This window comes from Cajanus cajan, chromosome 4 (genome assembly GCF_000230855.2).
Source record: "Cajanus cajan strain Asha chromosome 4, NIPB_CcT2T_4, whole genome shotgun sequence".
Classification (NCBI taxonomy): Eukaryota; Viridiplantae; Streptophyta; class Magnoliopsida; order Fabales; family Fabaceae; genus Cajanus; species Cajanus cajan.
The window spans coordinates 7,800,361-7,944,539 of NC_138520.1; the positions used below are offsets into that span (position 1 = coordinate 7,800,361).

General features: G+C 32.1%; 10 protein-coding genes and 2 pseudogenes across 12 annotated transcripts; 9 read left to right on the plus strand and 3 right to left on the minus strand.

The window, feature by feature from the left end:
• Positions 1–1,609: 1,609 nt before the first annotated feature.
• On the plus strand, positions 1,610–5,937 carry CYP98A3 (cytochrome P450, family 98, subfamily A, polypeptide 3). The gene is made up of 3 exons (XM_020363958.3): positions 1,610–2,199; positions 4,126–4,523; positions 5,090–5,937. Exons 1-3 carry the CDS (start codon positions 1,713–1,715, stop codon positions 5,732–5,734), a joined length of 1,530 nt encoding a protein of 509 aa, XP_020219547.1. The 5' UTR covers positions 1,610–1,712; the 3' UTR covers positions 5,735–5,937.
• A 4,946-nt stretch (positions 5,938–10,883) lies between these two features.
• On the plus strand, positions 10,884–12,355 carry LOC109802675 (uncharacterized). The gene has a single exon (XM_020364090.2). It carries the CDS (start codon positions 11,017–11,019, stop codon positions 11,788–11,790), a length of 774 nt encoding a protein of 257 aa, XP_020219679.1. The 5' UTR covers positions 10,884–11,016; the 3' UTR covers positions 11,791–12,355.
• A 19,259-nt stretch (positions 12,356–31,614) lies between these two features.
• LOC109802678 (uncharacterized) lies at positions 31,615–33,892 on the plus strand. Its single transcript, XM_083073255.1, has one exon. The coding sequence runs from the start codon at positions 32,386–32,388 to the stop codon at positions 33,019–33,021; it is 636 nt and encodes a 211-aa protein (XP_082929381.1). The 5' UTR covers positions 31,615–32,385; the 3' UTR covers positions 33,022–33,892.
• Positions 33,893–35,696: 1,804 nt separating this feature from the next.
• Positions 35,697–38,558, minus strand: LOC109802943 (phosphoinositide 4-kinase gamma 1). The gene is made up of 3 exons (XM_029272025.2): positions 38,407–38,558; positions 37,893–38,015; positions 35,697–37,547 (listed from the first exon to the last, which is right to left on the minus strand). The coding sequence occupies exon 3, from the start codon at positions 37,451–37,453 to the stop codon at positions 36,056–36,058; it is 1,398 nt and encodes a 465-aa protein (XP_029127858.1). The 5' UTR covers positions 37,454–37,547; positions 37,893–38,015; positions 38,407–38,558; the 3' UTR covers positions 35,697–36,055.
• Positions 38,559–39,869: 1,311 nt separating this feature from the next.
• Positions 39,870–52,931, minus strand: DPE2 (disproportionating enzyme 2). 2 transcript variants are annotated; one of them, XM_083074056.1, is made up of 23 exons: positions 52,637–52,931; positions 51,851–52,239; positions 50,864–50,978; positions 50,690–50,748; positions 50,404–50,534; positions 50,162–50,285; positions 49,808–50,004; positions 48,899–48,977; positions 48,769–48,807; positions 47,703–47,822; positions 47,245–47,346; positions 47,044–47,127; positions 46,703–46,945; positions 46,439–46,564; positions 46,241–46,315; positions 46,010–46,081; positions 43,026–43,145; positions 42,548–42,645; positions 42,202–42,361; positions 41,923–42,021; positions 40,821–41,018; positions 40,389–40,482; positions 39,870–40,297 (listed from the first exon to the last, which is right to left on the minus strand). In XM_083074056.1, exons 2-23 carry the CDS (start codon positions 52,202–52,204, stop codon positions 40,092–40,094), a joined length of 2,895 nt encoding a protein of 964 aa, XP_082930182.1. In that variant the 5' UTR covers positions 52,205–52,239; positions 52,637–52,931; the 3' UTR covers positions 39,870–40,091. The 2 variants fall into 2 exon arrangements, with proteins under 2 accessions (XP_082930182.1, XP_082930183.1); XM_083074057.1 differs by lacking the exon at positions 52,637–52,931 and adding an exon at positions 52,577–52,626.
• Positions 52,932–59,252: 6,321 nt separating this feature from the next.
• On the minus strand, positions 59,253–60,505 carry LOC109802679 (uncharacterized; annotated as a pseudogene).
• Positions 60,506–65,150: 4,645 nt separating this feature from the next.
• GTB1 (global transcription factor group B1) lies at positions 65,151–75,167 on the plus strand. Its single transcript, XM_020364440.3, has 17 exons — positions 65,151–65,336; positions 65,433–65,531; positions 66,424–66,547; positions 67,017–67,089; positions 67,211–67,364; positions 67,846–67,981; positions 68,066–68,312; positions 68,401–68,607; positions 68,694–68,819; positions 68,929–69,315; positions 69,390–69,494; positions 69,572–70,351; positions 71,160–71,301; positions 71,410–72,584; positions 73,305–73,514; positions 73,591–74,086; positions 74,479–75,167. The coding sequence occupies exons 1-17, from the start codon at positions 65,306–65,308 to the stop codon at positions 74,940–74,942; spliced, it is 4,956 nt and encodes a 1,651-aa protein (XP_020220029.1). The 5' UTR covers positions 65,151–65,305; the 3' UTR covers positions 74,943–75,167.
• Positions 75,168–82,757: 7,590 nt separating this feature from the next.
• On the plus strand, positions 82,758–85,008 carry LOC109802511 (nascent polypeptide-associated complex subunit alpha-like protein 1). Its single transcript, XM_020363905.3, has 4 exons — positions 82,758–82,917; positions 83,572–83,653; positions 84,224–84,354; positions 84,455–85,008. Exons 1-4 carry the CDS (start codon positions 82,852–82,854, stop codon positions 84,785–84,787), a joined length of 612 nt encoding a protein of 203 aa, XP_020219494.1. The 5' UTR covers positions 82,758–82,851; the 3' UTR covers positions 84,788–85,008.
• A 10,025-nt stretch (positions 85,009–95,033) lies between these two features.
• LOC109802111 (nascent polypeptide-associated complex subunit alpha-like protein 1) lies at positions 95,034–98,432 on the plus strand (annotated as a pseudogene). The gene is made up of 4 exons (XR_014433634.1): positions 95,034–95,176; positions 95,814–95,904; positions 97,694–97,824; positions 97,929–98,432. The product of XR_014433634.1 is annotated as a nascent polypeptide-associated complex subunit alpha-like protein 1 (transcript).
• A 1,956-nt stretch (positions 98,433–100,388) lies between these two features.
• On the plus strand, positions 100,389–106,058 carry LOC109802680 (uncharacterized). The gene has a single exon (XM_083073256.1). The coding sequence runs from the start codon at positions 103,411–103,413 to the stop codon at positions 104,176–104,178; it is 768 nt and encodes a 255-aa protein (XP_082929382.1). The 5' UTR covers positions 100,389–103,410; the 3' UTR covers positions 104,179–106,058.
• A 10,049-nt stretch (positions 106,059–116,107) lies between these two features.
• LOC145957131 (uncharacterized) lies at positions 116,108–121,423 on the plus strand. Its single transcript, XM_083073346.1, has 5 exons — positions 116,108–116,822; positions 117,622–120,015; positions 120,624–120,676; positions 121,095–121,275; positions 121,419–121,423. The coding sequence occupies exons 2-5, from the start codon at positions 118,062–118,064 to the stop codon at positions 121,421–121,423; spliced, it is 2,193 nt and encodes a 730-aa protein (XP_082929472.1). The 5' UTR covers positions 116,108–116,822; positions 117,622–118,061.
• A 20,355-nt stretch (positions 121,424–141,778) lies between these two features.
• LOC109802436 (VQ motif-containing protein) lies at positions 141,779–142,752 on the plus strand. Its single transcript, XM_083074058.1, has one exon. The coding sequence runs from the start codon at positions 141,877–141,879 to the stop codon at positions 142,531–142,533; it is 657 nt and encodes a 218-aa protein (XP_082930184.1). The 5' UTR covers positions 141,779–141,876; the 3' UTR covers positions 142,534–142,752.
• Positions 142,753–144,179: the final 1,427 nt, after the last annotated feature.

Here is a 144,179-nt window from a genome sequence, read left to right on the forward strand (position 1 = left end):
CGGTTCCCGGGGAACCGAATTCTGAGTTGGTTTTAAATTTTTTTTTTTTCGTGTATGGGGGCAAATGTGGGCTGATTTGGGAAGCAGAACGGCCCGTTCCAAAAGCAGAACGGGCCGTTCTGCTTAAAAAAACAGAGTGCAAATTCTGAATGTGAAACGGCCCGTTCCAAAAGCAGAACGGCCCGTTCTGCTTAAAGAATTTGCACTCTGTTTCTTTAAGCAGAACGGCCCGTTCTGCTTTTGGAACGGGCCGTTCCGCTTCCCAGATCAGCCCACATTTGCCCCATACACGAAAAAAAAAAAAAAATTTAAAACCAACTCAGAATTCGGTCCCCCGGAAACCGAATTCTGAGTTGAAAAAACAAAAAAAATTACATTTTGATGCTCAGAATTCGGTTCCTGGGGAACCGAATTCTGAGCTTGAACAGTAAATGGTTCTATCTTGGTAAATAATCCTGCACAGTGATCATTCTTGTAATTTTTTTTAAAAAAAATATTATTTCAGAAAAAAATTCGGTTAAAGTCACTCACCTCACCAACCACCCAATGCTTCAATGCAAAACACATATTTCCCCTCACTTGATCCTCATCCTAACGCCACGCCACCCTCTCATCACAATTTCATTGCACTTTAATTATAAATGTAGCTAAAATAGTAAAAGAATGACAAGCCTCTATATGTTGACTCAATTTGAATTAGCTTCAAACAATTTTTTTTTAATAATACGTAGATTTAATTATTATTTAATTAATAAGAAATAATTCTTACTAATTAATCCTTTATGAAGGTAAAAAGATGTCATTCTTATTAATAGCATGGCAACGGGGCGGGGCGAGGTGGGTTTTACATTCCCTGCCCTGGTCCCCACAAAATTAAAAACCTTCACCTTTGCCCTCGATATCTGTTGGAGGTAAAATCTAAGTACCCATTCCCATCCTACCTTCCTGGCGGGATTTAGGTTTTCCCGTCCCGCCCCCGCTCCCACTTTTTTTTTCTTTTCTTTTTATTTTTTTTATTTTAAATAAATGAATTTTTTTTTAAAAAATACAATAAAATAAAATAATACAAATTTTTATATATAAATATTTTTAATTTTAATTTATATATAAATAATTTTTTTAATTATATTATTAAGTGAGGTGGGACAGGTATTAAAATTCACATTCTGTCCCTGCTCCCGATTTTATCAATCGAGAAAAACCTGAACTCAAACTCGATAAATACAAATTTTTCTCGTCCAAATCGAGACAGATTCGAGCAAGTAGTCACAAAAACGGGTTAAACTTCCTTACCTACTTATTAATCATGCTAAGATTTGTATATTATATATTCTATAGTAAAATATTCAGTTTCCCTCAAAAGTCAAAAAGACTTGAACTGCTCAGCCCACCCCATCATTATACACATGAAATTTAATTTTCTATACTTTATCCATCCCTTTAGCATGCAACATGGTTGGTAATTGGTAACATCCAATGAATTAGCGGTAATATGTAACCACAGAAATAAATAAAAATAAACGAAACCAAAGTAAATTTAGAAAGACAGAAAATAAAATAGCATGTATTAAACGAAACGTTTCGTAACACATACATCCAATTTTCACCAACTCCCTCTCTTTCTCTAATATAAATCAATATCAACCTCGCTCCAACTCTTCCTAGAACACAACCTCTCATCACCAAAATTAATTAAGCACTTTGTTTTTTCAATGGCTCTGATTTTGATCATACCCATCGCGCTCATCACCCTTTACGTGTGTCACGCAGTGTACCAGCGGCTAAGGTTCAAGCTCCCTCCGGGGCCACGGCCTTGGCCGGTTGTCGGTAACCTCTACGACATAAAACCGGTTCGGTTCCGGTGCTTCGCGGAGTGGGCCCAGTGGTACGGGCCCATCATATCGGTTTGGTTCGGTTCGACGCTAAACGTGATCGTTTCGAACTCTGAGTTGGCGAAGGAGGTGCTGAAGGAGCAGGATCAGCACCTGGCGGACCGCCACCGGAGCCGGTCGGCGGCGAAGTTCAGCAGAGACGGGAAGGATCTCATTTGGGCCGATTATGGGCCGCACTACGTGAAGGTGAGGAAGGTTTGCACGCTTGAGCTTTTCTCCCCGAAGCGTCTCGAGGCCCTCAGGCCCATTAGGGAGGATGAGGTGACGGCCATGGTTGAGTCCATTTACCACGACTGCACCCATTCTGGTACCTTCTTTTTCCCATCTTAACGCTTTTCTATAATATTCAATTTTTAAATTAAACGCCACATGAGACAACAACTCAACGGATATCATACTATTTCTAACTAAAAGGAGTAACGTGTTTAGTAAATATTAAAAGCTAAAACTACGAAAATATTAATACTAGAGTTGGTGGAGTAAATAAGATCTAATTTTTGGAATTTTTTTTATTTTTTAAAATATAATTTATTTATATATAATTAATATTTAGTTTGTAAATTGAATGGACAAAAATTCTAGTAATATAAGAATATTAAACTAGGAAGTGGAATAAAGGAAAAGACGATCAAATATTCTTATTAGAAATTAAAAAGAAAAGGACAATGCAAGCGTAGTCAAATTTGGATGGACGCAAAACACTGTTTCAGAGACCGATGGTTGAACAACTATTTTCTGAAGTGTATCGCACGAAACATTTGGGCTTTGACTCACTCATCAATCATCATGTTAATTTTCTTTTATATATTGATTTTATATTTATTTATTTATTTATTTTGGTAAAAAAATTTGTTCTCGTAGTTAATTATCTGTAATCATAGATACAAAAGAACCTTTTGGCTGAGGTGAAAACAAAAGGCAAAGTAATTTACCTCTAAACGGTTATAATTGACTTTTAAAAATAAATATCTTCTCCTTTCTTAAAATATACTCATCATTTTTGGACACAATGAGTAATTTGCATTCTATTTATATGAATTTGTTAGGATGTTAGTAAGAATTAAGCGACTAATTAGGTGAAGGCATAAGTGAATTACCAAAAAGAAACATTGGGTGATGCAATGCGTTGATAACTTTTTGTCGATGATGTGGACGGTGTACCTGTTTTGTATGCAATGAAAAGGTGTCTTCCTTAGTTAATTTAGGTCCATTATCAACAGATAGCGTTGGTTTAACTAATTAGGCTACTATTTTTTTCTTCAATAATTTACGCCACAACAACCTCAACTTCGTAAATAGTTTTTATTAATACATGTCAGATTGACTGAAATTATGGAAACTAGCTAATAATTTTTCAATTTAGATTATTTTCTTACCAACCTTTGTAATCACCCTCATACATAAACGCTTTTTTGTCATAAAATAAAATAAAGTTTGTTTTAACTACTGATGAAATGAAATAAGTTCAACAAAGTGTTTTGGTTTAACTGAGGCTTATAACATGCTTTAATTTTGAAATGCAATAGTTTTTCTATTTTTTTTTTTTAAAAAAACTTTGCCTGATAATTAATATTTGCCTGGTTGGGTTAGGTTAGTTGCAATATGAATATGATGCCGGACATGTTTATTATATGTTCAAGCAACTTTAAAGTCTTTTCTCTCATAAACAGGGCAACTACTTATATTAGCTGTTTCTTCCCACCTTCGGCGTTAAGTTGGCCTACCTAATTTTTCGGTACTTTAGTGACACGTAAAGAATTATTAAACTTTGTATGACAAAGTTTCACAAAATCAAATGAATGCCCTTATGTAATTTTATTTGGGTATATGAAATGGTTGGTTTTCAGATGTGAAAATTCTAAGTACATGTGTGTTCTCTGACTGTCATATTCATAATAACATTACGTGTGCAGCCATAAATAACTATGCACAAACTTTATTAATACTTAATTTTCGTTAAAAACTTCGCTGGTGATTTTTTAATGAGTCTTTTCTTCTTATTAAGTATTTTTGGGAATGTTAGTTTTTAAATAATAAACCTAACACAAGAAACTAACATCTGTGGTATCAAATTCTCGAAAAAATAAAATCTTTCTATGAATCAAACGGCCATTACATTAAAATATAAATTGCTTTTTTTATAAAAAAAAAAAAAAAAAAAGTAATGAGAATTGATAGGTGTATTCCCAATTTTCTAATTTGCCAAATGTGTATTTGCACAATATTTTTCCAGAAAATTTGGGGAAAGGTGTATTGGTGAAGAAGCACTTGGGGGCTGTGGCATTCAACAACATCACGAGGTTGGCATTTGGGAAAAGATTTGTGAACTCAGATGGTGTGATGGATGATCAAGGAGTAGAATTCAAGGCTATTGTGTCAAATGGGTTAAAGCTAGGAGCGTCTTTAGCTATGGCAGAGCACATTCCTTGGCTACGATGGATGTTCCCACTGGAAGAAGAAGCTTTTGCCAAGCACGGAGCTCGCCGTGACAGACTCACCAGAGCCATCATGGAAGAGCACACTGAAGCACGCAAGAAATCTGGTGGTGCCAAGCAACATTTTGTAGATGCCCTCCTCACATTGCAAGACAAATATGACCTTAGTGAAGACACCATCATTGGTCTCCTTTGGGTAAGTTGCATTACTTGTTACAACCTTTTCATATTAGTTTTCTTAAAATTAGACAATATTTGCTAGACACCCACATGTAGAGAAAGAAATTCAAGAGAGAAGTAACATGACATGATATAAATAAATGGGGTGTCTAAAAAAGAGAAATTTCTATAAATAAATAAAAATCAAGATTCTCACTAATTTTCAATGATCCATAATTAAGTGTTATTATTCTCTTTTCATAAATTTTAAAATTGTTTGGGTGATATCGGTGAGGATCATGATCAAGTGGTGATTTGACACCATTGATACGTGGTGACTTCAGAACACTAAATAATTTTTCCCAAAAACAACACTATTCCTAATATATAAGCAACTATTTAGAAAAATTATGAGTAAATACTTCCAACTTTGTTTAACACCTAGAAGAGAATGAGAAAGTAAAAAGAAAAAGTGTAGTTATGATAGAGAATGTGAGGTGATAAAATATAAAAAATTAGTAGTTAAACCCTATATACCATGTTTAACTATTTTTGGTTTCAAAAGTATGATTGATATATTCATTTTTTTTGTTCATTTGATAGGACATGATCACAGCAGGGATGGACACAACTGCAATCTCTGTGGAGTGGGCCATGGCAGAGTTGATAAGAAACCCAAGGGTGCAACAAAAGGCCCAAGAGGAGCTAGACAAAGTGATTGGGCTTGAGAGGGTGATGACGGAAGCCGACTTTTCAAACCTACCTTACCTTCAATGCGTGGCGAAGGAGGCACTGAGGCTTCACCCACCAACCCCACTAATGCTTCCACACCGTGCTAATGCCAATGTCAAAGTTGGAGGGTACGATATTCCCAAAGGGTCCAACGTGCATGTAAACGTGTGGGCCGTGGCCCGTGACCCAGCTGTGTGGAAGGATCCACTAGAGTTCCGACCCGAGAGGTTCCTTGAGGAGGATGTGGACATGAAGGGGCATGACTTCAGGCTACTTCCATTTGGGGCGGGCCGAAGGGTATGCCCGGGGGCCCAACTCGGAATCAACTTGGTGACATCCATGTTGGGCCACCTATTGCACCATTTCTGTTGGAGCCCACTTGAGGGAATGAAGCCCGAGGATATTGACATGGGGGAGAATCCTGGGTTGGTCACATACATGAGGACCCCACTACAGGCTCTGCCTTCTCCTAGGCTCCCCTCTCACTTGTACAAACGTGTCCCTGCTGAGATCTAATCTTTCTTTTCTTGTTCCAATCTTGCTCTTTGTTGCATTCACAAAATTAATTTCCTTATCGACACTATTTCTACCATTTTGTCTATGTAACTACATTTGAAATTACTCTTTAAAGAACTAAGGTAAAAGTTGGAGCCAATATGTCTTTTTCCTTGTAATATTTTCTATTAAAATAAGTTAAATGGGAAGAGAGTTCACTGGAAGTACGTGTATAAGAATTACTCAACAGATGAAATTAACTAGTCAGACGAGTCTTAAGTTTCCAGTAGAGACTTTTAGAAGTTAACTAGGAGGTAGAAACTTGTATAATTTTCCTTGCCAATTAGAGTAAATTGTATGTTTACTTGGACGGGGTAAAGAAATTACAAGAGGACCAAATGTATCTAAACATTTTCCAAATCAATTAATAACAACTCCAAATGAGATGATGAAAAATGAGTAAACCTTATCAATTTAATACTATGTAGCTCCAGACAAAGTTATAGATATGATTATCTAGCCATTGTTAAACAATTATATTTTGGAAAAAATTAATCTAAATTTATAATCATTGCATGTATGTGAAAATTTAAGAGGTGGATTTCAAGAGGTTTTTTTGAGAAATTCTACTATTATAATGAGATGTAAGTGAAAAGATGAGACATTTATGAATGAAGTATTGGATTTCTACTAAGAAAGAGAGACCAGGTCACCACCTTATTTGAGGATTTTTTATTTTTTTGGGAGAGGGGGGGGGGGGGGGGGGATGGGGATCTAACATGGAGGGTTTCTCAAGTTGTACAAAAAACTTGTAATGTGATTTTAGATGTTCTTGTAGACATAAACAAGAGGTGTTAAACTACATTAAATTCATGTCTTTGCTATTTATATTTGTGTTGTTATTTGTGTGTGCATACCTTTTGATCTTCATTGCATGTGGACTCTCCTAATTAAGACTAAGGTTGGTTGATGATCATGTTGATTGGCCTTGTTTTATCCTTGATGGGAACCTTATCACAACATTGTTTTGGAGGGAGGTGTAGGATATTGATCAACTATAATTTTTATAGGTCATATGCATTTACCTCTATTTTATTATACTTAGCCAACCCTACATGTGGTTGTAAAGGCTACATGGTATATGATCGTTATATATCTTTCTACAAACTAAAATTGTGGGGAGATAGAAGCGAAAGGTATATATAACAATTAAACTAGATATATTTATAGGTGATTAGTAACCCAATTAAGGTATTGATTTCCTTATGCTTTGGCAAGGACAATCTGAAATCAATATCAAAACACCGACATCCATTGTGGGGCAAGGTGAAAAGGTTTTTCTTGACATCCCTAGGTATCTTTAATAATGTATATGAACACACCTCAACATACATCATATACAAACATATCTCGTCACACATTCACCTACGGAGATATCCTAACAACATGAGCACTCTAAGTGAATTTCACCCTACTGAACCAACCTAATCGTTTTCACGCTCGAAGCATCGACTCAATCACAAAAAAATGAGATACCAATCCCTCCTTTGATTTCTTAGGTCTCATCACTTACACTAGAAAAGTTTGATTTTACTGTCAAGAGTAGTACAGCTAGATATAGGCTTACTACGACCTTGACATACATTACAAGGTCACATATAGAATTTGCCCATTGATTATCCTCAAGGAACCACATAACCTTTCCAAGTACTTGCTTAAGGGCTATATAGTCCTCAACTTTCTACCTTACTCAACTACTAACTAAGGACTTGGAGAAGACCTAACACACCTCAAAACCTACCCTAAGAGACACACCTATTTAAGGATGATTTTTCAAATAGTGGCTTACCCGAGCACCACTCCAAGATGCCCTATGTGGGATCTTCAATTTTCAAAATAATTTCCTCTTTTCAAGTCCTAAGTTGACCATCATGCTTTAATGGAACACCACATTCTCAACACCTACAACTCACCATACATCTACTATGTATATCACATCTGATCAATGCATATAAAGATCAATAACATCAATCATAGCATATTAATGCTTAACAATTCATACAATAATAGAATATCAATGCTCCACGATTCATTCAATAATATATCAATCATACATAGCATATCAAGGCTCCACAATTCATTCAACAATAGCATATCAATCATACATAGCATATCAATAAGGCTCATCACCATTCTAACTAAACAAAAATAGCATTCCAATGCTTATTATCATTTCAACTACACAAAGATAGTATTTTAATGCTTATTATTATCATCCTACAACGTGCAACATGAAATAGACACAAGTATTCTATTCATGTTTATCAAATTCACCATCATACAAAATGTATCAACATACAACTTTATCAAACCACTTATCTTACACAAACAACCTTCACTTAAAACAATGCATAGGAAGTTCTACTACTCCTATCATGCTTATCCTTATCTCATATGAAAGACAAGAAGATTTTCTACAACTTTCATGTAGAAATCAAATTCTAATTTCATCATCTACCATGTTAAAAATTGTAAAACCAGTAACAATTTACCTAAATGTTGACAACTTAACCTTTACTCACTAAAAAGGTTATAATTGAAGTTTTAGACCTCATTTTTAAGTGATTCCAAAGTCATTGGAAAGATAACATTCACGGATACAACTTTCATGGAGACCTCAAGACCAAATTCGGTCATCTACCCCCACCGCTATAGAGTTCAATTTAGCATTTCAATGCTAGATTTCTACTAGCTCAGTTTTTACCCATGGCTCCGGCACTCAACTGTGGTTGTAGTGTTGGATCTCTGCCAGACTAATTTTCCCCACTGTTGTAACGCTTAACCATGGCTACAGTGTTGGATCTCTGTCATCCCATTTTCTCTCAGAGTTGTAACACTCAACCACAACTGTAGTGTTAAGTGCATAAAATTTTTGCACTTTCGTGACTTCCCCCTTAATTCCTCACCTACACTTCACTAATTTTTCTTCTAAACACGATCTACACTCATTATCTACTAGATTTGTTCATGCAACCCAGAAATCACAAGAAAACCAACATGCATCCACCAAAACTCAAAGAAGTCATCAACATTTTTAACCTTTCATCAAGAACACCAAAACCTCAATTTCATAATGCAACCAATTTTGAATTGATCCCCACAACTACAAATTTGAGAAATTCTACCAATTTTAAGCTCTTAATTCAATCAACAACCTAAAAATTTAGCCAAAATGCAAGATTCTAGCTTCCTTTACCTTGATTCCGAGCTCTCCGAGGAGGAAGAAGAATCGAACCAAAAACTCTAACCTACTCCGAGGTAGAAGAAGAGAAGGAGAAGGAAATGGACTCCGAGCTCCAACAACTCAAGTTTCGCAACTACACCACAGGATTCTCAATTCCAAGTCTTAGAAATCTTTTCTTAAGAATCTGAGAAAAAGAAAGAGAAGTGTTTGGTTTTGACGTCCTCCCATAATGTCATATCTCACATCCCAATCTTTGGTTGGTTACTAAGAGATGCTTGTATATAAGAAATTATTTGAAAGGGACATATTTTGTATTTTTAAATAAAAAAGAAGGTGCATAAATTAAATTTTACAAAATATATAATGAATATAAAAATAAAAATAAATAAATGACACATATTAACGTTAAAATAATTCTTATTAATTTAATGAGTCTTATATTTAAAAAAATTAAAATATTATATACTTTTTTTTATTTTAATTTATTTCTACTTCAAATAACTTAATTTTCATTAATTAACTTTATTTTCAAAAATATTTTTTTTATGTATTTGTAATATTCTATAAAAATATCAATTCAATAAATATCAATGATAGTTTTATTTAAAATGCAAAGTGAAAAATATAAATGAAAGTAAAAAAATTACTTGGTAAACATATAATATGATAATTGCTAATTAAAATGACTTTTAATTTCTGGAACATAAAAATCTAATAACGCATATGCATATGTATACACACATATCTTGAAATTAAAGTTCATTTTCGTTACCAACAATTTTTTTAATTTTTATTTTAGGGTTTAGGGTTATTTTTAATTTAATATTTTGTATTTCATAAAAGTACCATATAGAGAATGGGGTATTTGCAATCTTAATTTCAAAATTTACACATTAAAAAATAGAAATGGATGTAATTAAAAGTTTTTGTTATAAACTATAGTTGAAATATAGAGAATATACATTCATCTATTAACATATTTAGGAAGATTTGATGAATTCTAGTCACCCTGGTAGTACATATTTGAACTAAGTCAATGAGTCTTGCGCCCAAAGGAACTATGCCAATCGCAAAAAGAAAAAAAAAATCGCATGCAAGTAAATGTTTGATCATCATTCTCCCAAAAAAAGCTTAACAAAAAGAAGAGCTAGGTTTTTTTTTTGGTGGATAACAAAAGGTATATGCCAAGAACAAAATCACTGAAGAACAGTCAATTTCTTTTTTCAGATCGACACATGTTGGCAAGTGGAAGAGTTATGTATAAGAGTAATAGACAGAATATAGCAATACTGAAATCTCATGTAAGATACTTAATTACAATCTAAAAAAATAAAGTCATGCCAACAGATTTGGTAACCTATTGTCAAATATATATATAATTCTACAACTAAAGATTAGAAAATTAATTTATTAATATTCCAAAGAATTATACCAATTGGTCAAAGTGAGAAAGAATTCAACGAAAGGTAATAAGAAAAAGAAATAATTATTTTGGTTGACCGGTCTATTTTGAATTATTATTATCTATACATCATATTATTTGAAAGGACTCGCTAAGTTTCTTTCTATAAATATTAACTAACATCCTTTTTTTATTATTAAATCATTATGTATGTTTGCATTAATTGGAAATATATAATATAGTTGTTTAAAAAACATTCATTTGATTGAATATTGCTGCATACATTAAAGTGTCAATATCAAAATTTATTTTCATAAAATGAAAAGACTTTAATGAGGATAACTTTTACAAATATTATTATGATATACACATGTACATAATAGTACATGTATAACAGTTCCTGTAATTGACAACATCTTCCAATTCTTTTTGGTCAGCAACCTTGACCTCATCAAATTAATCTTTTCCCTCTATTGTCAATACCATGTTTTTACATGAGGTGGTTTGACCACGAATAATTTCCTTTAATGGAAGATGCAATACTCATTCGTCTCTTGATAAATACACCTCTCACTGATCTTTACACAAAAGCACAACACAATACACCTTTCTCTCTTCAAATAATATTTTCATATTCTCTTTCTTAGACTCTCAACAATGTCAGAAAGAACAACCATAGGAGATGCCGTTGACAAAAAATTAAAGAGGAAGATGGAGGAGGAACCCACCATAGTTGAGGAGGACTCAGATCACGAAAGCACCACAATTTTCATGTTCCCACCTTTGAAACAACAAAAAATACTCTTGGGGGATTCAGGTTCTTCAAACCCTGTTGAGCCCTCAAAGGACCATGTGAAAGAAGAGAATCTACCAATCTCTTGCAAGTTTTGCAGTAAGAAGTTTCCCACGTATCAAGCCCTAGGGGGACATCAAAATGCTCACAAGAATGAGCGGTTCGTTCTGAAAATGAAAAATTTAGAGAATAACGCTTTTAGGTTTGGACCTAATAAAAATATGCACCTCTATCCCTATTCTCTTTCAACCATGCCAAACATTCCTTTACAACTCCCACCATTATTTTATCATGGTGCACACATGCTCCCCAATCCCATGGTTCACATGCCTAACATGTATGGCACTCTTGCAACTCCTAGCTATGGCACTAACCAAGGATTTTCCCATGCACCACGCAATTTCGGGATGACGAGTTCTTGGGGTGGAGGGGCTGCAAGGTCTCCATGGAGATTGAACACACAAAGTGTAGGGCGATGGCTGCAAAATCCTTCACTTGCTCAGGGTGCATTTAAAAGTTCCCTTGGTGGTTCTTCTTCTCGGGTTGGTGCTGATTTTGGTGGTCTTCAAGGAAATCCAACTATGTCAACTAAAGATAATTCGCCTTCAGAAGATGCGGATTTGTCTCTCAAACTTTGAATTTTTTTTCATCTTAGGTGTATTTTGACATAGAGTTCAACTGCTTGGCTTTGTGTACTTATTTTTAATTAAATTAATAATAATTCATTATTATTTCTTTTCTTAATGGATTAGATCCATATGTTGCACTGCTATTACTTTTACCACCTTTATTTCTTTACTCCTCTCTCTCTTGCTCCGACTCAACCACAAAATGTAATGGAAGTTTAACATTATTTAGGAACAAACTACTACGAAACATTTTTCATTCAAAAAATAAAAGTTATCTTAAATATGGAATTAATCAAATCTTCTATCTATTCCTCTGTGGATTATCTTCTTGAATCAAATCATTTCACTTGTTCAACTCAACACATGTATTTATATTCGTGTACATTAAGCTTTTTTAATTTATAATTGAATCTAATTTCTAGTTCTTTCAAAAAACAATTTTTGGATACATATATAATATTTTTTGATGAGCTTTTGGATACACAATATGTTATTTGAACATATATGGTGAGAGAGAAAAATATGATTTGTGTATGACCGCTATTTAACATGAAGAATAATCCCCAAATTGTATGAGGTAGATTGTTTTTAAAGAACAGAGAAATATTAAATCAAATAATTTAAGAAGTAAATCCCCATTTTCTAAGAGGGTGATGAGTTTTCAGGTTCTTAAGTATTTGCAACAACTGCTTATTACCTTGTAATTGTATGATGGCTCGAATGACCCTAAAAATCATTTGGTTGCCTTCAAGTTGGCACACTCATACAAAGGAACCACGACTTGATGTGAATTGGTTCCAGTTACTCGATGAATTCGTAGGCTGATCTCAAAGAAAGGTTTTGAGTTGCATTTATGACAAGCTACAAACACTACAACAAAATTTAGTATTACCGGCAATTATTTAATGATAATAAATTAATTACTTCTATTTTATTATTTAATAAAAATATTAGTGACTATTATATAATGGTCACTAAAAATATATTTATATCACATCAAAATTTACTATTAACAACAATTATTTGTTAGAAAAAACTTAAGTCTTACATCGATTAGAAATAAAATAATTAAAGAGTATATAGAATGATAACTCTCACTTTACAAGTATGTTTTATAAGGTTGAGTTAGGCCTATAACTTACTATTCTAAGTTGGTAGGAGATAAGATAATTAAAAAAATTAAAGAATATATACTTAGAAGATAACCTTCATCTTCTAAGTCTCACATCAATTAGAAATAAGGTAACTAAAGAGTATATGTACTTATCTTACAAGTCCTACAGCGACTAGAAATAAGATAATTAAAGAGTATTATAAATCTTTTCTTAAACTTTTAGCAGCAATTTTAAATGCCAGTAACAAATGACACAAAAAATTATACACTTTTCCCGACTATTATGAGGGTCCTTACCAGCAATTATACACTTTTAGGAACATTGCATACAATGGTTAATGTGTGAAATGCCAGTAAAAAATTTTGTAACAATTTTTATTGCCACTAAAATTTATATTAAATGTCATTAAAAGTCTATTTTATTGTAATAAAAGTTGAGGCCAAAGATACTTATATAGACCTTATAGTGTGTTTGGTTCATCGTCAAAAGCCTTTAAACCGCAATTGAATATAAAAGTAACAAATTTTTACTTTTTGTTTTTCTGCTTTTTGGAAAGAAAGAATATTCGTTTGCATGTATAAGGGGTATTTTAAACATGTACTTAAACGTATTCGTGAAGGGGGAGCCCTCGAAGGAATAAACTTTTTTAAGGAAATTACTATTAGATGTAACTAGTTTTTTTTTTTTCATTTCTCTATTGTCTTTTCTTTCTATATATTGCATAAAAAATATTCAAATTTATATAAAAAAAATATTACCACATATAATTATTTTTAAATTTTACTTTATATATCATAATTTATATATTTTAAAATCACCATCACAATGTAAAGAAATTTATTATTTAAAGTTCAAAACTTAAAGAGGAAAAAAAGAGTAGAAATACATGTAAAAACTACACAAAACAAACCATGGCTATAATATTTTTTATTAATTAAATTAAATTTAAGAAATTCAAATTCCATAATATTTTATATTTTATTATTTTTATTTCAAAAAATTAATGAATTTCTATATTACCTTAACATAAAACACACTTATACAAAAAAAAATTAGCTATAAGTATTTTTATAAAATCACTTATTAAAATAGTAATTGTAAATATATTTTAATATTAATGTGAGATATTAATAAATAAGAATATTTTTAAAACTAATTAATATTTTTTAATTTTTATAAAATAATTAATATTTTCAATAAATTATGTTTTAAATGATATTAAATGTAAAACTTTTGCATAATTCTTGCTGAAAAAATTAATTTATATCCAGTTCAAATAAAATCCTCTACATATTTTCATAGCATATTGTTTTTAAATATTTTTATTTATTTTTGGCTTTTATTTTTACTTTTTTTTGGATTGTATAATATATAAATTGATGTTGTTCATGTGTGTGTGCATGTAGATTGTAGGCAGTAACTGAGTGACAAGTCTAGAAAATTTTCTTCATTAGTTTGGACAAAAACATAATCTATATTATTACAAAATAAAAATATTATAAATTTTTATGAAATATATAATCTTAAGACAAATAATTTAAACTGGTCAAATTTCTACAAATCACAATTATTCTCTACGCATTTTCATATTTTAAAAATATTGTATGATTTTTTCATGGTCAATGCTTTAAAAAAAAAATAGCTATCTCTATATACATTACAAAAAAAATTCAATTATTTATCTCTCATATGATTTTTTTTATTCATTAAAATTATATTGACAACAACAAATTCAAACCTAAGATTACATACATGTTATCCCAAAGAAACATCATAGAATACAAATAAACATAAAATACACAATATGCTTTCGTATCCTTACCATCATTCCAATATAAACAGTTTACTTTCTTTCAATCATTTTTTTCCCGAAGTCTCGTGTCAAGTAAATTTGTTTGTGTGTATCTACATCACAGACTCAATTTTAATGACTAGTAGAAAATGAGGCTTTTACGTCATCTCTTTCTCATCAGACTTAATAAAAACCGACATAAAAAAAATGCAGTGACATTTTTATAATTTTTGTGAACTTGGTCCGACGTAAAATGTACAATCTACGTCGGACACAACATACAACCGACGTATATTTTATATTTTACGTCGAACCATACCAAGTTCGACATAAAAAAGTAGCAAAAGCGAATAAAAAGAGTGCATGGGAGGCACGCGCACGCACGCACTCACTCGGATCTCATCACTTTTCTTGATTCTTCTCTGTATAAACCCTCTCCTTCTCTCCTTTGTTGCTAAATCGTTTTTTATATCTTTTGCAGAGTGGGGTGAACTCTTCGTTACTCGTTCGAACATTGTTGCAGCTTAGGTATGAATCGCTAACACCTTTTTGCTTCGCATTGCTATTGTGGCTATTTGTTCTATTCGGTTTTTATGTTGTTCTATTTGTTTGGGTTGTTGGCTTTTTCTGCTGGGTTGTTCTATTAAGCAGAACGGCCCGTTCTCCAAGCAGAACGGCCCGTTTTGCTTGCACTCATTATGTTTTTTTTTTGTTTATAACTTTTTTATGTCGGATCTTGGCAATGTCTGACGTAAATTTACGTCGGATTTCATAGCCAACGTAAATTTACGTCTCCCGCTTTAACGTCGGACTTTTTTCTAACATAAAAAGCTTATTAATCTGATATCAACTTTTTAATTTTTAATCTTTATTTTAAAAAAAATATGTTATAAATACACATCTAATTTTTTATAAGTCATTTTTATTTTATTCAATATAATATACATAAAAAATATATAAAAATTTATAAATACTAGAGCGCGTTTTTTCAAATAATGAATATTGAATACGTAGGTTTTTTTTTTCCAACATAAGAACAAGAATAATTTTAAATTATTTAATTATTTATTATAGATAATTTTGATTGTTTTTAATGTCTATTTTAAATTTTTTTTACACAAAGTTATATGTTTTCAACGAAATAGTTTATAAATTTGTCTTGAATTATAAGATTTAATATTTTCCTTTTTTTGAGGTCAATTAAAACATAAGAAGAATACATACCTCGAGGACGATAAGTCCAATGCTGAAGTAAACCGAATATAGTCTATATTACATGCCCTACCCCAAGCAAAGTAAATCCAAGTTGATCAAAGACTTTGACCGACCTAGAGTGAAAGGGGAGTACACAGAAGGAGAAAATGGAATAATCAGAAGAAAGAGAGATTATCAGAGAGAATTGAGGCAAAAACTATTATCGTGCTTTTATTCCATCATCATTTCTGCCTATATAGTGCCATACGCACTACATGCAACGTAAAAAAGGAATCAACGTTTGTTAGTCGTGCTCCCATATTGCCTAACCGTTCCTTACGAGGTTGCCACGTGGTTAATTGGTTACGTAGTCTTTGAGCCAGAAGAGTTTGCTCCTGATTCTCTAGGTTCTGGTACCGGCTTCTAGGCTCTCTTGTGCATGCTGATTTTCTATGATGGGCCCCACGTTTGTGGTTTCAGTAATGGGCCTAACATCTCCTTCCCCATCGAGAGTCACCTTGTCCTCAAGGTGGAACTGGGCCTGAATTTGAGACCAAGGCTCCCAACTTGCCTCTTCCAAAGGAAGTCCTTCCCACTGAATCAAGACCAACTTTTGTGGGTTGGTGGTATCTGAGGACATCTTCCAATTGAGAATAGCAACTGGAGTAAGAATGGGTTGGTTGTCTTCGATCTCCTGAGGGAGGTTGAGTGGTGGAGGGGATGGAAGCGGTCCATGGTGAGGACGAAGGAGGCTGATATGGAAGACATTATGTATTTTTGCAGATGGAGGGAGGTCCAGTCGGTAGGCAACTGCACCAATCTTCTCAAGCACGCGGAAGGGACCAAAAAACCGTTTCTGCAACTTGCCAAGGTATTGGCCCGTGACAGAGCTTTGGCGGTGAGGGCGGAGCCTGACATAAACCCAATCACCCACATCAAAACTGAGGTCACGGCGGTGGGAGTCGGCCCAATGTTTCATGTTCTCTTGTGCCTTGAGGAGGTTGGAGTGTAACTTTTTCATGATCTCCTCGCGGGAATGGACCTCAAAATGAGCTGCTGCATTAGTTGTTTCCGTGTTCAAAATCTGAGGAATGGATGGAGGGGGATGGCCAAACATGACTTCGAAGGGGGTGTAACCCGTGGAGGAGTTAAGAGAAGTATTAAAGCACCACTCTGCCCATGGTAGTAGCTTCCCCCATAGAGAGGGGCGATGATGAACAAAGCATCGCAAATATTGCTGTAGTATCTTATTTGTGACCTCAGTTTGGCCGTCTGTTTGCGGATGGTAAGCGGTGGACATGCGCAATTTAGTACCACTCAGACGGAAGAGCTCCCTCCAAAACTGACTGAGAAAGATGGGATCACGGTCTGAAATTAGACTACGGGGTAGGCCATGTAATTTGCAAACCATATGAGTAAAGAGGTCAGCGACCTTGGCAGCAGTAAAGGAGCGGGGCAACATACCAAAGTGCACTCCTTTTGAAAATCGATCCACCACAACTAATATAGTAGTGTGACCCTGATATGGCGGTAGTCCGATGATAAAATCGAGTGACAGATCCTCCCAACAGCGTGAGGGTATGTGGTACATTGTGCCACAAAGGTGAGAACATCTTTTCTCATATTCTCCCAATAAAAATTTTCTTGCAATTTAGCCAAGGTTCGAGTGACACCAGGGTGACCAGCTAAAGGAGTGGAGTGAAATTCGTGGAGCAACAGTTGGATCATTGAGCAAGACCTGGGCAACCATATCTTTCCTTTGTGGAGAATGAGGTCCTGATGAATTGAGAAATCAGGGAATGAAGAAGGAGCGTGCAAGAGTCGTTCCTTAAGGTCAAGGAAGGCATTATCGCTGCTAAGGCAGCGTTTGAGATCTTCGAGGAAGTCCATTTGGGTGATGGAGATGATGAAAAAAGAGTTTATCTCTGGGAGGATACGTGAAAGAGCATCAGCCATAGTGTTGGACCGGCCAGGTTTGTAATGGATCTCAAAATCAAACCCAAGTAATTTGGTTAAGTAGGATTGATCTGGTGTAAGAGCTGTTTGACTGAGGAGATCTTTGATGGATTGTTGATCAGTGTAAATAATAAAATGGCGTCCCAACAAGTACTTTCGCCACTTCTGCACTGCTGAGGTAATGGCACATAGCTCTCTGATGTAGGTAGAAGAATTGTGCAATTTAGGACAGAATTGCGCAATTTAGGACATAATTGCTTACTAAAGAATGCAATTGGATGTCCCTGTTGTGATAGAACGGCCCCCATGCCCGTGCCGGAAGCATCTGTTTGAACTGCGAAGACAGAATCGAAGTTTGGCAACGCCAAGACAGGTGCAGACGTAATTGCTGTCTTAAGAGCATTAAAAGCAACCGTAGCATGATCTGTCCACAAGAAACTATCTTTCTTTAGTAAATCAGTAAGGGAAGAGGCGATAGCGGCATACCTTTTCACAAAACGACGGTAGAAGCCTGTAAGCCCCAGGAATCCACGTAGGGATTTGAGGTTTAACGGAATCGGCCAGTCAATGATTGCTTGAACCTTGATAGGGTCAGGTGTAACCCCAGCAGCAGATACCACATGCCCCAAGTATTGAATCGATTGCTGCCCAATGTGACATTTGGACCCCTTGAGATGGAATTTGTTATCAAGGAGCAACTTGAATGCAATTTCGAGGTGGAGAATGTGGTCTTCCAAGGTAGAGATATAAACCAGTATATCGCCAAAGAAGACGATGATAAAACGACGCAGGTGAGGGCGGAAGAGGTCGTTCATAGTGGCCTGGAACGTGGATGGGGCGTTGCACAGACCGAAGGGCATCACCTTGAATTCGAAATGACCATTATGGGTGCGGAAAGCCGTTTTTGAGGAATCACTAGGCTTCATGAGGATTTGGTGGAAACCCGAGAAGAGATCAAGCTTAGAAAACCATGATGTTGTACCCAACTCATCTAAAAGCTCATCGATGGTGGGAATTGGAAATTTGTCCTTGACGGTGACGGCGTTGAGCGCACGATAATCAACGCAGAAGCGCCACACGTTCCATCTTTCTTTTTAACAAGCAAAACAGGGGATGAATAAGGACTGGTGCTTGGGGTGATGAATCCTGAATCCAACATTTTCTGTACCTGTAACTCAATTTCTTGCTTTTGGAAGTGGGGGGTAGCGGTATGGTCTAACCGAGATGGGTGAAGTGTTTGGTAGTAAGGTGATGGAATGGTCAGTGTAGCGGGATGGTGGGAGGGTGGAAGGGGTGGAGAAAAGGAACGAGTATGTGGTGATTAATGTTTGTAACGGTGGGATAGAGGTTGAGGGAAGTAGAGGTGCGTCAGAAGAAGGTGTTGTGGAAGTGGGAAAAAAGTGGAGATTGGGGGTTGGTTCTAGAATGAGTTGGAAAAGGGCTTCCACTCTGTTGGTGTTTTGCAGGCGTTTTAATTGATGGGTTGATATTGGAGTGGGATTCGGGCGTTGGTCTCCTTTAAGTTCCACCATCTTGTTTTCCCACATAAATCTTATGAAGGGCCCATTATAGTCCATGGTGAATGGGCTTATCTGTGTTAGCCATTGAACACCAAGGACAATATCAGTGCCCGAGAGGTCCAAGGGGTAGAGGTCAATTGGGAATTGTAGGTCAGCAATAGTGATGGGGATTTTAGGGCAGAATGTGGTGCAGGGCAAAAAGTCTCCATTGCCAACCATTACTCTTAATGGACAAGGTGTGGGCTCCAAGTGTAGATTTAAGAACTGGGCCACCTTAGTTTGGATAAAATTATGTGTAGCACCACTATCAACCATAATCTGAACCTCGTAGCCATTGATGGACCCAGTAGTTTTGAAGGTTCGCGGGGTCCATTGACCCGAAAAAGAATGAAGGCTAATCAAACCCGCTTCCAGAGGTGGGTCAGCCAATGGGTCAGGCTCCGGATCAATGTCAAGGAGAAGATCAATGTCGTCAGATTGATTAGTCCCGACAAGGAGAAGGAATTGAGTCTTACAACGATGGCCACGTGTATATCGTTCATCACAGTTGTAACACAAATTCTTATCCCGACGAGCCTGCATTTCAGCCTCTGTAAGACGTTTAATGGGAAGTTTGGTGGTTGGTGTAGGAAGGAGTGGAGGAAGTGGTTTAGTCACCGGCGGGGAAGGTGGTGGTCTGGGAAATTTGGAGAATGGAAATGGTTGAATTTTAGACTTATCATCGTGGAGTTTAGCGAATGCAACAGCTTGTGGCATGTCGGTGGGTTGTAAGGCAGTGACCTCCCGGCGGAGATGGGGCTTGAGGTCGGAGATGAAACAACTGAGATAGAAGCTTGCGGGGTAACCGGAGATGCGGTTAGCAATGGATTCAAATTCTGAGATGTAATCGGTGAAAGAGTGGACCTGAGAAAGCTTGCACAGGGCAGCGATTGGATCCTCAAACTTTGATGGTGCGAAACACAGTTCCAATGCACGGAGAAAGGCATCCCATGACGTGAGGAGAACGTTCTTGTGCATCCACTGGTACCATGCAAGTGCTGGACCTTCAAGATAGAAGGAAGCAATCTGTGTTCTCTGGTCTGGTGGTGTCATGTGGAAGTCAAAGAACTGAGTTATTTTGAAAATCCAGCCTAGTACGTCTTCACCGTTAAAGGATGGGAGGTCAAACTTGATGGGGCATGGTGGTGGGGGTGGTGATGTGATTTTGGATTCCATGAAGGAGGTGCGTGCAGCGATGTCATGGAGGGTGTTAGAGAAGTTGGCTTGGGCAAGGAGAATTTGTTCAAAGCTTTTTTTCGAGAGAGGAAATGGAGTCAGAGGAGTCAGCCATGGGAGGATGCTCAATGAAAGCACCAATGAAAGGGGAGTACACAGAAGGAGAAAATGGAATAATCAGAAGAAAGAGAAATTATCAGAGAGAATTGAGGCAAAAACTATTATCGTGCTTTTATTCCATCATCATTTCTGCCTATATAGTGCCATACGCACTACAGGCAACGTAAAAAAGGAATCAATGTTTGTTAGTCGTGCTCCCATATTGCCTAACCGTTCCTTACGAGGTTGCCACGTGGTTAATTGGTTACGTAGTCTTTGAGTCAGAAGGGTTTGCTCCTTTCTCTGGGTTCTGGTACCAGCTTCTAGGCTCTCTTGTGCATGCTGATTTTCTATGATGGGCCCCACGTTTGTGGTTTCAGTAATGGGCCTAACATCGAGACTATTTAATTATAAATTTATAATTATATCTTAGTATTTTTATTATAAAAAAACTCTAAAAGAAAATTTTTAGTTTGTATTTAAACATACTTAGGTGGTTAATTACGTTATCTTCCACATCGCTGTATTCTGTAATAAACAATACTCATACGTAGATAACAACTTCGTATGTTCCAATGATTGCTGGCATGTTTCAGTGTGGGTGCATCATGTCCCACAAACCCTTTCCCCAAGTGCGACTACTGGTGGACTCTATTTCATAAGTTTGAAGTTTCCAATTCCAAGTATATATGGAACGATGGTACCTTCCGTGAGGATAAATAATCCTTTACTACAGTGGGACTCATGAGTTCAAATAAACTGAATATTGAATAGGTATTTTAAAATTTATTTCATTATAAGAATAAGAATAACTTTAAATTGATTTAATTATTTTTATTATAAATATTTTTGAAATTTTTTTTATGCCTATTTATGTTTTAGATGTTTATTACAAAATGTTTCATGTTTTAATGAAATAATACATAAAATTGTCTTAAATTATTTAATTTAATAATATTTTCCTTTTAATATTGGTCAAGAAATAAAATTAAGACAATTTTATCTTATAATACATAATGAAAGGTTCGGTCTGAGTCTTTAATCACTTGTGTCAACACACATTAACTTATTTTTATCTTATAATACATAATCACAACTAAACTTTTATTTATTTTCAATTCGAACTGCAAAAATTAAAATAAAAAAAACTTTAAATTCAAAATGACAGTTTTTTAATAAATGAAAAAATTATTCGAATGTCTACTACGTAGTCTGTTGGGGCAACTCGAAGACGAACGAGTCGAAATACTTGCAAGATTCCTCGAAAGAGATTATAAAGGCACGCGTCTACCAATGAACAAATGGGTAATTGTTTGAAATGGGACATTCGATGTGCTCGAAAAGTAGTAACATAGTCCAAAGTACTTACAGTCATACAAGGAGAGTTAACGACTGGGTCGAGAAGTTAATTTACGTGAGATAAGCGGTTGTGAGAAGTTACAAGTTAAAACCACGTGGTGAGCATAATGGGCAGCGGTTATCCCCTAATGATGTACATGCACAAAATTAACTGCCCCTAATTAATTCTATAAATACAAGTACTACGCACCTTAACAAAGGTCGGAAAACTCATACTCTAACCAAATTCTGAAGCATTCTCTGCCTGCACATATGACTTCCATGCAAGGAATCATCTTTGGGTATGATTACTTCTCGGCCACTTGTCTTTTCTCTTTTTAGGAGTAGGATTAGTGTAGTCTTTCTTTTCTCTTCTCTCCCTTTAATTACGTAGTTATAGACTTTAATCTTGTAATGCTTGAACATTATGTAATTTGAACATGATTTGTATTGCGAATGTATACATTGTTCATTCTATTCATATTGTTATTTGCATGCGGGAACATTGCTTGTTTGTTTTAATCGAAGAACATTTCGAAACAAGTAGTTGCTAAGACTTTTTCATCCTACTCTCCATTCTCGGTAACACGATAACACAGTAAAGCACCTAAATTGAAATACGTTCGTGTGCTAGTCTAAATAAAAAGAACCCAGGATTTGATGGTTAATTCTACCGTAAACATAATCCTAATTATTTTATCTAGATTCAGGACAATTCTTCTTTTGTTAGACTACTTGTTCATAATTTATTTGTTATAAATAATTTTTTGTACTTAGAAATAATATTTTCACAATATTTTCATTTTATCTTCGTGATTTAGTGATGGCCAGAGAAAAGTGTGAAAACTAAGAAAGTAAGTTGGTTAAAGGTTATATGAATAAGATTTTCGAATAAGTTTTGTTAGTGTCTAAATAAAGTTTCAAATCGTTAAAAAAAGAGGATGAATTTATAAGTACACATATAATTGAAAAAAATTTCTCACATGTTACCAAGTGAAATTTACTAAATCTTCTTTTACAAATTTTTGGGCGAAATTAGATAAACTCTACTTATTGAGTTTTTCAGTAAAACTTGATACAGACGACTATCTCACCCATTTAAGGCAATAACCCTTTCTATAAATATGATGATTTTTTTAATTTCAAAATCTTTTTTTTATAGTAAAATTTGGTAAAGTCTCCATTATATAACTTTTTTTCATTTAAGCCAATGATCCCATGTACAATTGCTAAGAAACTCTTTGAATTAGATTATAGGGACTGTCCCAATGAAGGGAGAAATCAATATTAAAATTATTTGAGTATATGTCAAATAAATTTATTCTTACATATATTATATTTATAATAACATTTTCTTTTTATGTACATAACATTTTTTATTATATTTTCTTTCTCTTTCCCCACGGTCTTCCACTCATTTCTCCATTTTATTTATTTATTTTGTGTTGTAGGGTGGCTTAGGGATGGGCGACAGCACGAGCATATGAGGCCGTAACAGGAGCACATGCGGTAACAAGATGGATGAGGGTTGAGAAATTTTAGTTGTTGGTGGGAGCAAGAAAAAAATTAATGAGGGGGAAAAAAGGGTAACCTAATGGAGGAGAGGAGAGTTGCACTACAATAATAGTAATGACAAAAATTTCGCGGCTTTTTCTTTTATCAGGTTGACTTAATTAGGGATGACAAAAATATTTATATTCATAAATAGATAAAATTTGTTACGGATAATAAATGAGTAGTCTAAATAAATATCCGCAAATAATGGGTACGAATATTTTTCTACTCATTTATAAATGGGGCGGAGGTGGATATGATAATATTCATACTCGCGAGTATCTGTTTAATAAAAATTTTTAAATTATGAGACTTATGTATTTTAATTTATTGATTATCTTGTATTTTTTTAATTATTTTTAATATCAACAAAATTAACATTAAATGCAAGTTTAAAAGTTAACATCAATTTTTAATTTTTAGCATTTCAATAACATCAAATTCAAACTTAAAATTATTTGTAATGTGATTTTTTTTATTTTTTAAAAAATCATAATTATCTATGCATATCCATGGATACCTGCATATATTCAAAAAGTTCATAGATACTCACTTAATGAATACCTGCATAGATATAGAGCAGGTACGAGATAGAATTTTAATTATCCTGTGGGGCGGGGAGGAGTATACTACTACCCGTTCCCATAAAGTCGCATTGTCATCCCTAGACTTGACTGAACCCAATTACATATTTTAAAAAGAGGATTTTAGAAAATAAATAAATAAATGGATGGTTGATGTAGATGCACAAAGTCTTAAGTTTGGTTCTCCTTGTTGTTGACTAATAAAATAAATAAGAACAAAAATGATATGTATATATTATTTGTACAATAATTTTCTAACAAAAGCTGACAACTTCAGTGGTACTATTTCATATATATGTACATATATTTATATAAATTTGTTATGTATGGAGTTTTAAAGTAAACTAAAAGTAGATAAATTGATGAATAATGAATATGGAATGTTATTATAACAAATAAATATAGTAGTGATCATGGTGAAGTTAGATTAGGTTGATTTAAGCTTATTTTTATTTATACAAATTTTCAAATTTTTTACTAAATCATTTGTTTAAAATTCAAATTTGACTCAATCAAACTTAAAAATATATGGTATTCAAACTTTTTACCAAATCATTTGTTTAAAATCCAAATCTAACCCAATCAAACTAGAAAATATATGATAATATTGTGTTTTAAACATAAATTGAATTAAGATGACTCCAAAAATAATCTAAACGTATGTACAAGAAATATTACATATAGTGACATACAAAAAGTGTCACTATAGATATAATATATGTAGATATATGTCTATTTGACATATAGTTACACACAATTTTAGTGTTGATTTTGAATGAGATTTAACAACATATTTTGTGTGTCATTATAACATATACCCACACTTTTTAATAATATATCAATATATATTGTAGTTATTGTGTGGTTAAAAGTAATTTTTAATGACATGTATAGTGTCATTATAGGGTGTGTGTATCACTATATGACAATTTTTTTTTGTAGTGTGTGTCCTAGAAAGAACATTAATTGGATCAAATTTTAAAGTTTTAACTAGTACAAATCAACTTTAAAACATCCTTACTCATAGCGATAAAGATATATGTCATAATTAAATCATACTAAATGATTTTATTTCATTTAGATTCCGTTAATAGGTCAAATCCTTTTTTTCATCGAACTTTCTTAAGACATTTATATATTATTTCCTTACAAATATACTTTTTTAATTATAAAATTTAAAAATACCTTCAGGAATTTTTGTTAATATAACTTTTTATTCATGATTTTCTTTTAAATTTAAAAATAAATATTTAAAAGTTAACAAACATTAAAACTGTTATTATAAAAAAGAAAATGTAAAAACAAATAAATTTAGCTCAAATGACTCGGAGAAATCAAAATTTGAATATTTTTCTGATTTTGTTTTAAGTAACGGCAAAATATTAAGCATTCATATAAAAAAAAACGTAAATATATGGTTCAAATATATATGTTTTTATTATGTCTGTGCTTCTTTCCATTAAACAAAATGCCTTTCTTTTAATATTATTAACATTATTTAGAATATAAGTTACCTATTTCTTATTCGGAAAAATTTAAAAGTAAAAAAATAATTTTATCTCCCCTCACACTTTAGCAGTAAATACTTTATAATGATATCATAGTTATCCTAAAAATTTATTTTGTCTCCAAAATTCTCATTCGCTAGAATATGGTCTGCGAATTTTTATGGGTATGAATTAATTCTTAAATTTACAAAACAGCATTTTGTAAGATTAATAGCAAAATGTACATGCGTGCCTAAAGTAAAATGACAAGACATCAAAGTTTTAGCGACAAGTCCAAATCTGCTGAAGGTGAATCTGTTGCTGCGATAGTTGGAATTCTCCGAAGACCACCAAAAGCAGCACCAACGCGAGAAAAAGAACCATCAACGGAAGGTTTTGCTGCACTCTCAGAAAGTGAAGGATTCTGCAAGCATAGCCCTACACTTTCGGTGTTCAATAATCTCCATACACCCCAAGAACTTGGAATTCCATTGTTAGTGCCATAACCAACTGTGGGTGGTGCAAGATTACAAGAAAAGGGTGTCGATTGCATGGGAGTACCATTTGGCATAGGTGAAAATGAATTTAGATAAAATTGAAAATTTGTGGGTCTAAACCCTAAAGGGTTCTTCTCTAGCTCTTTTTTCGCATTGAAGAAGATTCGCTCCCTCTTGTGAGCCTTCTGATGGCCCCCGAGTCCTTGAGCATTGAGAAACTTCTTTTCACAAAATTTGCACGAGAACTGAGTCTCTTCTTGAACTTGGTCATTGGTGGGAGAAGAACTTGAATCCCTTGTGAGCAAGACTCTCGGTGATTTTGTATGTGTATTGAACATTGAGGAGGGCAAGTTCATGGTGGTGTTGGTGCTTTTTCCATATCTTAGGCACAGTAATTGTTCTGCCGTGTCCTCTTCTGTCATGGTGGACTCTTCTGCCATCTTGCGCTTCAATTTTCTGTTTCTAACGTCTCCCTTAGCCTTCGACATTCTTTTTGATATCGTTGAGAGAGAGCCTAAGAAAGAGATGTTAAAAAGTATTTGCAAAGAAAAAAATTGGTGTGTGTGGTGCTTTTGTGAAAGAAAGAGAGGGGTATTTATTAAGAGAGGATTGAGCATTGTGGCTTCGATTGAAGGAAATATATATGTGTGGTCAAATCACCTGATGCAGAAGATGGTAATGAAATTAAAAGGGGATCATAGATTTAATGATTTCATGGTGAATGAGCAAAATATATACTGCCCATTAGGGCAACTGTATACACAATCTAATTGCTAGGGTTGTATCGATTCACATGATCGAAATTATTTGGTAATACAGGGTTAAAGAGTTTCCAGCTAGTACTTTTTGTTTATAACAATTGGCAGGCTAGATTCTAATGAATTAAAGTTTTGGGGACTATAATTCTTTATTTACTTTGTTTTTCGTATAATAAACGGAAAAGTTATATACCAAATAATGTTAATAACTATAATGTTGTCCTAAAAATGCTAATAATGTTGACAAAAGAGAAATTTTTTTAATGGGTGAAATAAAGACAACCAAAAACAGAAAATATTTGACCCAATTTAAGTCGTTTTCATTATGAATATTAATATTGTATATATGACTATTTCTTAAAAAAATTCCAAAAAAAAAATAAAATTCAAATTTTGTTTCCTCCCGATCACTTGACCTAAATTTATTTCATTTTACGGTGTTTACCTTTACAAGAGTAAATTTTAAATTGTTTTAATTATTTCTTATAAATTTAAATGTTTATTATGAATGAAAGGTTTTATAAAAACAAACTTTAAAAGTTTTTAATTAATGTCTGAATTAAATTTTTATTATAAAAACTAGATATTGTAATGAAATAAGTGTATATAATTTTGACCTAGCTAAATTATTTGATTTACTATTTTTTGACCAAAGATTGTGACATATAAGGATGAAATCTAATGTTGTCGAAGTGGGTCACCTAATTCAGCTAACCATTGTTTAGACAATAGATAGGTTAATCCAACTTGATTTAACTTTTAGTGAGGCTAAGAAAATCAACTTGATTATCTCACTACAAGTTGATGAATTAAATGGGCAGTCTCATTTAATACAAAAAAAAAAATGACTTAAATTCACTTTTAATTCTTATAATTCAAAGGATGAAACGATTTTCTTTGCCTCTAGCTAGAACCTATCTCTTTAATTTCTCTTTAGATTTCTTAAGAAAATGAACTTATAAAGTTTAAATCTTAAGAAAAACTTATATACATTTTCTTATACTTAATTAACTTTAACATCAACTCAAAACAACTCCCAAAAATTAAACTCATTAGAATTTCTTTAATTTTAGAGTTCTAAAACATTAAAATCACATAACACATAAATCATTACTTAATAAAATTAAATAAACAACCGTACATTTTCAGTGTTACAAAAAGTACTTTTTTATGTTTTAGCACTTATCCTAAACTTGAAGAGAAAAAATATATTTTTGAAAAGTGTGTGCTTTTAAAAAATAATAAATATATTTTTGAAAAGTACTTTTTAAAAGAATAAAGATATACGTTTGAAAAATACTTTCTAGAAGAGATCAAATATATTTACTCTTCCAAAAAGTAATTCCCTAAAGTATATCTTTTGTCTTAGCACTCACTCTCAACTTAAAGAGTAAATTTTTTTTTCTTTCAAAAAGTATTTTCGAAAAACATATTTTAAAAACCATAAAACACAATTTCATATCAATAATAATAAAAATATATTCTTCCTAATCAATGATTCATCATAAAAAGACATAAGTCATGTATTTGAAAACGATGTCTTAAAAAAGTTTACAACGTTGTATCCAATGGAAGATAGGATGAAAAATATTAGTGTTTAAAAAATAATAAAAATGAAAGTGAGTTTTTTGATTACTAGAGAGAGAAAAAATAGAGGAAGAAGAGAAATAAAGATGATTTTTTGAAATAAAATTTATTTTTAAAAGAAAACAAATTAGAAGGGCGTTTAAATATTTTTTGAAAAACCACTAAGTTAACCTGGTGGTGGAAGGTTAAAGTAATATACATAAGATTCTAAGTTCAAACTTTGTTGTTATTATATTTAAAAAATATTAAAAAATCATTAAGATCAACTTAATGATAAAAGATTAATATACCGTATGGTGGCCAACTCGCCCGAATACCCGAGACCGTTGCTTATGCCGAGGACCCGAACCCGCTGACCACCCCCAGATGGGGCGAAACGTGTCGGCGGAGTCGGCCGAGTATGTCGGCATCATCAAGATGGTTACGGAGAGATTAATTAACATAATGCATAGGATTAGACCCCTAATTTTTCGGGGCCCAGTCCCTAATTGCGGCCCAATAAGAACTACTATAAATAGGACCCTAACGAGGTATGTAATTAATTCTGAACTACTGCATTTATTACGTCGAGCACTAACTTGAGCGTCGGAGTGTCTTTGCAGGCACACTCACCCTTGACTTCGGATTATCCGGATAGGAACGAGAAGACCGAGATCCAGGACCAGACCCGCTACAACAAGGATAATTAATGTGTATCCTAATACAGGAACAATTAAGATAGTATATACAGGATCCTAAGTTAAAACTTTATTATCATCATTATATTTTTAATAAATTTAAATAAAAGAAAATAACAAAAGAAGTATATATAACTTTTATCTTTTAATTTTTCTTCAAGCACTTTAGAAGCCCAACTTTTTTTCCCTAATTAAATTTTTTTTCTCATGTTTCACGTTCATTATTTTTCAGCTAAAGTAAAATCCTAGGTTAGGCCCATTTTTTTTAATTTGGTATTTTAATTTTTTTCTAAAGGCCAATTTACACTTTGGATTACCATCACCGAAGCCAATCTTTATTCGTTCTTTTTGTTTTGCACAAATGCTATCTGAAATTCATTCAAGGTCAATGTTGAAATAACTCATTTTGACAAATGACAACTATAGTAAATTATAAATATTAAATATAATAATAAGAAATTTTCAAATTTATATATTTATGTTGATTTATATTTATCCATCTTTTACTTAATTGGATCAGGATCAGCGAGTCAAAGGTTAAACCGATGTGTCATTAATTGAATTGTATGACCCAATTTTTATTAATTTTTTTTTTAAAATATTCATGTTAAATATATTTTATACTTATAAATTTCAATAAACTCATATCCTATTTTAAATTTTAATTTTTATTGTATTTAAAATTATCTTTATTTTTATTTTATATAAAGAAATACATATAAAAAATTACATGTTAAACTATATATTAATACAAATTAAAAATATCAATAATATGTATATATATAATATATTTGTAATTGATTTCACAAAATAATATATGTAATATCTACATAGATATTATATTATTAAATATATAATTTAAAATTAATACTATACTATAAAAATTATTTAAGTTGCATATATATATTACAAACAAATATATTAGAATAAGTGGTTATTGTTATTTTTGTGGTTTTGTGATCCCTTAATATATATATATCTGTGTGTGTGTGTGTGTGTGTGTCATTTTTGTTGGTATGATGTATAAGCTTTGATATAGAGTAATATCTTCATCTTTCTCATAAAAATTTAATGATATGTAAAAAGGGTAAAATTTTTCTAAAAACTATATAAATAATAATTTTATTTCAATATTTTAGTTAATAATATATTTTATATTTAGATGTCAAAATTATCATAATTTTATACAAGTAAAATTCTGAATGTAAATTTTATAATATATATTATATAAATTAACATATATACATTATAAATATGATATAATAATATATATTGCGATATAAAATAATAATATATAATATATATTGCTATATATTTTATAAATTAATATTTAATATGTACATGTTAGATTTATTATATATAATTTTTTTATTTTATATTATGTAACAATAATAAACGATAATAATAACAATATAAGACATAATGTATTAAGAAAGAGGAAGGAGAGCTGATTCAATCTTGTTTTTTTCTAATCATCTAAAATGTAAAAGAAATAAACAAATTGAAATTACTCTTCATAATTCTTTATATGAAAAAATTTTAAAAGATCAAAAGTGAATTTGAAAAATATTTGAGGGATTAAAAGTAACTTTTATCCCAAATGAAAATTAAAAGTACAAATCAACCTAAATATTTTTAAATATTAATCAATTTAATGTTAGGTCATAATCAATGTTACAATTTTAACGTTCAACAAATAAATAACACAAAAATAGTAGATTCTAAAAATCGAGGTATTAAAGTTGAGAAATTAAAAATAAAAGTACCGAAGTTATATATTTCATATTATAGAAGGACTAAAACTTCAATTTAGCATTTCAAATTTTAGTTATATTCATCTTGATTCTTTTAAATTTTAATTGTTTTCGTTCTCGGGCTCTCAAATTTTATTTCCTATAATTTTTTGATTTTTTTATTTGATCTCTATAATTTTTTTAATTTTTTTTCTATTAGATTTAAAATTCAATCAAACAACAAGAATGAAAAAGAAATAATTTTTTTTCTATTAGATTTAAAATTCAATTAAACAGAAAATGAAATAAAAAAATTATAAGTAAGTAATTCAAGAAAAAAAAAGTACTATAAACAAAAGCCTCTTATGGACGAAAAAATTATTTAAACCTTAATATTTGAACATGTTTCAAGGACATTTTTAAAAGAAAAATATTTATAAGGACAAAAGTATATATCTAAAAAAAAAGCAGAAAAAACAAGGAGATTATAAGAAAAAGGATAAACCTATTAATATTATATTTGCTTTTTAGTTTAGAGTTAACCATACTTAGGTTTAATTACATTAATATTAATTATAAATTTTTATACAACAATATAAATAAAATATATGTAAAAAATTATAAAAGTTATAGATTGCTTTAGTATTTCATATGGACATAAAATTACGTCATGTTGTAGTGTCTGCAATAGTTGCAATTGCAGTAACAACATTTGTGACCTTAACTGTAATTTTAAATCTTGATACCATATATGTCCCAATATATATATTAACTTATATAAAATTAAAGAGGAGGAGTATCCTTTCATGAAGAGACAACGATTTATTTATGTCTCTTCATAAAAAAATCATGTCCATTCAAACCATACCTTTTTATGAATAGTTGTAACGATTCATTCATTTCTCTTCATCAAAAGTCATGCCCATTCAAACTATATACCATTTTACAAAGAGTTGTAGCAACCCATCATAGATTTCAACAAATGGTTTGACAAATCAACGGAAGACTAACACTTAGAAATATAAATTACTAGCATGGAAAACACATGAAGTTAAGACAAACTCATAGTCGTTACCATTCTCGGCCGTTATTTGATTAAATTGAGTATGAAATATTGACCAATTGCTACGGTTGCAACATTTTGTTTTGAAACTATGGGTTGGATATAAACCCCAAAGAAGCGACAAAAAAGAAAACATTTGTTCACAAAATTATTATTAGGTGTATAACAACCTTCATATAGTATAGTGTAACACTGCATATATAAAGTTGTACTAATCTACAACTCTTCCGATATCCATGAACTCATCAACTCTATCTTAATTTCGTAACCATATCTAGAAAATTTTTCTATGGGTCATATATATGTTCCTTTTATGGAAGATGCAATGTTGACTTGTACCTTAATAAATATCCCTCGGCCTCTCACAAAACCATATAACATACATACAAAGTTAATTTCTCTGCAAGTATTTTCATCTTGTTGAGGCTCTCAACAATGTCAGAAAGAGTATCCATTAGAGATGTTGAGAACAAAAAGTTGAAGCGTAAGATTGAGGAGGAGCCACCCACCTTGGCCATGGAGGACTCAAATCTGTTTCTGAATCAACTCAGCTGTAAGTTCTGCAACAAGAAGTTCCGCAATTCTCAAGCCCTAGGAGGGCACCAAAATGCTCACAAGCGTGAGCGACTCCTTTTAAATATTGAGAAAGAGCTTGAAATGAAGGCTCTTGAAAATGTTCCACTTTATTCACCTCCAACGTATCTTCCATTTCAAGGGACACCCTTGTATCATGGTGCTCTCATGCACCCCATGAAGCACATGCCTAACATGTCTTTCACTCTTGCACAACCTAGCTATGACATTAACCAAGGGTTTCCCCTCGCGCCACATTTTTTTGGAATGACAAGCACTTCAGGTGGAGGTGATGCAACATTTCCAACGATATTGAACACTGAAATTGAGGGGTATTTTTACCAGATTCCTTCACTTGTTGAGAGTGCAACTACAAGTCTGGTTGGTGGTTCTTTATCTTCTCGTGTTTGTGTTGATGGTCTTACTCTTCAGGGAAGTCCAAGTGTCACAACTAATGACTCATCTTCATCCGATCTGGACTTGTCTCTCAAACTTTGAAATTTTTGTCAATTTTTAGGCTCATTTTGACATAATGTTTCTATGTAGTCTATGGAGTTTCATTTTATTAGTTTTATTGTTTGGCTTTGTATCTTATTTTCAAGAAAGTATAGTCATCTCATGAAAGGAATCAAATCTTTGATATGATCCCACTAAACACCTTCTTAATCAAATCATCCCTTACTCTTCTCAACACAAATATATTTTCATGAGTCCAAATTTTTTTTTTATTACTTACATTAAATGTCAAATTAGTTATTTTTGTATGATATCCCTTTAATTCTTATAACAACAAAAAAAAAATTGACGGCTCAAAATAATTAAGAATAAATTCATACCCACAAAAATTTACAGACTAAACTCTAACAGATGAAAATTTTAGGGATATTTCTTAATTTTTTTTCCAGCACAAGAAATTGACAAATGTGTTATCCAAATAATATTAATAAAAGAGTTTTTTCTTTGCATGGAAAAAGCTAAAGACATAATAAAAAAATTTAGAAAAAAAATTGAGCATTTGAATAGTCTTTACTATGAATTTTGAATATATAACCGATATTAAAATATATGAGAAATTTTTATTCAAATTTTGATGCCTACTTATTACTTGACTAAGCTTATTTCTTATTATATATTTTTCTTTAAAAGAATGATTTTAATTAAGATATATATAATTAGATTTTTATTACAGGTTTTAAATGTTTATGATAAATAAAAAGTAATAATTTTTTGAAGATTTTTGTTGTTTATTTATGTTTTAAATATTTATTATAAATAAAATTTGTATTTATATTAAAATAATAATTTTGTCCTAAATTGTTCGATGATTTAACTTCTTATAATATAGTCAATCTTTACTTTTCTTTTTTATTATAATTTTTTTGTTTAACTTTCTGTCTCTAGAATAACTTTATTTTTGTTTTTGGCCTTGACCTTTATAATAAACTGATAAGCATAACAGAAGTGCCACATCATAAACATGTTTGGCATGTCATGGCAAGAACTCATGTCAACATGTCAACATATGGAATATTAAAGAGATTAAACTAAAAACACACAAATATATATATATATATATATATATATATATATATATATATATATATTATAAGAGAAATGATATTTTTATAAGTTGTACAATAAATTTTACATCTGAGAGAGAAAAAGATAAAAGAGGGAGAAATTTAAAATGTAATAAATGATGGAATAGAAAGTAATAAACACAAAAATTAATATTATATAAATTGTTATAATTGTATCACCACTCTATTTATATTTTATAGGGACTAAAAGAAAAAAAAAGTATATTTATAAAGAATAAAACAAACTGAGTACAGGAAAAATTGGAGTGGTCCTCCATGAATATAACGATTCAAAGCTCCAATTATCTACAATACCACATCTAATTGTTTGCATTCCACTATTAAAAAAAATGTTATTTTTCTGCGAATTTTTTAAAAAAAAAATATTTGTATATTTTTTTTACAAATTTTTTTGTAATAATAATTTTATAAAAAAAATTTGCAAATTTATTTGTAAAAAATAATTTTACAAAAATTTCTTACAAATTTTTTTATGAAAAATAATCTATAATTTTTTTTTGTAAATTTTATTACAATTTTAATGATCATAAAAAAAATTTATGGTAAAAATTTGCAAAAAAATGTTGTACGGATTTTATCTTGTTTCTTGTTGATTTTCTTGTAAAAATAAATTCGCAAGTAATGTTTACTAAATGATAGAAAATTTTCGTAGATATATATATATATATATATATATATATATATTTATAAGTTTAAGAATTAAAAAATTTTCCTCAAGTCTCACATCGGTTAGAAATAAAATAATTAAAGAGTATATAAATTGGGACAATACTCATCTTACAAGTTGATTTTGTATGGTTAAATGTTAAGAAAATAAGTTGGTCAAATGTTTTGCATATTAAAATGGAATCTAAATATTGTAAACCAAAGTGAAATAGAAAACATTTAGTATGATTTAAGTACACTTATTTATGCCACTTATTACAATTATGTAATGTGATAATTACATTATGTTCAAATGGTGAATCTTAGGTGAATCGGAAGACCAATAATGTACTATAGACTAGAGACATCATAAACAAAGGGAGAAAGATGATAATGACCACTTGTAAACACTCTAACACCCAACTTACCAATTATTATTACAGGGTAATAGTATGACAATAGTAGGGGGTAAGAACACACGGAGATGATAATGTGAAGGGTTTGTTAAGACATTTTGGATTTTGTTAGAATATTTTATATGTTAAGACATGTTTAATTAGGAGTGTAAAATGTGATACAAATGGTGTTGTCCGTATAAGGTTTCTTTTTTCTACCTGGTTATAAGTATATATATGTTTGCATAGTTCCTAAAACTCATATTGGTGGAAGGAAAAATAATTCACTGTCTTTTGTAAATTGCTAAGTGTGTAATTAAACTTATACCTTATATACGTTACTTTTCTTCTTTTCTTATACTGCTATGACATTTATTATTTTCCCTCTCCTCTTTTCGTATCTCTTTCTCAAGGATGTATATATACATCCTGAAAAAAAAAAATCCAATTTCAAGTGATCAATTATGTTTTCTATCTCAATGTAGACGTGTTGTAACATGCATGTACATAAGAACAGTGCACACAAGCAACATTAACCAGTATATATGTATCTATATATATAGATATATAGGGAAGAATTAATGAAATCAATGCTTCCCATTACAATTTGAATCAGCAAAGTAAGAAAAAAATACAAAAAATAATTACATGATCACAGGTGAAAACCCACTCAGATAGGGGGTACAACTCTATTTTGACAAAGAGGGGTAAAGAAGAAAAAATGAAGTTGCGGAATGGAATGGATGGCATTACCACCTAACCAATCGCTATTCCATCCTTGTCATATATATATATATATATGGGACTTGTATCTACAATCTATACTAAAAATATATGTTGACTTTAATGTACAATAACAAGCGGCAGTGATTCATCTCTTGCTTTGGTTACCTATCTTCCTAAGGTTCGGTAACTTCCATGATGTTCCAACTTATGCTTTTGCACCTTCTTTTCCTCAAAAACACCATGCAAAAGCTCACTAAAAATGTCCAAAAACGCTTCCCATTCTCCTTGGTTAAGGTCTCCCAAGGAAATGCCACCAACTTCACATTTAGACCCTTGTTCGGTTTCTTTGCAATTCTCACGAGGGAAGATGATGCTAGCCTTGACTTTCAAGCAAACTTTTTCCATTTCACTTGGTAACTCTTCACCACCACGAAACTTCCTAGTCATCATTTGGCCTATTTCAGCAAGACAAAGGCCAGCAGCAGCAGCTTGTTTCAACAAAATGGTGCAAACAAAAAGAACACGAATAGAGCACTCCCTCAATAAAGGAAGCTTAGTTCTCAAAATCTCTGCATCTTTAAAGGGATCAAGTTTGGAAATGTACTCGAGTTCGGAGTCAGAGAAAGGAATGGAGGCTTGTGGCCAATGCAGCCACTCAAAATATGGATCATCCAGCCACTCAGGTAGGCAAAAACCATGGTCAATGGGAACAAGGTCAGTGACTCCATCAACAAAACTATTCTTATGGTCATGATTCACCACAAGCATATTCCCTGCATGTCTATCAAGATTCAGAATCCTAATGTCTAGGATCCCAATTTGGTGGACTGAAGAAACTGAGAAGAAAGAAGGGCCTAACTCTCCTGCATCAAAACCATGCCCAACAAAGCGTTGGAGTGAGGCAATTTTAGGCTTGTGAGAAGGAACTGTGGCTGCATCACTGTTGTTGGTAACAAAGAATGCAGCATGAGAGAATTTGACTAAAGCAGTTGGAGGCACACCAGCAAGGCCTCCATGATCAAGAAGATAAGCAGCTGATTCTCTTATACCAGTTTCACCAATCCTAATAGATTTCTTTAAGCCAGGTTGGCCCAGCATTTGACCCCCTAAGCCTTTTGGGTTGTTCAAGGCCAAAGGTTCTTCATCTATTGGCTTTGCTACAGCAATGTTGTTACCATTTGGGTTCCGGAAAACATAGGCACCACCTAGGCCACTAGGGAGGGGTGTAGGTTGAACACCTGAGGCCATAGCTATGGCAACCTCCACAACTAGAGCATGTACTGGAGCTCCACTTCCACGAACAATCTCAACCCTTGGGTGGTGAGAAGTGAGTTCTTCCCCTAAAAGGGTGCTTAGGGGGAGGCATGGAGTGGAGAAACTGCGGTGAATATTATCGGCTTGGAACGCTAGTTCAAAGGAGTGTGAGAATGTACCAGTTTGGCTAAGTTCAAGAGTGTTGGGATCAAGGTGACCATAGGATTGCAGTTTGCATCTCTGGGATCGGCTAAATGGCTTGAATCCATTATGTCGGTCAATGGTCACAGCCATCTTGAACAATCTCATTCAGATGATGAGAAGATTTATGGCAGCAGTGCATTCCAAGGGCCACTTCTTCTCATCAAATCCTCTGAAAGTAGTTTTCTGAAGGCGATGGCATCTGCACGTTCGTTCATCACATGTATAAATATGCCAACAAAGCAAGATATATTTCTTTCAAAATTCATTTTCATGTACCAAATGAGAAATTTAATTAGAATGCATTAATAAGTTTTTTATATTATCAGATATCATCTAATAATGAATTCATTACTTCTATCGGTTAAGACATTCTTTATGTTGGTTGTTTCTATCTGATCTGACATTCATAATAGAATCTATGCTTCAATTCTCGAACAATTATGTCCTTAAAAACATACCAGAAAATCTGTCCTTTTTTATCATGCAACAACAAATGGAGCCGACTAATATATTAAGAAATTAAAAGTGCAGCCAAATCTCTTACTGTTTATTGGCTTCAATGGGGAAAATTTTCAAATGCTGGACTCATCGCTTAAACTCTGGATACCATATTAACAGAAGAGCAGGCTAACTGATCTGCACATTTTTTTCTTGAATCCCTTATAACCTGCAAAATTCCCAGGCACAAGATGTAAACAAGAAGGTTCAAATGAAAATGATCAACTGACATCTGCATATTTCATGTCATATAAATGAAACAGAGACCCCAAATTCATCCCTCCCTCCTCAGCATCACAGTTTTTCAAACCATATATCATTAACATTTTGTATATAAACACAAACCGTCAACAATCGCATCTCACAATCATCCTTAATGATTTGCATGCAAATACGTGCATGCCAATGCACCAATTTTCGAAGAGAAACTACATTTGTATAATTAGTTTGTTTTATACAACAAAGTGTGAGGCAAGGTAAGATAACAAATATAATATTGTAAGAATGATGCGACATATTTTGAAATGGTAAGAAACAATTGAAGAAAGAAAAAGGGTTACCCTGAACACTGTGAAGGTATTCAGGGAAACGAGAAGCAACGGGAGCGCGAGAGAATCAAACCGTCGCCGGAGTAATATCGAAATAAAACTCCACTCCCACTCCCAACGTTAATATCCCTCGCCTCTAAGCACAAACCCCCTTCATCCTTTCTATATTTTCCTCTTTTAAACGATCTTCTCTGTTTTCCTTCTCCAACGTTACTATTTTTGCCTCTGCGCTCCCACATCGACACTTGGCATATTTTTGGGACACAAATGCTAAAGTATTTATATATGAAACATGTTAATTTAGTATTAACTAACCAACAACCTTAAACTGTAACCGCTATTTGATTCGTGGCTCTATCCGTGTGTGACACGTGGCGTGGCCAAAAAATACGCTGTGATAAAGTTCTTCGTCCTGTTGCATTGCAAGCTGGCATTTTTCTTTAATTGGTTTGTGGCAGTTAAAGGGTTATCGGTGGACTTTTGCTCTTTCATTTCTTGCGCTGAAACCGCCTCAGAATCAGATAATTTGGTCTAACATGAATATTTGTTTTGCCAAAATGGAATTGTTTAATTTCAGATAATGGAAAATTACAATATAACAAAGTATCTGTAGGAGGATTATTCATTTTATTTAATATCTATATAAAAAAACTAAAAATAAAATAAAACCCTCTTGATACTCAAATTTGCTTTTCCAAAAATATAAATAGCTTTCCTTTATTATATAAGAAAAACTATTTTAATTGACGTTATCTTTTATGTAATCTTTAATTCAATTTTTTAATTCAAAATCAGGGGGAAAAAAAAATACTAACGCTAATAAAAATTAGTTCATAGGGTAAGAGTTACTCTTCATTTGTATCCACTAAAATTTCTCTCAAAATTTAACTTTTGATTACACTTAGCCTGTAGGCATGTGAACTTCGGTGATAATAATTTTATTCAATAGAGGATGAAACACTAACATTAGTTAGTAAACTAGCCAACAATATACATTAGAATTGACTTAGAGAAATCCAAAAAATATCCTAAAAATAAATTGATTGAAAGATTATATTAGACAAAGTTAAATATTTTTTTATTTTCATAAAATAATAGAATGTTGACACATAAATAAATATTATCCATTGATTGACACCTATTAAGATTATATAACTGTATCCTTTTTAAAGTTTATTATCAATGAATAAAGAAATATTTTAGTTTATGCGGATCTTTTCTTTAGCTTTCTTTAACTCTATAGAAAAACAGGAGTAGTGATCGAATAGTATTTTGCTTTCTATCAATATATATTCACTTTGTACTGAATTAGATAATCATATCGTTCAAATCTTTAAATCGGGCTTCAAACTAACGTTTGCTAATTTAATCTAAGTAAATGTTTCTCTATTCCATTACATAACTGTAAAGGGCCAGTAAATATCGAGCAGAATATGGCAAGAGACATTTTTTTTTATGTACACCTGCACTACGAGTACCTCTTCAATTACTATTATATTAATAGCGACAACTTTTAGGCACATATACCTGGACGTAAACAATACATGCTTCAAGATTTATTTGCAATCTTTATTAAATAACATAGTGGAAACAGACAGAAAACATAGCACAGATGATTTTTATTGTTTTCTACATTTTAGCAGGTTATGGGATAATATGAACTGAAAGGCTAGTATGGATAACATCAGCTCCAATTTTTATTTTTTAAGAACAGGCTTTTCCGTGGTACTGGCAGACTTCTGTTTACCAGAAACAGCTTCTGTGACTGACAATGCTGACACTCGGCTTGCTTCTATTTCTGAGTCTTCCTTAGGGAGTGATCTTCCACTCCAACGCACAAGATCTTTGATGATGGTTTGGAGCTCATTATCCTTGATCAATGATTCCAAAGTCACATGCACACCTTACAACAGTCAAAACACACTTAGATCATAATGTTCCATAAGAAAGTTCAGTAGTCACAGACTATCTAGCGCCAAAGCTTTAAGACTTACGATATCTCCAATAGTGCTTCGGATTCGTAGGGTCATTGATTGTCTCCTCTGTTGCAGGGCGTGTTGTATATTCTTCTTTTAATGCTAACAAGTCCTGTATTTGCAGTCCAACAGATTCCAAGCATGAGTTTCATGTGCAGAGAAACAACTAACATGAAATTGGTTCAGACAGCCATAAATCAACTAGTGCTATCTCAAAGGGCTGTCTTGAGAAACTAAAATGGAATGTAAATCTAATTTATGTATAAATTAAAAATAAGATTATAAAAAATTAATAGAAAAGAACTTTTACAAAGTAGATCAAGAAATTTGCTTATACTTAAGCTAATTTTAACTTTTGAAGAAATTTATTATATTTCTCTCCTAAAAGTGTTTATAAATAAGTTTATCCAATCAGACTCTAAATTTATTTTTATGTTATAATAACAATACCTGAAGAGGGAAAATTGCCCACATTGATGGGGCTTCAAAATGCTGCCTTATTACAAAATGTACAACTTCTGGAACACATTGATCAGGCGGCAACTCATCGGACTCCATCACATTCTTGAAAAACCGAAGTCTTCTGTCTTCATCTTCTTCCCACCAAGCACGCAAGGTGGAACAGTCATGGCATGATGGGGCACATACCTGCACATTGTCGCAAGTCACCCAATCAAATGGCAATCTTACAAAAGCCCTCCAAATTGGAAAACTTAACACTAGACTTCAATAGAACTGAACTTAGATTTAGCATATTATAACAGGACAACCGTAAATATCTAATTACATGTCCTCTGAATCACATAACTATAGGCACCACCCAAAACCAGAAAATTTTCGTTCATTACAAAATAAAATCACAAAATATTTAAATGTGGCAAGGATATAACACAATCAGATTAAAGTGATTGAAGATTTTAGGTATTAAGGGAAAAGAAAGGAAAGAACAGAGAGTGAATATTCTGAAATTGATATTGATTTGATGCAACATGATGATGCGTTAGTTGTGATACAATATGATGCAAAACATAAAGTGGCCCTATTTAAAGAAACTAATCCTAAGAAATAATCTAAGATATTCTAAATTATTCTAAAGATACAATCTAAATATTATTAGATATTCTTCATATATTCTGACAGGTTAACACTTTAAACAAAGCAAGATTTCTTTATAGAGGACTCGTCATCCTGCTCCTGCCAACCTGTGGATTTTGTTTTTAATATAAAATATGTTTTATCCCTTAAAATATTTTCAAATGTTAATCTTAGTCCTCATAAAATTTGATACATTTTTAAGTCCATGCATTTATTCAAAAACATACATTATCACTTTTGATAAATGTTAGGACTAAAAACATATTCAATTTTTATAGGAACTAAAATCAACATTCTTAAATATTTTGAGAAACTAAAAACATATTTTACCCTTTTTTTTAAATGAACTATGAAACCACCATAAAAAATAGAAAAGTCAATATGTTTTCATTAGTTCAACCAAAGGCGCCTAAATAAAATAAGGACAAGGACAAGCAATAGCACAAAAAACCCTTACCGTCATGTAGCTGTACTGAGAAGGAATACCAAATTCCAGATCAGGTTCATTAGGCATTCGCTGAATGCGCAACCCAACTAACCCCAGCTCTTGCATAACCTACATGAACAAATTTATAGTCAAATCCCTTCAAAGTACTCAAAATAAATAGATAAAAATCTAATTCTTTTAATATCTTCAGGATAAGTCAGAATTGTGTGTGGTTTGCATGTGTCTGCAAGTGAAATAGACATAGACTTTCTGGACTAGGAGAGCTAAAGGAAGGCATAATGGGCATACAGGATGGACACAAGATGGAATGAGGCCCAAATCTTCCCCACAGGCCAGCATGTCTGATGAATTCAGAAGCACCGGCAGGGTCTTCAATGCATTTTGCCTCCAAAGATTCTCTTGTCGACAGAAATAGTAGTCATTGTATAATCTTTTGAGAACGTTCTTGCTGTATTATATGATAAGCAATAAGAGATCTTGTGAGAAGATATCTCAAGGAAGTCAAAACTCAGAATGTGAAAAGAATTGTTGTTTTGGATGCAGAACAACTTTTCAGCATGCTTAAAAGTGGCATAATTGTAGGAACAATCCACAATGAACAGTACACACTCGCTCACACAGATAAGTATGGTACCTATGATCATCCAAATCCTGGAAACTTGAGGTATCTTCAAGGTTGAAACGAGGATAAAATTTTCTTGGATCCTCTGGATCTCGGATTAGAACTATATTCTGCAAGCAAATAGCATAGAACATAATGTAGAACTTGCAATACCAAGAGGACACATATCACAAGACAGAAAAAGATTCAGAAAAGGCCAATTATAAGATTAAAGAATGTAAAATTAATTCACCATCAGTGTAAAACTTTTTATGCTACTAATTAATAAGAAAGTGTGACATCATTGCAGTACTAAAGTTTTCACTTACAGTGGAATAACATCTTAAAACAATGGAACCGTATGGTTTACTGAATAGAGTAAAACTCTTAACAGTCAGTTAATCAAAATCAAATCCAAAATTAATTAGTTTTAACTTTCAGGGCAAATATCAACACAGGAAGAGGGGACAGAAAAGGAATATGAACAAGGAAGCAAATTTGATAAAGCTACCTGTGAAAGATCAAAGAGATTGCGCCGCAATTTGTCTTCACTCTCCAACAAAAGAGAACTTTCTGCACAAGTTTTCAGTTTGGAAGCAATTTTTTTCTCTGTGTTGCTATCCTCCTTGAACTGAAACCATTTATTGAAAATAAATATTTGAGCAACACACTTTAGCACCGAACAGAATATATATAATGATTACAACAGAGTTCAAAGCAAATTTAACCACTGAATGGCATATTAAAAAATAACCAATAAAACTGGACATTTTATGTTTTCACATCATACATGATAAAATCTATAAACCTCTCAGATTGCTGCCTCTGAATCCTACATGTGACATTGACTACATATCTTTGCCAAATAATGCAAAAGGTTTACCTACAGTTCCAGAAATAACAACTTCTATTTTAAATGGTCAATACTCAATACACTCTCTTGCCTAACAGATAAGCAACCCATAGCTGTACTTGCTTGATCATGAAAATATTTTCATGTATCAATACATCAATAAAAACATCAAACATGATGGTCTTCTATGAAGAAGATATACTATCAACTGGATTTTCTATAAAAAAAATTGTGCAAATCATGGATTTCATTTCAAAATTATTTAATCTCTAATGCAATAAGGATAGATACACAGCAGTAGCACTCTTAAGAAGTTTTCTTCCTGGTATATTCCAGGACATATGCATGATATCCGCTCTTCACCAATACTAAACCAATGATTTCAGTCAGCTTAACAAAGCTGATACAAATTCGTCAATTTAGTGCCGATGGATAATGTGGAAGGGTTTTTTTTTGATAAAACTTAACGTTGAATACTCAAAAAGTAATACTGGATTTTCCGGTCTTTTAGTTCATTTCACAAAAAGTGATTGCTGGTTGCCACATAAAACTTAATTAATTAATATATAATTTATTTGATAGAATTATCCGATAAATGTACATATAATTAATTGAAAAATGCCTAATTTTCAGTTTTATCTATTTAGGGTGTATTTGTTCCAAGGTTTGTAGTGTTTATCTTTACTCCAAGAAAGTGAACACGGGAATTTATTCTTCATACATGCTATGAAAAAAAAATGGCATTTTTTAATCCCAAGAAAATGTTTTGCTTGCATTTTAATCCCATGATGAGGATGGATTCTGTTGAAAATCAGAATATAATATTTTGTCATGATAGCATATCATTGGCTAAAATTCAGAATATAATATTTTGTATCAATAGCAGTTTATAGGCACATAGTATCAGATTTATAGGAAACAAAATGTCCTCTATTATGTATAATTGATGTAATAAGCCTATATAAACCTACATTCCTTCTGTATTTAGACACAGTTTTTCCCAAATATGTCTTTGTTTCTTCCTCTTTAACATGGTATCAGAACCAAGCACCCAAGGATGTGGGGAAGGAGATTGTGAGACACAAGCAATAGATTTAGCCGTGTGTGAAATCGAAGCAGTGGTGCCATGACTCTAGCGATTCTCAAGCCACTGAAAAAAGTCCTCATAAGAAGCTAGAGTAGCTTGGAGTTGATCAATGAACAAAGTGGATTCAGTTGGTGCATGAGCTATATTAGTAGTGCGAGGAGGCTTGCAATGCAATTTCCAATAGCGATCAATGGTATGGCTAACGCAATGACAATGTTCACACTTGGGATGATTCCTCAAATGGGACGCTCCACCCCAAGAACAACTAGGATTACTACTCTAGGAGGCAAGTGCAGAAGTATCGCCCAAGGGAAGGGTAGAAACCTCAATATTTACTTTTGGTGGAATCTAAAGAAGGGCAAAAGATATAGAGAGCATATTAGAAACCGTGGTTGACCCAAGAATCTGATCCCAGTTAGCAAAATACTCTGGTGGCAAACCACAAAGGGCAACGACCATGAAGAAAGCCCCACGATTCTCAAGTTCTTTCTAGGCTTAAATTGGGTTAGAGGCGACAGGGGGGAAAAGTTCATTATAATCATGAAGAGTTGAGTGAACTCTCCTAAGATAGGCAGTCATCAGGGCCATCAAATAACTGAGGAGCAATAAGAGTCATTAAATCATGACACACTCCATATAAATGTTGAGTGTCATTAGTATAAAGGGAATGCACCTTTGTACAAACCAATTCAAGAGTGATGTGAGGTCAAAAAATTGGTTTGATATTAAAAATGACTTTTGTCAGATTACTATTTTTCATGGTTGCCATTTCAACACTGGCCTCTCTTCCAACTTGATATTATAAATGATTTCCTACATGGCAATCTTGATGAAGAAGTCTACATGGAGCAACCACTAGGTTTTGTTGCTCAGGGGGAGTCCTCTACTATGGTCTGTCTACTTAAAAGATCCCTATATGGACTTAAACAATCCCTTTGAGTTTGGTTTGGCTAATTTCATACAGTTGTGCAACAATTCAGTATGGTTTGCAATGAAACCAGATTGGCAGAACTAATACGGCATAGACACAAATGGAAGAAACAATATCGCTAAATATCTAGAAGCCATATGTTCTCAAGCAGCATTGATAACATAATTATATAATTCTAAAGAAACAGCAAAAAAAACCAGAGAAATATAATAAGAAAAAAAAATATTATAAAAAAAAAGGGAGGGATAAAGCAGATTGCACAACTTTATATAATTCTGCGAGTAGAAAAATCAATCATTTGTAATTCATGCTTTTAGTTTGGAATCAGGTTCCATCTCAATAAAACCATTCATCTTAATGAAGACTGGACCAAGCAGTGGTCATTCACGTAAATTTAAAATCAAATCTAAAAGTATCATTTATAAACCTACAGGAGTTGGCTATGAAATATTTATTTATTAAAATAGCAATAGCCAACAAAAAAAGTGCTTTTAAGATATATATTCAGAAAATTTGTTCCCCACTTCCCTTATGGCTAAAACTGAAGGTATGCTATATAAGTATATAACCATACAGAAACAAATAAATATTAGATAGAAAATCTATGCAGAAAATGATGATTACCTCATAGAAGTTCTTGTCCAATTCATTTAGAAAAGTTGTTGCAACATAAGTCCAAGCAGCTCCAAATTTCTCCTATAACAAGAATGAATATGATATAGTATAACTTACCTTGAGAAACACATAAAAGACTAAAACATGTATATCCGGATTGCAGCCGGGACTCCTGGAGGTAAATTTTTCACATACTATGAAAAATCAGTTGTAGTAGCCTAAAAAAGCTAGACTGCTAACCTGTAATAGTTCCCGCTTAATATATGGGCGACTCAGGCGATTAAAGTCCCATATTCCTTCTCTTTCAAGTTCTTCCTACAACAGATAAGACATGAATTATTAATTAACTAAAACAGTAGTTTCTTTTGCTAGTTCGAGCAGTTCAGCATGAACTCACTGCATCAAATGCCCTTTAAATTTAAAAGAACATGAGGATACCTGACTAAGAGGAATAGATGGTCGGAATTTTCCAACTAGACCTGTCGCAGCATGATCTGGAAGTTCCCAGATTCGGAAGAATCCCAATATGTGATCAATCCTGTAAGCTGTAAAATATTTTGCCATCTGCGATGGATTTAAAAAAAAAAAAAAAATATATATATATATATATATATGTATATATATATATTTTCAGCCTCTTTATATTAGTTCCGATAGATTATTGCTCAGTTAAGGACAAGATCTAGAATTCAAAACCAAAACCTGTGTCAATCGAGCCCGCCACCAACCATAGTTGTCCTTTGACATTTCTTCCCAATTATAAGTAGGGAAACCCCAATTCTGGCCATTTTTATCAAAATAATCTGGAGGTGCCCCAGTAGAGGTATTCATTCGGAACAAAGTTGGATAAACCCAGGTATCCACACTGTTTCTGTCAACTCCAATTGGAAGATCTCCCTTTAGTATCACTCCCTTATTTCTTGCATACTCTGCAGCTTCTGATAACTGTCAGAACAAGAAGAGAGAAAATGATAAGATTCATTTGTTTTAGTGATTTGACTGCATTGAAGAACTTCCAGAGGGTAGGGTTCAATTTAGCTTACTTGTAAATGTAAATGGTATTGAACATAGTAGTGGAAGCAAATTATCTCATAATGCAGGCTGTCCTTGGATACAAGTTTCTCTAGCTGTAAAGAATAGGAATAGAAAGTCTCAACATAACCAAATTTATTTAAAAATAAATAAATTAAATGAAATTAATAAGAAATTAAAAATAATTAAAATAAAACAACTAGGACACATACCTTATCTTCCGAATAATGAGCAAAACGACCCCATTGAGTGCGATCTGATGTTTCAAAAAAGTCTCGCAGGAAACAGTAAGCAGCATAGGGTTTCAACCAACCCTATTACCATCAGGAATAAAGCCATGTTAGATGGAGGGTTGCCTTATCAGTAGAAGTAGAGAGAGACCAAAAAACAAAAACTACCCATCGAAAAAATATAGATATTAAGATTTTTCTATAGATATGACATCATCATATTATGATGTCATTTGATCCATGTAGCCAATGCCACTTAGTGAGAAAAAGGGGGGGGGGGGGGGGGGGTGGGAAATTGGTTGTGTGGTTTTTGTTAGAAATAATTGATTCTGGCAAGTTTATTATAAAGGAGAGGGAAAATGTACAAGGAACAAAAATATATGACTGATAAAACGTCTATTGCCAACATATTAAACAGTAACACTATGTAGTAGTAAGACCTCATTCTCAGAAAAGAACTCCTGAAAGGAACTTGAATTAAGTATCAAATCTTTCTCTTGAGTGAAAACTTTCTTAGCAATCGAGAGTTTGGTAGCCATTGTAGCTTCATAATCAACATCCTGTAGAGACACAAATAAAATTAACTATAAGGAAGTTGTCATCTACCAATATGTTTGCATGTGAAAATTATGATGACAGTAACATCATATTCACAGAAAACCTAACAAAAAATGAAACAGGAGTAAAACCCCATCTTAGCCTATAAAAATATAAGCATCAGTTACTTTTATCCCTGACTTTACAAAAATTCTCACTTCAGTCCTTGACTTAACAAAATGTTGTTCATTTTAGTCCTTTTTGGTGCAAAACATCAGTGAAAAATAAGGTTGAAAAGGAATAAAATGATTGACCTTTTAAAGTTATGAACTAAACTGACCAACCTTACAAATTCAAGGACTATAATGGATGTATACTCATAATTCAGGTATCTCAATTTCCAAAGTACTAAGTTTAATTACACATGTAAAAGTAAAGGCTGCAACATCTCATAATTGTTTATAAGTTGGAAGGGCATTCGTCTTGTTTCTCTTATTTCAACCCTGGAATCCAATCTAAAAAGTATTATATTCAACTAATTGCATGGATTTTCAAAAAAAAAATGGTTTTACATATATACACCAAATTATTTGCAATATTAACTCCATCTACAGGTGTTATACTTTTACTGCACCTAAAAAAATAAAAAGTGAGTGGAGTGACATTGAAGACTGAAATTAATTTACTGCCAATCTTTACAAATACAAACTAAGCAACACACCTCCTTTCTATTATACAAATATAATCAGGTCATAATGGTGTTTGCTCAGAACTGATATTTATTTAAAACAAAATCAATGTTAGAAATGACTAAAAGGACAAATTACTTAGACTTTGTAACAGCCTTATAGCAAATCACATTATAAATTAGGGGAGCTGTTTTAATGATATCAAGAATCTTTAAAAAAGTATAAGAAAATGATATCAAGAATCTGCTTCACGATAAGTATAAAGATTTGATAGCATTACCTTCCCATCCAACTGCTGCTTTGCCTTTTCAATCTCTTTCTGTTAAAGGAGAAACAAAGCATTTTAAATATCAGCATTTTGAATCTGCTACGGATTCTATTCAATTGAGAATAAAATTCCTAAACATAACCTTGATCTCCTCTGGTATGTTCTTAGAAAGTGCCTGTACTCTCAGGTACAATGGATGCAATGCAAAGACTGAGAGTGAACTGAAAAGCAAGCATACACAAGATCACAAGTTCACAACTACAAGTCTCAACAATTAGTCTATGAATTGTTTGAGCAATAATTAATCACAAGAAGAAAAAAATTTCATCCCATGTGTGAAAAAATCAAAGACAGAGACTTAGTTTGATTTGCTGCATGCAGTCTGTATGTTATCTAAATAAAAGTTTGAAATAGCTTTAAATCAAAATGGAAATTTCCAACTTGGGAAATCAAATATATGTCAGCCCAAAGTTGTAAGGAGATCAAATATGAGAGTTTTAGCAATTTCAAACAGATTTTGCAAAATTCCATTTCAAGTTACTTTTTTGCCTAAGTTTTTTATACACTGGTACCCCAAGTCTGTGGTAGAAGGAAGAAACAACATGGGCTGCCCTCACCAGTGGTGAATGGGCCAAAAGATAAGATTGGACTCTGTGTAGATGAGAGGAAGACAACTGGTGTGATAAGTGGAGAGGAAAATGGTTCTGGTGTTACTGCAATAAGATGAGATAAATAGGAAAGGGAGGAAAAGAGTGGGGAAGGCAGTTATTGAGAAAATAGGGAGTATGCGGGAGTACACTACCCTTGGCATTTGGGAGCAGAAGTGTTTTTTCTTTTTGTGCTTTCTTGTTATTTCACTGTATTAAATTGGGTTAACTCTGAAATAAGGAGCTAGTCTCCATTATTTCTGTTCAGGAAGACTTTTATCAGTTTCTAATATCTTCAATTAATGTAGAGTAAAAGCCATGTTTGCATAATGACAGGTATAATGATATTTACAAAGTATCTACATATTTATCTGATGTCTACTATGATTTTGGAGCTGTCATACCTGTATGGATAAGAATCCCACCACATCCTATGTACGGATGTATCATTGATTGGTAAAAGTTGAACTAAATGGAAACCAGATTCTACAGCCCAGTCAACTAATAACTTAAGATCAAGAAACTCTCCAACACCCAGATCAGATTCCGACCTAATAGAAAACATGGGGATCGCAACACCAGCACCACGCCATGGTGTTTCCTAGCAAAGAAAACTAACAGCTTAGAACTTTAAGCAAAGAAAACTAACAGCTTAGAACTGTAAAATTGGGGGGAAAAAAAAGAGAGAGAGAGAGAGAAAGAGAAAAGAAAAGAAAAAACACAATTTCCATACTAATAATGTAATTTTAGCAACTTACCCGCATCATGCCATCTGAAAGAAAAATATATTTTGCCTCAATTCTTGAAGAGTTAGAAGAGACTTCTCGATTTGGACCATTCTCTATAGAAAAGTTCCCACTCTTGTCATATTTGCCATATCTGTATGTGAAATTACTGTTAAGGAAGAATATAATGCCTGATGAGAGTACTGGTAATAACATATGAAACTAATAACACCATAATTTCATCATATAGTTTATGATGAAAAGCTCAAAATGGATATCTTATTGGAAAATCGCTCCTTTGTAGCACACATTCAGCTTTCCAGACAGATTCACCAAAATAGCTGAGTTTTAGTCCATTTTCAACTTTCCACTGCCCCAACTTTGTATTGCTACCAATGACATATATCTGCAAAAGTTCAAGAAAGGTAAGTAATTCAAGGTAAGTGGAAAGCTTTTAATCACAAATCATACATGTATCATTATACACATATACATGTTTTTAATGAATTCACAGTGCATTCAGATAAACAATATTAGTCATTTGGGATAAAAAGGTCTCACTGATGTTCCTTTCTCAATATTTGGGCAGGAAATTTTGAATTGGACTATGATAGATTCTCCTAGTCATCAGAAATCAAAATAGGGTTATCAGAAAAACAATAAACCAACACTCTACACACATACACAACCAAAAAGTACCAAAAAGAGGTTAAAAAATTAATTTGAAAAATATACCTTGTGGTTCAACATTAATGTGGTTGACTCCTACAGTTGCATCGCTCAAATCCCAGCTTTGCCGAAAAATGACATCTCTGAAAGCACTTCTGAAAGGGAGGCAATCTGAGCCAGTCTGTGCTTGACAATAAAATACGGGGAGATCTTAAGAATATAGTTCTAAAAACTAATACTTTTATTCTAACTAAGCCTTATTGAGCTATATTATGAATGAGAATTATTCAACTTCTAAAAGTAATTTCCGCACTGACAACATTGAGGGACAGCTCCAAGTGAAATATTTTGGCAAAACTCTGAGCAAAGAGATCAAGGAATAAGACCTGATCTGTGAAGCAAGATAACAGATCATCCTTCTTGTATATTATTGCATAAGTGTTACAAGCTACAGTGTTACAGAATATACATAGTACAAAGAACACAAAAATGGAATTCTTTTAGCTGATAATCAGCTCCACACCTTAAGATGTGATATGTGTTAACCACACTCTCCCAAGAGCTTGGATAGGATAAGCCAGATTAAACAACATTCCAAATCAAAATTTTTTTATTCTTTTTTTGGGGGGGTTCACTAAATACCTGCTTTATTTTCTCCAAAAATATCTCACCTTAATGCATAGAGTTACTTTTGCACAAGGCCATGGATGAATTGCTAGGTTTCTAATAAGCAACTCTTGCAAATAAGTTTATTAGGAATACTTCAGATGGAAAACCATGAAATCAAAAACACAATTATCAGATTACTGACTCCGAGTGGAAAAAATAAAAAACAATTTGCTCAATATAATTTTTGTTAAGAATACATCTTTCATTCTTACAGCTGCCAAATAAAGAACACACTGAAAAGGTCTACTACAAAGTAACATCATTCAACAAAATGGCAGTAAAACTAGGACATATCTTCACAAAAGCAACAAAAAACAATTTTAGCAAGAATTATTTAAAAGTTAAAAGAGAGACAGAAAATGTGGAATTAGAGATAGATGGCACCTGCCAAAGATCATGGAACTCAATCTCCTGGCCACTCTGAATCCCTTCAGGCAGTATCAGTTCCCGCTTCTTCCCCATCTCCCATCTCAGCACATTTTTGTTGTCATCAACAACATAGTAAGTGTACTGGCATTGGAACCCTCTTGGCACTGTGATGCTTCCACCCCAGACGAGCTCAGCCCCTTGTTGTATGGGGCTGAGCAGCACACCCCTCTTCACATTCCAAGAACCAAGCACTGGTACAGAGCCACACACCAGCAAGCTCTGACCCCACTGGGTAAAATATGGTATCCTAAAGCTTACCTTCACCGAATTCACAGACTTATTCCCAGAAAACAAACCCGGATTCACCATATCTTACGACAATGACAGAGCAAAAAACTCAATTTCTGCCAAAAAAACAAAAGAGCAATTATCATTGCTGATGAAAGATCAAGCAAATCACAATACATTGAAAGCATCATCAAAGTTACAAAGTTCTGGGCACTAAGCTCTATCTCTGGGACTCGCACCAGCAAGAAAAGTAAATGATCAAGAAAAACTCAAGTTACATTTTTTGTTTATGAAATGCCTCAATTCTTCTGACTACTCATTCATAAAACGTTAATGTCTAGGATTCCAAATCGAACACCGCATACCCAATTACCCAGTAAGCATAATCAAAGTTAAAAGAATCCCAGAAAGAGAAAGTATGGAGAAGATGAAATGAGTTGACAAAAATCCAACCTTTGGTGCGAAAACGAAGATGGGTGGAGAGAGAAAGAGAGAAAGAGTGATTGAACTCACCTTTGCTTCAAGCAGAAGAGATGATATTGCGGGTCTTGGAAAGTGATATAAATAATTAAAATGAAAGTTTTGTAATTGTAAATGTCTGGTTCGAAGAGAAACGAAGTGGGAAGATATTTTGATAAAAAAAAAGTAGAGAATGCAATTTGAGAGTGAAGAGAAACGTTTGTAGCTATGAGGATTTGATACGTAATGTATGTGCGTGTGAGATTAGAGAGAAAGAGATAATATTATTGCAATATTTCTTTCATGATATGATGTGGCTGCGGGCTTCAATGTTGCAATCACAGTTTCACAGAAGACAGAAGTGTGACACTCATGTGTTATGTGTAATTCAGTAGCTGAACCTCCTTAATCCTCGTTCCTATAGTTGACTTCTGGAATTAACGGTGAAAAAATAACAAGTTTTTTTTTTCTTCTCGAATGAAAATAGAGAAAATTATTTATAAGAATTGTTTTATAGGAAATGTTTTCTTTTCTCCTCTCTATGTCTGCATATCTATATATTTTTCAATAATATATGTATATATAGTGTGAATTTATTGTATTATTAATGCAATGTATAGATATGATTCTTTATTAAAAAAATGTTAATTAAAATAAATAATTGGATCCTAAAATCATTTATTTGATTACTAAAGACATTATGGGATATATAAATCATTTTCTCCTTCAAATATAATTTAACACATAGCATATTGTTTGGTGTTATTACGCATTTATCGTTTTTTATATAAGAAATATGTACTAGTTTGTTTGTTTGTTTTAATGTATATTTATTGCATTTATTAGTTTTAAATTCTATGTCATAAGGGATGGCTTTCTAATGTGGTTAATTATGTGTAATAACTTTTATATTCTCCATTCACTTTTATTTGGTTTTGATATACGTTGTATTTATTAGTTTTAACATACTTTGATTGCGTGAAGTTTTATTGTATTGTATTTGAGGATGAAGATATCTTGGTGATATTATTAAACAGTTCATAAACAATTCAACACATGTTTTATTCTAATAGTATATTCAATAAATAATTTTTAAGTAACTTATAATTTTATATTTCTTAATTTGTACGTAGTGCTAAATTCAAATACTAATTCAATTATTTTAATTAATACATAAAAATATTAAATATTAAAAATGTATGAAATTTATTTTAATTATTGTTTATCATAAAGGTGTGTTTCTTTCACATATTTAAAACATATTCTCATAAATGTGAATATAAGAACATATTATTTTCATATGTATTAGATATTTTTATTACGATTTTAGTGAGTTTTTGAGATCTAACTCACCTAAACTTTTATAAATAAAAAAATTAAGCGTTTTAAAAAATATTCTTAGACATTGGTATTTTTTGGAAAAATAACTATAACATGATTTACATTTATTTATTTATTTATGAACATGATTCATAGTATCACATAATATAAAATGTAACTAAATTTATAAAAAAAAAATATTTTTAAAAACACATCCATAAAATAAAATAATATAAAACATGTATGAATATAAAATTATTCAAAAATATATTTGTAATTATATATATTAATATATTATATAAAATTAAAAATACATTAAAATACAAAAATAGGAAAAATAAAAAAATAAAAAACGTTATAAACTTAACACCCGTGTAACACGAGTTATTTCACTAACTATATATAAAAAAAAGTCAACAGAAATCACATATTTAAAAACAATTTTAGTAAAAGATGATACCGAAGTACTTTACTTTTTATTATTATGAAAATGATATAAAAATGGCTTTGTATTAATAAAAATAATGGCTTTGTGCATAAATATATTATTTAACTAGGTGAAAATTAAGTAACAAAATCTTAATTCGTTTAAGATAATTTAATATATATATATATATATATAAACTATTAAATAATTTAATTAACTAAATTTTTTTAATCTTTATAAAAGTTTAAATAACTTATATAAATAATAAACGTAATAATAATATTAAAAAAAAACTATATGTTCAAGTCTGATTAAAAAAATACCATATATTCAAGAAACTTGTTAACTTAAATTATACGAAATTAATAAATTTATACTATTAAATTAATAAAAACAATTTTCGTTTAATTTCTTAATTGAAATTACAGCACTACACTGCTGCACTAGGAAACCTTCTTTTGTTGCCAACACTCTTTTTTCTTTTTCTTTTTTGTTTTTAATAATAAACTGCATATCCCACTCTAGCCACCGTCTTCACATGATAGGATCTTTTGGCATGTTGTCTTATCTTTGCAACCGTGAGCACAAGGAAATATTGTATATATTTTTTTCTTTATGAACAAGAATCATGTGCAACTTATTAAAGAATTCGAGTACAAAATACTGGTAGCCACTGCTACACCATGAAAGGTCATAAATTTGCGAATCCCAATTTTCAGACAAAATTTAAGTTGGACCAGTTTTATAAGCATTCTACCATGATGTATTAGTTTTATTCTTTAGATTAATTTGAGACACATATTAGTAAGGTGTACTTTTTGTATTATATTGTATCATCTTTTTTTATTTATTATTATATTGTATTAATTTGAGACACATTACACCCCCTCCTTCATTGACGACCTATTGAGATCCAGGAAACCCCCTCACACCATATCTCCACATCCTAGTGAGCTAGCAACTACAAAATCACTCAAACCCCCTCCGAGCTAGAAATCAGAGCTAGAGAAGGAAAGATGACGAAGTGAGTGAGAAAGAAAAGCAAAAAAGAGGGGAGAAAAGTGGTGTCTCCTACTAGAAGCAATTTCTGACAATGACACACGATGGAGATTGAACATCAACAGAAATAGACTGATATGGTGTAGACAGATGTACATAAGCCCATATTAAATTAGATTAATCTAATGATAAAGAAAATTAATTGGTCCACCATTTACCACATCATCACATATTGTTCACCATAAACTTTGTCCAATTTTTATTTCATAACTAATATTGATGTTTTCCACTGAAAAGTTGTAGTAGGAAACAAATGTTATATTTTTTCTATAATAATTAGCCATTTAGTTCATGGAGTGTGAGAGAGAGAAAGAAAATGAGATGGGAAAGAGAGAATTTTATCTTAACAATAAAATCATGTTGCATTGCCATCATTGGTTGAACATTTTCCTCGTCAATCTATGCCAATATAACCTTTAGCTGACTTAGAGAAGCATACAAAATGATTTTATTGTGAGGGATGGTGAGAAAAAAAAATTACTTTTTTCTTCTTTTTTTCTTTCATTTCTTTTTATCTTACATCACAAAAGAGCATTAATGTGTGTGAAAGTTCTACCACTTGAGAACTTTAACCTAAAAATACTTACATCATTTGGATTTTTTTAATCAACTATTTATATCTATAATGACAACTTATATTTACTCAGATAAGATATGTAACTCGCCTTTTGCATAGCTCACATTTGTAGTACTAACTTTGTTTGGTTGAGTGATACACTTCTAGTATTATGTTATACACTTAACACAAGTATTATGACCATTAAAGATGTTCGTTTAAAAGTTTCAAGACAACCTGTAAAAGCTAATAAAAAGGGATACCAACATACAAAAACAATATTTTATAATAGTCAATATGATGAACTATACAATTATATCTTGTTTGTTGGTTAACCTAAATGCAAAACCTTATAAAATTTGGATAAGAGAAATATCCAAGGAAGAGTTGCACGTATGTATGATAAAACTGAAATATGATAACCAAGTTTCAAAGGTTCAAGCAATCAATAAAGATGTGCTAAAACATGGGACAAACTAGAAAATTGTCATAATCTTTAAAATACATAATTTTTGCAATATTATTAAGCCTACTCGCATGAAAATAATGATGGTCTAGGAATATGTGTTTGAAAATTTTTTGTGGTCGGTTCATGATGAAACTAGTGGAGAGATTGTTGAAGCTTATCTTTAACTAGATTCATTGATCCTCTTAATCTTTATCCATGAAACTCCAAAGCTCAAATCAAATATGAAAAATGGAGGAAATGAAAGAGATGGTACATGTCACGTCAAGTGAAGATAAGCAAGAATGTGAAGAATTTGACACAAAAATAAATTTCTTTATAAAAAATCATTAAAAAAAAAAAAGAGAAAGATTTTCTCCTAAGAGAGAGCTAGAACTTTTGAAAGAGAAAATCTAAATTTTATTTCTCATAATACTTAATAGTATTTGTCCATGTGGAAGGAACATGTATATATATGGTTTGGTAACTTGTGATGTAAGTTAAGCTAACCTAAGTTAGGTTAACTTGTATTAGAGACTACTAACCCTAGTTACAATTAAAATTTCAAATTTTCTCCCTAAAATTTTTACTATCCTATATATAAAAGAGCTGATAGGACTTACCACATGGCAAGACAAGAAAAGTGTGACTTTTGAAGGTGTCAAAAATGTGACTAGACAAAACCATGCGCTATGCTGGAGACTTATATTATGATAAGTGTTTTATTTTACTTAGAAATTATTATTATTTTGACATTCATCTAACTAGGTTTAAAAGAAATTTGTGTTTAACCCCTAGAATATTGTAAGAATCAAAAGGATTTGTAAATAAGATCATTTATAAAGAGTTGATGAATGAACCATTATTTTCTCTTAGAGATTGAATAAAGTCCCAAATCCTCAAAGTCCCCTTAAATCCGCTCAATCGTTCGGAAGGTCTGAGCAAATCAAAGGTAGAAAACAAAGTGACAATAGAGCCAAATCCGCTTAGCTATTTGGAAACGATTGAGTGAAATTGGTCTAGAAAGGGGTGAAAATTTAGATCCTTAAGGGCTTAGCATATTAGAATTGGCTCAGTTGATAGAGTTTTCTTCACCTTAAAGAATTCAAAAATCTACTTAACCATTTGGAAAGAGTTGAGCAAATTACTCTCTTTCATGTATACTACATTTTTATTATTGGACATATTTAAGAGTCGAGGGAAGAGAAAGTCACAATCAATTAGAGTAGAACAAAGCGAGAATAAAGCTGAGGAGAGAAAGACTTCATGAGTCATCTAGGGACAAGGATTTTGGGTCCTTCTTCTTTTTCTTCTATGGTTTCTTTGTATATATAGATTGTTCTCATTACCATGAGTAGCTAATCCTCTCTTTTTGTTGAGATTGAATGTAAATCATTAAACTCTTATGTAATCCTTTTGATTAATATATATATATATATATATATATATGAGTTAATCACCTATACACTATCAGTGTAAAGTTTTTTACATTGGCAACCATTAAACTCTTTTGCTCATTTAATTAAATTAAAATAAAAAAGGCAGTATTAATATATCTGATTGGTTGCTAGTGTAAAAAAACTTTACACTAGCAGTGTATAGGTGATTAACTCTATATATATGTGTGTGTGTGTGTGTGTTTTATCATTCAGTGTTAGTAATTTGATTATGTTTTTAATGATTAAGGTGAATTGATCAATTATCTTTTGATTTTGATTTAGAATTTGGTTGGAAAGTATTTTCTAAATCTCTTTTGAATCAAATCACCTAATGATTTTAAAGGCTAAGAATAGATTTAGAGTCGTTAATTAAACAAATTCTTGTACTTAATACAAGGATTCTAATTTGGTAAATTAAGGAATTGGTTATCAAATTAGGATCCTTAGAATTTTTAAAGGCAAAGAATCGATTTAGAATGACTTTGAATAATTAAATAACATTGAGTGATAGAATCATATATAGATAACTTTAAGAAAGCATAAAAGTAAGATAGGTGAAGTTCAATCCCAACAGTTTCTCTCACTGTTATTTCTCAAATTTACATTTATTTTATATTGTTTTCCTTGTAAACTTAATATTGAAAATGCAAAACAAAATGTTTATATCCAACTATAAATTTTTCTATTACAATTTTTAATTAGGATATTAGAGATTACAAAATATTTTCCAAGTCCTTAAGAATCGCAACTTGTACTCATAAATTTTATATTACAACAGACTTGGTAAGCTTGCCACTAAATTCCAACAATTGGTTGTGGGAACACCTTATTTATTAGAAGTGGATGTTCAACACTATGGATATCAGGTCCATATGCTCCCATGGGGCAATTTAAGTCAAACAAACTCATATCTCAATTTTTAATTGCACCCCCTAAAATACTATTACACCCCTAAAAATAAAAATTATAAGAAAATAAAATTCTTACAAAAATTGATCCAAAAATACAAAGTCAAAATTAATAAAATATTTACAAGAAAAAATATTTTAAAAAAATAGAAAATAAGCTACTGAAAGTAACACAAAGCCTAATAAGAACTTAAGTCTTCTTCTTTTAAGCCTAGCCCACTCATCTTGGCTCCTTTAGGACTTGGGCCATTGTCATGATGTCATTAATTCATTCTTAGTAGAGGGCTCAACATGAGCAAAAGATACATTCGATAAAGGACTCAAAGTAGATACTAAATGAGAGCCATGTGTCAGGGGTTCAACATGTGGTTTTGGTTATGCAACAAGAATAGGATAATGTGGATTAGTAATAGGAGCAACTACATGTGTTGGAGAACAAACATGCTTCCTATGATTAAGGATAGACCTTTTTTTATAACCACCAAATCAACAATTAGAAGGCTAAGATTGAGAACCTTACCTTGGTGAAGGCGCACTTGTTGCAACAGTAGGAGAACCTACCTTGGGTGGAGTCACACCTTCCTCAGGTGTAGGGGTAGGAATAGGTGTATGTTTAGGAGTTGATGTTGGTGTAAGTACAAATATAGACACAAGTACATGAGAATTTGTAGGAGTTAGATGGGCATCATGATAGATGATGATGGTGGTGGTATGGATGATGTGGTAGAGGAGTAGGAGAAAGTAACTATGTAGAAACGTCCCCATCATTTCCATGAAGGCAATGTTGCAAGATGAATGAAAGTCGAACATGTTTAACTCTACCAAATTTAGTGTTATTCAAGCCAAATTATGAGGCCCATGGTGGTTTTGTGTTAGCTGCTTTAGTCTATCTTTTGATGGAGTAATCCCCACTACAAGTTGAATAAATGACTGAATAACAATAAGAGCATCAATTGTTGAACCTTCAAAATTTTATAAGTTGTTATACAAGTTCTGCAACCAACCCAAAAACCCAATAAAAATCACCATGGCACATCCAATAACTAGTATTTCATCATTCATGAATCTTCTAGAACTATTGAGGATTATAAATTATATATTATGTAGTGACTCCCTCATTTAGGATAGTATTTTGCAACACTAATGAAGACACTACTCCCACTAGCACACTAGCAAACAAGCTTGCTTATTTTTTATATCTATAATGTTCTTTCTTGCATAGTCCAAATCAAAACATGACTCACTTGAAACAAACAAATCCAACAACAGAGCTCTTACACAAGAATTCTATGATGACCATGGACACATAACATAAAATCATAACTGAAGTTGACCTCAAATAGAAGGTATGATGAATGATAACCATAAACAGTAGTGGGTAAAAAAGGATAGACAATCCTCAAAGGATGTCAAATATAATATGGACTTTAATTGACTAGTCAGCTCAACAAAATTTTATTCTATTTGATAAATGGGGAAATTCAATTTAAAGCTATATTGTGCTTACCCTTTTTGTAGAGGAAATGCATTCTATTGCAAAATTATAATAACTTCTCCCTTAAATTCAACACGTAAGGATCTCCAAACAAAGATGAAGAAGTAAGGTGGAGAATTGATTGGTGTATAATCAGGGGTGTAAATGATGCTCTTATCAAACTGATGACAGTCAAAGAAATTTCAGTGTCTTTATCATTAAGATCAATTGCAAAAATCACTCTTGTCTTGTTTGACTCAAGTAAAGCTTCTAGAAACAAGATGAACACATGAATTTTTTAATAATAAAAGAGAAAAATACTAGCATTTAAATATTAATAAAGAATATCGAAGGTAACTATTAAAAGATAGGTACTTTGCTAGAGGGAGGATCTATCTCATTAAAAATTTCATTTACAAGTTGAAATTTGTTATCTTCTAGCAAAAAGACATATTTATAAGAAAAGAAGCTTGCAACTATATCATGACCTACAAAATTAAACAATATCATTGAACATATAGAATTTATAAATTATGCTTATGTCATTAAAAGAGTTTGACATTTTAGGTAGTTGTTGTAATAGTCAAACTTTAGAGTATTGTGGAAATGCATATGATTAAGTGATATAATTTTGTTGTTAACAATGTCTTAGAATTTATCCATAAAATTACACATCCATATAAGCATAAGGAAAATTCTATAAAAACATGTAAAATGCGAGCAAAACAATATGTGTGGAGATACTAAATCTCATTTTTGTAAAAGAAAGGAAGAAAAACTGAATAATGAGATTTGAAGAATCATCTTATGCAAAGGTAAAATATAAAGTGTATATTATTAAGGAAATATATTTACAATCACACCTATCCCAATTTTTGACAATCTTAACACCAAATTAAAGAACAAAATTACATGCAAATTATTATTTTTGGTTAATTAATATCTCTTTTCCTACCTCCAAAACTCCATTCTTGAGATCCAACATTTCACTACTTATTGTTACTTCATTTCCCCCTAAGCCCTTCTCATTATTCAAGTAATCTTTTATATGTTATAGCCTATTCATTCAATCTCCCATTAGTAAGTAAATCTCGCAATTGAACATTTTGAATTTGTTATGGTGAAAAAAGTGTTCAACATGATGGATGGATAATAAGGTAGGAATTTGAAATGACATCTAGTGGTTGGGCATATGGTGTCACAATGTTATGTCCATGGTAATACTATGGCCATTGTAATTAAATTTTCCAAATCAAGCAAAAGCTTCACAAATTCAAGGTTAAAATTAGAACTTATAAGAAAGAAAGCTGTCAAAAAAAGTTTATTGTCATATTCATAGCTTAATTACAACAAAGCACTTTAGGGATAAACTTAATGATGTTGTATGTCTGACAAATGCTTAATTGCACTTCATATCCTCAAACTTGTGCTATTTGGCAAATTTTGCCCCCGAATAATTTTTCTCACAAATTATGCCGCTAACTTTTAAATTTTGACAATTTGTGTCCTCTTGTTGATTGTGCGTCAAAATACTAGCAGTGTCCATCATTTATACCATTGTAATGGGTCTAAAACCAAAAGAAAAATGCCATAGTGGAAGTTTTATGGGTAGTGCCACCAGGTCCAAATTAAAAACAATTTGTAAGCTATTAACATGCAATGTGGCTTACCAAATTAGAGTGTGGAAAATGCAAGTGACCTAACATAAGTACACCATGATAGTGCTAATGGATTAACATGCTCATTGCAAGGTCCAACCACAAAACTTTATCATAATTGAATTATTGAGTGAACATAAATGATCTATCAATTTTTTTTATGTGTAGAAATACAAACATTTTAAGCTTATACTAAGAGTACCCATTTTCATAAATGTGGAAGTTGATGATTGGGTATTTGAGTTTATATTAAGCATGTTACTTTTATTCTTGGATTTACGTGAGATATATAAAATATATACATTAAAAAATGGTAATTAACTATTATACTAGTTGTTTAAAAGTGTAGGAATTGAATTGCTACAATTCAATCATAAAATAAAACCATATAATGTGTATAATTGGAACAATCCATCTATTCTAGATGTAATTGCACAATTAGAGATATCCTATTTTTGTAAGGCAGATCTAGTGGGATCAATAACTTCAACTAAAATTTAGTTTAATTAATCAAACAACACTCTAATATAAAGTCACAATTAACTAAATAAGTAGAAAAACTTACTAGAAAGTTATTTGACCTTATAACAATACATTATTATAAGAAAGGTCTAAAAGGAAAAGTTAACAAGGATGACAACAACATTTGTGTCAATGTGTAAATATGTGAGTATAAATAAGGTAAATAAAAAATTGCAAGGCATATAAAAAAGAGTTCATCATCACCTATACACTGCCAGTGTAAAGTTTTTTTACAGTGACAACCAATCACATCTTTTAATAATGTCATATCAGTTGCTTATTTAATGAAATAAAATAAAATAAAATAATTTAAAAGATATGATTGATTGCTAGTGTAAAAAACTTTACACTGACATTGTATGGATGATTAACTCTATAAAAAATGTTACAATTATATTAAGTCAAACCATCATTTTACATAACATTAACAAACATAATTTACTATATCTAACCCTTCCCTGCAAGTATCTAAAATAATTACCCATAAAAGTTTCTCAAAGGCATTTTTCTTCTATGTTTAGATCCATTACAATGACATATATGATAAATACTTTGTTAATATTTTGAAAGACAATTGATGAGAGGGAACAAATTGTCAAAATCTAAAAGTTTGAAAGTATAAATCACAAGAAAATTTACTTGGAGGCAAAATTTGCCAAATAGCAAAAGTTTGGGGGCACAAAATACAATTAAGTCTCTGTTAAACATACCATGTTATTAAGTTTCTCCATGTTAGATTTGTCACATGAACACTTCTTAGGATTTTGATGGGAGGACACAAATTGCCAAAATCTAAAAGTTTGGAGGCATAATTCGTGAAAAAAAAGTTGTGGGCAAAATTTATCAAAAAAAAAAAAACAAAAGTTCTAATTAACCATGTGTATCATTAATTAACCATGCCTAGGCACTTTTTGTTATGCAAGTGTAAACTATTGAGTGCTTCCATATTCACACATCTTGGACCGCCTCCACCAAGCAACGTCTAATAGGGAGAATGGCATTGGCTACCAAAGGTAGAATGATGGTATACAACTGATCTAGGTTCCAAGTTGAATTAACTTAAACATCTTTGATTGAGATATTAAGGTAATGGACACCCATCCAAGAAAAATGGTGGGCAACATGAGATTTTAGTGCCCAAAGTTGAAACCAAAATTCAGTGTTTACTTCACCAAGCTTAATTTTAAAACCATCCCTAAGACACTCTATAGCTTGCTAGATAGAGCTCCAAGTAAGCATATCTTTCTTTAGATACAAATCTTGCATAATAAAAATCCAAAGTTGACTTGAGTTATTTAAAAGGACCCAAGTCAATTTCCTCAACAAAGTCATGTTTTGGTGTCTAGCAACTTGGACTCCCAACCCTTCCTATCTTTCGAATTTTGTGATTTCATTCCAACCTACCATCTGTACCCACGATCCAATTTGCAAATAAAAGTGCACACAATTTTATCAAAGAAATCACAAAGGGTACTAGTGAATTTGCATTTTGTAAATAGGAATTAAGGATAATATTGCTTTTGCCAGAGTTACTCTTCTAGGCTTGTTGAGAAAATGACTCTTCCAATTGGCTAGTTTACTATTAACTTTATCTATAATTTCACAAAAACTACCTTTATGACCCCACCTTAAAACATCCTGAAACCTAAATATTTTCCTAAGTGATTAGTAAACCCTATTTGTGTGATATTGTATATTGACTCCCTCATTCTGTTATCGAGCCCTTGAGAGGCAAAATCACGAGATTTATCCAAGTTGATCTTCATACTTAAGATACGACAAAAGTCATCAAGTACGCTAAAAATATTATGAGCTTGTGAAGGTTTCGCTTTGGTGAAAAATAGGACATCATCAACAAAAATCAAGTGGGAGATTTTGGGGCCAAAGTTAGTTAACTATGTAGGTTTCTATCTCACTCATTAACTATATAAGAAACCAATGCTCTTGATATTTCCATGCAAAGAACACATAGATATAGGAACAATCATTTTCCAAGTCTCTCACACTTTAAGTAACCATTCATTATCCTTTTCTGTTTTTATTTATTTTTAATTATAAAGAGGTACAAAATATCTTTTTTTTCCTTAGTATATATAGATTAACATTGCATAAAGAGTTACATATTCAACATCTAATATAAGATAAATATCATCTAGATATGATCAAATCAATTGATTTTTGTAAAAGTGCAATCAAATTATTTGATTCTTTTTTTTTTTTTTTTGAAATTTTAAGTTTCAAATTTCTTTTTAAACAGATTTTAGACCATTTCCAATAAAAGTTTTTAACATAATTCTCAAATATACAAATTTATCCATCAAAATAGGATGATGTGAGTATCACATGTAAGATTATTATTATATAAGAACTTTCAAGAATTAATTGTTAAAAAATAAAATAATTTTATATAAAAAATACAAGGTCCATTATGAAATCTATATAAGGTGAATTAAGAATTTAATTTCTTCCATCTAAAAAAAGTATAAAAAAAAAAAATCTAAAATGCTACTTGGCATTGAAAAAAAAAAAAAAGTGGATTAAGAACCAAATTAGGTTCTACTACCATGTGTATATATATGATTTGTAAAAAAAAATCAAATATTAAAATATTACATATAAATATTTTTAAAAATATAATATGTTTACTTTTTCAAAATTTATTTTATTTTATTTTTACATTATTTTGCTGAAATTTAAAATAGAGAGAAAAGCCAGGCCCGGGCTAGGATAGCAGTAATATATAATAGAGAGATATAAATACAGAACACCATCTGGGCCTCCTCTTACATTCTTCACTTCAAAACTCACTCTTTCCTTCCGCTTCTTCTGATTCGCATTCGACAGTGACTGCGTTCGTTCCCTTTCGCTTTCTCTGTCATTTTTGTTAGCTCGCTGCGTTTCGCAGCTCTTCAATCATGGCCAAAGGTGTTATCTCCGACGAAGAAGGTGAACCCTAGAAATTCCCTAATTCCTCTATTCATTTTCGTTTCCCCTTCCAACTTTCTCACATTTCCGGTTTCTTTGGCTCTCCAATGCGTGCAGACGATGTCGAACTCGACGAGGAAGAGAGGGAGCCCGTTGAGGGCGACGAATTGGATGAGGGTCGCGATGTGGACAACGAAGACGAGGACGAAGAAGAGGGTATGGGCTTTGATTCGGTCCAAATTTCTGAACTATACGCCGTTCGAATGTTATTTATTTATTTTGCAGTTTTTTTTTATTTGATTGCGAAATTCTGGAGTGGTGGTGGCATTTGCTAGTTTTTTAGAACACTAGGGTTTCGGCCTTGAAATTAGGATTGGCTTGTGTTGCGCTGTTTGGTGGGTGGGTGGGGGAGCTATTGCCTGTGCTAAATGCATGAAGACTCTCTTTTAGGTTAATAGTGTATGTTTGGAAACGAAAGCAACAATAGTTTGCAACCTTGTTGGTTTTTTGATGTTAGAAACCGAAAAATAAACATGGATATTCCGATATTGGATTTTTCTCATGTTGATATTTGTCATCTGGCTGCATGAAACGGGAGATATATATACTGTGCATGTGCGAAAATCAATGAAACTCTGGTAACTCTAGTGAATTATAAACGTTTTTCTTCTGTGTCTGTTGTGTAAGATTTAATAGCATCTACATATGGGATTCTTTCACATTTTTCTAAGTTCAAAGTCGTGTCTTGGTTGCGGGAAAATGTTTTGTATGAGCTGAGGTAGACAGTCTTCTGGCCAATGTTTTGTGGTTTCCATTTAGAAAGAGTGATGTTTATTTTAGAGTTTTGTTTGCTTGTTTGTTCAAATGGTGTTAGCATTTTACCGTGTAGTCCCTTTTGCCTGTAATGTAATTGTCAGTTGAGAGTTTTGTTTCCTGTTTTTTTTTTTTTATGTTTCACATTTTTTTTTTCTTGATATATGAATGTGATCTCTAAGATGGTGTCTTATTTTCTGGAACTAATAGTGTGCATAGGATTATCCCTTCATAGGCTTTATCCAATGCCATCTAACTGTTGCTGAAGCACTTTTTCTTTCTCTCCTTACTTCAGAAGGGCAGGACGAATATGAAAATGACGGATTTATAGTAGATGACATAGAGGATGAAGATCAGGATGAAGAAGAGAGAGCAGAAAGTGATGAGGAGCGACAGAGGAAGAAAAAGAGGAAGAAAAAGTCCGTTTTTATCCCTTATGTGTTTTTTTACCTCTGCTTGTGGTTGAAGTTGATGAACTTATGTTAAGAGTAGAAAGCAGCATATTTGATAATAGAATTTTTTTTTTGGTTTAATTTAGATAAATTTGTAATTTTGTATGTATTTATATGCATATTTGATATTCACTCTTGCATCAGGTAGCTTATAGCCTTTTCTCTTACAAAACTATTTGTGTTTTCTGAATGTCATATAATTCTGTCTTCCATTGTTTTGAAAGTTTAGTTATGCACATGGGCTGGTTTCTGCCATTGTTTTTCCCCTGCTACCCCTCAGTTTATGTTATGTGTCCCTCTGGTGGAAGATTGTGATGGAATTGAAAAAATGTTTATTGTGTGCTTTCATCTGTACTGTTTTAAAATTTCAAACATCAATGATGTTAACATTCATATTTCATTCTAAATATTTGATGAATTAATCTCACTATTTTAGGGAGGAGTATGTCCTTGATGAAGATGATTATGAGTTGCTAGAGGACAATAATATCAATATTCATCGGCGGAAGGTTTTGAAATTTTATTATATATTTCAACTTTTTTTTTATTTATTAATGTTGGCTTTTAGCAGATAATTACTATGTGTTATATGTAAATTTTATTGAAAATAGTATTTTTATAATTCATAAGGAGAGCAAAAAGTTTAAGCGGCTGAAAAAAGGCCGGAGGGATACTGAAGGGGAGCCCTCTGGGCTATCTGATGAGGAGGAGTTTGTTGGAAGTGGTAAAGTTGGGCGAACTGCTGAGGAGAAGTTAAAACGCAGTTTATTTGGTGATGATGAAGGTATGGTCTGGTTGTTGTGGTCTGTGTTATTGGTTTTTCAATTTTCATTAATCAGTAATTGATAGCTGCTGGAAAATTATTTTTCAAGCTGAATGCATTTTATTTATAAATCTATCATATCACACTTGGATAAATCAATTCTGAGCTTGGAGACGTTCACTGGAAGACAATATTTTAATAAGTGTTTACTTTGAATTGTGTAAAATGTTTTGTGAATGTGAAATCAACTAAATAGTATTGAAATTATTTTTGATTTTTTCCTTTTATTTAATGAAGACAATATTGTACATTGTATGTAAAAGATACAAAAAGTCTGCCCTTATGTATTCTGGGTTGTCAATGTAGGTTATTGGCATTTTAGTCGGCATAATGAATTCTAACCATCTCATGTGGAATTCCATTTTGTATGCCAAAAGTAATTTGTGCTCATACATGTGCCAATAATCAAGCACTTGCTTGCTATGCTTTTCATGAATTACAGGAGCCCCACTTGAAGACATTGCTGAAGAGGAGGAGCAAGGAGAAGAGGAAGAGGATGCTGACATTGGAGAAGATGATGAAATGGCTGACTTCATTGTGGATGAAGAAGAAGTTGATGAGAATGGAGCTCCTATGAGGTATTTTAAATGTATGCTTTTGGCTTTTTTATTATTAAGAATCAATTATTTGATCTAAGGATCTGTTACTGCAATTCTATACAGACAGAGGAAGCTGAAGAAAAAGAAAACTAGGCAGGCACCAGGAGTCTCTTCCTCTGCTCTACAAGAAGCTCAAGAATTATTTGGTGATCCAGATGAGTTGATTCTGAATCGCCAGAAAAATCTAGAAATGAGTGAATTTAGAGAGAGTAGACTTGAAGATGAATTTGAACCTATTGTTCTTTCTGAGAAATATATGACACAGAAGGATGACAGGATTAGGGAGCTTGATATTCCTGAGAGAATGCAGGTCTTCTGAGAGATCTCTGAACTTATATTAAAATTTTCTGATTATTGAAGTGCTTTCTTTTATGATGATCTGTTGTATTTTTTTACAGATATCAGAGGAGAGTACTGGTGCTCCTCCGTTGGATGCAAGTAGTATTGATGAAGAGAGTCAGTGGATAGTTAATCAACTTGGAAATGGAGCGGTCCCTTGGATTTCCAAGAATGTCCTTAACCCCCAAACTAATGAAATGGAACTACCAATTGACAAGGATGATATTATCAGATTTTTGGAACTGCATCATGTGCAAAAATTAGATGTCAGTATTATTTGATCATGCAGAGTTTTTGCCTCTATTGTTAGTTTTATCTTCATTTTCCTAATCTGGAATTTGTTATCTTTTAGATTCCATTTATTGCTATGTATCGGAAAGAGGAGTGCTTAAGCCTATTGAAAGACCTAGAGCAGCTGGAGGCTGGTGATGAGAATTGGGATAAGAACGACAAGACACCTTCTCTGAAATGGCACAAGGTTCAAAATTGATTTTGTTAATTGTTATCTGTTACTATATTATATTTATTATTGATAATTGATAATGAGGTTAAAAATTCTGTTGATGGATTCACTGTGCATTGTTTAGGTGCTATGGGCTCTTCAGGACTTGGACAAGAAGTGGTTGCTTCTTCAAAAGCGGAAGAGTGCCCTCCAGTCATACTATAGTAAACGGTTTGAAGAAGAGTCCCGTCGTGTGTATGATGAGACAAGACTAAACTTGAATCGTCAATTGTTTGAATCAGTTATGAGATCATTGAAGGAAGCAGAATCTGAGAGGGAGGTTGATGATGTTGACTCCAAGTTCAACTTGCATTTCCCACCAGGCGAAGCTGGTGTTGATGAAGGACAATACAAGAGACCAAAAAGGAAGTCAATGTATAGCACTTTCAGCAAGGCAGGTCTATGGGAGGTTGCAAGCAGGTTCGGGTGTAGTCCTGAGCAACTTGGATTATGTCTATCTGTAGTTAAGTTGGTAAGTATGCTTACATTTGGAAGTGCTGTTTGTTTTGGCCCTAAACTAAAGGTTTTTTTTTACATGCCCTGTAGCAAGAGTTGGAAGATCCAAAGGAAACACCAGAAGAGATGGCTTCTAACTTCACGTGTGCTATGTATGGTACCCCTGAAGAAGTACTTAAATGTGCTAGGCACATGGTATGTATCTGTAACTATGTTTGCAATGATTATATAAGGCAACTATTGTTTGATCATGTTGGTTATTTTTGTTCCAGGCAGCTGTTGAGATAAGTTGTGAGCCTAGCATTAGGAAACATGTTCGTAGCCACTTTCTTGACCATGCAGTTGTGTCAACTTGTCCTACTGCTGATGGAAATACAACAATAGATTCTTTCCATCAGTTTGCTGGGGTGAAATGGCTGCGGGAGAAGCCTTTGTCTAAATTTGGAGATGTGCAATGGCTCCTTATACAGAAGGCAGAAGAGGAAAAACTCATTCAAGTTACTATTAAGCTGCCTGAGGATTATCTTAATAAGTTAATAGACCAATTCAATGAATATTATATCAGTGACAGTGTTAGCAGATCTGCTCAACTGTGGAATGAACAGAGGAAGTTAATATTGCATGATGCCATTTTTCGATTCCTTTTACCATCTATGGAAAAAGAGGCAAGAGGTGTCTTGGCAAGTAAAGCAAAGAATTGGTTACTTATGGAGTATGGTAAGGCCTTGTGGAGTAAGGTTTCTGTGGGGCCATATCAACAGAAGGAAAATGATCTTGGTTCAGATGAAGAGGCTGCTCCTAGGGTTATGGCGTGCTGTTGGGGCCCTGGAAAGCCACAAACAACTTTTGTTATGTTAGATTCATCAGGAGAAGTGCTAGATGTGCTTTACACTGGGTCTCTTACTTTAAGGTCACAGAATGTTAATGATCAACAACGGAAGAAGAATGACCAAGAACGTGTACTGAAGTTTATGACAGATCACCAACCACATGTTGTTGTTTTAGGAGCAGTTAACTTGTCTTGCACTCGTTTGAAGGAAGATATATACGAGGTTTGCATCTTGGTTTCTGTGTCAATGCCTGTATGTTGATGAAATGGATTGGAGGATTCATCACTTTGTGTAATAGCAATCCTGCAATTGTAGAAATTTTATTCCCATTTTATTCCAATCACCTAACCCTCAAGGAAATGGCAATGATCAACTCTTATTCCTATTACCATTTAAATTCAAATTATGTTCCCTTCAACCAAATATGCACTTAGTTTGATTGTTTTTAATATACCCATGTTTTCCCAAATACACGGTTTGAATATCCTCAGCATCATACTGTTACTATAAAACTTTTGCTTTGGAGAATAAATCTTTGGGTTAGCAAGAGTTAATTATAAAACCATTGATCAGAGAAACTAGTCATCTTTACCTCCTACTTAGTAAGTTGATGAAGTATTATAGCTACAATTAAGCTCTAATAGATTGCTTTAGGGTCCGTTTGCTTAAACTAAAAAAAATAAGTGTTTCTAAACAAGTGTTTTTTAATAAAACAATTCTTTAAGAAGCAGATATAAGTTGCTTCTTAAAAAAAGCAGAAAACTGTTTGTTTTAAAAAAGAAGTTTAAACAAACACAAAAAAAAGTAAAAAAATGCTTATTTTATTAAAAAAAAAAGCACTTTATAAGAAAAAAGAAGCTTAAACAAACAGACCCCTAGTTATTGTGTCATGAGTTCATGTTTAATTTATTTGCATATGACAGGTCCTTCAAGTTGTTTCATTCATGTATTCTTCCCTCACCTAGTGGGATAAAGCTTTTATTGTTGTCGTTTGGTGGGTCTTATCTGTGATTTGCTAAACTTTTTTCAGGTCATTTTTAAGATGGTGGAGGAAAACCCTAGAGATGTTGGGCACGAAATGGATGGTCTCAGCATCGTTTATGGGGATGAATCTCTTCCCCGACTTTATGAAAATTCTCGAATTTCCTCTGATCAACTTCCTTCCCAGCAAGGTAATTATTGTTGAGTGTTTGCTGCTCCCTATCTTTAAGGAATCACATATTTCATCCTATTTTTCTTGCATTTCTAAGTGTAAGATTTTATTTTTCTTACTTAAACAGGCATTGTGAGACGGGCTGTTGCACTTGGGCGTCATCTCCAGAACCCATTGGCAATGGTTGCGACATTATGTGGACCTAGAAAGGAAATCTTGTCATGGAAACTAAGTCCTTTGGAGAGTTTCCTCAACCCAGATGATAAATTTACAATGGTTGAACAGGTTATGGTAGATGTGACCAATCAGGTTGGCTTAGACATTAATTTAGCAATAAGTCATGAGTGGTTATTTGCTCCATTGCAATTTATTTCTGGGCTTGGTCCACGGAAGGCTGCATCCTTACAGAGATCCCTGGTAAGAGCTGGTGCAATTTTTACTCGGAAGGACTTTTTGACAGAACATAAACTTGGTAAAAAGGTGTTTGTCAATGCGGTTGGTTTTTTGCGTGTCCGGCGAAGTGGGTTGGCTGCTAGCAGCAGCCAATTTATCGATTTGCTGGATGATACAAGAATTCACCCTGAATCTTATATTCTTGCCCAAGAGTTGGCCAAAGATGTGTATGAAGAAGATGGCACAGGTGATGCTAATGATGATGATGATGCGCTGGAGATGGCCATAGAGCATGTTAGAGACCGACCTAGTTATTTGAAAAACCTTGATGTTGAGGAATATGCTTCTGAGAAGAAACGTCAGAACAAAATACAAACTTTCTATGACATAAAAAGAGAATTGATTCAAGGCTTTCAGGATTGGCGTAAGCAATATGAAGAACCAAGTCAGGATGAGGAGTTCTATATGATTTCAGGTGAGACTGAAGAGACCCTTGCTGAAGGCAAAATGGTTCAAGTCACAGTTCGCAGAGTGCAAGCCCAGAAAGCAATATGTGGGCTTGAATCTGGTATGACTGGAATCCTCATGAAAGAAGACTATACAGATGACTGGAGAGATGTAATTGAATTATCTGATAGGCTACATGAAGGTGACATGCTCACTTGTAAAATCAAGTCAATCCAAAAGAATAGGTATCAAGTCTTCCTTGTTTGTAAGGATAGTGAAATGAGAAGTAATCGATTACAGAATAACCGTGACATTGACCCCTATTACCATGAAGACCGGAGCAGTGTTCAGAGCGATCAAGAGAAAGCTCGGAAAGACAAGGAGCTTGCAAAGAAGCATTTCAAGCCAAGGATGATTGTTCATCCACGCTTTCAGAACATAACTGCAGATGAAGCAATGGAGGTTTGTTGCCAAGTTTTTTATTTTAATTTTTGTATTTTATAGACCTTATGTTTGAATCATAAGATTTTCTGAAGTTGTGAAATGTCTTAGTTCTACATGTATGCACATGTTTACATGTGTTTGAAGTTGGTAGGTAGAACTCAATCCTTGGTGTTGAAGAAATTATTTAGTGATGATTGACTCCTAGAGTGATGAAAAAATTATTTTAATGATGATTGACTCCTAGACTTCAATTGGTTGAGTTGGTGTTGGATGTTTGTACTGGTAAAATTGGTTTGGATGCCATCACTTCCGAGTTCTGACAGATACATGCAGATGCTACGTAGGATCTTTGACATTTTATACCCAGATTCCAATTTAACTTCATACCTTCCTTGATGACTTCATAATTAAATGTCCTCAATTTTATTCTATTTTTCATTGATGGCAGCTTGTTTTGAAGAATAAGCATGTGATATTTACTGAAACAAACATTTTTGCTTGAATTTTGGTGCTTATAGATCATAGATTCAAATAAATCTATTGGAGTTCCTAGGTTTTTTAAAGTTTGTTTGGTTCCTCGGTGTGACAAACTTGTAATCTGGTAGGACTTGATCTATAAAACACTATCTTCTGATCATGTAGTCATTAAAAGAATAAAAAAAATTAATTAGTTTTCTTTTAGCAAAAATTTAGTTATTAATATGGTGCTAACTTAGCTTTACCTCTATCTTTATGCAGTTATTGTCTGACAAAGATCCTGGAGAAAGTATAATCCGTCCGAGTTCCCGAGGACCTTCACATATTACTTTAACTCTTAAAATTACTGATGGAGTATATGCCCATAAGGATATCCTTGAAGGTGGGAAGGAACACAGGGACATTACAAGTTTACTCCGAATTGGGAAGACACTTAAAATTGGAGAGGACACTTTTGAGGACTTAGATGAGGTAAGCCACCTCAAAATTTCTGGATGCATTGTTTGCGACTCTATGACTTAATTTTTTCTTACTGATTGTTTTTTAGGTTATGGACCGTTACGTTGATCCCTTGGTGACTCACTTAAAGGCAATGCTAAACTATCGCAAATTCCGAAAGGGTACAAAAACAGAAGTTGATGAACTTTTGAAGATGGAGAAAGCCGAGTATCCTATGCGCATTGTCTATAGTTTTGGCATCGCACACGAGCATCCCGGCACATTTATATTAACTTATATAAGAAGTACAAATCCACACCATGAGTACATCGGCCTTTACCCGAAAGGATTCAGGTTCAGGAAAAAGATGTTTGAGGACATTGATCGGCTTGTGGCATATTTTCAGAGGCATATTGATGATCCCCAGCATGATTCGGCCCCCTCCATTAGATCCGTTGCTGCTATGGTACCAATGCGAAGCCCTGCTACTGGTGGCTCATCTGGGGCATCTGTTGGTAGTGGCTGGGGTGGTTCAAACAATGAGGGTGGCTGGAGAAGTCACTCTTATGATAGGGATCGATCATCTACACCTGGTTCTAGGACAGGTATACTGATTTAATTTTGAATTCAGTTGTAGTTTTATAAATTTTCATGTATTATTGGAACTAGTTAGGTGCTGAACTAGATAATTATTATTTTCTGGTTATCTAATCTGTATGCTCTTACAGCTTTGCTGGGTCAAATGAATTTGGTTTAGTTATTTTTCTTTGGATTTCATCTTGGTCTACCTGCTGCTTTTTAAGTATTCAGAGTGCTGACTTCCATGCTCTTATATCTGTAGTGATTGGTTTCCCCATCCCTATATTTTATTTGCTTCTTTCTGTTCCCCTTGTCTCTGTTTCACGTGTCATCAAGCAAATTTTCACCTGCCATTTTTCCAGTAAGAAATGACAATTTTTTGTGTGAAATTTATGTTCATGTTTCTTTTGTTATACAGGACGGGGTGAATACAGAAACAATGGGAATCGGGATGAACATCCTAGTGGAGTGCCTCGTCCATATGGTGGTGGACGAGGACGTGGTCGGGGTTCATACAACAATAGAGGACACAACAATAATGAAAGGCAGGACTCTGGTTATGGGGGCAGATGGAGTTCTAACAATACAAAAGATGCGGATGATGGTTTAAGCAATTTCCCTGGGGCCAAGGTTCAAAATTCTCCTGGAAGGGAAGCTTTTCCTGGTGGTTGGGGTGGAAGTGGTGGAAGTAGTGGAGGCAGTGGTTGGGGAGGAGGTGGAGCTAATAACAGTGATAATGGTGGCTGGGGTGGACAGGGGAGTGGTGGTGCTGGTCCAAGTGATGGTGAACAAGGAAGCTCTGGCTGGGGAACTGGCTCCAAGAAACCACCACCAGCAGCAGCAGCTGATAACGGATGGGGTGGAAATTCTGGAGGTTGGTGAACAAAACTCGTAGAACTTAGTCTAGCTTCTTTATCCGCAGGCTGTAGGTTGATTTTGAAGTCATTAATTATGTAATCCTCTTTTTCCACCCTGAAATGAATGAATGAATAATGATATTTGGGTAGTTTCTTTTTGAAATGTAATGAATTCTGACTATTTCCTTGAACTTGGATCCCTGCGTGTGGGTTGGTTGGGATTTCATATGTAAAGCACCACATTTGTTCATAGCATAGCTACATCAGCTGCCACACCTGCAGAAATTAATGCTTTGGACTCAGCGAAGAAACATCCATTCCTGAGACTTTAACCTGACATCCGCTTGTAAGAGAGGACATTCCATGCACTAGACGAACAAACAGATAGGTTATAAAGGTTGCAATACTCATTGAGAATGGTGTGCTTGCACCTCTTATTTTGGAATATACCAAATAGTGACAATGACAAGAGTCAAATGAAGGAGAGAATGAGCTGTTAACAAAGACAACCATTTGTAGGATATTGACCATGGCAAAATGAAGTTATGCAGCAACAGCCACTCATTTATCAAATAGATTCGAAACATGCAACTGAAAAATATCATGATCCACAAGCAAAATAGTTCCATTATCAATGCTTTACCAAAAACACAGATAACTTCATCACCAACAATTTCTAATTTATTTTTGGTATAAATATATATTAAAAGGTTATTTAATGTTAGTATTTTGTTGCACATTAATTATTTTTTAGTATAAATGTTATAAATTTTTAGTATAAATATACGTTTCAAAATATTTGTTCTATTCTATTTTACTACTACGATTTTAGCTTGGAGAAAGTACAAGATAATAACTTGTTTTATGTAGTTAAAATTTATAATAAATAAATATTTTTGGTTATATTTAGTGTTATAGTTAAAATTTGTAACAAATAGTTTTGAACACTTGAATTATATTTTAAATTTATGATAAATAATTTATATTATATTATACGATTATTTGTAATTATTAATAAATTTTTTAACAAAAAAATATATTGAAATAAATATGAATATGATATATTCAAAGAGATAATATATATATATATATATATAAAAGGAGGTAGACTTTAGGAGTAAGTTTACTATATTTATTTCGTTTAATAACTCATATTTTACATTAAATTTTAACAATTCAATTGTTGAATTTAAAGTTTTTAAACTATAGATTAAGTCTGTAAATTTTTAAAAAATTTAAAAATTATTTAATACTTTGTTTCATTAATTAAAATTAATATATAAAATAATTTTATGATTATCCGTCAATTTAAATAAGACGAATATTAAAAGCTAGATGCACCATCTCTTAATTTAAAATTGAATCTTCCTTTAGCATTTCAAGCGCCTTCATAGTGTAACATTTTAAATAAGAGAACTAACATCATTAAAAATTGGATACAAATATCTTTATTTAAGTATGTCTTGGCCAAGACTTGGAGCCACAATCTTTTACTTTCCTAAAGTATTTGTCAAAGGAGCTTTCCAAGAAAAGAAACACTTTGGAATTCAAATGTTCATACTAGACCATTATCTTCTTTGACTTGGTGATAGAAGCCTAGTTCAGCATATGCATGCCATTTTTAACAAACATTTTCCAAATAAAGCTTTGTGTCATCTTAGCTAACACATCACAAACATATTGAGGGAACCAATGGATTTGCATGTGACCAGAAGGAATTAAAGACAACATTTCATATGTCAAATTCAACCTTGTAATTTTTTAATTCCAAGAGGACAACTTAAAGATACGATCAATAACTCCAACAAATTCTACCCTTTTAAGAAGTCCTTGAAAGACATTAAACTCGGGATGTTTTCCTAATTTTTCATAAAAAAGAAATATTAATCATTATTGTGAGCTTTTCCTCTCTCCTCTTTAACACTCCTTTAGATGCGTATGCCTAGGATTTTTCTAGACTCACCTTAATTTACAACATATTATGAAACCTGAGAAGAACTTGAGAAATAAGTTAGGCTTGAGAGGGTTTAACTTTTGCAAATAAAAGGACATCATCCACAAAATAAAAAAGATAAGAAATTAAAAGATCTCCCACAAAAATATGCATAGGAAGCCAATTATCACATTCTACTTTTGAGTTAATCATTGCTCCAAGTTTCTTTATGCATAACACAAAAAGGTATGAAGGATGATGATTCCCCGATGAAAGCCCCTTTGTAGGAGGGGGGAGGGGAATGCTTAGTCTTACTCCTATTCCACAACAAAGAAACAAATGTATAAAAGATAATATGCATAATAAGTGAGATAATAACTATTGAGAAATCAAAACATCTTTGAGTTTGATGAAAAAATTCTCAATCACCACGATTATATTCCTTTTCTTAGTCTAACTTAAAAATCACATGACCTTTTTCTTATTAGATTTCCCCATATGATAAATGGCTTCTTGAAGAATGATAACAATATCAATCGTCCCCTTATCTGGAATGAAGCTACTTTACAAGGGACTACTCAAGCTAGACAAAAATGGTCTTAGTCTACTTTAGAAATAATGTTATAAGTGATGTTATATAAAGAAGTAGGTCTAAATTCTCTATGAGTGGATGGATTATCCCCTTGGGAATGAGCATCGTAACAAATTCAACTAATTGAACATCAAAGGATCCTTTAACATGCATTTTGAACCAATTGCCATTTCCCACCACATTCCAAAACATTTTAAGAAAGATTGGTTGGAAACTATTTGGCCCCAACAACTTATAAGACTTCATGCTTATCAAGGCCTTGTGGATCTCTTCCTTAAAGATGGGTTGAGAGAGAAAGAGAGCCATTTTTTCCTTGTTGGAAAGAATGGTTAAAGTTGCACAAGGTATATCACTAGTAGTGTTCTTTTCACAAAAAAAAGTTGTTGAAAAAAAATTGCTTCCTCTTTAGAATTATGGTGATTGATACAACACTCACCACTTGGAAAAAATAACCTATGAATTTTGTTTCTCTTCCTTTTGACAAACATTTAGGTACAAAAGAAATAAGTATTTCTACTACCAAGCCAAATCCACTTCTTTATAGATTTCTAATACCACAAAGTCTTCTCTTAAAAGAGGACATCCTCATACTCCTAGAGCAATTATTGTCAAAGATAATAAAGATTAGCTAAGTCAACATGCTTTAGAGATGTTTGCGTTCCTTTTAGACGTGCTTCAATTTCTTTATTTTTAGCAAAAATATTTCCATAGACTTCCATTTAAACATAAAATAGTCATTCATAACATTATGAAGGGCTTGTGGAACATTACCTATCTCCTGGTGCCAAGATGTCTCCATAAATGATGTTATGAACACACGAAACAACTTGGGACATGGACGGTCTACCCTTTTTAAAAGAAACTTGATTGTTGCACCTCATAAGAATGAGATTATGATTTGAGTTTTTTTTAATGAGATGTTCCACTATGGTCTTTGAGAATTTATTTCTCTAGATAATTAAGATCACAAAATCCCGTGTCTAATGATGAGAAACAAGTCCCTCACCTCTACACCTATATTGCCAAGTGAATTTATTTTTTTTAAAAAAATATCCAAATCAATCATAATTGACATTGTTGGAAAAGATAGCCAAATCAAATAAGGGGTGGCTTCAATAAAATTGTTTAAGAATTCATCTTAAAACTTTTTTAAATTAAAATTTTTATAAATATTTTCAATTGACTCGTGTGATTTTAATCAAGTTTGGAATATGGATGTTAAAATATGATTGTGTAAGACATTCAATTTAACAACCAAACATGAAAAATATTCACATCAAGCAATCACAAAAAAAATTCAAGAAAGGGTAAGAAAAGTTTACACAAGATTTTATACTAGTTTAGCCACAACCACCATGACCTACATTCAATCTCCCAATCAACTCGATTGATAATTTCACTAAATCTTTATAAGCGTGAGAGTTTTACAATTATAACTACATGCAAGTTACTTTTGGAAATTTAAAGTAACCCACTTCTTGAATCCCAAGAAATGCTTTCGTAGAAAACCTACTACAAATAACATTATCCTCTTAAGAAACCTACTCTAGAAATTAACAAAGATAAAGGAATGATATCTCCTGGCGAACAAAATCAATTAGGTGAAAAGCTAAACCAAAGAATCTGCCATCTTCATGTAAGTTGATGATGACTTATACTTTCTTGATTCATAATATAAGATTCCTCAATTGATGAAAATTAGTTTTTCATGATCTTTTATAATGAATTTACAACTCTATATCTAACTCAAGTGTTTAGAAGGGTAAAAAATGAGTCACACTTGAGTTCTGAAATGAAATTCATGATATAAAATTTTAAACATGAAATAATTGATTATTTAGTGAGATAGTCGATTATTTTATTCTCATGAATTTGAAAATCTGATAAGAACAATTTACTTGATTATTTTAATGGATAATTGATTATTTCCAAATGCAATTATAAAAATAATCGATTATTTCCAAGCATTTCAAAAGTAGAGCAAACAATAGATTATTTTTTAATGATAATATCAATTATTTGAATTAAAAACTTAATGACTCAGAATTTTTCACTTCAATTCTTTCTAAATCGATTTAAACCTTATTCTCGTTACTCATAATCATTAACCATCATCTTATATGAAGATTATAATATAACTTATTGGTTTAACACTAAGCACAAAATTTAAATATTCCCAAAGTAAAATAATTGGTACAAGTTGCACTCTTAACAAGATATTTATTTGAACACATTTATAATCATTAAAACTCTTGAACTTAATCAATTGACAACAAAGGAGAAAATACTACGTTATTGCTTAAAAAAGATTAACATGTCATTAAAATCCCTAACGAGTTGCCAACGCTGGTCTATTAAACCATGTTGTTGAGCCAAGGATTCATACAATTGTTTTCTAATCACAAAGTCAAGGTAAACATACACTCTCATAATACACCAAGATATTGTCATAAAAAAAACTAAGAGTGATACATTGGGTCATCCAATACTACGTTCTAATCGCAAAATTATGATTTTTCTATTGGAGAACCCAAATACCATTAGCATGACCATGTGACTCCTTTATAGAAACCACAAAATATCCCTCCCCATCCCAATAAATTTGTGACTTGAAAAGGGAATATGAGTCTCTAACATAAACACCAAATTTTGTTTATAACGAACAAAGAGCTCTTTCATGTGATTTTGACTCGTTTTACTTACAGAACCCCAAACATTCCAAGAAAGAACTGAAAAATTTGAACAATCCATCACAAAGAATATAAAAAATTAGAAAGAGAGGACTCGCCATGTCATTCTTTAGTTCAATGGAGCCTCAATAGACAACAACCATGTCAACTACTTCATCTCCTGAAGATCCTCCTAGAATCACCACTGTCCTAGAACGCCTTGGGATTCAAATCAAGTTACATGCACCGTAGGATTTAGAGGTTCAGGTTCAGCAAGGATTTTGAAGCTATTTGGTCCCACAACTTCAACATCTATTACACTAATGTAACCATGTTCAAAAGCATGCTTATTTGCATGTTTAGACACATGTAAAGGGTTTGAGATAGAATTATGCATGCCTTGTGCCTCACCCTCGACTAACGTTTGACATCCAATTTTATTTTCATTAACCCCCAATCTTTATGCACAAGTCGGTTCTTGGAAATAACTTTATTAAGGTCCAAAACAATTTCTCCACGTGATCTTTTATTTTGGGCAACAATATTCTTATTTCATTTGGTTTTGAATTACCCATGTCAATATTGATCCCACCCTAAGAAAAAATCGCATTTGAAACCATTATTTTCTAGATCACGCGTCTTCTTTTCAATCATGAAGAAAACTCCAAATTTACTCCCTTCTTTAACAACTTTTCTTAAATTTTGATCCATTGCCACTATCTTTCTTATCATTATTAGAATGTGATTGCTTTTAATTGTGTTTTCTTGACTACAAGCGAATTACCATACAAATCTTGTGTACCTTGATTCTCTCTGTTACCTTTCCATTAGTCATGCATTAGTTGCATATTATTTGTTGCCATAACTTTTGAGATTTTCATTTTATGCATTAATGATGGTGTCACCCTCGCCAACGATGATGGTCTGGGACTGAACCCCCTCATTCTTCCAATGTTTATAGGTTTTGACAATATATGCCTAAAGAATCACAGCATTTACATATAAGATGCATACACTCATGTTCTACATTGAACCAATGGTCATGAAACCAGAAGCACCCAACTACTAGTTGGTTGAGATTAATTTCAATAAACCCTATAGCTAGCAAATCTTCCCGTGACAACATCCATAGTTTTCATATCCACCCAAATAGCTCTTAGGTCTTCCCACAACTAAGGCTAATGCTAGTAAAACATTTTTATTATAATATTCCATTTTGAGACTTGGAAAGCGAATCCACACTAGTGTGCTTTTGATCTCCAACATTGATGATGCAAAATTTGATGTCCATGGTCTCACTGCAAGGTACCTATAAAAGATCATCCAAGATCTTCTGGAAAACTTTTTCTCTTTATCGCTTGCATGATGAAACTTTACCAGGAAAAAAGCCAAAGCCAATAAGCCACGTTAAAGCCTCCTATTGATTTGCAGATAGCCTTCAACCAATCACACATTGTGAGAAAGCCTATTTTCCCATTAATTCAACAAAAACTGCATCCCTCCATGACAATTACAAACTTGCAAAAAATTCTTCATCAATGTGGCACTTGGGTTTGAGTCTATTGTCATCATCCAATTCCTAAGCAAATTATTGTCTATCGAATCAGTACCTTCCACACGTGAGGTAAGATGTTGTGAGCCTATAACCTTGTCTTTAAAGAGATTTTGACCATTGTATTTTGATCCCTCACCCTCACGAGGCTTCAATGGTGGGGGGCTAGTTGTGAGCATTCTTTTTTAATCACTATTTTCACAAATTGAACATATTATGAGTATTTCTTAATGGTCTCTTTCTGTATGTTACATTAGAACCTTAATATTTTTTTTAATATTTTTTTTTTGCTAAACAAAGACACAATATTATATATATAAAAAAAAAAAAACACAACACAAGATGTACCTGAAAAGAGTTGAAAAGTTTACAAAGAGTTAATGACATTATTTTTCATATATTACAATAATGTCATTAATAAAAACAACATTTTCTTAGTGTTTTCATCTCTTTTTAAAATGAAAATGAAAAAAAATTGTAAAATTAATGAAAATTATTACACCTTTTAGTTTTAAAAATAAAAAACTGGAAAAAAAATTTGAAATTAGTTTTTACAAAACTAACCAATCAAACAATTTTTTTTTAATTTCAAAAAATTATAAAATTTTAAAAACAGTATCCAAACAGGTCGTAAATTTATCTCTTTTCTATTAAATCTTGAACCTCTAACAAAATTATAATAAAACTAAAACATATTTAATGACCATGTTTACATTATATGAGCATGGGGTGTATTAGATTAATTTTTCACTTATATTAATCACAAACGAGAGTGTGATAGTAAACAAAGATATAAAGATTTAATCTAATGCATAAAAAATAGTTCATATTCTAAAATACACGTATTAAAATTTTGTTAATGAATAATTTATACTACATATAAATGTTTATAAAACCTTAAAATCTATCCTAACTCTAGTGAACTCTCAAGAGCACCTCACCTAAACTTTGAAGTGAAAAAAGAAAAAAAGAAAAAAAGAAAAAAAAAAAAGAAAAAAAAGGAGGGTGTGGTAAGAAATGTGAGAGTGTACACGAAAGAAAGGAAGCATTGGGCTTTATTCGGGTCAACCCGAATGAGAAGTATAAAAGCATAGTTCTAGGGTTTTAGGTTGTTGGTCGTGTTGTTGTATACTATTAGTATAGCAGAATCCACCTGTGACAGCGTAGCAGAACACCAAACATATCGCTATGACTGCTGAGACCCAGACCCAAGAGGAGCTTCTTGCGGCGCACCTCGAACAACAAAAGATCCATGTAACATTCCACTTCTTCATTCTCTCCTCTTTCCTTTTTTAATTTTAAGGTCCTTTCAAATTGGTATAAAAAGTAATTCGCTTATGTTTGATTGTCTTCAATGTTTTCTTCCAGAAGTTAACTGATTTGTGACTGCTGGGATCTAAAGGACTTTGTTACTGTTAAGGGTTTGTCTTTGATATGAAGATTTTAGGTTTTAGAGTACTTTGTAATTTCTAACTAGTTTGCCCCCTTGGTTTGATCTCAAGTCTTCTTCGAATTCAGTGGCTCACTTTAGATTGTTCATTAGAGTTTCCACCGGTATTACTAAAAGTAGAGATTCGGGAGAGAGTGGAAATTACAAGGATTCAATTGGTTTTCTGGGGATTTTAAATGTTAATGTAATTTTTTTTAATGAAAATAAGTGTATGATTTTCAAATCAAAGGTAAGACAACAACTCAAACTTTTGAAAAGAATGGAGACTTAGTTTTTGATTTGAAAATTAGACTTTTCAGAACCTGAGTTGATTGATTTTCCACTCGGGTGTTTTCTGAAGATTGCTAAGTATTAGTTAAAAGTTAGCTACATAAGAACTTGTTCACTCGACTTATTTATTGGCCTAATATTTGCTTTGTTCTCTAATATCTTGAACTTTTGAATAATATCTTCTGTAGGATGATGAGCCTTTAGTTGAGGATGATGATGATGATGACGAGGAAGATGATGACGATGATGAGGATGATGACAATGCTGAAGGTAAGTTGGCAAATAATATTAACTAGAGTGGTACAGATGACATGCCCACCACTTCCATTCTTGCATTGGGCAGATTTTTAGCAGTGTTTCTCACTTCCTCCTATAGTTTGGTTGGAATTATTATACAGTACATAGAATGTACATTGTCAATAAGATTGATTAATCCGGCTTGCTTTTTTTCCCATAAAGTGTTCTATTGTATTCTTTTTAAATTAAGAAATTGGCTCTTGAAAATTTTGGTCATTATATCTGAATTTTATTTTCTTTATCTTGGACCTTGTATAACAAGGTGCTAATCGTCCTGGTTCACAAAGTTCAATATTGTTTTTGATAAAAAAATTTAATGTCAGGAATTTGAATTTTTTCTACCTATAATAAGTTGAATGTTTTATTTTAATCTGTATTATAGATTAAAAATGAAAAGCTATGGAGATTGTGTCAAACCACTGTTCTGTATAACTCAGTTAATTTTTCACTTTATTTATTTACTTATTTTTTATTTTTACATGAATTGAAGCTATAATGATGGATACAATTCACTGTCTCAGAGCAATTTGTGTTTCATTGCAGGTCAAGAAGGTGATGCATCTGGTAGGTCCAAGCAAACCAGAAGTGAAAAGAAGAGTCGTAAGGCAATGCTTAAACTTGGAATGAAACCTGTTGTAGGTGTCAGTCGTGTAACTGTCAAGAAAAGCAAGAACGTAAGCATTTGACATATCTTTTTTACTTTTGACTACTTTTTTCCATTTTTTACGTCTAGTATGTTTTGGTCAAAATTGAATTTTGCTTTTGTTTTTCTAGATCCTGTTTGTTATCTCAAAACCAGATGTTTTCAAGAGCCCAACTTCTGACACATATATTATATTCGGGGAAGCTAAGATTGAAGACTTGAGCTCACAGTTACAAACTCAGGCAGCAGAGCAATTCAAGGCTCCTAATTTGAGCAATGTGGGAGCGAAGCCTGAACCCTCTGCTGCTGCTCAAGATGATGAGGAAGTAGATGAGACTGATGTAGATCCCAAGGATATAGAGTTGGTAATGACTCAAGCTGGTGTGGTAAGATCAAGAGCTGTCAAGGCTCTCAAAGCTGCCAATGGTGACATTGTTGCTGCCATTATGGAGTTAACTAATTAATGGTCAGATTTGGCAGAATTTTAGAATTTTCAATATGGAGCTATTTTTCTGTTAGTTGAAATTTTTGCTCTCTTTTGGTTTGATAAGTGGTTTGCGAATATTTACGTTTGTTTTATTCTATTTTCTGAGTAATTGTCTGCATAGAAGGAAAAAACTATCGACTCATTCCCTACAATTGTATGTTTAATGCCAAGAAGAATGACAGACATAATTAGCAATTATCTAGTATCTATGTTACTAGAGTGCAAGCTTATGGTACTTCATTGTATGATTTATAAACAGGTGTGAAATGTTCCTTGGCACCATAAGCAGGCACAAGTAAGAAATGGCTAACGGTAGCCTGTTTTCATGACATGGCCACAGAAATTGTGGTTCTGGCAAGGTACTTCTTTTAGTCAAGCTTAACTTCCAATGACATGGCCACAGCAATTGTGTCCAAACAAGAGTTTTAAACCTTTGGCCAGGATAGATAAATCATTTACGGGGGAAAAGGGTATCATAAAATTAGTTTTCCAACGGGTGTTTTCTAGCCATCATAAAATTACTTTGGTCACGTCTTCGAATCAGCAGAATTAAGTTGACAGAATCATGACACGTGTTATGCCCCATCAAACAGTGAGAATCATTTATGGAACAGTTTCGACAAAAGTGAGGAAGCCAAAAGATAGATATGAAAAGATGTTCATCCAAACTTGAATATAATTAGATACTAGTTTGGAAAAGTTTTTTTTTATTACAAAATTTATTTTTGGTAGAGAAGTTATAGTTCTTTTAAGCTTTTATTAGAGTGTTTGGTAATCATTATGGACATGATTTTCAATGTCAAATCCAACGCTCCCGGTTATAGGTTTTGCGTCATGGACTTGAATTTATTATTTGATCCACCTATTAAACGTATATCCAAACACAAGCTATCTAAACAAGCTTTAGTCAAAGAGCTACTCAGGCTTGTGGGATGTTCATTGTTGTAGTCGACGTTGGTGAACTGCTAGATCTACTGCTCCATTAGTGCTACAATTAGCCTGAGAAGGAAACAGGTTCTGCTTGGAACCGCTACTATAATTGCTTCTACTTCTATTTACATTACTAGAACAATGGTTACTTTTCCTTATAGGTGGTAATTTCTTGTAGCAAACAAAAATCAGTTCAAATAATCGTTGCATACTGGTCAGTATAAATAAGCCTAAGTAGACAATGTGCACCATATCATTTAAGCTACTAGCAAGACCCTCGTTATTACAAGCCATATTCCTCCATCGCAGGTTAACTGATCCATATCATTTAAGTTCCTATTCCAATGAGCGTTTCTGCTACTTGACACCTCCTTCAGAACCTCAAGAATAATTGCAAGTCTCCCTGTTATCTTTAACTGTGTGTGAAAAAAATGTTTCATACGACAAATTGTGTTTGTAATGATATTAGATTCAACTAATATTTTGACAAGAAAAACACAGGAGTGCCGAGTATTGTAGGAATGAATGTGTATTTGTTAGTGACGAATATAAATGAACAATTCTTACCGGCTAAGTTCGACATTAATAGTTAAGTGAGTTCTTGCTAAGCTGGACTAGTTAAAGGGAATGGTTTTGGTGAAGTGTGATTCGGTTCGTGCCGATGATAGTTTTTTAATAGCTTAATTCATTTTTATTTTAAATATTTAAAATTATCAATAAGTCCTTTTTAAGTAAATTGGTTAAAAAAACATGTGAGTATCTTAAACCTAAATCTGGTATCTAATGTTACATAGCTCCTTCATATGGTGCCAACCTAGTGACACACTCACATTTTTTAAATTCCAAAAAATTGTTTTGAAAGAAAGGTTAGGTAAGAGTTTTATCGAAGATGGTTTTGGTGGAACATTAAGTATGCAACAATGGTTATTTTCCATGGCGTGCATTGTGATCCTAGAGTCTATACAAAACCCCAATCCCTCTCTATGATCTATTCTAGACTTCTTCCAAGTTGAATGGGGCGACCTAGGGATGGCAATGGAGCCCCAAAGGGGCGGATAGTAGTAAACTCGTCCTCACTCTGCTAGATAAAAATTGACTCCATATCAGCCTCATACCCGCACAGGTATCTGTTAAGCGTGTATCTATAAATTTCTTGAATATCCGTGGATATCCATAGATATTCATAGATATTTATAAAGTTTTTTAAGAAATTAAAAAAATTATATTATAAATAATTTTAAGTTTATATTTAATGTCATTGAAATATTAAAAATAAAAATTTAATGTTAATTTTGAACTTGTAATTAACGTTAATTTTGTTGAAATAATAATAAAAAAGTAAGATAATCAATAACTTAAAATACATCAATTTCACTAAGCATGACATTTTAACCTGGTCTCGTAGGTACCGTCTGACCCCGCCCCGATTTGGACGGGAAAAACCCGTGTTGACCGGGTTCGGGTTCGGGTTTTCCCCCTTGGCAAAATCGGGGACGGGGATGGGGGCGGGGGCGGGGCACCCATACCCACCTCCGTCCCCGCCCCGCTTAATAATGTAATTACAAAACTACCCTTATATACATATATAAACCAAAATTAGAAATCCTAGCCTCATTTTTAGTCACAAAGTTCACCTCACACGGCAACAGGCCAACAACTCTTGCCTCTTCATCTCTTCATCTTTCTTAGAGTCACGAATGCAAGCCACAACTCTCTTTTTCATCTCTTCATCCTGGCTCAAGTGGGATTGAGTATGTTTGGATAAATTGCTGTCATTATTGCCATATTTTTGTGATATTAAAGTTATTTTTTTGCTTGATTCTTCTATTTTTTCTTGTTTAGAGAAGTTGAATCTTCGTGACTTTCCACAGATCACTTGCTTTTACCCTCAATCGTTCACTCTGGAAAGCCCCACGTTGAAGTTATTTCAAAGTGATCATCCCACGTGTGAGGGTGAATATGGGGCTGCTTCAGTTAATTACATACTTCGTCTTATCTCAAATTTGAAGGTAATAGCAGAATCTGCACTCCCAATTTATTTGTAGGAGGTTGTGTGCGGGATCTTAAAATTACATGATGAATAATATATATTAACTGATTTTGCACGTTATGAGAACATTTTCGATTGGTGCTGGTACTCTGTTGTTGGGTTAGTCAAACAGGCTATGTGAGAGTATCTTGAATTTTGTCCGTTTAGGTTATTTCTTTATCTTTCCTTATCTTTGACAAAATCTGCATATCAGAATCTTGACTTCAAATCCTTGACATTTTAAAATCTTTACATTGAAAATGATGTTGGTAGTGCATATTTGTTGCACACATGTTATGTTATGTACAAAATTCATATTATGTTAGGCTTTTGCACGGGAAACACCCCCAGTTTTCTTGTTCCATTTTCTTTATTTTAAGATATTTGTTTCCCTCTTTTTGTCTTTGTCATCTTTGATTTCTCATATTTAGTAGTTATTTTTTAAAAAAATATTCTTAGGAATATAGTTTTTTTGGGTTATTTTTATTTTATTTTCTTATAAAAAGGGTTCTCTTAGATGGATAAAGACAAACTATTTTTATTATACTTACTGCACCCAATAATAGGAATGCCTCACATACTAGTTAATTGTTGATCTACTAAATAAGAGCTCTAGTAAATAATTTATAGTGCAGTTAATTTATTTGTATAACTATTATAGTGCAGTTTTTATAATGTAGTAAAGTGAATGTATTTTTTTTAATACTTTTTGACAGATTTTTTTAAAGAAAGTAATGACAGATATTAATATGACACCAGAAAGTACACCTCAATCAATTCCAGAAGGAAATCGTGATCCTTCAAGTGTTGGTACTACTCCTACAATTAATGAACATGTTCAAACAATTGAACCTCAACCTCAAGATATAACAGGTGATAATATGGAAGAGACAAGTACACAAATAGGGGCAAGTAGGCTTAAAAGTGAGGTTTGGAAGCATTTTACAAAAGTTAAAGTTAATGGAGAAGACAAAGCTCAATGCAATTATTGTAAGAAACATTTGGGTGGAAAATCAAAAAATGGAACAAAGCACTTATGGCAACACATGGAATGTTGTGTAACTCAAAAGATCGCGACGAGAGGAAATAAAGGACAAACATTTCTTACGCACAAGGTCATGCAAGGCAAGCAAGAGTTAGGTACGGGAACTTATGATGCAGAAAATGCAAGAAGAGAACTTGCATATGCAATCATTATGCATGAATATCCACTTGCAATTATGGATCATCTTGGTTTTAAGAGATATTCAACTGCTCTTCAACCATTGTTTCAAGTTCCTAGTAAAAACACAATGAAAAAAGAGATATTTAAAATCTATGCATTTGAGAGATTAATTGCTTTAAAGTTATTAATTGCTTTAAAGTTGTTGGATAGCCTTCAAGGAAGAGTGGCTATTACACCAGACATGTGGACTTCAAGTAATAAAAAAAGAGGATATATGGCCGTCACAGCTCATTATATTGATGGGAATTGGAACTTGCAAAGTCGTATTTTGAGGTAACAGTTTTCTTTAACTTATTTGCACTACATATTATTTGTCATGTAATTATTTGTATGATAAATTGATTTAATTAAAATTTTATTGTGTTAGGTTCATTAATGTTCCCGCTCCTCACTCAAGTGATAAACTTTGTAATGTATTAGTTGACTGTTTGATGGATTGGAACATTGACACAAAGTTATCCACTATCACACTAGATAATTGTAGCACAAATGATGCTATGATTGAAAAAATTAAGGATAAGTTACAGTTAAGCACTTTATTGAGGGATGGTTCTTTGTTTCATATGCATTGTTGTGCACATATCTTGAATTTGATAGTAAAAGATGGGTTGGAAGTGGTGAAAGATGGGGTAGAAAAGATTCGGGATAGTGTAGCATATTGGACAACAACTCCTAAGAGAAAAGAAAATTTTGAAGAAACAGCAAAACAATTGAGAATCCCTTACAATAAGAGTTTGGTTTTAGATTGTCCAACTAGATGGAATTCGACGTACAAAATGCTTGAAATTGCCATATCATATGAAGATGTGTTTAGTCGGTTAAAGCAACGGGAGGCTCAATATACATGTTTGCCTACTACTTTACAGTGGCAATTTGCAAAAGACGTGTGTGGAAAATTGAAATTTTTCAATGCTATCACTGAATTATTTTCTGCTACTAAGTATCCAATTGCTAATATGTATTTTCCAAAAGTTTGTGAGATTAAATTGGCAATAGGTAAATGGATAATTTCTCCCAATGATTTGATTCAAAAAATGGCAGAAAAGATGTTGACTAAATTTGAAAAATATTGGGTTGTGATTCATGACATAATGGGAGTTGCAACTGTTTTGGATCCTAGATATAAAATGGAGTTGCTTGAATACTATTATGAAAAGTTGTATGATCATGAATCTTTTTCTCAAGTTAGGATGATTCAACAACTGTGCTATGATTTGGTTTCTGATTATCAACTGAAAATGAGTAAAGATTTAGGTGGTAGCTCTCCAACTATTGATGGTAGTAATGTTGGTAATGATGCCTTATCTGAGTATGATATATACATTATGAGGAAAAAAAGAGCTAGAAGTTCTTTTGTTAAAACAGAGTTGGACCATTATTTAGAGGAGGATGTTTTACCAAGAACTGCTGATTTTGATATTTTGATGTGGTGGAAGTTGAATGGTATCAAGTATCCAACACTCCAAGCAATTGCAAGGGACATTCTAGCTATTCCTATATCTATAGTAGCTTCAGAATAAGCATTTAGCACTAGTGGTCAAATTTTAAGTCCTCATCGTAGTCGACTTCATTGGAGCACTTTGGAGGCCTTAATGTGTACTAGAAGTTGGTTATGGATAGTTGAAACTTCTGGTAATGTTTAAGATAATACATTTAAAAATTTATTAAATGTTTGTATATTTTTATTTTATTAACTAATTTTTTTTACTATATTTGATATTTATAGGTTATGAGAATTCTAAAGTAATCCATGAATTTCCTATTTTACTTGATGAAAAAGGATCGGATGATGAAGGTAATGTTTTATACTATTTATTTTAATGAGTTATTTACTTTACTTAACACTTTTATAATTATTTTTTTAATATATATTAAATATTTCTTTTGTTTTATGTAGATGAAATGATGGAGGATAGTGACATTACTTTCCATTTGGAAGATGATCAATAAATGAAAGATGTATGATGGAATGATGAATTGGAATTGCTGCTACTTTTTATTTGTATTTAATAAGTTTAAATATTGTATTTTTTCTAGTTGCCTTGGTCTTTTTTTTTTAATGAAAAAATGGTATTTTGTAATTTTGTTAGATTGAGACAACTTTATGATATTACTATAAACTTTGTTGAATTGAAAAATATTATATTTCATTATAATTAGAATTTATAAACAACATCTACGTACAAAATGCATAACAATACTAGCAAATATGTTGTGCCATTTATATCAAATTATCAATAATTTTGATGTCATAATTTCATATAATTAGATATAATAACAAAATATATTAAATATTATTAAAACTGTTTGAGAGATATTTTGACCAAAAGGAATGTAAAAATTTGTATTATTTTGCTTTTTCTTTTATTTTTTAATTTTTTTATTATTTATTAAAAATAGAAGAAAAAAAAATCCAAGAGCGGGGGCGGGGGCAGGGCGGGGAAACCCGAACCCGGTCGAGGGCGGGGATGGGTACCCAAATTTTACCCTTAGCGGGTATCGGGAGCGGGGGCGGGGACGGTTTAAACCTATGGGGATGGGGGCGGGGAACATAAAACCCGCCCCGTTGCCATGCCTAAATCACACAAGTAAGTGAAAGTCTTATATCACAAAGTTACAATAATTCAATCTCATAATGTGTGATGACTAATGTGTGAGCTGTGCGGCTATGGAAAAAAAATAAAAGGAGAGAGTGTAGTTTTAGGGTTATGTGGTATAAGGATAATTAGGATATTTAAGAAATATTATTAAACGATTACCCGCGGGTATGGGTACCATCATACCCGCCTCCGCCCCGTATAAACGGGTAAAAAATTATTCATCCCCGTTATCTGCGGGTACCCAATTAGCCTATCTATTTATTATCCGTAGCGGATTTTATCCACAGATACTCACGAGGACAAGTATTTTTGTCATCCCTAGGACGACCACATGAAAATTGCATAATGCAACCCTAGGTAAATCAAATGTTTGAAATATAAAATAAAATAATTTACATTTAATACAATTATTTCAATACAAAAATATGGAAGTAACTATTTATAAAATCTCAATCACTCGTGGTCCATATTAAACGCACAATTATGTGTGTTACAAATGGAAGGCCAACCATTAAAAAAATTACTTCAAACAAAAAAAGTTAGGTGACACAGAAAATGTTAGTTAAATTTGCGTTTTCGTTTGTTGACTATCCTAGTTTGGTAAATAATTTCAAAAGGACACTAGTTTGGTAAATAGATTGTAAACTAATCCCACTCTAGTCAGAGTCGAATATACAAGGTTTAGACATAAGTTTTAATTCATAGCTTTTTACAAGAGAGAAAAGATGGAACTTGAAGGCTCAGATAAATAGAAAGATTTTTTCAAGAAGTTTTTCTAAAGTCTTAAACATTATGATATTTATATGGCTCTTCAAAAACTAATTGTTGAGAGTTTTCAACCTTGTATCGTCTTTCGTCTTCTTCAAATATAGAAAATGAATGTTGGAGTATTGATGATTATATTAAATGTTTTTCACTGATTTGTCATTTTGATAAGATAAAACAATTTGTTTATCTTATTTTTGTTCAAAACAAACCCAAACACGCCTTTACACAAAGTAGGTGAACCTTATATATTGACATTTCAGCGAGCTTTCTTGATAAGCTTTTAATTTTATTAAGATAATTGATTTCACACATTTAATTGCTACAAAAGACTTGGATGCATAATAACATATATTTAATTAAAGTGCTATGTTTTTGTTCATTGTCTAATTGGACGATCCTATTTTGTTTTTAAATTAAGTAAAACATTCTATACCGTATGGTGCCGAACAGGACGAGCAATCCGAACGCTTTGTGTACCCGAACACGCCGAGTACCCGACACCGCCGACCCCACACGAACGTACGGAACTTATCGGTACGGTCGGCCAAGGTCAACGTCATTACCGGCTTAATTACAAGTAAATTAATTAGCATAAACTTCGGATCAGTCCCCTAATTTCCCGGGGCCCAACCCATAATCACGGCCCAACACGAACACCTATAAATAGAACTCCTAAGAGGTACGTAACTACTTTTGACCTACCGCATTTATTACGCCGAGAACTTACTTGAGCGTTGGAGTGTCTTTGCAGGCACCCCCACTCTCGCTTCGGACCGCCCGGATTGAACGAGAAGACCGAGACCTAAGACCAGACCTACTACAACAAGGATAATTGGAGTATGTATCCTAACACAGAAACACATTCAATGTTATAAAATTTAATAGTTTGTTTATTTAATCAAAACATAATTTAGGGTCTTAATCATACTCTGTTCTAATATATATGTATGTATATTTGAATCTATATTCCATAGTAGAAAAGTAGATGAAATTGATAATGATCTATAACATTTGTAAATTATGATATATTTAATTTAAATATTGTATTTGATGCCTAGTTTTGAATTCATTGAAAGTAGAATTGCATCGTGAATTTTGATATAAATTTTTTGTGTTTTAAATCATATTCGAAGTTTGGGATTTGTTAGATAGAAGTTAAAATTATTTAATTGGTATCGAGAATCTAGAATTTTTTACCCCAGTCAATATAATATGTAAATTTGATGATGTAAATAAATATGTATGCAATTGTCAATCAATATGAGTTGCAAATATATAATTTCCAAATTAGAAAAAAATTAAAAATCCAACCCCAAAATTATTTTTTATTATCACAAAATGGAGGATTAAATAGAATGAAAGATAAGGATAAGAAAGAAAAAAATAAAGAAAAGTTAATAAATATGATAAATGTCATGAGTAAATCACAGGATTAATAAATATGATAAATGTTGTGAGTAAATTATATGACAAAAGTTGCATTAATGCAAGAAAGAATCGATTATGATAGCAAACTAATTGATAATTAACTCTTTACTTTTTCACTTATTTTTTAATTCTAAAATAATATTTATCTTTTTCATTTCTTTTGAAAATTGTTATATTTTTGGCTTAATTACATTTGTTCTCACTCTTTTTTCATAATTATGCGAATTTTACTACTAAAATTTTAAAATTACTTATTTTATTTTTAAAATTTTATATATTTTATCAATGATGAGTTAATCATCCAACACAAACTATTGAGCGACACCTTTGACATGTTGATATCTAATGTATGACAATAAGAGTTGATAAATATGTGCATATAAATTTAGAAAACATACCTAAAAATTTGAATGCCCTTTAATTATATCTTCATTTTAGGTGGCTTTTATGGTTGGCAATGGGTTTTAATCGGGTTAAAGTTGAACCCAATTTGAGGTATATAAATTAAAGTCAAAGTGTGAGGGTTTAAGGCAGTGTTTAAAAATTCGGATCGAACCGATCAGTCGGATCAGTTGGACCGAAAATTGATGGTCCAGACAGTTTAAATTTTAAGTTGGATCGGTTGTCTACCTGTTTCAAATCGAATTGAACCGGTTAATTTTCCGGTTCAACCGGTGAATCGGTGGGTCAAACCGGTTCAATTACTTTTTTCTTATTTTTTTTTAAAAAAAATTTAAGGGACCATAAACCACAAAAATAATAATGAAAATTGAATCTCTTAATGGAAGAACAAAGATTCTTATTAAATATAACAATGACTACTTATTCTAATGTATTTGTTTATAACATATACAACTTAAATAACTTTTATAGTATATTATTAATTTTAAATTATATATTTAATAATATAATATTTATGTAAATATTACATATATTATTTTGTGATATCAATTGCAAGTATATTATATATGTATATATTATTTATATTTTTAATTTGTATTAATATACAGTTTAACATGTAATTTTTTTTATATTTTTTTATAAAATAAAAAATAATTTTAAATAAGATAGAAAATTTAAAATTTAAAATAAAATATGAATTTATTAAAATTTATAAGTATAAAATATATTTAATATAAATATTTTTTAATAAAAATAAATAAAAATTAAGTTATGCGATTTAATTAATAATTCACTAGTTTAACCTTTGACCTAGTGACACAAGTACTTTAACCGGTTCCCATTTAAAACTATGATTTAAGGTTTAAGGTTGTTGGTTGGATACAGTGCAGCAGAACAGAATCAATTTTTTGACACTAAATCGCTATGACTGCTCAGACCCAAGAGGAGCTTCTTGCCACACACCTCGAACAACAGAAGATCCACGTAATCCACATCTCTTCTGAAACTCTCTCTCTATTTTTTTTTAACCTTTTGTGTGTTTTTACTTAAATTGATTGAGTTTTATTGAGTGCAATGTTTTTCATCAATTAACTGTTTTAGGGTTTTGTGGCCTGTGTGTGGACTCTTAAGGACTATTGGTAGTGGGATACTTTTTAGGGTTTTTAGTTTTGCGTTTAATTCGAGAACATTGGGGTTTTAGATAGCTTTGTATCTTCTATGCAGTTTGCGTCATGTGTTTCTTCATTGGATATTCGATCAGTAACTTGAGATGTGGAAGAGAGGGTAAGTTTCTAAGTTTTTAATTGGGTCAAAAGCTGAGCTTTTTCCATGGAATCAAGTGAAAAAGAGTTTAATTTCAAATCAAACGTAGGTGAAGAACTCAACCTTTAGAAGAAAAAAAAACACTTAACAATAATTTTTATTCTTAACCTTAATTGATTTTAGCCTGTTTGAATAAACTTTTCCATGAACATTTTCAGGAGAAGAAAATAAAAAGAGAAAATGAAACAAACTTTTTCAAATGCTAAAATTAGTTTATGTATAAGTTAATTTTTAGAATGACTTACTTTTTGCTCTGTTTTCTAGTGTTTTGAACTTATGAATAATATATCTTATGTAGCATGATGAGCCTGTAGTCGAGGATGATGATGATGATGAGGAAGAAGATGATGATGACTACGACGATGAAGAGGATGATGACCATGCCGAAGGTAAGTTGGTTAATGAAATTAAAGGAAGAATGCTATTGATTTTCTTCGCTTTCATGCTTGCATTTGGCAGGGGTTTAGTAGCATCCTCTGATAATTTGGTTGGACTTATTTTGTTAAGTGAAAAGAATGCACATGATCAATAAGATTAATTTTGGTCTCTGTCAATTCATTTCCTTTTTATTTGGAGCCTTGGTCTACAAGGTGTTAGTCATCATGGTTTGCGAAGTTGTTAAATAATGTTTTTGATTAAAACTTTCATTATCAAGAATGTGAAAAAAAAAAATTGTTTCCTATATAAGCTATATAAAATTGGAATTAATGTGATCATTCACGTAATTTAATGGTGCAAATTGAATATTGGGGAACCTCGAGACAAGTACACTTGGCTACATTTTACCATTTTTTTTTAATTTTATTTTTTAAACTTATATATACCTGTTAAGGTCACTCGAAAACCATATGACTCGAAAAGGGTATTTGTGAAAGCTACTCGAAACGAAGATAAAGGTCAACACCTACCAGGATCGTATTAGGAGCCTTAATTGTTCGCGCTCGAAATGTGGTCAAATAGAATTGGTCGAATCGAACAGAGAAATGCTCGAAAAATAGATAAAGGAGGTTACTAGAAGTTTCCTAAAAGGGTTGAGGAGTCAAAACAGAGCAGTTATTGGAAAGTGAATCGAAAAGATAAAAAACATGTGGGATGCACGGTTATGAGAAGTTATATGTCAGACCACGTAATGAGAACGTAGTGGATAACGATTATTTTCCAATAACACAATTAACTGCCCTTGATTAGTTCTATAAATATGCAAGGGATGGTAATTTACAGAGGTTGGAAAACTCATACTTGAACTGAACTCTCGAGCACTCTCCGCCTGCGCATATGACTTTCGTGAAGGAATTGTTTTTGGGTATGACTACTTCTCGACCACTTTTCTTTTCTCATTTTAGGATTAGAATTAGTGTAGTTTCCTTTTGTTAATCACATAGTTTAGTTGCATAATTATGCTTCAGCATTTCAATTGTAATTCTATGCAAGTGAACCATGATCTGTATTGCTAATATACGTGTTGTTCATTCTGTGCATTTGAATATTTACATACATGAACATTATTGCTTGATAATAATTAATGAATATTTAGAGACAAGCAATCATTAAAACTTTCTACTCTGTCTCTTTCTTGCATTACATTTCATAAGTTCGTAAAAACATTAAATACCTAAATTGAAACACTTCCTGCGCTAGTTCGAGTAAAAAGAATCCGTAAAACTAATTCTACCGTAAACAATACCATATACATATAAATCGTGTCAGGAATTTTGAACTTAAATCACAATAATTACATATATTGTAGCTTTTTATTATCTATACAATGATTCGTGCTCATATTTAGAAGATTGATTATCTCAGTTGATTTAAGATTTGCAATTTGCATTGTGTTAGTTTTAATTTACTGGTTTTATAAATTATAATTCTTCTTGTGTTTTGTGAGTTTAAAAATTTGTTGTATGGGTCTTCTAGTTGTATTTTATGTATCCCATGTCATGTCTGTGCTTTCCAGGATTGTTCTGTAATTAGACCAGCGTAGAGGGTTATAATAAATCATTCTAAAGAATAGGTTGGATGGAATTCAGATGCTTGTTTTATATGGTATCGGAATATAAATGAAAATGCATGGAGACCATGAAGAGCCTATGTTAATATTGTTATTTTCTCTTTACATGAACTGAAGCTAAAATAAGAGGTCCAATTCATAATCTCATTTGCATGTGTGTTCTATTGCAGGACTAGAAGGTGATGCATCTGGTAGGTCGAAGCAGACCAGAAGTGAAAAGAAGAGTCGCAAGGCAATGCTTAAACTTGGAATGAGACCTGTCACTGGTGTCAGCCGAGTGACAGTCAAGAAGAGCAAGAATGTTAGCATTTGACTCATCTTTTTTACTTTTTCACTATGAGTATTCATTTCTCAGGTCTATTTTGTTTTGGTCAAAATTGAAAATTTGGACTTTTGTTTGATCAGATCCTGTTTGTTATCTCAAAACCAGACGTTTTCAATTCAAGGCTCCTAATACAAGCAATGTGGGATTGAAGGCTGAATCATCTGCTATTGGTCAAGATGATGAGGAAGTGGATGAGACTGGTGTAGATCCAAAGGATATAGAGTTGGTGATGACTCAAGCTGGTGAGACTGCTGCCATTATGGAGCTAACTAATTGATTCAATTTGGAATGTGTAGCTATTTTTCTTTGTTGATCGAAATTTTTGCTCTCCTTTAAGTGTGGGGTTTATTGAAAACTAGTGTTACGGTTCATGACGGGTTGCAAGGGAGGAATTTTTTTTACTTTTAATCAATGATAATTAAACTTAATATTAAGATTTACAATTCATGATCTTTCAACAAGCTGAAGTAGACTTTACTGGTAAGTGGTACCAATGACAGATTTAACAAAGGTTGGAAGAAAGAAATATGTTTTTCTAATGTACTATTTTTCCTTATTTTATATGTGGACGTTTTTAATTTTTATTTTATTACTTGTAAAATTTTCATTGTTGGTACAAAAATTGTACAATTTGACAGTAAAGATAGAATATAAGATGCAAGTTTTAAGTATGATCTTTGATAAGTTAATTTTTGTGTCGATTTTTTGGTAAAGTCTGATGTCAAGCATAATCAATCTATTTAAGTTTAAATGAGTAATATTCCTTAATTTACTACTTTTTTATTGGCTGATGTCATATGAGTGTCTTATATATTAGGATGTATTTTTTTTTTCTTTTTTGTTTTACTTTTACATTTTTTGAAGTATAAAAAAGGGATAGAATCTAAGAAGTCACATAAATTATCTATATTTATAGACCAACTCTAGTGAGTTGATGAGTTGCTAAATTTATGTCCCCTATAATGAGATGAATATGTATTAAGTACTCTTTTGGACATTTAATTTTGAACGTATTTTGTATATCACTTTTGAAATTGAATTTCTAAATAATATTCAATTCATTTTAAAAATAAAGTTTTTTAATTACTCTTTCAAATTTTTAATTCTGAAATGTACTAAACACACTTTTAATTTTATTTTTTTTGAATTTCAAATTAAATATCTAGAAGTGATTACATATATGTATATATATATATATATATATATATATATATTAAATTTTAATGGTAGGGGTGATTTTAAGCTTAATTTGATTTGGTGATCCAATTAATATGATTTAAATTTAAATTCATTTATCAAATGGGATTTGGTTGATAGACATTTTTTTTAACTCAACCTTAATTATGTCAGTGGTGATTTTTTTAATTAACTTAAGGAGATGTGAATTAACTCAGTCACTTCATTTCTATTCTAAACTATTTTAATTCAAGACAATATTATTTTGGCTATTTGTGAAATTTTTAATATGTAAGAATATCATTTTGAAAAAATTGTCCTATGATAAAATTTAATAAATTCAACTTAATAACCAAATTAAACCATGATCAAGTTTTTGTTTGTTTAAAATGAACCTAACTCATTTCTTATGGTATTCCCCCACCTCTAATCTAATTTTGTGTTTCTTTGTCTGTCAAGCTATATAAGATCAAAATTTATGCCTCATTTCACACATTATATGGCATAATCTTAGAAATTAGTTAATTAAAATATATTCTACATCAATTTGTCTTTCAAAAAACTGCACAGTTTTCCACTTACGCTATGTTTTAACTCATTCTGTTCCAAAAAGGCAAAAACCCATCTAGCTAATTTTATCTTCCTGCTTTATTTACCCATTTCTGTACCCAAAAAGTGAGGACAAGAAGATTCCATTTTTAAAAAAAATATATCTTGATGGAAAAGAAACCAGATTTTGAGGATGAAAGATACTGGCTCTCATTTTGTTTTGCTTTTTGTGCTTTATATATATTCACATATCCCTTCCTTCACCCCAACGCATAACCACATTACATCATTCAAATCACCCTTTTTATCTTCACCCAATTGGCTTTATCTTAAAAATTGCAAAGCTTTTCTAATAACTTGTATTCTTTCATCTTTTCACTTTTTTTTTTTTTGCTCTTCTTTTTTCTTTCTTCGCCCGGACCCGGACCAATCACAAACCTCACGTAGAAGAGGAGTTATCAGAAAAAAAAAAAAAAATTACTCTATCCTTCTCCGTTTCTTAATTATCAATGAGTAATTACGATATTGAATTTGATTTCATTAAATAAAGTTTTAAATTTGAATTTTGTGTATGAAAAATACATATTTAAGATAAAAAAAACATTTAAGGTGATCTAGTTAAGTCTCCCGACAGATATTAATCATTAACAAAATTGAATTATATTTTATACCATTAATATAATTATAAAAAAAAACACACATTTCTTAATTTGCAATATTACACAATTTTGAATAGATTGATCTAACAAACAAAAATAGGCTCATTATACTTGCACCTTTTTTTTTATTAACTCTTTACATCCCCTCTTATTTTTTTCTTTATATTTTAAAAATTAGTTTTTGAAATGTGAGAATATATTTCGAGACCTAAATTCTTACAGATACTGATCTGACATTCAGTATCTATTAGGAATGATCTGGTGAGAGAAACAAAAGGGTACCTTTTTGTGGCCCAAAACTTGGTTTCAATCGGGCAAATTCAGAAGAGAAAGAGATAAGATCTTAAATTATTTTTTCACCAAAAAAAAAAAAAAAAGTCTTAAATTATTGTGAATGCATGGGTCATCCAAAGAAACAATTATCGCGAGTGGAGCTTCTGCGTCATTGCGAGCTGTGTCATTGTCTAGGCGTTATGCAGAGATGCCTTTGACTTTCTTTATCATCTTTAATTTTGACATTTTGGAAATTTCTATTATCTCAACAATCACACTCTCTTTCTCATAATTCAATCCTACAAATACACAATTTATGGAAGCGTGTCAAACAAAGAAATTAAATTGGTCCATCCCATGTTTAGTCATTAATTTAATGTACTTTAAACTCATAACTATTTTATATTATAGTCTAAAATAATATTCAAAAACTTCGAATGACTAATTTAGTGTTATATATATATATATATATATATATATTGGTAGTGGTTTTTTTCTTCTATATATTTTGGTTATTTAAAATAAATATTTACTCAACCTTAGTCCACATTCAGTAGGCCCTACCCTGAAGATTTTGTTTGAATTTGAACTATAGTTTCTGCAGAGATCTACTGCATGAACAGAGAAAACTACAAGAAGCATCACACTGAAAAAAAAAAAATTGATTTCAAAATAAACCAATAAGAAAGAGGTTCTGAATATGCAAATTGCTTTCGTAATGCCAAAATTTTTTAAAAAATAAATAAATCATTTTCATGTTTTATGTTATCATAGAAGAAAAAAAACGAGTTACTTTGACCAAATCTAATATTAATATGTTTAATAATAAGATCCTCAATTCCTCATGCCTAAGTAAGTTTATGTACATGTAGCCAAAGATGTTGTACTTCAATAGCGATTTAATTTTTATGTGAGAAGCATTATTTGATGTTTGATTTCAAGTCTACATATTTATTTAACTTAATTATAAAAAATAAAAATAAAAAGTCTTTATATTTCTTTTATAACCAACGTACAAAACAAGGAAACAGAATTGGTGTATATAAATGCATGTAATGAACACATCGTAAATATCTTCGACCAAAACCCTACATACTAAGGGATTGAAGATAAAACCTAGTACATAATATATATATTATATTAAACACACAAACATCTATTTTACTACATGAGAACATTTTTAAGAGTTTTTAATTTGATGAGATATTTTTTTAAAAAATTTCTTATCTAAATTGACTTTAATTTATCATAAATAGAAATTGAGGTGGAGTATTTTGTCTGAATGAATGAAAGGGATGCGAGATTAAGCAAAAAAAATTGAAAGTATAATGGATTGAAGCTAATTAAGAAATAAAGCAACCCCTCTTTTGTGGAGTTGCATATTTCCAAATGGAAATAAGAATTGAATAAAGAGTAGCATCATAGCATGAGGTGAAGGCAAGCACGTTAAAACAGCTAGCTAGAGAGAATTGATGGATACATGAAGGACGCGAAACACATCTTTTTCTATCAACGTCACCACTTAATGAAGTTGACATGGTTGGTGACGTCCAAACAGAGAATAAGATAGATAGATCTCAGACGTGGCTCCAAAGGAGAGGCCTTCGACATGCCCACATGGGCTTCCACCATAAGACATAAGTGCTTCCCAAAACTGTAATATTTTAATGCCGTGTTTGTTTCGGTTTCTCTCTTTCTTTTCTTTTCAAGTCAATGCCTCACCCACACAAACAAATCTTATGAATTATCATCTATATATATTATATACCCACTTCTCAAAAATTATATATATTATGAAAATTACATACATTTCTTCTATATAAATTTTGGTCAATCGGATTGAATAATGGGAAATATCGTATTTAGTTGAGTCAAACATTGGATTCTTTATATCATAAAATATACGATCTGATATACGTTAAATTATAAATTATATAGATAAGAATCAAACGTCATACGTACGTATACCTTAGCTGGCTAGCCATACTTGCATTTGGATTTTTTTAATATATTATTCACTCTTTGATAAACTTTATAGTCTTTTAACAGAGAACGGACTTTAAGCTATTGCTTTAATTTATTACTTAAGAATATAAGGGATTATTTATTACCACCACTGCTTCAATACAGTGAGATTCACTTCACAAAGGGCCAACCACTTGTATCACAGTATTGATTTCTTTGGTTAAGTTTATTCGTAAGCACTTTCAAAAGAGTAAAATAAAAAAAAGTGAAATAATTTTTTTATAAATTAAAATTAGTTTATTTGTAAATTAATCTGTAAAAATTCTCTCTTATTATTAGTTTCTTCAAAAATCTTACTTTTAACATATGTATAAATTAATTTTAATTATTTTAATATATATTAACTATTTATAGTACACTCTAATATTATTGAAATAAAAAAAAATACACCTTAATTGCATCTTTCAACTTCAAAAATTGTTGGTTAGATTTTGAAAGTTCAAATAAATTAAAAAACAAAATACAAAAAATCCCTTAATATTCCTCTACAAAGAAAACCCTTTCCGTGATGCATGCTAAATGTGACTTATTATAATATCTGTTAGACGTATATTTAGTTTCTTATTTATAGCTAATTTGTTTTCCAATTTTAGTCAAATTATACTCTGTATAATGTTTGAATTATACTTTGTATAATGTGTATATAAACAGATGATTCTAATGGAATGGATCAAGGAATTATTCTCTTTTATAGTATCAAATTTCTTAGGGAAAGATCCTTCACCTTTTCTCTGACTTCCGCTCACAGCCCTAGCGCCGTTCTGCCCTGCTTCTTTATGTTCTTCATCCTCCTATCAACCTCCATATCTGACTCAAAATCTTCCTTTCACCTACTCTCGTTGTATCTAACATCAGGAACCATGTTCTCATCACTCTTGAGATGGAAAACGTGCAATACATGACATGGGCGAAACTATTCAAAATTCATGCACGATCTCATAAAGTAATTGATCATATTATTCCTCCAGCGAAAGGCAAGGAGAAAGTTCCTCAGACAGAGGAGGAGAAAGAACTATGGTCGACCCTTGACGCTACCGTTCTTCAGTGGATTTACGTCACTATTTCTCATGATCTTTTACATACCATTCTTGAACCTGACACCATGGCAATGGAGGCTTGGAATAGATTGCGTGACATATTCCAGGATAACAAACACTCTCGTGCCGTCACCCTTGAGTATGACTTCACTCACACAAACATGGAAGATTTTCCAAATGTCTCTGCATATTGTCAACATCTCAAATCTCTGTCGGATCAACTCAAGAATGTCATTTTTCCTATCGACAACAACAGACTTGTTCTTCAACTAGTCTCTGGTCTCACCGAGCCCTACAACAGTGTGGCCACCCTTATTCGCCAAAGTGATCCCTTGCCCCAATTTTATCAAGCCCGTTCGATGCTCACTTTTGAAGAGGCCGGCCTTGCCAAAAAGTTAGCACAGAACTCGTCATCCGCCATGATTGCTTGTGACTCGGATAGCTCTCCTGATGTTTTTGATTATCCCTCTTCGAACCGCAATAATGGTGGGAAGAGGAGCCAAAATTGCAACAATAACCGTCGCAATAATGGTGGTCGTGGCGGCGGAAAGGGCGGCACCAGCCGTGGAGGTATAATCAGAGGTAGCAATAGTCGTGGTGGTGGACAGTAGCAAGCCAGTCAGCAAGCTCCGGCCAATGTCCTATGGCCTGGCGGAAAACCGTGGCCTTGGCAGTGGATGGCTCTGTTATACCTCCTTGTCCGTACCCTTCTAATTCATGGGCCAGGCCCAAATTTGGACAGCAGCAGCGTCAACAGCCTAGTGTACTTGGTCCCAAACCTCCACAAGCCTACACCGCAGCACCAACTCCAACAGACATAAAAGCCGCAATGCAAACTCTTGGCATCAGTCCTCCGGCTGCAAATTGGTACATGGACATTGGTGCTACTTCTCACATGAAATCCACACAAGGTAACCTCGCGTCTTATTTTAATATGAGCAACAAACATGGTATAATTGTTGGTAACGATCATTCAATTCCAATTCATGGCTATGGTCACACCAAATTGTCTTTCCCATGTCCTCCCTTAATATTAAACAATGTCCTTCATGCTCCTCAACTTTTAAAAACTTGGTGTCAGTTAGAAAGTTTACAACTGATAACTCTGTTTCTGTTGAATTTGATCCCTTTGGATTTTCTGTGAAGGATTTTCAGACGGGAAAGCCGGTAATGAGGTGTGAGAGTCGGGGCGAGCTTTATCCCATCACCAAGCCTACAAATCCATATACATTTGCTGCCGTAGCACCATCTCTTTGGCATGACCGTTTGGGTCACCCGGGAGCCCCTGTTTTGACCTTCCTTAGGAAGAATAAATTGATTAAATGTAATCAAATTAATGATTCTCGTATTTGTCATTCATGTCCTCTTGGAAAACATGTTAAGTTGTCATTTTATGCTTCAAATTCTTGCACTATTATGCCATTTGATATTATCCATAGTGATCTTTGGACGTCACCTGTTTTGAGTTCATCGGGTCATAAATATTATGTCTTGTTTGTGGATGATTATTCTAAATTTTTGTGGACATTTCCTTTATCGCAAAAATCACAAACTTATTCCATATTTTTGAATTTCAAATCCCTCATCCGAACTCAATTTGAACGAGACATGAAAAATATAGAGTGTGATAATGGCACAGAATTTGATAATGGGCCTTTTTGGGAATTTTGTAAAGCTAATGGTATTTCTTTTCATTTTTCATGTCCTCATACATCCCTTCAAAATGGGAAAGCTGAAAGACAAATCCGTACAATCAACAACATTGTTCGTACCTTATTGGCCCATGCTTCTCTTCCCTCTTCTTTTTGGCATCACGCTTTGCAAATGGCAACATACCTTCTCAATATTCTTCCTCACAAGTTATTAAACTATCAATCTCCTCTCTGAATCCTTTATCAAAAGGACCCATCTTATTCTCATCTTCGGGTGTTTATGTTATCCTCTCATTCCTTCTACAACCATAAACAAACTTCAACCTCGATCTACTTCTTGTGTTTTTTTGGGGTATCCTCCGAATCATCGTGGGTACAAATGCTTTGATTTATCATCTCAAAAAATCATCATTAGCCGTCACGCAATATTTGATGAGACGCAATTTCCCTTTGCACAGTTACATACTCCTCAAAATCACACTTATGAGTTTTTAGACAATGGATCATCTCCCTACATGGTCTATCATTTCTCTACTCAAACAAGACCACAAGCTACTCCCTTACCCAACTTGCTAGAGCCTATTTCGCCGGATCCAGCAAATGACTTGCCCAACCAGCAACAAAGCCTTCCCATGCCGACTAGGCCGAGCCCCTCCACCCCACCTCCTCTCCTACCCATCTCTCTTCCTCGCCCAACTCCAAGCTCACATCCAAGCCCACCAAAAAGGCTTGTTACCAGAAGCCAACATGGGATTTATAAGCCTAAAAAGTCTTTCACTCTTCTTACCTCTGTGTCTAAGGGGGGTGTATTGGTTTAAAATTTCGTAGGATTTTAAAAGACTTTTTTTGAGTAAAAAAGTTCATTGGTATTCGATCAAGATTTTATGTCACTTAAAAACAATCTAGTGGTATTCAATCTGGATTTTCAAGATTTTTTAAAGAGTCCATTAAAATCTACTGGTATTCATTTGAGATTTTTTACAACTTAAAAACAATCCATTGGTATTAAAAAATATAAGGATTTTAAAGGATTCTTGGGTGAGAGGGATTTTGAAGGACTTTCTAGTGTTATCTATAAATACCAGATTCATAAAACAATCTCATCCAAACCCATCGGATTTTGAAGGATTGTTTGAAGTGATTTTTCAAGTGTTTCAAGAATTTTCAACTGAGTGTTTCATCTTCTTTTTTTCTATGCTCCTGTCTTCTCTATTTTTCCTCTACTAATAATACTACACTATTGTTCATTTCTCATATATAATATTGTAGTATTGTTCTCATCTCATTCCCCTATTTTGTGAAACTCTGATATGTAAATGATAGTGTCATTGACTTGCTCTATTTTTCTGTTCGTTCTCTTTAATTGACTTGCTTTATTTTATTCTATGTAGTTGAATTTGTTCCTTTATATAACACAAAAAAATGCTTGAAATTTTAACTTTTAAGTGGTAATTTTTTTTATAACACACGTCAATAAAAGAAAAAGGTAAAAGATGAAATTGATATCATAATCTATACAATATATATATATATATATATATATATATATATATATAAGATGAATTTGTTAGGGTTTCTGTGAGTAGAATGAGATGAAAATGGATCTTTGTTGGGGGAAGAACCCTCTCAGAATAAAAACTGCGAACTCTCTCCTTCACTTGAATTTGTTACTCTTATCCCTCCTTCTTTTATGACTCAACAATTATTTTATTTTTTACTATAAATTTTTCTTTTTATTTTTATATTATGAAATTAAGATTTTTTTTATATTTTAAAAAAAGAAAATTAACATAGGACATTGCAGTATCTAATTTTTTAGGGTTTGGGACTTATGCCTTCATTAGCTTATTTTAAAAAAAAGGAAATATTGTTAAAATATTTGTTAGAATAATTTACATTTATAAATATCGTTAAAAATTATCCTATAATATATAACTAAAATAATATATATATATATATATATATATATATATATATATATATATTCTATATCTAAATACTTCTGTTTATATAAAAAAATTATATATCTAAATATTTTCTCAGTATTTGATTTTTTTATATAAAAAATTATCTTATGTTTCTATATTTCCGTTTTTACATGTTTTTTTTATAATGACTGAAGTATTTGATCTATTTGGATAGCCAAGATATATTCGATCTTGTATGATTGGTGTGCTTCTAAAAATAATAATATAATTTTATTGATTTTGTCTCTTATCCATAATTATTTATATAACTAGTTTCCAACATATATTGTTTTAGTAATTCAAATGGGAGATTCACAAGGAAATAATAAAGAAAAAGGAAAAGAGAAAGAAAATTATGAAGCTTGGACCAAGGAGGATTCCGATGAATTGTTACAATTGATAGTGAATGTTATAAAAAGAGGATAGGATATTATGGAGAATTATTATTATTATTTATCTAGATATTATTGTTTTTTTATTATTATTTTTATCTTTGACTCTTTTTAAATTTGAATATGAATTTTTTTTTAAATCTTATCAAATGTCAAAACTCTACAAAATCCCACAAAATCCATTAAAATCCTGATTTAAAAGTCTTGCAGAATCCATTAAAATCCTGATTTTAAGTCTTGTAGAATCCTGCAAAATCTTAAAAGTCATGAAAATCCTGCAAAGTCTTTTAAAATTTCCAGGATTTTTTTAAACTAAAAAATTCCTTTAAAATCCTAATCCAATACACCCCCCTAAGTCCTCACTACCTCGTAACCCTGTATCTGCTCTTTGTGACCCAAATTGAAAAAAGGCTATGGATGATGAATATGATGCTCTTATTAATAATAAGACGTGGGAGTTGGTGCCCCGTCCACCTAATGTTAATGTAATTCGGCCTATGTGGATTTTTTCTCATAAAGACAAATCTGATGGTTCTTTTGAGAGGCATAAAGCCCGTCTTGTAGGTGATGGTAAAACTCAACAGGTTGGCGTGGATTGTGGTGAAACATTTAGTCCGGTGATCAAACCAGCAACTATTTGCATAGTTCTTAGTTTGGCTCTTTCTAAAGCTTGGTTTATTCATCAACTTGACGTAAAAAATGCATTCTTACATGGAGAACTCAAGGAAATTGTTTACATGCATCAACCTTTGGGATTTCGGGACCCTGATCGACCTAATCATGTGTGTTTGCCTCGGAAGCACGGATACGCATATTTCTATTCCGTATCCGTATCGAATACGTTTTGATACGCCTAGGATACATATCTCAAACGTATCTAGAATGATTTTGTTAAAAAAAGAAAAAAAGAAAAAATATTTTGCAGATTTATTGTTATACGACTCCATTGATCAAAAATCAAACATAAATAAGCAAGAAAATAAAGAAATTTGAGACAAAGAATACAGAAATATTTTGCAGATGTGTTGATGTGTTGCAGCCAAACACCAGAGTTTCCGAGCACCAGACCCACTCAAACACTAGAGTTTCCGAGCAGCGAGTACCAGACCCACTCATCCAGGTAAAAATTATCACCCCGTTTCTTCATTATTCTTCCCCTAGGGTTTTTGCAGTGAGTGAGAAGGGGACTGGGCAGTGAGTCCCGTGTCTTCGTGCGCAGTGAGTCTCTTCTGCAGCGTGCGCAGTTATGTCTTTTGCGGGGACTGGGTAGTGGGCACCTTTTTCTTTTTTGAATGACAAGGTTTTTATTTTCTTTTTATTTAAATTGTAAAAGGGGTTAATATAAAATTATAATTTTATGATGATTTTATAATTATTAAAAATATAATTATTCTTGCAGTTGCAGCTTTACACATTTAGAATAATTACTTACTGTTTTTTTACATTTAATTTTATGATTTATTTAAAAAGTTTTTAACTTTATGTAAATTGTAAATTAATAATAATTATAATTTTTTAATTCTTTTTTAGCATCTCTAAAATAGTAAAATGTATAAAAAAATTGTAACAATTAGCAATTTAACATAGATATACTTTTTTATAGTTTATACTTTTATGATTTAGAGTGATTAAAATTTTTAAGTTGTATAATTTATTTAAAAATTATCAATTTAACATAGATATACTTTTTTTTTGCAGAAGCATAAAAATTATTTATTTATAATGTCAACAGCAAATGCTTCTAGTTCTGATTCTAATATCAATTCTAAAATTCCAAGTAAGTTCGTTTCTGATGATGTTGTACAAGATGATCATGCTCTTCTTTGGTGTTATTTTAACATATTAGATAAAAATTCAGAAGGGGAGGAAATAAGAGTTGGTCTTGTAATTTTTGTCAAAAGGTTTACAAAAGTTCTTATTCAAGAGTTAAAGCTCATTTGTTGAGGATTTATGAAACTGAAATTTCTGTGTGTGCAAGTGTAAATGATCAATATTTGGTTGAATTGAAATCAATTGTTGAATTGGCTGAAAATAAAGTGAAACCTAAGCATGTCCCATTGCCTACAGAGAAAATGCATAAGAGTTCTTTATTGAAAAAGAGAAAATTTGGTCCTTTGGAGAAAGCATTTAATTTAGAAAATAGAGATAATCTCAAAGCTCTTATTGCTAGAATGTTTTATTCTTCTGGATTGCCCTTCAACCTTGCCAGAAATTCCTATTATGTGAATTCTTATTCATTTACTGCAAATCACATGCTTAATGGTTTTCTCCCTCCTGGATACAATGCCTTGAGGACAACTCTCTTACAACAAGAGAAGGCACATGTTGAGAGGTTGCTTAAACCTATTAAATCGACTTGGAATGCAAAAGGTGTTAGCATAGTATCTGATGGATGGACAGATGTCCAAAGAAGACCTTTAATTAATTTTATGGCTACAAGTGAAGGGGGTCCAATATTTTTAAAAGCTATTAATGCTTCTGATGAGATTAAAAACAAACATTATATGGCTGATAAGATGATAGAAGTTATAAAAGAAGTAGGAGAACAAAATGTTGTTCAAATTATAATAGATAATGCTCCTGTATGCAACGGTGCTAAAATGATTGTTGAAATTTCTTTTCCTAATTTTTTTTGGAATCCTTGTGTTGTTCACACATTGAACCTTGCGTTGAAGAATATATGTGCTTCCAAAAACATTGAAAGGAATGAGGTAGCTTATGCTGAATGTAATTGGATTACTCAAGTTGTTTATGATGTTTCTTTTGTTAGGAACTTTATCATGAATCACTCAATGAGATTGGCAATTTTTAATCACTTTTCACCTCTAAAATTGTTTGCTATAGCTGAAACACGCTTTGCATCTATTCTAGTGATGTTAAAGAGATTTAAACTTTTGAAAGGTGTTTTGCAATCGATGGTTATTAGTGAAGAATAGAATTCTTATAGAGAAGATGATGTGGGTAAGGCCCAAGCTGCAAAAGAATTTATTTTGAATGATGTGTGGTGGGACAAAATTACATATATTCTTAATTTCACCGAGCCTATTTATAGTATGCTTAGAGCTTGTGACATAGATAGTCCCACGCTTCATTTGGTCTATGAGATGTGGGATAGTATGATAGAAAAAGTAAAGACGTCTATATATAGATATGAAGGAAAAGAGTTAAATGATACATCAACATTTTATGAAGTTATTTATTCTATACTAATTGATAGGTGGACTAAGAGTTGCACCCCTTTCCACTGCATGGCTCACTCTTTGAATCCTAGGTAAAATTAGCCTATTAAATAATTATTTGTTTTTAGTATTTATTTATAAATAATTTGATAGTTACTAAATTTTATTTATTTATTAATTTTTTTTATTTATTCGCAGGTACTACAGTGATGAATGGCTTCAAGAGGCTCAAAATAGAATTTCCCCACATGAGGATGAAGAAATTTCTATGGAAAGAAATAAATGTTTAAAAAAGCTTTTCACAACAGCTGAAGAAAGAAGAAAGGTTTCTCCTGAATATGCTGATTTTTCATCAAAAGCTCATAATTTTGCTTCTTTTGACTCAATTGAAGATAGATGGACATTAGATGCTAAATCCTGGTAGGTAATGCATGGTTCTTCTGCCCCTCTCCTTCAAAAGCTTTCTTTAAAGCTTCTTGTACAACCTAGTTCTTCATCTTGTTGCGAAAGGAATTGGAGTACTTATTCCTTCATTCACTCCCTGAAAAGAAATAAGTTGAATCCTAAAAGAGCAGAAGACTTGGTTTATGTACATACTAATTTGCGACTCTTGTCTAGGAAAAGTGAAGAACATATGCAAGGGAGTACTAGAATGTGGGACATTGGTGGAGATGCATGGGATAGCTTTGATGGTGTTGAAAATCTTGAAGTGGCGTCATTATCTCTTGATGAACCAGAAATGGAAGCTGTCTTATTTACAGATGATGGTCAAGGAGGGAATGAAATTGATACTATTCCTATTTCTCGATAATAAAAAAATGATTTATAATTTTTTTAGTAATGTTTAAAAATTAAAAAGCAAGAAATGTATTCTTAATTTTGATTTTTGAATGATATTTATTTGCAATTACTATTTTATATATATTAATTTATTTATTTTTAATACGTATCCTAAACGTATCGTATCCGTGCATCATAGGTGTTTGCTAAAGAAATCTCGTTATGGGCTTAAACAAGCCCCACGGGCTTGGTATAAGAGATTTGCTAACTATGTTCATACTCTTGAGTTTTCTCACAGTACTCCGGATCATTCTTTGTTCATTTATCGTCAAGGTACTTCTATGGCCTATTTATTGTTATATGTGGATGATATAATTTTGACTGCTTCTTCTGATGAGCTTCGTAAGTCTATCATATCCCTTCTTAGCTCGGAATTTGCTATGAAGGACTTGGGACCTTTGAACTATTTTTTGGGCATCAATGTCACTCGTCATGCAGGTGGTTTATTTTTATCTAAAAAAAAATATGCTACAGAGATCATTGACCGAGCTGGCATGTCATCGTGTAAGCCATCTCCTACTCCTGTTGATACCAAACCAAAGATCAGTGCTGCTACAAGCACACCTTTTGAGGATCCATCTCTTTATAGAAATCTTGTAGGGGCTCTTCAGTACCTTACATTCACAAGACCCGACATTACATATGTCGTGCAACAGGTATACTTATTCATGCATGACCCAAGGGGGGAGCACATGCACGCTCTCAAACGCATTTTGCGTTACCTTTAAGGTACTATGGATTTTGGTCTTCATCTATATCCATCTTCTACATCCACCTTTCTTTCTTATACGGATGCTGATTGGGGTGGGTGCCCAGATACACGACGTTCTACGTCTGGTTATTGTGTTTTTCTAGGAGATAACTTAATCTCTTGGTCCGCCAAATGACAGCCTACCTTATCACGATCTAGTGAAGAGGCGGAATACCGAGGGGTTGCCAATGTGGTTTCTGAGTCATGTTGGTTGAGAAACTTACTTTTGGAGCTTCATTGTCCAATTCAAAAGGCTACGTTGGTATATTGTGATAATGTTAGTGCCATATATCTTGCTGGAAATCCTGTTCAACATCAACGCACTAAGCATATTGAAATGGATATACATTTTGTTCGAGAAAAGGTTGCTCGCGGCTAGGTTCGAATGCTTCATGTCCCCTCACGTTATCAAATTGCAAATATTTTCACCAAGGGTCTTCCGCTGGTGTTATTTGAGGATTTTCGAGACAGTCTTAGCATTCAGCGACCTCCTGCTTCGACTGCGGGAGTGTGTTAGATTATATGATAATATATTCTGATTTATTATAATATCTGTTATAGCTAATTTATAGCTAATTTATTTCCTAATTTTAGTCAAATTATACTTTGTATAATGTCCGAATTATACTCTGTATAATGTCCGAATTATACTCTGTATAATATATATATAAACAGATGATTCTAATGAAATGGATCAAGGAATTATTCTCTTTTAGTTATGCTTTAAACTACTTTTGAAAGATTTTATACGAACTTACTTAAATTTACAAAAATGACATGATTTTAATAAATTATCTTTGTTTAAGAGGTCCATCTAATTTAAATTCGACCTATTCATATAAAGTAATACTTAGTTCAAATTTATTTATAGAACAAATCCTAGATAAAATTATACTAATGATTTACGTACGTATAAAAGCAACAAACTTGACATATAATGTGTTTTTCTCACTTAGTAATGTCATCTACGTGGTATAGCAAACGTAATTAATTTTCTCGCCAAAAATTAAAGCTTTCAATATAAAGATGACTTTTTCATGAAAGTATGCATCACTTACTCATTCTTACAAATACTTAAGATAAATATTGACTTTGGCATTTTTTAGGAATAACACTAATGCAAAAACACTATCTGATCGATGTCACCTTTTCTACATCAATTGTAACAATTGATATAAAAAGTGACATGGTAGCATTTTTGTACTTTGAAGCAACTATTTTACATTGGTTCTAGAAAAACCAATTATATCAATTCAAAATAGAACTGATGTATTATGAGTTTTAAATTTCAAAATCATGGAGTGAAATTTTGAGACTTGAGTTTCTTTATTGGGTTAAAGGTTTCGTACGATTGTTAATGGTTCACAATGATATTGTTATTTGACATTAATGGAAGTTTTTTTTATAAATACAATCAAATCCTATTAGACCCTGATGATCAATAAAATATGAAGTTCATGAGTGAAAAATGAAGTATTGTTATAAAGTGTTGTCTTTTAAATTGAAGAACGTGAGGACCACTTATCAGAGAATGAAGAACAAAGTGTTTAAAAATCTAATTGAAAGGAATCTGGAGGTATATGTTGATGATATGATTGTAAAAAGCTCAACACCAAAAATAAATTTAGAATATTTGACAAAATCTTTTCATCAATTAAGGAAATACAATATGAGGCTTAATCTCGTCAAATGCATTTTTGGAGTATTGACAAGAAATTTTTTAGGATATATGATGTTAGAAAGAGATACTTAACTGAACTCAGATAAGTGTTAAGCAATTTTAAAGTTGAAAAGCCTTAAAACGTTAAAAGAATACAAAATCTTATGGGACAATTTGTCACATTAACAAGATTTGTAGCACAATCAATTGTAAATTATACGCTTTTTTGTTCTTTAGGTTATTGAGGAAAATACGCCTCCTAAATTGGGATGAAGAGTGTGAAGTCACATGTTGGAAGTTGAAAGAGACCTTATCTTCTTCTATTGTCCTTGTTAAACTTGAGCACAACAAAAAATTATACATATATTCAGTGTTAACAAAAGAGATTGTCAATGCGGTCTTGATAAAAGAAATAGATATAGGTCATACACTTGATTTTTTTGTGAGCAAAATGCTTTAGGGAAAGGAATTATGCTATCCAAAGATTAAGAAAATTGTATATGCATTAAGGTAAGAATGAATCTACCAGTCCATAAGATATTACATAGACCAAAACTAATTGGGAGAATGACAACAGGGGCTACCAAATTCGTTAAACATGACATAAAATATGAACCAAGACATGCTTTAATGACTCAATGTTTAAGTAATTTAATAATCAAGCTTATGCATATAAGTAAAAGAGCATAATCAAATCTCGACTCTATTCCTAGATGATGACATCATGTAAAGGGACCAAGTTTTAAAGAAGGCAAAAGGAGTGAGTTAGGCTTAAAGAAAGAAGGCCCAAGCTCTTATTGAGTTTTAGGTTACTTTTAGTAGCTTACTTTCTTCTTTTTTTTTGTAATATTTTCTTAATTTTGACCTTATAGTTTTGGGTCAAGTAGTATAAGAATTTTGTTTCCTTTTAATTTCTATTTTTAAGGTGTAATTAGTATTGGAAGGAGTGTAACTAGAAAAGGAGCTTTGGATTTATTGGGCTTGAATGACCCATAGTAGCATCTCTTGATGCATAGCCTTTGAAGTTAACATCCACTTATATGGGAATCAAGTGGTGGACGTCCATTTGTGAGGAAACCAAGTGGTTAGATGTCAACATCAAAGGGATGGTTTATTTAAGACTCCAACGACCCACATGACCTTGTCTAGTTACACCTCTAGCATCTTGTCATGTGATAAGCTTCCACTGGTTCTTTTAGTTTTAGGATAGTGACATTTGTAGGAGGAAAATTCAAATTCCAAAATGTTACTAGAGTTGGTTAGCTTGACTACAAATTAATCTAAATTTGGTTACACTTAATCATGGTTAGTCTAACTTACACTATAAGTTACCAAACTCTTTATACACCTTTCCCCTCCTTGTAAATCACCACTTTTGAGCTATTTAAGAATAAAATTTAAATTTGTTCTCTCCAAAAGTCTTAGTTCTCTCTTGGAGAAATTCTCTCCTTATGAACTTTTATCAGGGAATTCTTCCTTCTAGCAAGTTCTTCACCTTTCTTGTTTATCTTCCTTGATGTGGTGCACCTCTCTTCTATTTTCCTCCACCATTTGCATATTTCTTTTGAGTTTAAAGATCCATAGAAAAAGATTGGGATCACTTTAAAGTTAGTTGAAGAGATACATTCATCATCTCCAAACTAATTTCACCACTAGATGGTTCTTTAAACTCAACAGGAGAAGGAGTGGACATTCTTTTAGAATCAGTGAATGAGGGTAACTGTAGAACAATCCTTAAAACATTTACCTTTTATATAAGACAAAATACTTTCTTAAGTACACAAATATGTGAAAATTCATTAAAAACATAATTCAACACCACTTATTGTGTTACAATTTTTTATACAAAAGTCTAAATAAATTAAAACAATATAAAGCAATGTACTAGTTTTAAATTTCTATAGGCTTGTAGGAACATTGCCCTATAATGCTTCAAAATGGGTAATATGTTTTTAGATACTTTAGATTGGGTAAGATGTTTCAATTTTGATGATGGGCCAAATCATGAAAATTGTAATAATTTATTAATAAAACCTTGACATATTCATAATAAGTAACTTTTTAAAATATCATATATTGAATTGTAGCTATATCATTCTGCATAAACATTACCCATGCCTACAAAACATTGTTGATGTATATGAGTACAACAATGTTTGAATTATCTTGGAGTATTGTAATACCTTATTTTTTATTATTATTATTATTATTATTATTAAAAATGGCATTTTCGCAATTTTTAAAAGTTTGAAGGGTGTTTTGGTAACTTGGAACGGGCCGTTCCAAAAGCAAAACGGGCCGTTCCAAGCTTTAAATTTTAACTAAAAATCTTGAGTGAGAACGGGCTCAGAACGGCCGTTCCGACAAGGAGAACGGGCCGTTCTGATTGTGAAACGGGCCGTTCTAAAGGGAGAACAGGCCGTTTCAAAAGGAGTACGGGCCGTTCTGCTGGAATTGGGAACGGGCCGTTCCGGTTTTGGAACGGGCCGTTCCAGTTCAAAAATTTGCGTAGATTTTTCGAGCCCAGAACGGGCGTTCCGATTTTTGGAACGGCCGTACCGGGTAGGTGAGCCAGAATTGCTATAAATAGGGGCTTGGGGAGTTATGAAAAATCATACCTTGGGAAGAGAAAATCCTTAGAGAAAGAGGGAGGAAAGGAAAGGAGGAGAAAAAGGAAGAGGAATCCGGTAGAGGTGGTTCTGTCAGAATAAAGAAAAGAGGAGAAAGAGGAGGAGGTTCTGCTCAAATTTCGGTTCCTATCTAAGAAAGAGAGAGGAGGAGGTTCTGCCCGAGTTTTGGTTCAGGATTATCCAAGTAAGGGAAGTTAGTTTTTGAAATTATTAATTGTTTGATGATTAATATAATAAATGAATATTTTTGAACTGTGTCAAATTTTATTGAGTCGAGCTGAACTATATGTTGATTTTTAACAGTATTGTACTATAAGGATGTTGAACTCAGTTATGAATAGTAAGTTGTATTGAATACTACTTAGCTGTGTTGTATGCTGATTTGCTGTACTATATAATGCTGAACTGTATACTGATTATACCCACTTGAGGTGGTGTTGTTGCTGCTGTTGTTGCCGCTAAGTCGGTGTTGTTATAGCCACTAGAGTGGTGCTGTTGTTGCCGCTAAGTCGGTGTTGTTATAGCCACAGAGTGGTGCTGTTGTTGCCGCTAAGTCGGTGTTGTTATAGCCACAGAGTGGTGCTGTTGTTGCCGCTAAGTCGGTGTTGTTATAGCCACAGAGTGGTGCTGTTGTTGCCGCTAAGTCGGTGTTGTTATAGCCACTAGAGTGGTGCTGTTGTTGCCGCTAAGTCGGTGTTGTTATAGCCACTAGAGTGGTGCTGTTGTTGCCGCTAAGTCGGTGTTGTTATAGCCACTAGAGTGGTGCTGTTGTTGCCGCTAAGTCGGTGTTGTTATAACCGCATTACGGTGCCGATGTTGTTGAACAATATAAGCTGTGCAGATGTGTTGATAATTATAACGATGAATTTATTTACATTGCTAATCCTTTACTAGTATGTTTTGATTTTTAAAGAATACTAGCTTACCCTTGCATGTTTTCCATGTGGTTGGAACTGCGATGATCATACTATGTATGGGAGCAGAGCAGGAATAGGTGGGCTTCTTGGGATGAGTCTCCGGCGGACTTTGGAGTTAATTTGCTTGTGTGGATATTTTGCTTGTAGCTACTTGGGATAGTAGCATTTGGTTGTAATTTTCCTTGGTACACTTTAACTCTAGTCAGACTGGAATCTTGTATATTTATATATTCTAGATCCTATATTTATATACTTGTTCTATCTGTCTGGTGTTTTAGTGTGCTATACCGTGTGTAGTGACCAGCCGGGTCGTTACACTTAATGGTATCAGAGCAGTTCGAGTCTAATGGACACTCTTTGGGGGTGGTTCCTTTAGGCTTTTGTTGTGCTAAACTCTGTGTTGTGTTGTCTTGTTGTGTTGATTGTTGTGTTAATTGTTGTGGTGATTTGTTGTGCTTGTGTGGCTTAGTTACTGTTTACTAAAGAAGTTGTTATCTTTGTAGAAGATGACTAGGACAAATGAGCAGATAGCCCGTGCCCTCGAGATGTTGGCCATGGCTATGCAACAACAAAATACCTATTTAGCTAGGATGGAGGTTGAGAGAGCTGCAGTTAGTGCAGCAAGACCTGCAGGGTCACAGGAGAGCCGGGATCTTGCTGAGTTCCGAAAGTGTAACCCTCCACAGTTTACTGGAGATGGGGATTCAGAGGTAGCTGACCGCTGGATCCGTGAATTAGAGAAGATCTTTACCGTACTGGGATGTCCTCCAGAGAGGAGGTTAGCATATGCTGTGTACATGCTTGTGGGAGAGGCTGAGCATTGGTGGAGAGGCACCTATCAGATGCTTGTTGCTAGAGGAGTTACCGTTGACTGGGAGTGTTTCAGGACAGTGTTCATGGAGAAATACTTTCCTGACAGTGTAAGGCACGCCAAGGAGGTTGAATTTATGCGACTGCATCAGGGTGGGATGACAGTTTCTGAGTATGCGATAAAATTCGAGCACCTGGCCCGTTTTTATTCGCAGGTTATGCCTGAGGCTTGGAAATGCAGGAAATTTGCAGATGGATTGAGATATGAGCTGAAGAGGATGGTGGTGCCTATGGCCATCACGGAGTTCCCAGCCTTAGTGGAGAAGGCGAAGGTGGTTGAGCAGTTGGAAGGTGGCAACCGTACTGTAAGGACTATTGGGGGACCATATGGGTCCAAGGAGGGTGAGAGTCAGAGGAAACCATATGACAGGCCCCAACCACAGCGAGGGGGTTCTGTTTATAGGCAATCTTTCAATGCTGCTAGTGGAGATAGACAGAGTGGAGGTGCCACTCTGAGATGTTTCAGGTGTGCTGGGCCCCACTTTATCAGGGACTGTCCGCACACGGAGAACCGTTGCTTCAGATGTCATCAGATGGGCCACGAATCGGCAAATTGTCCTACAGGGGATAGACCAGAGAGGAGCACTCAGAGGAGTAATGTACAGAGGGCTGATACTCAGAGGAGTGGTGCACAGAGAGCTGATACACAGAGGGGTGACAGACCTACTACTACTGGTAGGGTGTTTGCTTTGACGGGTGCTGAGGCTTCGACTTCTTCTGATCTTGTGAAGGGAAAGGGCAAGGCCGCTGGTAAGGATGTGATGATTCTATTTGACTCTGGTGCTACGCATTCATTTATATCATATGCATGTGCTGCTTTGTTGGGTGTGCCTGTGTATGAGTTGGGGTTGAGACTACTTGTGTCGACGCCCGCTTCTACTTCTGTGATTGCTTCTGAATTGTGCGTGGGTTGTCCAATTGTGGTGTATGAGAAGAAGTACAAGGTGAACTTGATTTGTTTACCTTTGGTGGATATTGACATAATCTTAGGGATGGATTGGTTGTCTGCCAATCGCATCCTTATAGACTGTGCCAATAGGCGGTTAATCTTCCCTCAAGAGGAGGATGAGCTGTTGATCTCAGCTGTTCAAGCTGAGTCCTTGCTGAGGGATGGGGCAGAGTGCTGTCTTCTGCTTGCTACCACGAGTGTGAAGACCGAGAGGATCTTAGCTGGTATCGATGTGGTGAAGGAGTATACCGAGGTGTTCCCTGACGAGGTGCCTGGGTTGCCTCCTGTTAGGGAGATGGAGTTCAGCATTGACCTGGTTCCAAGTGCGGGACCAGTGTCAGTAGCTCCCTATAGGATGGCTCCTGCTGAGCTGGCTGAGCTGAAAGATCAGTTGGAGGACTTATTGGAAAAGCAGTTGGTGCGACCAAGTGTTTCGCCGTGGGGTGCTCCTGTGTTGTTGGTAAAGAAGAAGGATGGGGGTAGTCGACTGTGTGTTGATTACCGGCAGCTGAACAAATTGACCATTAAGAACAAATATCCACTTCCCCGGATAGATGACTTAATGGATCAATTGAGGGGCGCGACGGTGTTTTCTAAGATTAATTTGAGGTCAGGATATCACCAGATTAGGGTGAAGGAGGGTGATATACCGAAGACTGCTTTCAGGACTAGGTATGGTCACTATGAATATGTTGTGATGCCGTTCGGTGTGACCAACGCCCCCGCTGTGTTCATGGACTACATGAACAGGATCTTCCAGCCGTTCTTGGATAAATTCGTGGTAGTGTTTATTGATGATATCTTAGTTTATTCAAGGACCCCGGAGGAACATGGAGAGCACTTGAGGACAGTGTTGGAGATTTTGAAAACGAAGCAATTGTATGCTAAGCTTTCAAAATGTGAGTTCTGGTTGGATGAGGTGAAGTTCTTGGGCCACGTGATTTCAGCTAAGGGGATTGCTGTTGATCCGGCTAAGGTGGAGTCTGTATTGCAGTGGGAACGCCCGAGGACTGTCACGGATATACGGAGCTTTGTGGGCTTAGCGGGTTACTATCGGAGGTTCATTGAAGGATTCTCTAGGATAGTAGCGCCTCTGACCCAGTTGACGAGGAAGGAGCAGCCGTTTATTTGGACAGATGCCTGTGAACGGAGCTTTGAGGAGTTGAAGAGAAGGTTGACTACTTCTCCTGTGTTGGTGTTACCGAATTCTGGTGAGCCTTTTGATGTGTACTGTGATGCTTCTCATCAGGGTCTGGGGTGTGTGTTGATGCAAAACGGGAAAGTGGTGGCGTATGCTTCAAGGCAACTGAAAACTCATGAGAGGAACTATCCCACTCATGATCTGGAGTTAGCAGCTGTGGTGTTTGCCTTAAAGACTTGGAGGCATTACTTGTATGGAGCTCGATTCAGTGTCTTCAGTGATCACAAAAGTCTGAAGTATCTGTTTGATCAGAAGGAGCTGAACATGAGACAGAGGCGGTGGATGGAGTTTCTGAAGGATTTTGATTTTCAGTTGATGTATCATCCAGGCAAGGCCAATGTGGTGGCAGATGCGCTGAGTAGGAAATCCATCCACATGACAAGTATGATGATTAGAGAGCTGGAGTTGATTGAGAAGTTCAGAGATTTGAATCTCTGTGTGGAGTTAGCTCAGGATCACATTAGTTGTGGGGCAGTTACCATAACTAATGAGTTCTTGAGGCAAGTTGGACTTAAGCAGTTGCAAGACACCGAACTAGTGAAGCTTCTTGGGATGTTGGGTACCGATAAAGCTGTAGGCTTTGAGCTGGGAGAGGATGGGATCTTAAGGTTCAGAGGCAGGATTTGCCTACCTCAGGATGCTGAGCTAAGGAGAGCTGTGCTAGAGGAAGGTCACAAGAGCAAACTTAGCATACATCCAGGTATGACTAAGATGTACCAAGACCTCAAGAAGACTTTCTGGTGGTCTGGTATGAAGAGAGAGATAGCTGAGTATGTGGCGGCCTGTTTAACCTGTCAGAAGGCAAAGGTTGAACATCAAAAGCCTAGTGGGTTAATGCAACAGATTGAGACTCCCGAATGGAAATGGGATAGCATTACTATGGATTTCATCGTGAGGTTGCCTAGGTCATCTAGGAATAGTGATGCTATCTGGGTGATTGTTGATCGGTTGACCAAGTGTGCGCATTTCTTGCCTGTCAACATCAAGTGGTCCTTAGAGAAGCTGACGCAGTTGTATATAAGGGAGATAGTTCGGTTGCACGGGGTGCCTTCCAGTATTATTTCCGACCGAGATACGAGGTTCACTTCCAGATTCTGGCAGAGTCTACACCAAGCTTTAGGCACAAAGCTGAAGCTGAGTTCTGCTTATCATCCACAGACGGATGGTCAGTCAGAGAGGACAATCCAGTCCTTGGAGGATCTGCTGAGGGCTTGTATGTTAGATCACTTGGGTAGTTGGGAGGAAGTATTACCGCTTGTGGAGTTTACTTACAACAACAGTTTCCATGCTAGTATTGGGATGGCACCGTTTGAAGCCTTATATGGTAGGAGATGTAGGACTCCTCTGTGCTGGTATCAGGATGGTGAGTCCGTGGTTGTGGGACCGGAGTTGATCCTACAGACTACTGAAAAGGTGAAGATGATTCAGGAGAAAATGAGGACTGCCCAGAGTAGGCAGAAATCATATGCTGACAAAAGGCGTAAGCCTTTAGAGTTTGCTGAGGGGGAACATGTGTTTCTGAAGGTGACTCCGACTTCTGGTGTGGGTAGAGCGCTGAAGACTCGGAAGTTAACACCAAGATTCATGGGTCCCTATCAGATAATACAGCGTGTGGGTCCGGTTGCTTATCGGTTGGCTTTGCCACCGTCTCTTTCAAACCTACACGATGTATTTCATGTGTCCCAGCTGAGGAAGTATGTTTATGACCCGAGTCATGTGGTGGAGATGGATGAGGTGCAGGTGAAGGAAAATCTGACTTATGAAAAGAAACCGGTAGCTATAATTGATCATAAGTTGAAGGAGCTTCGTGGCAAGTCCATAAAATTGGTGAAAATTCTTTGGGATGCAACTACGGGTGAGGCAACTTGGGAAGTAGAAAGTCAGTTCAGTGAACAGTACCCATATCTCTTCTAAGTAAGTGAATTTTCGAGGACGAAAATTTTTGTTGTTGGGGAGAATTGTAATACCTTATTTTTTATTATTATTATTATTATTATTATTAAAAATGGCATTTTCGCAATTTTTAAAAGTTTGAAGGGTGTTTTGGTAACTTGGAACGGGCCGTTCCAAAAGCAAAACGGGCCGTTCCAAGCTTTAAATTTTAACTAAAAATCTTGAGTGAGAACGGGCTCAGAACGGCCGTTCCGACAAGGAGAACGGGCCGTTCTGATTGTGAAACGGGCCGTTCTAAAGGGAGAACAGGCCGTTTCAAAAGGAGTACGGGCCGTTCTGCTGGAATTGGGAACGGGCCGTTCCGGTTTTGGAACGGGCCGTTCCAGTTCAAAAATTTGCGTAGATTTTTCGAGCCCAGAACGGGCGTTCCGATTTTTGGAACGGCCGTACCGGGTAGGTGAGCCAGAATTGCTATAAATAGGGGCTTGGGGAGTTATGAAAAATCATACCTTGGGAAGAGAAAATCCTTAGAGAAAGAGGGAGGAAAGGAAAGGAGGAGAAAAAGGAAGAGGAATCCGGTAGAGGTGGTTCTGTCAGAATAAAGAAAAGAGGAGAAAGAGGAGGAGGTTCTGCTCAAATTTCGGTTCCTATCTAAGAAAGAGAGAGGAGGAGGTTCTGCCCGAGTTTTGGTTCAGGATTATCCAAGTAAGGGAAGTTAGTTTTTGAAATTATTAATTGTTTGATGATTAATATAATAAATGAATATTTTTGAACTGTGTCAAATTTTATTGAGTCGAGCTGAACTATATGTTGATTTTTAACAGTATTGTACTATAAGGATGTTGAACTCAGTTATGAATAGTAAGTTGTATTGAATACTACTTAGCTGTGTTGTATGCTGATTTGCTGTACTATATAATGCTGAACTGTATACTGATTATACCCACTTGAGGTGGTGTTGTTGCTGCTGTTGTTGCCGCTAAGTCGGTGTTGTTATAGCCACTAGAGTGGTGCTGTTGTTGCCGCTAAGTCGGTGTTGTTATAGCCACAGAGTGGTGCTGTTGTTGCCGCTAAGTCGGTGTTGTTATAGCCACAGAGTGGTGCTGTTGTTGCCGCTAAGTCGGTGTTGTTATAGCCACAGAGTGGTGCTGTTGTTGCCGCTAAGTCGGTGTTGTTATAGCCACTAGAGTGGTGCTGTTGTTGCCGCTAAGTCGGTGTTGTTATAGCCACTAGAGTGGTGCTGTTGTTGCCGCTAAGTCGGTGTTGTTATAGCCACTAGAGTGGTGCTGTTGTTGCCGCTAAGTCGGTGTTGTTATAACCGCATTACGGTGCCGATGTTGTTGAACAATATAAGCTGTGCAGATGTGTTGATAATTATAACGATGAATTTATTTACATTGCTAATCCTTTACTAGTATGTTTTGATTTTTAAAGAATACTAGCTTACCCTTGCATGTTTTCCATGTGGTTGGAACTGCGATGATCATACTATGTATGGGAGCAGAGCAGGAATAGGTGGGCTTCTTGGGATGAGTCTCCGGCGGACTTTGGAGTTAATTTGCTTGTGTGGATATTTTGCTTGTAGCTACTTGGGATAGTAGCATTTGGTTGTAATTTTCCTTGGTACACTTTAACTCTAGTCAGACTGGAATCTTGTATATTTATATATTCTAGATCCTATATTTATATACTTGTTCTATCTGTCTGGTGTTTTAGTGTGCTATACCGTGTGTAGTGACCAGCCGGGTCGTTACAAGTATCATCCAATAATACAAGAAAAATTTTATGGCACAAAATTTATTGTATTGTTTCTTTTACAAGATAATATGTATTAATAAGAGACAATTTTATTCGAATTGAATTAGTAGTTGAAACATACACATAAATTTAGGAAAAAGATTAATAAATTAAAATTTATATTTTATATAATATTTTCACTAGCAAATAAGGTCAATCAAGTTAATTAATAGGATTATAATCGTTATACATTACTCTCAAGGATCGTGAACTCTGTTGACCTAGTACAATTAGCATGATGAGTCTTGTGTATGGAGAACACTTAATGTAAGTATACTATTGATACTACTTTTCAACTAATATGCTACCTCTTAGACTCTTATATATACACCATGACCTTTGTCCCCTTCTCGAAACATTCTTGACTTTATAACTAGTCAGGATTGATCCAACACATTATTGACCTAAAACAAATTTTAAAATGTGACTTTTTCTTAATAATAATATATATTTTGATAAAAAAAATAAAAATGTTTTAGAGATAAACCTTAAAAAAAATAATTATATTTATATATCTTTTAGAAATGTGTCTTCTAAAGTGAGTTTTTAAGAATACAAAAAGTGATTTTGAATTATTGACCTTAAAAAAAATATAAATATTAATATAAAATATTTTTTTAAAAAAAACTTAAAATAAAGACTTTATTAATCTCATGCTTGAATAGATCCAATAACTAATTATTACTCTACTAGTTTATTGACTTAAACATTAAAAATTTTATAAGTAGTCATCATTCCATATATTTGATAAAGTAACTTCAATTCTTTATTTTATTTTTAATCTTAGTCAATAGAACAAAGTAATAATTATTTTTAGTAACTTAAATACATGTAAATCTTACCCAACACATTAATTAACAAGCGAGGCTCACATTATTTATTGAAATTCAGTAATAATATAGTACCAAGTATCTAAACATTAAACTTATATGATAATGATTATTATTTAGTAAAATATAATGATATACAAGTAGAATACATCCATATACATTAGAGTTTATGTAGAATATAAATAAGAAACGGTGTTAATGCATTGTAGTGGACATTGAGTCCACTCTGAAATGATAAGATGGGAAAGCATGAATGGGTTTGTAAGAGAAATGTGAACAAGAGGCGAGTGTGGGGACAAATGAAACGGATCCCAAAGCAACAGAATCCCGTTTGCTACCATTAACGAAGCATTCAGCGTGTGGACCCCACACACTTTTTCATACGGTGCAACTGTCTCGGAATCCCCTTTCTCCTTTAATAATCTTCACCTTTATTGCCATCCACTACTTTTTTCACTTTCACATTTAACATCAATTCTATTTATAGGAAAATCAAAAATTAAGATTATCTCTCTAAATTATTATTCCATTTGTTTCACTCTTTTTTCTAACCAATTCTTTTTAAACTAAACATATCATCACCATTTTATCATGTATTATTAATACCACAGAAAAAGAAGCACCCCTTCTTTCTCTTTTTTTTTTTTTTTTTTTTTAATGTATTCAACACCGATAGTAGTGATTAATATTATTTCTCTCATTTGAACGGGTTGTTTCTTTCATTTTAAAAAAACTAAAATAAAAAATAGTAGATGATTAATTGATAAATGTAGGTAGGTTTTAGTGTAAGATTTACAGAAAATATAAATATATATATATATATATAATTTACAACTGAATAGATACACAGGATTAAAATTTACTGTCAAGAATATAAGTTATAAGGATAAATCTGGATATAAAATGTGTATACTAAACAGACTTATCATCTTAATAATGATTAGTATAGAATAGACATTTTGTGTTGTGCCTTTGTATATTTTATTTAAAATATAAAAATAAAATAAATAATAAAGATAATTAAAGTTAAATATATGTTAATAGTTAACGATTAAAATATGTGCAAGGATTTAAGTAATTATTTAGAGTATATGAGAATTTTTTTAAAAAAATATGTGAAAAATTAGGAAAAAAGATATGGAAGAGAAAAGATATTTTAGAATTTAAGAGGCAAAATGGTCATCAAAATATACACCCAAAATGACATATCACCTTTATTAGTAGTATAGATTATAAATAAATAAAAAATTATTCTGTAAAAAGAATTATGTTATCAATTAATTGAAAATTAATATTAGTATAATTTTCAAGATAATTGTTATTAAAACAACATACTTTTAATACATGGTAATTTGTGAATATTTAAAACATAGTAAATTATGAAAAGAAACGTAAAAAAGTTGTTTCAGATAATGATTTTAAAAAAATACAAAAAAAAAATCTCTAATTTTATAAAAATATAGAAATTTTCTTATCCATTGTACTCATTTTTTAAACATATATAACATATAAAAAGTATTTATATATAGAAAAAAGACAAAGTTGGCAAAGTATTGGGTTTAATAAAATATTTGTAAAACATTTTTTTAATTAGATTTTTTATAATGCTAAAATTAAAAATTTTAAAAACCCAGGGTTATTTTATTTTAATAAAATAATATTTATTAATTAAATATTTATATATTTTAATTGCATCTAAGAATGATCTGTTTATTAAAACATCCTTTAAAATATTTTTAATAAATAATTACTTTTCTACCTTTTAAACATATTTAATAAATTTATTTATTTTTAAATAAACAACTTTATTTTTTAAAAAAAAATTATCTATTTTTAAATATTTTAAAAAAACATTTCTTTAGGATCTCATACTTACTTGTTGGGCAAGCAGTGAGTGGAGTGGAATTAAGTTTAAAAATAGTGTGATAAGATATTGGAAGGAGGTATTTGAACAGGTCTACCTGCATTTGCCCCACACTCATATATACGTCATTAGGCATTTGGTGTCTTCTTCACATATAGTATTTGTAGGTCAACATTTTATATCCATGCACCATTTAATTACTATTCTTTCATGTGTCCACCCATTATTTGAATACCATTTATTTAGCTATATATAAAAAACATGTAATCAATAGGGAATAATATAGGATCACCTGCACTTTAAAAATAATTCAATGTCATGCACTTTCAACTTAATACTCTAAACAAAATTGTCTTATATTATTGTAACAATTATCCACCAATCTCCATTAAAAAAAAAAAAAATTTTGTGAGTTTTGAACTTTAAATATCCAATTTGAACTTATCTTGATTGAGTTTTGTATTGTTGCTTTTGTTTGTGCGAAATCTGTACAAATTATAGCTGTATAACATTTCAACTGAATTTCGGATATTATGACCATCAATTATTATTAAAATATATTTTAATTTCCAAAGATAATAAGTAACAGCTATTTTAGTTCTTAAAACTATACAAAAAAAATATAATAAAAAAACTGAAGTTATCAACACTTAATATTTAAAATATTAAAATGTCATTCAATAATTTTAGAAATTAAATCTACATTTCTATAGATAAAAAATATAAGTAAGAAATAAAGTAAATATAAATGTCAACGCAGCTTGGTTTGCTTCTACATAGTTTAAAACCAAAGTAAAAAACGAAAAAAGAAAAAATAAGTAATCTTATACAAAAATATCACTTTAAGAATTTGTGTACATTTATGCTTTCAAAATTATTTTAAAATATATATTATCTGATAATTTGAGTAAACATACAACTAAATTATTATTTATATAAATTTTAATCATTTTCAAATTTTAAGCATATAATTAATCGATTAAGATTGGATTTATAATAATGTATAATTGTATATAACGATGTTATACTCTCTTTTAAAGTTTTTTTCCTAACTAAGAATTATTTATGTTGGTTAAGTAAGATACATAAATATTACAAATTTCTTTAATATTGTATTTAATTTTCTATGAATAAAAAATAAAGCTTTCTCCTGTTTTCTTAAAAAAATGAAAAACTATTAAATAGAAATATTTTGATATAATGAAAAGAATTATCAATGATTAAACTTTGTATCGTGCTTTCTTTTTTCAATCCTTTTATAATATATATTTAATATAATCATGGTATCATATTTTTATAATTAATTTTCCTTACTAAATCTTTTAAAAGAAAAAAATATAATTTTAAAAGTTAAATATAGAATAAAGAATAAAATGTTTTTGAAATGTTTTTGTTTCCTATAAAAAATTCATGTTTCTAATTCTTCTATTTAATAAAGGTGGCGTGGTTTTAATCTTTTATACGAAATAAAAAAATATACATTTTTTAAAAATTAGAAAACAAAAATGTATAATTTTTATGGAAACCAAAATAATATTGATTGAATATTTGATTCAAAAGAAAATATTATAATAATTTACAAATGTGTGACAACTTCCTTGTGAGTACTATAGGCTACCCTGACTAGAGTAGTTAGAATGTATGATAGCCGGATTTATAGGAGGCAACGGATAAATGCTTTTCGTCCTAAAATTCGTGTGAATTAGCTTTATCAAATTGTCATACATCGCATCAAAGTAAAACTTTTCTTTTTTCCATTTCCTAACACTACATTTTATTGTCCTTTTCAAATGCATCACATAATATCATTTTTCCAAACAAATGAAAAAAAAAATATTAAATTTTTAAAAAGAAATTGTATTATTAATAATAATATTTAAATAATTTAGACCATTACATGTCATTTAGTATATAAAAAAAAATCATGTATGCTAAGGATCAGCATGATTCAATTATCCAGTTTAATCATAGGTTGATTTAGATGATTTGGACTTTGAAAATTAGATTTGATACATTTTTAGGATAAATTTTAATTATATTTCATCTCGTGCTACTTAATACAATTTATATCACTTTTGATCCAAATTATAAGTAAAATAATTGATTTTTTTTCTTTGGTCCTAATTATAACAATTATTAATTTTTAAAATTATTTAGAGTTAAATTTATTTTATATCATTCATTTATTGTTAAATTTATTTCTTATTCATTCATTTATAACTTATATTAAATATAACAACCACAAAATAAATGATGTATTTGAAATAGAAATTGAATTTATAATATAATTAATTAAAAATAATCATATTAATTCGATAATTTGTTGTATGTTACTTATGATAGTATATAATATTTTCTTAAAAAGTATAAGTTTTTTAATTGTTGTGTATTAATAATTTAAAAAAATTAGTTATCAATATTTTTTATAACATGATATCATATTTATAGTTAAATTATTTATTTATATATATAATATACCTTAATTTAAGTTTTGAACTTCTCCCATATATTTTTGGTTTTGATGAGTCAATTTTGTGTTTTAAAAAATAGTTTAATAAAAAATTTGATTCTGAATTAAACAATATGAGGCTTGCTCAATTTGACCTATAACTCTTACAATACACATAGTCTTTTCATTTATAATTAATTAATTGATGAAATAATCTCCAAAAATAACTCAATTCATATAGAAAAAGAAGACTTTATTATAAGATAAATTTTTTTTTCAATTCTCTTTTATGGATAATTATATACCTCAAAATATTTCATTCAGAATTAAGTGTCATAATCTATAAAAGATAACAATCTAATTTTGTATATACTTCTTTTAGATAATTTTATTAAAAATTTTAAATAAAAAATAACATTAAAAATTACTTATTATTACAAAGACAAGAATCAAATCAAAGATCTTAAAAATTTGAGGACCAAACACTAATACTAATTTATATAATTATAATAATTTTTGAATATTTTTATTAAATAAAATATAAAAATATGAAGTATCTTAATTTCACTAATTTTTAGTAAAAACAAATTAGTAATTATTAATTAATCACAATATATAATATACTTAATTATTGTGTACATAGTATTTATTGAAATTTTGAGTCAACTAAGACTATCTCTCACAAGATTATTTTATTTATGAAATTTAAGATTTTCAAGTCGTGATCTGTGAGAATTAAATACAATACTAATTAGATCATTAACATTGATATAGTTATATAGATGATCGACAGAAATTAAAAAAAGAAAAACTAATCTTTTCAGTGTTACTTTAAGTAGGATAAGTTGTAATTTGTGGCTTTGAGCAGAGCCCACGAAAGTAAATATAGTTTTTTTCAACGGCTTGACAACATCGGCACCGCACGTGAAACCAATATTTACTTTACCTCAAATGTCTATAATAAAGGGTGGCATTCTCCACTTTTTTCCTTTAATTAATGATTTCATGGCTTATAATAATAATCATTTGCAATCATAACGCAGAGAATTCGAAGCCTTGACTAATCAAAGAGAAACCAAGTTTTCTATTTTATTTTCTGTGTCAATCATATTATTTATACTCACAGAAACATAACACACCATTTTTATATTTCTTCAATAATAAAACAAAAAAAAATACACCAATTACGTAGTAACTCTTTTTAAATATGTTTTAATCTTTGTAAAATGATTTCACTTTTCGTCTCACTAACAACTTTTATTTATTTTTATTATCTTTTTAAAATTTATAAAATAAGTAAATTTAAATTTTAATTCTCGTAAAAGATTTTTCTTTAATTTTCAAATCTTAACTTCTTCCTTATTCAACTCCTCAACTTGTTTAGCATAAATTAGACAATCTCCGCTATCATCAATGAAGATCAACTCCTTCTTGACACAATCAATCAGGACCCAATTAGCAAAGAACAAGTTTGTTCTCAAAATTACATCCAACCTCACCAAAGAAAAACAAATAAGGTTCACCTTATAACAGTGTCCAAACACTTTAATAGGGCAACCCAAACAACACTCAAATGTCATCATAGAAGTAGAAGTAGGTGTAGTCACTACCAAATTCACATATAAAGAATCTATAGCTAACTTCAACTTCCCAACACAATCAATAGAAATAAAGGGGTCTATAAAACCTAAATCAAACAGGATAGAAACATCTTTACCCGTCGCATTGCGCTTCCCTTTTACTAGATTTGATGAAGTGGAAACTTCAGCACCGGTCGATGCAAAAGTAGGTGTAAAAGTAGATTTAATTGGGCAACCCAAACAATACTCAAATGTCATCACAAAAGCAAAAGTAGGTGTAGTCACTACCAAATTCACATTCAAAGAATCTACAACTAACTTCAACTTCCTTCACAATCAATACAAATAAAGGAGTGCATAGCACCCGAGTCAAATACGATAGAAATATCCTTATTCGTCGCATTGCCCTTCCCTTTCACTAGATTTAATGAAGTGGAAGATTCATCACCAGTCAGTGCAAAAATTCAGCTCATAGCTGTCAGTTGCTCCTCCGTCGGTGCACTCTTGGTCTAAGTAGTCCACTTTAGACAATCCTGGCTATATGCACAAACTTATTGCACTGAAAACATCTAGAAGTGGCAGTCGTGCAATCCTTAACGGTGTGAGGATCTCCACATCTATAACTGTTAAGTCAAAAAATAATTTTAGATCCTCAAATATTTAAGTTTTAATATTAACAAACATAACCTTTTTCTAAGAGAAAATATTTTTGCAAAATACAAATCAGACGAAGTATAAGGCATAAAACGATAGATAGATAATGTGTCATCAGATGAAGCATACAGACTATTTTTATAAAGTCTTAAATTAATGCATATCATTCACAATGACTTATGACTACTTATTGCATGTCTAACTAATTCCTTAACAAATCAAACTAAGAGAGATCTTTGGAACTTACAAAGCTGTTAAAGTAAATGAAGTTATGCTTTGCGCAAAAACTAGAGCCAAGTAGATCCCTGAAATGATAAAGAAATTTAGCAAAAATTGATGCAGAACTTGTTCCTCACTGACACACACTACAAGTAATATGTTTGATATCTCAAAAGTTGATAAGTAACTTCTTTAATTAGATAAAAAAATATCTGATTAATCACATTAATAAGGATAATATCTTTGCTTATCAACTAGAATATCTTCTAAAATTATACAATATTATCTCTAAACCTAAAAATTAGATGAATCACTTATATAAATATCATTTTAACCCTATTTTCTACACTTACTTGCACTCCCATCTAACTTCAACGTTAGTGTGGTTTTGTAAAATGTCTCTCCCTATTATGAATAGTTAGATTACAAAGAATACAATCCTCATGGTGGCCGCATCAGCAGAATTTGGTAAGAACAACTCTTAAAGACCACCTAGGAATTTTTAAAAATAAATTTAAATATAATGAATAACATGAGGTGTTAAATTAAAATATTAAATTATAAAATGACTTGTGGTACGTATAGAAACAGAGATTGGGTTGGGAAGCGAGTTTACGCGTAAAGGAACGCGGCTTGACCGTCAACAATTTCAACACTCTGCTCTGCTCACATGTCCAAAAGCAGCACCGCACATGCACAGCAACCAACCTCTCACACTCTTTTCAGTTTTTCGTTATCCATATTCCATTCTACTCACAATTTTGACTATTTATTTTCAAATAATATACCTACCACTTGCTCAAGTAAATGCCCCACCTAGTTTTTTTATTATTCACTTCCAATAAAAACAATAAAATAATATTAAAATCGGAGAATGAAAATCTCATTCTATTTATTATTATTCGAATCAGTAAAATTGTTCAAAGTATTATTACAAAATATCATCGCATACAAAAGAACATTTACAATGTTGATAATAAATTTGTTGGTAGTCGCGTACGAAAATCATATGCGGCGAAAAATATTCTATTATTAGATCTACGGTAAAAAGTACAAAATCGTGATTTAAAACTTTACTACTTATAACGGGACTAGTTTCAGTCCAGACATTAACAACATATGCATCATTAACCATCCATGTAGTCTAACTACTCTAGCAGAAATTAACTTCTAAGAAGGTTGGTTTTGGTTTCCTGGGTTGAAACAAATAGTTTAGAGTCTGATATGAACTTGAATATTCTATTATATAAGTTTGACATCTTTTATTTTGATAGATATATCTACTTAAAAATGCCTCTTAATATTAAAGTTAAAGATGAAATTCGATGGATCTTTGTTCAACAAGTAACTTAACGTTTGAGGCACTTTCATGTTTTAAGAATCCAACCAATAAGAAATGAATCTCTTCCCTATTATTATGACTTGGCTTTAAATGATCCTCATAAATTATAAGGCCAATTCATAAGAAAAATATTATAATCTCGCTTAATTTTTCTTTTCTCCTGCAATTGACTTTATGTGTATAATTGTCTATGTGTTTTCATATAACAATGATATTATTTAACATTATAAATTATAAGAGATATTTATCAACACATTACTATTACCTAAGTAATGAGAGTGTCTTTCTCATTTAAAATAACCACCCATTACATATATTTTTGTGTAACATAATTCTTTTGTCAAAATATCATAATTAAAAACAAGACATATATTATATTATACTTATATAATTTAATTAGTCTTCTTATCAATACCTAATAAGATATTATAATAAATGAAATTAATATCCCTTATTAACTCATTTAGCACATGAGATGGGATGCATAATTATCTTCCTTTATAAAGTGAGTCCATATTAATAATATATACTTTTGTTATAAAAGAAAAATTTTCATCTAAAACATTCACATTCCTTTTCATGGTTTATTATATGCCAATAACTAATACCCAATTTTCTAACCATCATTTTATAGACAATATTTGATGTAATTAAGACTTACAACTCCTCATATAGAAATTGTAATGACTTCACATCCAAAGACAACCTATATTAAATTGACAATAATAGTTAATTAGAAATATTTAAAAATAATAATATTAAATAAACTACAATATGGATTTTATCATATTCTAATACACACAATAAGTGGAATGCCCCATATTATTAATAAAATTGAGTAGGATACATGTATAAATCATAAAGGAAAGCATTGAACTCTAGGACTTACACTAACAACATTATTTAATCCATTTTATTTTATTTGGCATTTAAAGTTTTAAAACAAAAAATTATTAATAGTTTATATTTTATAGTAATTATTATGCAATTTCTTAATATACCTCTTGTCTTTCCTATTAATTAAATTTATTTTTCTCTCTTTAATATTCCATTCGATCTCATATACAAGTAAAAAAAAACTAATTTACACCAACTAATAAAGTTATTTAACATAATTTAATTTCACTAATTCTATTTCAAAAAATAGGTTAAATTATACATTTGATTTTTATTTTGTTTTTAGATTCATTTTGATCTTTTGTCTCTTAAATTTGAGTCTATTAGATCTTTTAGAAATCATAATTGTTTTCAATTTTGAGTCACGACTTTGAATATTTTTTGTCTAATTTAAGACTTGAAACTTGTTTCATTAGATTTATTTATATGAAAAAAATTGAATGCAATTGAAATTAAACTAGTAAGTGTTATAGACATGGTAAAAGTTGTGTAAAAATAAGTTCAAAAAGTAACAAAAAAAATTAATTTCATATTATTTTATAATTGCGTATGACATATATATTTTTTACACAATTTTCACTATGTTTATAACTCCTTTAGATTCAAATATCAATTAAATTTCATAGTTTTAAAAATTGAAAATGATCATTATTTTAAAATGATCAAAATGAATATTTTAACATCTAAAATGTATAATACTGGCATTTTGAGTTTTTACTTTAATTGTGTGGTTAAATGATAAGTTTTAGTAAAGTTAAGTTGGGTCAACTCAAGAAAGGTATTAAAGGGTTTTCTTAAGTTTCGAGTCTCATAACTAAAGTTTTCAAAAACTAGAGATAGAATCTAGTGAGAAGTTCTCTAAACTTTGAGTGAATCCTCTCCATTTTCGTTGCTGAGAAACCCTTATTTTCCTCTCTTGTAGTTAATCAAAGTTATTGAATTGAAGATTCAAAGTTTGAGAAGCTAAGGATGTAGCTTTAGAGTTGAAAGAAGCCATTTACTTCCCCTTCTCCTCTTGTTGATTTGGTTCTATAGGATGTAAAGGAAGTTTGTGTTGATTGTATTGGATGCATGTTGATTAATGTTGCCTATAGTCACTAGATTCGTGATACTATTGTTGAATTTATTGAAATGATAATTTATGGAGTTAGGATTTCCCTTGAAGTGGTTATGTGTTGAATATGGTGACTCTTGCTTAGAATGGTTGCATGGTGTAAATGGAGTTGTTGGTGATGCCTAAATGTGGTTTTGTACAATGCATGTTGTAAAATTGTTGCTTTTCAAGTGGATTGGGCAAAATTGGTTTTTGCACAAGTGCAACATTGCGCCTTCAAGGCGTTAGATGTGACTCCAAAGAGGGGTTTTTATCTTGCTTATGTCGAGCGCAAGATTGGTAGCTCAGCTGGTAATGAGGAGAGAGAATCATCTCGGGTTGAAATCACGTCAGACATGAATTGAATGACGTTGGGCATGAGGAAATAAACTTGTCTCTACCTAATTGGGGTTGGGCATGGGTTTTTCCATGTTAGGTGCCAAAGAGTCAGAGACTTTGTCTCAATCACGTCGGGTGTGGATAATTTGGTGTCAGGCATGGGTAAGACATGGAGCTTCCTACCTTAATGGCACCGAACGTATGCCGGGTGTGAGTTGTATGATAAAAACTTGTTGGTTTTAAGTTGTTCTATAATTGAATGTGAGGAATAAGTTGTGTGGATGATGATGAATCTATATGTTGTAAGTTAACATGTTGTATGTTGATGATTATGTTGTGAAGTTGTAAGTTGATAAATGATATAGTTCTATAAGTCGTATGTTGGTAAACTTGTTCACATTGTTAAAGCTTTTAGGCATGTGATTGAAATATATGTCTTTATTAAGATACATAAAATCTAAATGAGAGTAAGTGTTGAGCTCAAAATTAAATATTCCATTGTGCAAATATAAGATATGGTGCTTTTTTACTTCTGAATGGTAAGTTATTATGTTGTCTTCCCTAAGTTTTATGTGGTATCTGTATCTGGGTAAGGTCAAAACATATTTGAATAAATAAACCAAATTCAGTAAAGTACAAAGTCGAGGACTTAGTCCTTAACCGAGTATTGGAAGAGTGTAGTACTTGGAGGGTAGTACTAAACTTTCTAGTTTAAGTGATGAACTTGAGAAATCAAATTAAGTTATTAGATAACCTAGTTAAGATAAGTCACACATTATAGTTCGCTAAGGTCTAACCACTTAAATTACTCACCTCAATTGTAGAAGATTTCCATAAGTTGATATACATGATCATGCATTAGAGATACAATTGCATTTTTTTTGTGTTGTTTATGATGTGAAATGATGTTGATAAGTTGCTTAGAGTTGTGAGTTGTTTATAAATGTTTTATGATGTTATTGTTGTGGTGTTAAATGTTGTTTAGATACGAAAAGATGTTGTCCTTAAATTGATAATTGCATGTCAAAGTTGACACTGTGATTATATGTTGATTTCTTTTCACAAGTTTATCATTTATTTTCCTCATGGTTGGAGTTACAATGATCATACTTGATATGAAAGCAAGATAGGACTAACAAAATGACTTATACAGTTGGTGGTGAATCATGCTAGTAGTAGCTAGGTTTTGTTGATGGCTACTTCGATGTAATCAAGTCTTGTATAAATGCTTAATTGGCAATTTAGGATCTACTTTGTAGAGACAATATTTACTCTTTATGTATGTAGTATATATGTACAACATTGATTTATGTTTCTTTTCTCCTTACATATAACTTTATGCATGAGAATATTTACTTGTTACATGATAATTTTAGGCTAGATGTACGTTGTTTTTTTTTTTTGTTACATTGTAGTTGAACTGTGGTAAGTGTAATGACCTGCCAGATTAAAATAATAAGATAAATGATTAAAGTATAATTTATCTTTAAAAAGTAACTTAATTTTCTAAATGATTCTTGATTAAAATTTGATATAAAAATAAATAAAAATATTAGAAATACAATCTCAGTAAAATGAATAAATATCTTAGGATGATGTTATTAACCAGAGTAAAATTTGTTAAGTTTTATTTATATTTAAAATTAATATGTATACTTTTTCCCCTTATATTCAAGATTATAAGGAATATATTTTTTTTTATTTTCTCAATTTACAATAAATGTTTAAAAATATAATAAAAATATTCAATGTTTGAAACGATAATAAAAATTAGACAACAAATTTTTTTTGCTCAAGCGTAAAAAAAATGAAAAGGAGTATAATAAATAAATAATACATTAAATTCAATTGGATGTTTATAATGAATGCAAAAAAAGCAAAGCCAAAGTATTTAAGAGTGCATTACGTACTTTTAATTGTTTTAAACGTAAAATAATAAATGATGTTTAAATTATTAATAATTAATAATCAATGTTTATTTATTGTAATAATGTAATATCAAACTATTAATATATCATCAATTATGTGTATATACTTGTGTTAAATATTTTTTTAAATATCATATATATATATATATATATATATATATATATATATATATATATTACTCTCTATAGTCCTTCGAATAAGAATCAAATTATTTTTTTTCATTATAAGAACTAATATAGAAAGTCTCTTATATTAATGTTTTTACAAAAATGTTCCTGATAATGGATTTTTTTTCACACGTTTAATAAATAATAAGTAGGATAAATGAATGTGTTGGACTTTTTGGAAGTCTAACTTTGTGTTTTATAAAAAAAATTATTTTGCGTCTTCACAGTAATAGCTAATAAAAATTAAAGTAATTAATATATTATTGATGAGATTAAAACAATTATTACCTCTCTCTTTATTCAACTAATTTGAATTATTTTTTCTAGAATACTCTTTAAATTTTTTAAATTATTTACCTCTCTTTTTATTTAATTATTTTACCTAATTAATTAATATCTTAAATATGTTTTAAGTCATAGTAAATTTGAATTTGTCTCGCTTTAGTCCTTAAAAATGTTGTCAAATTTTAATCCTCGATATTTTATCATTGTTATTTTTATACCATTAGTTCTAGTTAGTTTATTGTTAACGTAGTTAATAAATGAGAAATATTAAGATAATTAAAGTAATAATAAATAATACTTTAAATTAAGATAATTAAATTAGTTTATGTCAATTTAATTAAGTATTGTATTTATTATTTTATATAAATAAGGTAATTACATATTTTTTGGTCTATAATAAGATAAGATAATTACATTTAATAATTTTTATTTTTTAATATATTAAGAATGATATTTATCTTTCAATATTGTTCTTAATTTTCAATTGATCAATTTACTTGAAATATTATATTATTTAAGTATTATAATTTATTTAGACACCTATAATATACTTTTAATGTTATTTATATATTTTAATTCATCAATTTTGATTGATTGTAATATAATTTATTTTTTTAATATATCACAAATAATGATTTGTCTCTAAATACAAAAAAAAAAAAACATATGAAAAAGTAAATTTTATAATAATTGATGTAAATTATATTTTAAAAAAGTATCATGTTAAAAGTAAATTAGTAAAATTAAAAAGTAAAAGTAATATTAAAATTAATAAAAGTAGATGCTCGTAATATATTAAAATTCAAATAAAATTATTAATGTAAACTACATGTAATTATTTTATTATATAAATAAAAAATACATTACTTAATTAAATTATATACCTAAAAATAATATAATTATCTTAATTTAATTTTTATTTCATTAATTATCTTAACACTATTTATTTATTTAGTCATATATATGAACACTAAATTAACTAGAATTAATGGTAAGGGTTAAATATCAATAGTCCAAAACTTAAAAAAATAATTACAAAAGACTAAAATAAAATAAATTCGTATTTATAGAAAATTAAAATATATTTAAATCTTAATTTAATTAGTTAATGTTTGAAAAGAGAGAGTATATGAGTGTGACATATCCTCCAATCTGTCACGAGAAAGAAATGATTTATATCTTTAATTTTTAATATTTATTATTATTTTTAAATAATTATAAAATAATTAAGAATATTTTATTGAAAAATAATTAAAAAAAACAACTTGGTAAAAATTGACAAGCATTAAAGTTAAAAAACGTTTATATATAAGAACGAGTAATATAAGAGAATTTTTATGACAATTTTTTTACTAATAATTAAATTAATTTTTTTTATTAAGTTTTTGTAAATTAATTAATTAGATCTGAAACAAGAAAGACCAATTTTCTTTTAATTATAAAAAAATAATCGTTTTTAGCCCTTTCAATCAAACCAAATAATTAATCATACCGTATAATTTTTTACCATAAAATAAATTAATTCAATAATGTAATTTCATGTAATTTCATATTGAGATAATATCTTACTATATTATATATATATATATATATTATATATATATATAATATATTCCTATATGTTAAATAAATAAATAATTAATTAGATCTGAAACAAGAAAGACCAATGTTTTTTTAATTATAAAAAATAAATCGTTTTTAAGCCCTTTCAATCAAACCAAATTAATCACACCGTATATATATATATATATATATATATATATATATATATATATATTTATTTATTTATTTATTTACCGTAAAATAAATTAATTCAATAATGTAATTTCTTATTGAGATTAAATCTTACTATTGTGTGTATATTTTTTATTTATGATATATTCCTATATGTTAGATATGAAACGACATTTAGTATTAGAGTATCGGTTTTTTTTTAACATTTTGTTTAATGTAATTGTTATTTATTACAATCATTTATATATTAAATTTTAATATTTTAAAAATAAATTATTAATAAATAAAAATAATCTTGAATTATAATAGAAATTATTTATGATAAATATAAAATATAATTTTTATGTTTAAAAATATTAATTTATGTAAATTTTAAATATAATTTATATATTCAAACATAATATTTATTGGTATATATAATTTATTATAAATTTTAAGTTGTAAATAATAAATATTTAACATGTGTATTATATAAACTAAAATACTAACTTATATAATAAATGAGTTACTAATGTAATAAATCTAGTTAAATTAATTAAATTTTATTAGTAATATCTTAATTTATATGTATTTTAAAAAATCATTTGATTGATGGTTTAATTAGTATTTATGTTTAATAAAAGGCTTAATTATGATTTTAATCTTTCATATTTAAGGTATATATTGTTTTTTCACATCCCAAATTTAAAATTTAAAATTTATGTTTTAATCTATAATTTAATAAATTTTATTTTAATCACTAATATTATAATTGATAATGATAAATTAAAAGTGACTAAAATAATTTTTATATTTTAAAAACTAATTAAAAATGGAATATTTAAATTTATAAGATTAAAATAATATATTTTGAAATTATGGTTGAAGACTAAAAAAAATATTTTAGAAACTCAAATCATATTAAACTCGTAATAAAACTACACCTACTTTGATAAATATTTTTTCTTCCTATAAATATGAATATGACTTGTATAGTTAATAAACAATAAATACATTAATTTATGCGAGATAAATAAGTTTTTTATTATTCACTTTTATTTATATTAATAAGAAAGAGAATATTTCATTTTAATGTACACAATTGTTGGAGTATATTGTCTTTATGACTTCTATATTATATCTCATTTAGTATCGTTTCACTTTATTTATATTTATTTATTTATTTAAAATAAAATGAATATTTAATTAATACATGTTGAGTCTATATTTTTTATAATCAAAGAATAATATGAATTTATTTTTAATAAAGTATTTTGGTGTGATAATAGTTATCCATAGGTAGGAAGTGAGGTGTTGTAAATCCTTAATATAAGATTAATTGTGGTGAATAAAAAAAAAAGGAAAAAGTAAATTATGAAAAATGAGCGTCCAAAAGAGAAAAAGATAGTTAGAATATGAAGATAGAGAGTAGGGATGGCGACTGGGCGGGGCGGGTACGGGTTTCATGATACCCGTTCTTGTCTTTGCAAGTCAAATTCATCCTCGTCCATGTATCCCTATCAGTCGAATATGTGATTTTCATCCTTATATCTGTCCCCGTCGAGTATCGGGTATACTCATACTCGTACCTGTACCTGTCAATTTTTTTATTTTTTATTTTATTTTTTATAAAAAAATATATTATTTTTAAATTATTTTTTATTATATTATAATTATAATTAGATTATTTCTCTATCTCATATTATAATAAATAATTACACATAAAAAAACATTAAAATTCTTTAATATAATTAAATTGAAAGTGAGTACTAAAAATAGGAACGGGGACGGGTAACGGTACGGGTACGGGGCGGGTAAGTACATACCCGTACCGTGTTCATATCTGATTTAATATATTGGATTTTACCGGTACCCATATTCATACCCGGTCAAACCAAGTATTTCCTGTTAAAATCGGGATGGGTTCAGATATTACTCGCGAGTACGGGTATATTTGCCTATCTCTAATAGAGAGAGCAGAGAGGTGCGTAGTTTAGATGAATAAATTTATTTGATAATAATTAAAGAGGGGTGATGAAGTAAACCATGGTTGGGTTAAAGTGGTGGAAGCTTAGCATGAGCATGAGCCATGAGGAGCGTAGGAAAGGAACAAAGTGACGCGTGTCTTGTCGTCCCCCGAACAACGCGCTTTCTCATTCTCTCTCCAAAATACCCTTCACCGCCCTATTTATCACTCTCGCATCCCTTCCCATTTCACTGCTACACTCTCTCTCTCTCCCATCCATCGCCATGCCATCGTCACAGAACATAGCCGCCATTGACTCATGGTTGCCGCGTCCCACACTCACCGATTCATGGCTCGCCGACTATTTCTCTCGCGACACCGACGCCCTAACAAAGGCTCTTCACAAGTCCATAAACGCTGATGAGACTAACGCTGCTTACTTTCTCAACGCCGCCGCCGCCACGCCCACCGTTTCCTCGCTCTCGGGCTCCGACCAGGAGTCGCTGCCGAAGCGCCGGGCGCCGCCGCCGCCAACCGGGAAGGTCTCCAAGCGCAAGTCCCGAGCCTCGAAGCGCTCCCAGACCACCTTCATCACGGCGGACCCCGCCAACTTCCGGCAGATGGTGCAGCAGGTCACCGGCGTCAGATTCGACGGCGGTCCGATTGCGCCGGCGGTGCTGAAGCCGGAGCCGCAGCGGCCGGCGGGGAGGTTGACGGGCGGCGCGGGGTTCCTGCCGACGCTGGACACGTCGGCTTTCCTGTTAGAGCATCAGGCGGTAGGTGGTGGGCCTGGGCCTGGGCCTGGGCCTGGTGCTGGGCTTTCGGGGGCGGGTCCACTCCCTTTGGCCCCAGCTCTAGAGGGTGCAGCTTCCTTTGGTTCTTCTGCAGATTTTGACATTTTCTCCCACTTTCCTACTCTGGAGTCGTGGAAAGTGTTGTGAGTGTGAGAATTGAGATTAGATTCTCATTCTCCTTAGTTTTTCTTTCCCCTTTTTGCCCCTCTCGTGGGTTCAGGTTGGGGCTGGGTAGCTTGCTAGCTAGGATGATCTTATGTAAATTTGGGATGGATATGGATATGAATATGGATGTAGTATCGATCTTTTTCTTTCTGTAATTTCTGTTACATAGTTCCTTAATTAATTACTATTATCATCGTCTCATACCTTTCTCTATTTAATGCAATTCCGAGTTTATGAATCAACAATGTGGACCTCGACCACATTATGTGGTTGGTATGTGACTATGTACGTGATTTAACCCAAGGATTGCTCTATGAACTCTGACTAGGTCTTGGAAACTTACGATATGCGGGGTTTGGGTTTGGGTTTGAACGCAACTTCATTTGTTTGAGCTGCTTTAAAGAGTGGGTACATGATGCAAACTGCAAAGTTAAAATTTGTGTTATGTGCACTGGGTGGTCCAGCTTAAAAAAGCGCCAAGCGCGCTTTTATGGTTTGAGTTTAGATAATAAAAATAATATACGCCTATCTTTCACTTTCATTCAGAGACTGCATGCCCCAGCCACAGTAGGCCAAGATTCCATTTTGTTAACCCGTTTCTGCTTAATCATTTCAGCAGCTAGCTAGCTTTCATGTCACCGAATCCTTTAGTCAAAATCAATTTTAAAAACCAAAGCTAGCTAGCTTCTGATGATTTCTGAATCAAATTCAATCTGCACTACAAACCAAATTTACACGCGTCTTACCACTTAATTGTGAATGTCGTTGCTCACTCCCACTAATTTTAAAATCACTCTTTGGACCGTTTCTTTTCTCATATTTTGCAACAAATGTTAATGGAGTGGAAAAAACATGAAGGGTGTAGTAGAAGCTTGGGCACCAAGTGACGACATTCAACATGAAGTTCTGTTCTGTGGTGTACTGTACCATGTTTGACTAGTTCGACTTGCTTCAGCGAACATGTCCATGTGACCATGTGATCCCTTCATTAATTAACACTTAAGCTTAGTGTTTGGTTTAAAACATTTACCTGGTAACTTGTTCACATTTTATAATGCTCTGCATACAAATCTAGAACGACCGAGTCTATGAGAATGCGATTGCCAGGGGCGCTTTTTTATTTAATTTAATGTGACTTATAAAAATAACAATTATCGAATCAACTACTTGTTATTAACTTAATCAAAAGCATGTAGGGTTTACTCGAGTCAAGGGGATTAATATTAGAATCAAATATCTGTTAGGTAGGAGAATAGTCTGACTTGGGGTCTTGAGGTGTCTCTAAAACTATTTTATATTCATACATTGCGGGCAATTTAGATTTTTTATTTTCTCAAGAATGTCAAGTGTCAATCCACTATACATAGGAAAATATAAAAATTACTCACATAGGATATCTAGATGAAACTTGAAAGATTGATTAACTAAGGTTGTTTGTGAGGGTAAAAAAGGTAGGGCGCCAGATTCCTTACAAAGCACTTCCAAAACCACATTATAGAAAGAAAAAAAAAAAAAAGACGGTTAGAGAGAGATAGTTTGAAAGTAGTAATAAAGATAAAATAGTCTTAAAAAAAATTGTGTAGATGAAAATTGACCATCAAATTTATATATCGTTGTAGATTATAATA

Coding starts and splice junctions, on each gene's coding strand:
- LOC109802675 (XM_020364090.2), top strand. CDS start 11,017: ATGTCAGAAAGAACAACCATAGGAGATGCCGTTGACAAAAAATTAAAG.
- LOC109802678 (XM_083073255.1), top strand. CDS start 32,386: ATGTCAGAAAGAGTATCCATTAGAGATGTTGAGAACAAAAAGTTGAAG.
- LOC109802511 (XM_020363905.3), top strand. CDS start 82,852: ATGACTGCTGAGACCCAGACCCAAGAGGAGCTTCTTGCGGCGCACCTC. Junction 82,918..83,571: donor TCGAACAACAAAAGATCCAT/GTAACATTCCAC, acceptor TATCTTCTGTAG/GATGATGAGCCTTTAGTTGA. Junction 84,355..84,454: donor CTGTCAAGAAAAGCAAGAAC/GTAAGCATTTGA, acceptor TTGTTTTTCTAG/ATCCTGTTTGTTATCTCAAA.
- CYP98A3 (XM_020363958.3), top strand. CDS start 1,713: ATGGCTCTGATTTTGATCATACCCATCGCGCTCATCACCCTTTACGTG. Junction 2,200..4,125: donor CCACGACTGCACCCATTCTG/GTACCTTCTTTT, acceptor ATATTTTTCCAG/AAAATTTGGGGAAAGGTGTA. Junction 4,524..5,089: donor CCATCATTGGTCTCCTTTGG/GTAAGTTGCATT, acceptor TTCATTTGATAG/GACATGATCACAGCAGGGAT.
- LOC109802943 (XM_029272025.2), bottom strand. CDS start 37,453: ATGAGATTGTTCAAGATGGCTGTGACCATTGACCGACATAATGGATTC.
- LOC145957131 (XM_083073346.1), top strand. CDS start 118,062: ATGACTAGGACAAATGAGCAGATAGCCCGTGCCCTCGAGATGTTGGCC. Junction 120,016..120,623: donor CCAGATTAGGGTGAAGGAGG/GTGATATACCGA, acceptor GCTTCTCATCAG/GGTCTGGGGTGTGTGTTGAT. Junction 120,677..121,094: donor GTGGTGGCGTATGCTTCAAG/GCAACTGAAAAC, acceptor GGACTTAAGCAG/TTGCAAGACACCGAACTAGT.
- DPE2 (XM_083074056.1), bottom strand. CDS start 52,204: ATGGTGAATCCGGGTTTGTTTTCTGGGAATAAGTCTGTGAATTCGGTG. Junction 48,808..48,898: donor ACATACCAGAGGAGATCAAG/GTTATGTTTAGG, acceptor CTCCTTTAACAG/AAAGAGATTGAAAAGGCAAA. Junction 40,483..40,820: donor GGGCAATTTTCCCTCTTCAG/GTATTGTTATTA, acceptor CTGCAAATACAG/GACTTGTTAGCATTAAAAGA.
- LOC109802436 (XM_083074058.1), top strand. CDS start 141,877: ATGCCATCGTCACAGAACATAGCCGCCATTGACTCATGGTTGCCGCGT.
- GTB1 (XM_020364440.3), top strand. CDS start 65,306: ATGGCCAAAGGTGTTATCTCCGACGAAGAAG. Junction 67,982..68,065: donor GAGAATGGAGCTCCTATGAG/GTATTTTAAATG, acceptor AATTCTATACAG/ACAGAGGAAGCTGAAGAAAA. Junction 74,087..74,478: donor TACACCTGGTTCTAGGACAG/GTATACTGATTT, acceptor TTTGTTATACAG/GACGGGGTGAATACAGAAAC.
- LOC109802680 (XM_083073256.1), top strand. CDS start 103,411: ATGGAAAACGTGCAATACATGACATGGGCGAAACTATTCAAAATTCAT.